At 43.2% G+C, this 144,179-nt stretch overlaps 1 protein-coding gene across 1 annotated transcript; it reads left to right on the top strand.

Moving 5' to 3' along the window:
• Positions 1 to 67,558: 67,558 nt before the first annotated feature.
• Positions 67,559 to 116,060, top strand: TACR3 (tachykinin receptor 3). Its single transcript, XM_056855831.1, has 5 exons — positions 67,559 to 68,004; positions 81,891 to 82,079; positions 84,579 to 84,729; positions 114,542 to 114,738; positions 115,745 to 116,060. The coding sequence occupies exons 1-5, from the start codon at positions 67,559 to 67,561 to the stop codon at positions 116,058 to 116,060; spliced, it is 1,299 nt and encodes a 432-aa protein (XP_056711809.1).
• Positions 116,061 to 144,179: the final 28,119 nt, after the last annotated feature.

Raw genomic sequence — 144,179 nt, 5'->3', positions numbered from 1 at the left:
ATGCTAAAAGCTCTTTTTCAATAGTGCTTGATCATTCGGCATGTCATCAGAAGCACTCAGACTTGTTTCTGATGTGCTGGATGTTTAAATGTACATCTAGGGATACTTTCACTTCACAGGTTTTGCTCCTTCAATATATAGATTAATTTATTTAACACTCCTAAACTGTCTTCACAGAAAAGAAAACAGCATTTGAAATAGTCTTACAGAAATGGAGGTACTAAAACAGGTATACCAAGCATTTAAACAAATTATACCAATATAAGACTTCAAAACAACATTGACTAACAGCAATCAAAAATCAATCCATAGAACACAGGAAGAAGAGCTGATGTTTTGAGAGAAAAATCTACAAACAAGTTAAAACAGCCAGTTCCTGCTAATTCGTAGGAAATGCATTTTGGAAAGGCCTGATCAATCCCCCGCTCCCCAAGGCCCATCAGTATACATCTCACTATGGAGAAAGCCTGACTCCATAACCTCAGTCATCAACTCTGAGAAGCAGGTGCACAGTTGTCCCTATGAATCTAAGATATCAAGCAGATACATATTGAAGATGTTCTTTGGGAAATATAGGCCTAAGGTCATGGAGAGTTTTAAGTGTAAGCTCCAGCATTTTGAATTGGATCAAGAAGTAAACCATTAGCCAGTTTAGTTAAGCTAGAATAGCTCTGATATGCTCACTACAACTTTACCCAGTTTTGATTCTGTACTAACTGTAGATTTCAACCCATTTTGAAAGGCAGCTTCACATGGGCTACATTGCCATAATCCAGATCAGCACAGATGACTGAGTCCGAATCCTTATCTGAGAAGACTACTGAGGCTAGCTTGCCAGCCACAGCTGGGAAAAGTCTCTAGATTCTGGGCTGACTAGATATTATTTTATATTTGTAATGTTGCCAGTCTCTACAGAGCCATTTAACAGTGTCAGGTGCCCATACCACACATTAATCTAAGGAACGTTTGGGGCATCTGAATCAATCTACCCAAATAAATGGCCAGATTGAGACTTTGGCTGCCTTAGGCAGGTCAGGGGCAAAGCCATTCCTATGCAAACTGAGAATGAGCACCAGAATCTTTTGCAGTGTAGCTTAGAATTTTGCATAGAATCACTGTTCATGGTAGGAGTCACGGCAGGTATCCTTGGAAAACCAGGGAAGGGGGCAGTGGCTCAGTTGTAAAGTGCTTTACTTGCATGCAGAAGGTCCCAGGTTCAGTCCCTGGCATCTCCAGTTAAAAGACCCAGGTAGTAGGTGATGTGAACAACTTCTCCCTGAGAACCTGGAGAGCCACAACCAGAGTACAAGTATTGACCTTGATTGGCCAGTGGTCTGGGTCAGTATAAGACAGCTTCATGTGTTCATGTGCTACCCCAGAGGCTGCCATGGTCGTTTGACCTGCCCATACTGTGCATGTAAAGTGCTGTCAAGTCTTATGACAACCCAGTAGGGTTTTCAAGGAAAGAGACTAACAGAGGTGGTTTGCAATTGCCTTCCTTTGCATAGAGACCTTGGTATTTCTTGGTGGTCTCCCATTCAAGTACTAATCAGGGCTGACCCTGCTTAGCTTCTGAGATCTTGATGAGATCAGGCTAACCTGGGCCATCTAGGTCAGGTCAGGGCATTCCTATATTACCAGTGTGGAAACAGTGGCAAGGCTCTGATCTTTGGACCCTGAGGCAAGACACGGTATTGGCTGCACTGCACTACCCACATGCCCATATACACACCTATGCTTCCTGCATGGGATTTTAGTAGCTGTTGCTGCTTCATCTTTCCTTAGTTTTCCACTGCCCAGTTTTTACTTGAATACTGCCAGACATGGTGTAAACTGTGTGTAACAGTTGCAAAGCCTTCTTCACTACACAATTTATTATATTCTTTGAAATGTTAGATGGCCCAAGTTCAAATCCTCACTATGGCATGCAGCTCATAGGGTGACCTGGGGCCACCCACTCTGTCTTGCTATGACTTATAACGTTATTGCGAGGGCAAAATGGAGGTGGGGAAACTGACATTTGCCACCTTGAGCTCCTTCAAAGAATGGCAGGATAAAAATGTATTCAATAAATCATCAGTGGAGGGGAATATTGAACCCAGCATCCATAGATGACATGTCATGACTGGCTGCTTAGCTGATTATTGTTTATTGAATAGGAGAATTCATACAGGCAGAGTAGTGGTCAACTTCACCTGTTGGACTGCTTCTTGATGTTCCTTAATCTATCCCATCATTCTCCTCTTCCTTCCCTTGCTCTTTCTTTCTCACCCACCCTTCTCTGTGTCTCTCTTTCTGTAACTGTTCCATTCCCACTCTCTTCTCACACCTCTCTCCTCAGCTCTCAGTCTCCTTCCAGGCTCTAGCCCTTTTAATTGTAGAAATATGCTTTTCCCCTTATATCTTCACAATGAAAGGGGCTAGAGTCTTTTAAAGTGACAGCTGGGAAATTATCTAGCAGATAGATTATTATAACATTAATATAACATTATAATGATCTAGTGATCTAGCAATTGCTATTTTTTAAAAAACAAATATCCCTCAGTGGCATGAGAAAATGGCACGGTTATGACCAGGAGAGATCCAGACTTCCCCAGCAATGTGGCAGTTGAAAAAGACTGCAGTAAAGCAGGTTTTGGAAAGAACACAGAAAAGCCAGGCAAAAGTTGGAAGGTGCGTGGATGTACCATGAAGCTGAGTGAAAGCTAGAACAAAATTACTTCCCAATAGCTTCTGATTTGAAAATGGCCACTATCATGCTACTCCAAGTAGTAGAGTGCAAAAGCTTATGGCACCGAGTGCCCTGCAGCAATTATCCCACCTAGCTATGTATATAGTACCCAACAATGGAAATGTCGTATTTTCAATAAACAACTACATTACGTGATTGTTAAATGCAGCAATGGGCCTTGTCCATGCTTGACAGGCTGACATGGACAGCCAGGGGAAGCAATTGAATTTTGTATGTGATGATGGGAAAAGGCTGTCAAGTTGCAGCCAACTTATAGCAACCCCGAAGGGTTTTCAAGGCAAGAGATGAGCAGAGGTATTTACCATTGCCTGCCTCTGCGTAGCAACCTGGGACTTCCTAGGTGGTCTCCTATCTAAGTATTATCCAAGGCTGATCCTGCTTAGCAGCTGAGATCTCACAAGATCAGGCTAGTTTGGGCCATCCCGGTCAGGGTGAAGTTTCTATGTACTCTCAAGTATTTTCCAGACACCATAAATATATATATTCTCAAATTTGTTTTTACCTTGAAAACAAAATGACGCTAATAGGAAATGAAAGAATTTCCAGAATGTGAAAAACTATAATCTGAACATATGAGGCATTGAAATAATTCCCAGCTGAAACCCATGCAGACGTCTGACTAATTTCAGCAGGAATTGGATTGCCGTTCCAATATTTAATTCTCATTATGGTTCCTGTGAAGTTCTTTTATTCCATCAATTTTTTAAAATCCCCCACATGGATTATTTGATTTTATGTTGGCGGCAACATTTCAGGCCTACCTGAGCGCATGGCAGGAGTCTCGTTACCAAGCCAACAAACGCATTATGTTTGGCAGTCAGCACTACACACAAAGACGGAGGGATGCAGCTTGAAAGGTAGGCTTAGGCTAAGGGACATTGACATGGATGAAGAGAACCATATGGTGTGGGTAAGGTTGCCGTCACTAGGGCTGTCGATTCGATTCCATCCGAAAAGAAAAAGAGCCGAATTTTCCCTGATTTGGCGGTTTCTACTTTGGATAGAACCAAAGTCAAAAAAGGCGGGAAAACGACAAACCGAACTCAGCGAGTTCGGGCGGATGCCAGATAAATTTGTACAAGTTCGGTGCCCCCAAAGCAGCATTCTCCTGCGGCCAATCGTTGGCCAAGCGGGGTCTTCTCCTGGCCAATCAGTCGTGGATGAGTGAGTGAGCCCAGCTGCTGCGCGGCCCAGGGAGAGAGAGAGAGAGTGTCTGTTTGTGTGAGAGAGAAATCCCCGTGGGTGAGGGGGTGCGTGTGCACATTTGCGGCTTTCTGCGGCTCCAGGGGGGGCATTTTTGGAGGTAAAGGTCCCAAACTTTCAGTGTAGCTTGAGGGGACCCTTCTTGCAAGAACCCCCAGGTTTTGTCAAGATTGGGTCAAGGGGGCCTGGAAGGGGTCCCCCCCAAATCGCCAATTGGAATAAAGCCATTAAAAACACATTCATGGCTTTCCACGGCTCCGGGGGGCATTTTTGGAGGTAGAGGTCCCAAACTTTCAGTGTAGCTTGAGGGGACCCTTCTTGCAAGAACCCCCAAGTTTTGTAAAGATTGGGTCAGGGTTCCTGAGATATGGGGCCCGGAAGGGGTCCCCCCCAAAATCGCCAATTGGAATAAAGGCATTAAAAACACATTCACAGCTTTCCACGGCTCCAGGGGGGATTTTTCGAGGTAGAGGTCCCAAACCTTCAGGGTAGCTTGGAGGGACCCTACTTGCAAGAATCCCCAAGTTTTGTAAAGATTGGGTCAGAACCCCCAGTTATGCAGTCCCCACACAATTGGAATAAAGGCATTAAAAACACATTCGCGGCTTTCTACGGCTCCAGGGGGGATTTTTCGAGGTAGAGGACCCAAACCTTCAGGGTAGCTTGGAGGGACCCTACTTGCAAGAACCCCCAAGTTTTGTAAAGATTGGGTCAGGGCCCCCTGAGATGTGGTCCCCCCTCCAATTGGAATAAAGCCATTAAAACACATTTCCATGGCTCTGGGGGGGCATTTTTGGAGGTAGAGGTCCCAAACATTCAGTGTAGCTTGAGGGGACCCTTCTTGCAATAACCCCCAAGCTTTGTAAAGATTGGGTTAGGACCCCCCAAGTTATGTGATCCCCCCAATTGGAATAAAGCCATTTAAAACACATTTGCGGTTTTCCATGGCTCCGGGGGGGGGGGAGCATTTTTGGAGGTAGAGGTCCCAAACCTTCAGGGTAGCTTGGAGGTACCCTACTTGCAAGAACCTCCAGGTTTTGTGAAGGTTGGATGAGGGGCCCTCAAGTTATGCGGTCTCCCCCCCATCCACCCATTGGAATGTTTGGGAACAGGTGATCCTTAATGTGCATCTAGAGAGCAGCAAATCCAAGGCAAAACCTCCCGTGCCACGGAAAGCCACAAATATGTTTTTTATTAAAAGTTTTTTTTATTTTTCCCAAAAAATATTGAAACATAAGATTCAACAATTAATAAAAGCAAACATTAAAATATAAAACACAATATCGTTTGTTGAAAATACATATATATACTTAACAACAATAAGGACTTCCCTTACATCTCCCTCTATCTTGTCATAGTTATAATCTCTTTTGTATAAAATTCTAATCCTGATTGTATCTAAAATTACTTAAAGTATAGGTTATTACTATTTCAATTTAATAAGTTTATCATCTTTTCAAATCTACCATTATACTACAATAGTTATTACAAATCAACTAAATGATGCTACTTCACAATAAAAAATGGATTAGATTAATTGATAACCATGAAGCTTTCCCATTTGAAGTTCATTTTCACAGTAACTTCTCCATGCCTCCCATTCACCCTCAAATTGAAAGTTTTCATTTTGGTTTATCAAAGCTGTAAATGGCTTTAAATGGCTTTAATGGTTTTTAATGGCTTTAAATGGCCGAATTTATTTTCGAACTCCGAACTTAGTGCTGAATTCCACAGATCCAAATCCCAGGAGTTCGGACTTTGGCATTTCCCGAATAAAAACGGGCCAAATTTTGCCAAAGCTGAATTTTACTGTTGTTTTTTTTCAACAGCCCTAGCCGCCACATGATGGTTCATGTCAGCAGAAGCTGGCAAGTGTATCTGCTCACGTCTGGGGAACTTTCCGCAAGGCTTTTTCTTTTTTGGCCCCAAATCCCACATATTTCTGGCAAAAAATATTTTCCTTCTTTCAGTGTTTTTCAAAAACTGAATCTTCCTACAGAGGAAGATGGAATGCTGTCTCTTGGGTCTGTTTGTCTCTGTGTTGAATGTATTCCAGTGCATAGTGTGCAAATTTATATTTGGCATCTGATGCAAAATTCGTCATCCAGTAGTTTTAAATGAACTTTTCAAGAGCCTTGTAGCTGCAGAGATTAAGTTATCACGTGGGCCATTTCTGGTGATATGTCAGGCATCAGAGGGCAGTCAACAGTAAAAGGGTGTCAACTTTATAAGATTTGAACTGTCGTAGCTTCCCTGAAAGAATCTTCAAACCTGAGATTTGATGGGGGCACTGAGAATTCAGTTAATGCCTTCATTGTAATATAGGACCACTAAAAGACCAATGACTACTAAATACCAATGACCACTAAACCAAACTGAAAAACACACAACCAGCATGATCAAGTCAGGATTGTCCAACACTTCATAGAATCATAAAATAGAATCATAGAGTTGGAAGGGACCACCAGGGTCATCTAGTCAAACCCCCTGCACAATGCAGGAAACTCACAACTACCACCCCCACACACACCCAGTGCCCAGAAGATTGCCAAGATGCCCCCCTCCCAAGTTCAAAGAATCAGCATTGCTGACAGATGGCCATCCAGCCTCTGCTTAAAAACCTCCAGGGAAGGAGAGCTTACTACCTCCTGAGGAAGCCTGTTCCACTGAGTAACCGCTCCAAGTGTTAGAAAATTCTTCCTAATGTCAAGATGGAAATTCTTCTGATTTAATTTTAACCTATGGTTCTAGTCCAACCTTCTGGGTCAACAGAAAACAACTCGGCACCATCCTCTATATGACGGCCCTTCAAGTACTTGAAGATGTTTATCATATCCCCTCTGTCTTCTCCTTTTAAGGCTAAACATACCCAGTTCCTTCAACCTTTCCTCATAGGACTTGGTCTCCAGACCCCTCACCATCTTTGTTGCCCTCCTCTGGACATGTTTCAGCTTGTCTACATCTTTTTAAAATTGTGGTGCCCAAAACAGGAGGAGATATATTTAGAATGCTAAAAAAAATCATAATTTTGTGTGCTACCCTAGTCAATGCCTACCAGCCAAAGCCACAAAATAACCCCAATTTTGATAGCTTTAACAACATGAAAATACTGGAATAAATCCTGGCCAAAGTTCCAAATTACCAAAACTGAAAACTCCTGATTTAGATTGTCAGTGATTACCTTCCATTAGAGAACCATCTTTCTAGACACATCAAAGCACTTTTTTTTTTTTTACTAAATTTGGTACATTACCAGTTCCACTACAATATAAATAGTACTCAATAGTGTGTGACTGTCCCCCTATTTAACAATTACCGGTCCCATCCATTCGAAATAAGTGACTGATGCATTGACAGATGTCACACATGGTTTCTGCAAAGCGTATGAGAATTGTATGCTGGATTTAGTAACACTGACGCTTATCAAATATGTCTGCTGTGGTGTTGTTGTGTGAGTCAGGACTGTGGCTCACACTGGAGCACATCTCTCCCTGCTAAGGCTTTGTGCACAGAGTGGGCGCAATCCACAGAATTATTAGACAGGATTTTGCCTGTGTTTGGACACAGAAATCCTCTCTCGGAGCACAGGATAGAAAATATAGTCCATTTGTTCAAGTTCTACGTCCATTGCTGTAGCTCTTCTGAGTTACCAATATTGGTGAGGATTCTGGGTGCGGATATTTCCAAAGAGCCACTGTGCTTTGTTTTAAATTACATGAATAACAAAAAAAAATAGTTGTAAAGACAACATATGTAATTACTTTTTCTTTTTATTGGTGCCTGCAAGCATAGAAAGTTGACTGGCTATGGAGGCCTTCCTCCATAAAACAAAAGACCCGTCTCCCTTTAACTCACTCTACTGGTTTTACCTATGGTGGGAAAAAGACAAAATTCAGTCTCTCACATCTGTTTTTCTTTGGAGACTCCTTTTCATTTATTTCCTATGCCCAAGCTTCCTCTGATGAGAAGGAACATCAACACAGTTATGGATCAAGCAGAAAAGAAATGCGGAGGAGGGGGATCCTTGAACTGTAATTCAGATAAACTCAATACCTAACAATCACTTCTCTCGAGCAAATAATTGAGAAACACAGAGGAAGTTTTCTGTCAGCAACTATCTTCTTCCCGGCATCATATACTAAACACATCTGAAAAATATTTTCTCATAACATCATAACGCGAGTGACAATTATTTCTCTAACGGAAGCTTAGAAGTAATTGAAAATGTGGGAGGGAGATCTCTAAGGCTCGATCTCTATTGTATGAGCCTGAGGGGAATTCTTCTCCTTTCCGGTGACAACCAAAGAACATTTCCCTGGTAGTAAACCCTATTGTATAGATGACTAGGCTTCTGAATAGATCTGCATAGGATTGCTCTCTTCCATATCAAAATGACAGAGAGGCCCAAATTCCCAGTCTCTGTAGATCAGCCTCTCTGTCATGTGAGGAGGGGTGCCTTCTCTTCCTCACACCATATTCTTGTTCATTTGGGGTAGGGTTGCCAGGTTCCTCTTCGCTATCAGCAGGAGATTTTGGGGGTGGAACCTAAGGAGGGAGGGGTTTGGGAGGGGAGGGACTTAAATGCCATACAGTCCAATGGCCAAAGTGGCCATTTTCTCCAGGCGAATTGATCTCTATCGGATGGAGATCAGTTGTAATAGCAGGAGATCTTCTGCTATTACCTGGAGGTTGGCAACCCTAATTTAGGGAAACCTTATGTCTTTCTTAATACTCTTGATTTGAGTGGCCTGACAATTTAACAAGAACATTCTCACACTGTTGCTCTACACCCTAGCCAAGAGAGGGATTCCAGAAACTACCTGCCTGGAGGGAGAAGGGTAAGCCAAACCATCCGACTGTCTATTGTTGCTGACTAAGACCTCATCAGTGGGACTCCTGCTTGATATCTGTACCTCTGATGGAGCAAGGCCCTGCGCCAACAGTTTCCTGCCCAGAATTGCATCATCATCTCTCCCTGGGCTTCTGGGATAAAACCTGGACTCCTTGGTCATTTATGCATGGTTGCTTTTTCTCATGGTTCTTCTGCAATTGTCTCGGTTCTCCGTGAGGGTTATGCATGATGCTCTCCTCCTTGGGGGTTCAGCTTGTTTCTGTCCTGCAACTTCCCTGGGTTTTCCAATCCCTGTCTTATCACACTTCTAAGTTTTGTCCCAAGCCCAACTCGGGCAGCAGAAGGTGCATAGTTTCGCTGCGGGTTAGTCTTCCCATGTCCCAACATGCCCCCATTCTCCAACTCCTTCTCCAACTCTTCCTGGCCAATGCAGTGTGTTATGACATGACATCTTGTGATTTGGATGTTTTGCCTCTACTGATACACCCCAAGATCACATTAGTGTTTTTTGTCACTGTATCACACTGACTGCTTATATTTAACTTATGGTTCACCCATACCTCAAGATCTTGTTCACACACACTGCACACACTACTACCCAGAAGATTATGCCCCATCCAGTTTGCATATTCCTCATTTTTTTTTTTTTTACCCAGATGTAGAACTTGGCACTTATCCTTGTTGAATTACATCTTGTTCACACCCGCCCAGTTTTCCAGCGTGTTCAGATCTAATTGAATTGTATCTCTATCTTCTCATGTGTTCGCTTCTCCTCCCAATATAAAAATATTGAAAAGTACCAGGCCCAGAACCAAGCCCTGTGGCACCCCACTGGACACCTCCCTCCATTCAGATGAAATGCCACTGACAACTGCTCTTGCCACCTAACTATCCTACGGTCAAGTCCACACTCCTCTAGTTTTCCCATCAGAACATCATGGGGAACCCTGTCAAAAGCTTTACTGAAATCCAGGTAAACAACATCAACGGCATTTACTCAATCCAGTAAGCTTGTTACACGATCAAAGAAGGAAATAAGGTTGGGCTGGCAGGACCTGCTGAGGAAAAATCTGTGCTGACTTCCCCATATCACCAAGGCTGTTTATTCACAGAAATAGTTGCCGTTGTTTAGATGCACAGCATTTTAACCCATATTAAAAATGTTCTTCATTACTGCGACTTTGTTGGGGATACCACGAGGCTTATCTGATCGGGGTTATGCTTGATCAGCCAAACCGTGCGGTATTCCTCCTGATTGATGGGTCATGTTCATCTATGTCATCTTGTGACATTGCTTGACATGCCCTTTCTCTTGTTCTTATTATCATGGTGGCCATGGTGTCCCCCCCCCCATACATCTCCCTTATTTTTAAAAAATTTTGGTGCAATTTCAACGATGTATCACTAATACTGAAGTTGTCCTTCAGATGCTTGCAGACTGATCCCTTCAAAATCTACTCAAGTATCTTCCCTGGAACAGAGGTCAGACTTACTGGCCTGTAGTTTCCTGGGTCATCCCTCCTCCCTTTTTTGAAAATTAGAACAAAATTTGCCAGTGGGTATGTACCTGGGAGGGGGGAGACTACTATTACCTGGTCCTGGGCAGAGGAAGATATGATGGCGGGATGCAAACTGGCTGCTCCTAGAGAAGGAGGTCTGGCTGGTTGGCCATTCTTCTTTCAGGTCTGCCTCCCATGCAATAGAGACCTGGTTGTACTGAGGCTGGGCCCCTTGGCCTTAAGAGCCTGCTGCTGAATACCAGGTCAGTAGATGGGGAAATGATGACAATTTAGGATTTAATCCTGGACTGACAGGTGATCTGGCATGTATTATGGACAACTGGTTGGATGAGACTAGGGGTGTGAATCCAACCCAGCTGTGACCTTCAGGTTTCTCTGTACAGTAACAGGCTAGGCCAGGGGGATGGGGAGATGTGGTTTCGGTGGTGTATTGTGATTCCATCCATCAAGGTGCCTTCACCCACAGTCTGCTGATTTTGAGTGTGTACCATGCACCCTGCTGCCCAGCCATCTCTCTTCTTGAGCTAGCTTTGTTGGTCTCAAGCATGCTGGCGGAGACCCCAAGACTGGTGGTCTTGAGTTACTTTAACATCCATGGACCATTAAGATGGTTCGCCCCAGGTGCCTGATGGAGCCTGATGGTTTCCTATTGGCGCTTGGGGATTTTACCACCTCGGCTGCTGATAATTCTGTTGAGGCTCTGACCACTCTCTAGAATAGGGAAATGTCCCAAACTGCTGACACAATTGTTCCTAAGTGCCCTCTCCCCCCCCCCCCCCGAAAGAGCCAAGCAGTCTCCCTGATTTACTAGGAAACTGATGGCGATGAAATGGGAAGGATGACAACTAGAGCACTGCTGGAAGAAAAATCAGAGTAAGACTGATCACAGCATAGAGCCCATATAAGGCCCTACTGGATGGCGGTGGTGATGGAAAAAAGGTAATATTTCTCCTCCACCTTTGCATCTGCACATGATCATCCAGCTGAGGTGTTTTGGGTGGTCTGGAAGATTTTACATCATAGCCCCAGGGAATTGGATTTTTCTAATTGAAAGGTAGTTAATGCAGGCTTATTCTAACAGACAATTCCTCTTTTCTCGAATGCAATGTTAATTATATTTTGCAAAGGCAGAGACTTGGATGACCCCCTGTGAACTCTATAAAACCAGTTCTGAAAGCAAAAATACGAGAAATCAGCATCAGCCAACTCCATCTAACAGAACACATCCATATTCATCATGACCTGATGTATAATTTTAATTAACTGCCCATAGAGTAGTTAATTATAGACAGAGTACTATATTACTGGAAATGACAATCTGTGTATTCTTTTTCAACTAAAAGAAGGGGCCTATATCCTAGACCTTACAGACATTTGTAAATAGTTATCAAGTTCTCCCTAATTATAGTTTTCTGTGGTTAAAGGGAGAATTTTATACAGTGTTTAATGGTAGGCATTCAGTCTTTTTTTAAAAAAATAAACAATGGACTTTTGGAAATTTAAGACATGATAAAAATACAGCTGTTTCCCCATACACTTCTTATAACATCAATTTACATGATTTCCGCTAACGGGCCTACAAAAGAACATATTTTAGATGTTTTCTCAAAATTTGATTGGCTGAAGCTTCAGGGACTGTGGATATTCAGAGGGGAATCTCTCCAATCTAATCAAATAAACAAATAGGTTGTTAAGGTGAGATATTGATGTGGAAAGGAGGGGGGATCTTGTACTGATCACCCCTTGTTTTATTGTTGACTTTTTTGGAACAGGAGTTGTTATGGGCCTCTCTCTAGTGTCGTGATACCTGTAAGATCAAAGGATTTTGATTTGGAAAAGGGATAAAAAGAAATATATTTTCACCGCATTTACTGTTATTTGCTGCCAACAGCTGCTGAGGTCCTCTGGATCTAATGGTGCGTACCAACAACTTTGATTTTCTTTCTTGAAACCAACCACTTGGCTAAAAGAGGGAAAAAACCATGGGGGCACACCTAAGCCACCCAATCCACCATATGTCTAAAAGGTTTGACTGTCCTTATCCTGGATTTCCCAAATTTTTAGTCAAAAGGGGCACTGGGATACAGTGACATGTGTTTATTTGTAAAATGTATCTGGGCCCTAGAGCCAGTCAGTCTTAACATTGTTTTATCCAGGCCCAAATTTCTTAGGGCATGTATGTTTACCTCTCTGATGTACGGTACACAAGCAAAACACTATGGGAAGGAGCCACATCATATAGAACACAACACGGGTGAAGAAATCGGCTATGTGATGATCCTGCATCACATTATGCTGGAGAGGGGAAAGGTCACTGTGAGGGGGTGGCTGAGACCAGCTCCACAATGAGGCTAAGTGAGCCTGTGGACTCAGGTGGTGAATCTGGGGAGGCAGCAGCATTCTTCCTCCCACCACCTCACTCTTGCCCCTACAACTCCCTCATCCCTCATCCCTCACCCAGAACACCTTGCAATAGGGTTACCAATCTTCAAGTAGTTGCTGAAGATCTCCTGCTATTACAACTCATCACCAGGTGACAGAGATCAGTTCCCCTGGAAAAAATGGCCACTTTGGAAGGTGGACTCTATGGTATTATACCCCACTGAAATCCCTCCCCTCCCCAACCCCCCTTCCCCAGGCTCCACCCCCAAACTCTACAGGTATTTCCCAACCCAGAGCTGGCAACCTTACCTAACAATACTTCACTCCTTGTTCCCCAGGCATCTTTAAACATAGGTTGGCAAGCCACGCAGGCTAAATAGGGGTTCCCAAACTTTCAGATTGCCAACCTCCAAGTGGGACCTGGGGATCTCCTGGAATTACAACTGATCTCCAGACTTAGGGTTGCCAATCTCCAGGTACTAGCTGGCAATCTCCTGCTATTACAACTGATCTCCAGCCAATAGAGATCAGTTCACCTGGAGAAAATGGCCGATTTGGCAATTGGGCTCAATGGCATTAAAGTCCCTCCCCTCCCCAAACCCTGCCCTCCCCAGTCTCCACCCCAAAAATCTCCCACCGATGGTGAAGAGGGACCTGGCAATCCTATCCAGACGACAGAGATTGGTTCGCCGGGAGAAAAGGGCTGCTTTGGAAGTTTGGACTCTATGGCATTACCCTGCGGAAGTCCCTCCTCTCCCCATGCCCCACCCTCCTCAAGCTACTCCCTCAAATCTTCAGGAATTTCCCAACTGGAGTGAGCAATCCTGACTCTAACTATTGCCCACTAACTTTCAGCTGGAAATCAGTTGTAATAGCAGGAGATCTCCAGCTAGTACCTGGAGATTGACAACCCTGTCTTCAACCCTTGTTCAATTCAAAATATGGCCATCCTTAAAAACTAGTTGCCAGTCATTATGTAAATGATGGGAAGATGCCACAACACTTAAATGGGACAGAAACTGTAGTAGAGGCAGGGAAAGGGAGAGAGGCTACATGGTTCTCCTCATTTTTTCCCTCCTCCATGAAAACCCCAAAAAGGGGTCGCCATAAGTTAGCTGCAACTTGACGGCACTTTACACACACATTATTGCAAGCAGCCCTTTCAAAAGCTGAGGGTGTGTAAACTCCTTGCTGTTTGCTCAATTAGAACTTCTCTTATCACCATTCTCTATTTCTCAGGTGGAGCACACTTCAAGAAAAAGCCAGCACGCACAAGGAAATGTTATATTATTTCATGCCTCTGGAGGCTGAGTGAATTGCCGGCTCATTTATTTAAGCTGTTCACTTCAGTGCACAGGAGGCACTGACTGTTGGCACAGGTGTGAGGAAACGGATCATTCAAATGTCAAAAGCTGCCATAATTATCCAGAAGTGAAAAACGTTGCAGAAATGGAAAGAAGCAAAGTTCCCGAGTACAGGAGAGGTGCACTGGTGGGTCACAGGTGGGCTTACCGCTAATCACAAAGTGGGGTCTGGAATTGCAAATGAGCTCCAATCTACAGAGACCAGTTCTTCCAGAGGAAATAGCAGGTTTCTTTTTTTTTTTTTTTATAGATTTTATTGGGTTTTATATTACAAATTTTCCATTGCAATAATCAACATCTATAACAATATAAAATTTCAGTTCTGACTTAATGTTGTTATAATTCCATACAATATATATAAAAAAAGAAAAATTTGGAAAATTTATGACTTCCCCTTCACCTCTATCTGCCTCTTAATAAAAAGTTCATCCCGTCGTAGTTGATCTAATCTTAATAATCTATTAATACCATTTAAAAAAAATTTTAAACCATAATCTGTTAGTAAATATAATTATACTTATTCATTATAAAAAAAAACAAAAATAACCTCTGGATCAGATTAGAAAATATTCTTCCATTCTTCCCAATTTTAACTCAAATTCACAATAATTCATCCACGCCTCCCATCCCCCCAAAAACTGAACATCATTTTCTTCATTTAAGATAGCTGTGAGTTTTGCCATTTCTGCCACTTCAAACATTTTAACAATCCAGTCTTTTTTCTCGGGAATTTCGGTCCCTTTCCATTTTGCTGCATAAAGCAGTCTCGCAGCTGTTGTGGCATAAATCAAAAAAGTTCTTTGTGTAAATAAGTCATCAGGAATCATACTCAATAACATCATTTCTGGTATTTTGGGTATATTTTTTTGTAGTATTAGTCTCAATTCATTGTAGATCATGTCCCAAAAGTCTTTAGCTTTGTCACAGGTCCACCACATATGATAAAAGGAACCAATTTCCTTGTTACATTTCCAGCAGATAGGGGACATTGTTTTATAAATCTTTGCAATCTTCTTGGGTGTTAGATACCATCTATACATCATTTTATAAATGTTTTCTCTCACTGACTGTGCTTTTATTCCTTTTAGGTCTTTAGACCATAGTCGTTCCCATTTATTTAAAGCAATATCATGTCCCACATTTTGAGCCCAGTCAATCATAGTTGGTTTAATCGTATCCTGCTCACCATATATTGTTAAAAGGAGATTATACATTTTAGAAATCAGTTTTGTATTGTTATCCAATAGGGTCTTTTGAAGAGAAGATTTTTCTTTAGAAAATCCATTTTTAACATCTTGTACAAAAACTGATTTGATTTGATAATATTGAAGCCATTGTAGATCCTCCTTAAGAAGTTGAAAGTCTTTTAATGAGCATTTCTTTCCATCCCAATTAATTAAATCTTGATAGGTAATAAATTTATCTGGTCTAAGTGGGCGCAGTGTTAACATTTCTTGAGGCGATATCCACATCGGTGTTACTGGTTCCAAAATATGTTTATATCTCATCCAGATACGGAATAAAGAGGACCTGATTATATGATTACGAAATGTTGCTTGTAACTTAATTTTATCATACCACAAGTAGCCATGCCATCCGCTTAAGTTATTATAACCTTCCAAGTCTAGCAAACGTGTATTTGACAAACTCATCCAGTCTTTTAGCCATACTAAAGCTACCGCTTCAGCATAAAGTTGAAAATTAGGTAGTGCTAAACCTCCTCTAGTTTTTAGATCCACCAGATATTTATAAGCAATCCTTGGTTTTTTCCCTTGCCAGATGAAGTTTGAAATGTCTTTCCTCCAAGTATCAAAGTATTTAGTGTGTGATATTATTGGCAAATTTTGGAATAAGAAAAGCATCCTCGGTAAAACATTCATTTGAATCGTTGAGATACGTCCCATTAATGACAATTTTTTATTTGACCATATAATCATATCAGTTTTAATCTTACCCCATAACTTGAGGTAATTGTTGGTTATCAAGTCTTTATTCTTTGCAGTAATCCAAATTCCCAGGTATTTAACTTTGTTGGCTTTCTCCCAACCGGTATATGATATAAATTCCTGTTGCTGTATTTGTGGTAGATTTTTGAATATTATCTTTGTTTTTTCTTGGTTCACTTTGAAGCCTGATATTTTCCCAAAGTCGTCCAAAGTCTCCCGAAGTATATTCATTGATTGTGTTGGATTCTCCAAAATTAACAGGAGGTCATCCGCGAATGCTCTCACCTTAAATTCATGTTTTTTAATTCTTAACCCGCGGATGTCCTCCATACTTCTTAGTTTCACACATAGCGGTTCCAGCACCAACAAAAATAAAAGTGGAGACAGGGGACATCCCTGTCTAGTCCCTTTCGTGATTTGGCAGTTATCTGACATTGATTCATTAACCAAAATTTTAGCCTGTTGAGAGGTATAAATAGCCGATATACCTTTCTGAAAGCGGTCTCCAAAGTTCAATTTATCCAAAATCTGTTTCAAAAAATTCCAAGAGACCATATCAAAAGCTTTTTCTGCATCCAAAAATACAAATGCCGCAGTTTGTTGGATATTCTGGTCATAATATTCCAATGAGTCCAGTAAAATTCTTACATTATCTTTTATTTGCCTTCCTGGTATAAAGCCTGCTTGGTCTTCGTGTATAAGATCCTTAATAAATTGTTTTATCCTACATGCCAAAACCGAAGCAAAATTTTTGTAGTCCACATTTAACAGCGATATAGGTCTATAGTTGGATGTTTTTTCTGGATCTCTTCCTTCTTTGGGTATCAGTGATATAAATGCATGTGACCAAGTCTCCGGGGATGTTCCCTCATCCAAAATTGCATTATAAAGTAAGCCAAAAAAACCCACTAAATTGTCACTAAATATTCTGTAAAATAGTGCAGTAATTCCATCTGGTCCAGGTGTTTTATCCGTTTTTTGTCTCAGTATTGCTTCTTGTATTTCTTCCCTTGTAACTGGAGCTTCAATACATTCTCTTTGGGTTGTTGATAAAGCTTTCATCTGTATTGAATTTAGGAATTTGTCTATTTTCTGCTTTGGAGTATTTTCTTTCTGATATAACTTGGAATAGAATGAAACAAATTCTTTTTGAATTTCTGAAGTTGAATAGACTGGTCCTTTAACAGTTTGGATTTTTGTTATAATCTTCTTTTGAAATGAATCCTTCAATTGTGTTGCTAAAAGTTTTCCAGGTTTATTTGCATATTCAAAGTACTTTTGTTTAGCAAATTTCAAGTTTTTATTCATTTCCTCCATTATGACCAAGTTTAATTGGTGTTTAGATGCAGAAATCTTTATTTGAATTTCTCTTTTCTCCTCTTCCTGTGTTGCCATTATCAGTTTCTGTTCCAAATTTTGTAAGTTCCAAAGTATATTATTAGTAAATTGTAGTTGAGTCTTCTTCCAAGCCGAGTGTTTCTGTATCATAAAACCTCTCAAAACAGCCTTAAATGCATCCCAAACTGTATTCAAAGAGGTTTCCCCATTAAGATTAATTTCAAAAAAGTCTTTCATTAAAACCTGTAATTCCTTATGTATCTTGTTGTCTTTTAAAAGTTTATCATTCATTCGCCATCTAAATGCTTGTTTATTGTTCCACTCAAAAGTAACAGGGTTGTGATCAGAAAAAGTTCTAGGTAGGATGTGGATTTTACGTACCTGAGTGAAAATTGATTTACTGGCCCATATCATATCAATTCTGGAGTGTGAGTCATGTCTCGCTGAATAAAAGGTATATTCTTTAGCAGTTGTATTCATTGTTCTCCAAATATCTTGTAATTCTAATTCTGAAGCCATGGTGAAGAAAGTTTTAGGCAAGCATCCATCATTAACGTCTTTTGCTCTTGATTTTTTGTCCAAAGATGGGAGAGTAACTCCATTGAAATCGCCCATCAATAAGATTTGATCTTTTGCATGTTGGGCAATCAGGTCGTGTAATTTTTCATAGAAGGATTTTTTCCCTTCATTGGGTGCATAAATTCCAACCACAATTGTCCTTTGTCCCAATATTTTAGTTCTGATAATTACAATTCTTCCTTCATTATCTTTGTATAATAATTCTGGACAAAGACTGGGATGGGCATAGATTACCACTCCCTTTGTTTTAGTTTTAGCTGATGCAATATATGCTTGTCCAAACACCTGTTTCTCCAAATATTTTTTATGCTTTAAAGCTATATGAGTCTCTTGTAGACAAATTAGGGAGTATTTATATTTCTGTAGGTATTTAAAAATTCTAGCCCTTTTGGTTTTCTCATTCAATCCATTTACATTCCAAGAAATTACTTTTGCCATAGTGTGGTATTTTTTAACAAAGTAAAAAGTCTATAGTTTGGTGCCTCCTTCTGCACCCTGTGCCTCTTCTTCTTCCTCTTCTTCTTCCTCCTTCTGATCCCCAGGTAATTCTTTAAGGTCCATTTTGTATTTTCTCAAAAATTTTCCCACATCTGCTTGAGATAGAATTGTCATTTTCATTTCTTTGTAGGTGAAAGCCAAACCTTGTGGCATGATCCAACGATATTTGATACCATTAGCTTTCAATGTAGACACAAAGTCTTTGTAGTTATTCCTCTGTGAAAGTAAATGCCTTGGAATGTCCTTTAATAATATTAAAGAGGAATCTCCTGCTGACACTGGATTTTCATAATGAATCTTCATAATCTTATCTTTAACTCTAGTGTCATAAAACACTATCATCAAATCTCTTGGCTTAGATCTTCTCATTCTAGCAGGTAATGGTATCCTGTATATTCTGTTAATGGCTTGTTTTAATTCTTGTTCATCTATCTGAAATAAGTAGGCCAAATTTGGTATTGCAGATTCTTTATTGTCTCCCATCATATCTGGAAAATTGCGTATACGAAGATTAGTCTCTTTCACTCTCATCTCCATCATAGCTATTTGATTTTTTGCCGCCATCTGATCAGTTTGTATTGTTTCAATCTGTTTTTCTTGGCTTATTAATTTTTTCTTTGTATCCTTATGCTCATCCATCACTTTCTTAATTGATGCATCCATCGCTTGCATATCTGTCTTCATAACAGTCATTTGAGTTTTTACTTCTTTCAAGTCTCCTGTAACAACATCCAACTTCTGGTTAATAGCTTGGGATGCTTGACCAAGATTTGTCATCATAGAAGTCAACTGTGCCATCTGTGTAGACATCTGTTCAAACTGTTTATTTGTTGCCTCTGTTTGTTTAGTTAGCATGTCCTGTAATTTCTTTTCCATGGTTGAGGTTTGTAATGATTCCCTTAGTTTAGTGTAGGCAGGTCTGTGTAGTGAACCAGAGCGGGGTCGAGTTCCCGACATTTACATTCAAAAGAAGCTGGTAAAATACATGTCCACAGACAGGGCCTTTAAGATACTTAATTAGAAGAAAATAGTTCAAACAGGTTTCAAGGGTGGAGTCTATGGCATCACATCCCTGTTGAGGCCCTCCCCTCCCCAAACTCTGCCCTCTTCAGGCACCAACCTCAATCTCCAAACCAGTGTCGGCAACCCTAGCAGGTGAGCTGAGTCTTAGGAGCATTCAGCTTTCACCACGACTATAGCCTTCCTTACTAGGTGGGGCTGCCAGATTTTCAAGTATGGCTTCCAAGAAACGACTGGACAGTTAGTAGTTTTCTCATGCCCAACAGAACCCTGCCCCCAAGAACAAGTGTCTAAACCTTTAACATCTGTGAATTCTTAGCTGAATACGAAGTTAGTTTTTCCCCTTAATTTATTCAAATTAGTTATTTTTAAGTTCAAAAGCATTACCACCCCCTTTTAATGACACTTTCCTTTCATAAAATAAGAGCTTCTAACTATTATTTCTTATTCCTTTTAAACACCCAATGTTGCTCATAGATTTTTTTCCAGACGACTTAAACATAATAGGGGTAACAGTGACCCTAAAAAATCCACCCCATATCAGAGGAATCGCCATAAATCACCTGCGATTTGACAGCACTTTCCACCGCCACCTTAATTTGATTAAAATTATTTTAAAGATTAAATCACTTTCCATACCAGATCACTTATTTTGAGGACCAGCTATTTTGCAGTGACTTACAACACAGAGACCCCAAAATGTATTCTGGTCTCTTGCCAAATTCCTGGGGACTGGCTTAGAAAAGGTTCTCTGAAGTTACTACTTCGGTTTTGCAACCATGGCCACTGAGCAAGCTCCCAACCCAGATAGTCTAGGAGTTCATCTTCTCCTGTAATTAGAATGTGCTTCCACGTCCATAAATCCTTCTGCAGCAATTCTTCCACTTGTTTGGCACAGGATCATAAAGTGAAACGATGCGAGGACTTTTATTATCAGCATATCGGCTTTACAAGTACTCTATTCTCATTTGTTTTGTTTGGGTGTTTGGATGTGTTTTGATGGGGCTGCCCTTCCAGAGTATTTGTTTTCTAGCTCTTTCCCTGATTTATCTGTTTGCTTTAATGGTGTCTCAGTAACTACTTTTTCAAAGGGCATTTTAGTATCTGTTCCCTCTACTACCCTTGCTGTACTGTATATGAGACCAACTCCCACTAGTACCCGAGAGCTTCCAGCTGCCGCGTTATCAAACGAACTCCCAGATCACCTGCGGTATGTTAAATGAAGAAAGAACATGGAAATGAAATCAGCAGCAGCAACACCTTCCTTCTGAGGGACTGGGCAATGAATGTCAGATGAAGCAGAGGAGGAAAAACATCTTGTCATGTGGGTAGTTGTGACTTGAACTGCAGTCTGAAGAAGAGTTACAAACTTCTAAGCCCATCGTTGATGGGTTTAGAAGGGTGCAGACGTTTAGGATTAGACAGTTGCTGTCTCTCACTGTTTTCTTTTGTAATGTCACATGCAGCTGTGGAGGGATACTAACTAAAGCAGTCCAGTGGGAGAAGGTAACAGCCCACTAAGTTGATGTTGACTCCATGGCCATAAACATGCAGTCCCTCTAAATATTGGCATTTCTCACTTGGCCATATGCTGCAGTGGCAGAATTTGAATGTAAATGGGGAAGTTTTGTTTATTTAATCTCAGAGTTGGAGGGCACCACCAGGGTCATCTAGTCCAACCCCTGGGCAATGCAGGAACTATTGCTATAATACCCCCAACAAGTAGGTATCCAATCAATCTCCAATTATGAAGAATCCACCACTTCATGAGGGAGACTGTTCCAGTGTCAAACACACCTCACTGTTAGGACGTTCTTCCTCAATTTTTTCTAACTCAAACTTTGTTGTAGTTTGTATCCATTAGTCCAAGTCTTGTCATCAAACATGAATGAAAACATATCCAGAGCATCCTCCACATGGTATTCCTTTAGGTATCAGAAGGTGGCAATCATATCACCTCATAAGTGTCTCTTCTCCAACATCTTTACATGTGTGGCAGCAGCTGATCCAGAGACACCTTTCATGAAAGAAAGTGGGGCCACAATGTTCCTATTTATTTGTATTTTATTTTTTTCATTTCTATCCCACTTTTGTCCCTTGCAGCTAATCCCAGAGCAGCTGATCACATCATTCTCCCCTCTTCCATAGTAGCTGTGCACACATGCTCTGTCTGCACATTCACATGAACACATGAAGCTGCCTTATACTGAATCAGATCCTTGGTCCATCAAGGTCAGTATTGTGTACTCAGACTGGCAGCGGCTCTCCAGGGTCTCAGGCAGAGGTCTTTCACATCACCTACTTGCCTAGTCCCTTTAACTGGAGATGCCGGGGATTGAACCTGGGACCTTCTGCAAGCCAAGCAGAGGCTCTTCCACTGAGCCACAGCACCTCCCCATTCACTGAACATGCAAAGAGGGAGCGTCGGCACAAGTGCTCTGGCACCACTCCTCATCTCTACATGATTGCCAGCTCATAAGCACCTAAGCACCTGTGTGTATGCTCTCTCCTTGGATTGGCAACATTTGGAAAGCAGCACCCCTAATCACAGGGAGGGGACGTATGTGTGGATGCTTCCTCTGTGCATTTCTATTGTGCTGATGACCAGTGATCATGAGGAGGCAGGAGATGGGGGCAGCATGCTCATGTCCTCTGTCCCTCCCCATAGGTCCAGTCAACATATGTAGGGGTCATGTGTTATCCGTGTAACAACATCCCTCTGAAGTGGGTTAGGCTGAGAGACAGGCCCAAAGTCACTCGTCGAGCTTCATTGGCAGAATTCAAACATAGCTGGCCAAGGTCCTAGTCCAATACTCTAACCACTATGCTACACTGGCTTTCATAGTATACCATACAAGGGAGCAGAAATGGATCACTCCATAGTGTCTCTCTCTCTGGCAGGGTGGAACACAGTCTTTGCTTTATGTGTTTCTGCCAGCATTGTTAAATGTCTCATAGTAGTTTTGCTCCATCTGTGTGACCTTTATTTCCTCCAGTCCATTTGGGTGATGTGTTCAATGTGTTGAATGCAAGGCACTGGGCTTTCTCTAGGGTAGAAAATTTCCATTGCATTGGAGTATTTATCTGATGCTTGGTTTCTGTGCAAAACTCAATGACAAACTCTAGGACACAAATCCTGTGAATAAACCAGCACAATGAAAATTGATCCTGCCTGTCAAGAACATTGGTACTTGTACATGTAATGTGTTTAATTGGGAAGAGGATGATCATTCTTTTAAAACAAACATAAAAGATTCATTTTGCTCAGCACTATCATGGTTAATTCCTTAACCCAAATCTAGCAATACTAAGAAACAATAACCCTGGGGAGAGTTTCTATTGAACAAGGCCATGAACTGTGAACAGCACTATAAACATGTTTAGAAAAATACATACATATTGTACATAATAGTTTATTATCAAAACAATATTCGATGTTTGTCTATTGCCAAACAGTTATTCAGAGCAATTTTACAAAAACCAAGAAACTGAAATTTTGTTACGAAAATAAGATTCATGGAAATCTACAGAGAAAGTTTAATTGCTGCTGTGCTTACATGTTGCGAAAGTGCATCAGGTCAGTCCTACGGCTAGTTAGTAAACTGCTTATGATAGCAACTTTCCCCCATTCTGGCAGATATGCCAGCATAGCAAGCATCCATGGCAAGGTGGGTGAAAACCCACATTGTTGTGGCTGCATTAGAAATGAATGGCAGTAGGGGCATGCCTAGGGAGGTGTGGGCCTTTGTTGGCATTCTAAAGCCCTCCAGCCCATGTTGGCATCCAGGGCTTAAGACTGAGCTGCCTGTAACTTCCATGCTGCACTCCAGTTCCATGACAAATTGGAGTTTGTTCATGAAGAACTTGAACCTGGTTTATTGTTGGGCTAGCACACTCTCAGCGTGGTATAGTGGTTAAGAGCAGTGGTTAGGGGCCGTGGACTCTAATCTGGAGTACCAGGTTTGATTCCCCACTCCTCCACATGAGCAGCAGAAGCTAATCTGGTGAACCGGGTTGGTTCCCCCACTCCTACACATGATGCCAGCTGCGTGGTCTTGGGCTAGTCACAGCTCTGTTAGAGCTCTCTCAGCCCCACCTACCTCACAGGGTATCTCTTGTGGGGAGGAGAAGGGAAGGTGATTGTGAGCTGGTTGGATTCTTCCTTTAGTGGTAGAGAAAGTCGGCATATAAAAACCCACTCTTCTTCTTCGCCCTGCCCTTGCATGCAGAGCTGTGATGGAGCTCTGACTGGTTCAGGGAATCTTGGATCTAAATTCAATTTGTTGGGTCATCCAAATGTAAACGTTTCAACAAATTGGAGTTCATTTCTTTCCCAATAGCCAGGATTCTTAACAATGGTTTACTGTTGATTTAAAAACCTGGTTACTGTGGGGGGGGGGGGACAAAGTGCTTGCATTTGGATGTAAAGAAAATATATTGGTATCCTTCTGAGAGGGGAGCCATTTTTGTGACATGATTCCCATTTGGTTCTTACACATACCCAAAAATTCTTTCTTTCTTTTTCTTTTTGTTAATTAAAATCAATTTAAATCAGTGGGGTGCTTTGAATGGGAAGGTATAGGCTAGCCTGATCTTGTCAGTTCTCAAAAGCTAAGCAGGGTCAATCCTGGTTAGTACTTGGGTGGGAGACCACCAAAGGAGGTCCAGGGTCACTACACAGAGGCAGACAATGGCAAACCTCCACTGTTTGTCTCTTCCCTTGAAAACCGTAAGGGGTTGCCATAAGTCAGCTGCGAATTGATGTAACTTCACATGCAAGCCATTTGGGAGTTGAAAATCTTCCCCCATAGAGAGGCACTCATGTGCCTCCAACACAACCATGTCATCAATAACCATATGACACAGGGGTCACTCTTCTCAACCACAAATAAGCAATGTATGTGATTGTGTGACGGCTTCAGAGGTGCCTCTTATGCACAGATCAACATGTTTTGAAACTGGGAAATCTTGTCCCTATTGCAACTAATCTAAATTGTTATATAATCATTCTCATGAAAACAATGGAAATAAATGGAGGTCTCTAACTGTATACATTGTACATAAAGCATATCTTTAATCAGAGAGCGCCACGTATTTTCTCTCTACTGCCAGAATAGGCAGGTTAATGGGAATGCTGCTTACAAGAGGAAAATAAGCACTTCAATCTGCTATTTATAAAATGGTGTTGTTGAATCACTATATGCCAATGTCACTTCCAGTCTCTTTTTTCTTGAACAGGTATTTGCTAACTTAATTTTTTAGCTCAGGGAGAGGAAACTACAGACATAGGCTCAGTTCAGACATTGCAGGAAACCCTGGTTAGGTTGTGAAGCTGAGATTCAGTTCACAAACAGCTACCACTCAAATACTGGTTTACCTTGACAGATGCTGGTTGATTTCCTTTACAAGCCAAAAATAAATCAGGATTAAGTCAGAATGCCTACCCACAAAACCTAAGATTAACTTTGAATCCTGCTTTGATGGACCCTAACTAATTACAGTTAGTGGAATGGTCTGAATTCAGACAATCACATTAACTATATTTTCTTTCCTGACGTTTCGCCAGCAGCTGTGGCAGGCATCTTCAGAGGAGTAACACTGAAGGACAGTGTCTCTCAGTGTCAAGTGTGTAGGAAGAGTAATATATAGTCAGAAAGGGGTTGGGTTTGAGCTGAATCATTGTCCTGCAAAAAGTATCAAAGGTAATGTGCTAATCATTGTCCTGTAAGTATCAAGATAATGTGCTAATGAGGGTGTGGTATGTTAATATGGAACCATTGTATCCTGAAGTGATTTGTTAATGTGTGAAATCCAAAGCTAATCCGCATTACTAGTGTGGACTGTAGTCTTTGTTAGTCTGGAGGTTTTCAGGACAGGAAGCCAAGCCTTATTCATTCTTAAACTCTCTTCTTTTCTGTTAAAGTTGTGCTGATGTTTATGAATTTCAATGGCTTCTCTGTGCAATCTGACAAAATAGTTGGTAGGATTGTCCAGTCTTTCAGTGTCTTGGAATAAGACCCTGTGTCCTGTTTGTGTCAGTCCATGTTCAGCCACTGCTGATTTCTCAGGCTGGCCAAGTCTGCAGTATCTTTCATGTTCTTTTATCCTTGTTTGTATACTGTGTTTTGTGGTCCTGATGTAAACTTGTCCACAACTGCAAGGTATATAATATACTCCTGCAGAGGTGAGGGGGTCTCTTTTGCTGATCGTAGCATCTGTTGTATTTTCTTGGTGGGTTTAAACACTGTTTGTAGGTTATGTTTTTTCAAAAGTTTCTCCATCCTATCAGTGACTCCTTTAATAAATGGCAAGAATACCTTTCCTATGGGAGACTGTTTTTCCTGAGTTTTCTGATTTTTGTTTGGTTTAATGGCCCTTCTGATTTCATTTCTGGAATAGCCGTTTGCTAGCAGTGCGTGATTTAGATGATTAGTTTCTTCCTTGAGAAACTGTGGTTCACAGATCCGTCTTGCACGGTCCATTAATGTTTTGATTATTCCTCTTTTCTGTCGGGGGTGGTGGTTGGAGTTTTTGTGTAAGTAGCGATCTGTGTGAGTTGGTTTCCGGTAGACCTTGTGACCTAACTGAGAGTTTGTTTTACGGATGACAAGGGTATCAAGAAATGGGAGTTTACCCTCAATTTCCTTTTCCATGGTAAACTGAATGTTTGGATGGATATTATTGAGATGGTTTAGAAAGTCCATTAATTTTTCTTCACCATGGCTCCAAATAGTAAATGTATCATCTACGAACCTGAACCAGACTATATGTTTGTAAGGTGCCGATTCTAATGCTGTCTTTTCAAAATATTCCATGTAAAAGTTTGCTATTACTGGACTGAGAGGACTTCCCATAGCTACTCCATCAATCTGTTCATAAAATTCTTGATCCCATAGGAAATAACTTGTTGTCAAACAATGGTGAAATAAGGCTGTTATATCTTCAGGAAAAATCTGGTTAATCAATGAGATTGTGTCTTTTACTGGAACCTTGGTAAAGAGGGATACAACATCAAAACTGACTGATATATCCTGTGGATTGAGTCTCAACGGACTGATTTTGTTGATGAAATGAGCTGAATCTTTGATGTAAGAAGTGGTTTTTCCAATGTGGTCCTGTAGGAGGGTGGTCAAATATCTAGCTAATTCATATGTTGGGGAACCAATGGCGCTCACGATGGGTCGGAGTGGGACGGAATCCTTATGAGCACATTATCTTGATACTTACAAGACAATGATTAGCACATTACCTTTGATACTTTTTGCAGGACAATGATTCAGCTCAAACCCAACCCCTTTCTGACTATATATTACTCTTCCTACACGCTTGACACTGAGAGACACTGTCCTTCAGTGTTACTCCTCTGAAGATGCCTGCCACAGCTGCTGGTGAAACGTCAGGAAAGAAAACACCAAGACCACAGTCACACAGCCCGGATAACCTACAAGAACCAATGAACTCTGACTGTGAAACCCTTCGACAATACATTAACTATAGTTTCATTTAGCATCAAAACTGAACCATTGTCTGTGGTGCGAATTTCTATATGAATAGTGGTAGTTCATGGTGGGAAGGTACTTTGTGTCTGTCACTGAGTAGTAGCAGAAGGGAGTTCATGACCTTATAAATGGGTGTCACCCAGCGACTGTAGGAGGAGATGGCCAAGCAACATCCATCAGTAAAGCTACAGATTTACTCCTCTCTCTCTAGCAGTCCATTCTGACCCTGGAGTTGTGGAACCGGTGTGGTCTAATAGTCATGCAGCTTGGGAGGCTGCAGTGGGGAAGGGAGGCAAAGCAAAATTGCCATCTCCTCTCTCTTCCATCATCAGCAATGCTGCACTGACAGAAGAGACAGAAAGGGCTATTTCATCTCCTTCCCCACCACCAACCTGAATGGCTATTAGGACATGCGGGTCCTGTGACCACTAGGCTAAGCTTTCCTGGGTTTGGAAAGGACTGCTGGGGGGAGAGGATAGGGATACCAGCTGTGAACTGACAACCCCTGGGAGCATTTGGGAGGCAGAGCCTGGAGAGGGACAGCATTGTAGATGCCATGATGTCATTTCCTCCAGGCCAGTTTGGCTAGGCATCCTGGAGGATTTTTTGCCATCTTCTGGGCATGGAGCAGGGGGCACTGGGGGTGTGGGAGGGGTAGGTAGTTATGAATTTCCTGCATTGTGCAGGGTGTTAGATGACCATGGAGATCCCTTCCAACTCTATGATTCTATTATTCTATACATGGTAAGATGGATACAAAATTTTGAGGAAGAAATGTCTTTCCAACAATGGGAAAACTTATGGATGAAAGATATAAAATTCACAGCCAGTCAAACACTAAGAGAATACTGGTATATGATGTTTTATCGGTACCATATTACTCCAAAAGATATCGAGAAGATGGACCAGAACTGTAAAGGGAAATGTTGGAAATGTAAAGAAGTGGATGGCACCTTTTACCATATGTGTTGGACATGCAAAAAAAGACAAAACATATTGAAAAGGAATACATGCCGAAATCCAGAAAAAAATGAAAATTAAATTTACTATGGAAGCCAAGAGTATGCTATTGGGCAATTTGCTATTGGGCTATTTGCCCAACAACATTCCAAAAATTTCAGAAGAATTGTTTAGATATATGATAACAGTGGCTAGAGCTACATTTGCAGCAAAATGGAAAGCAGAAGAGTGTCGATGCCAGGAAGACTGGGATAGTAAACTAACTGAATACCAAAACTAACAAACTATGTGAATAAAAAGACAAATTCAAGAATTTCAAGATTAATGGAAACCATACTATTTATATTATTTTTAAACCAAAAAATGTGGGGAGCAGAGAAGGAGCTTGCTGAAATGATATATATGAATTAATAATATTTTAGTAATAATATTCTGATACATTGTATTGAAAATGTGTTTAAAGGGGGCAGAAAATTGAAATTTATTATACATAGATAATAGAAGAAATCAATTTTCAATATTTGGGAAATTTCTTTAGACATTTATAATAGCATTTTATCCATTCTAATTCATTACAATTCATCTTATAATATTGTTTAACATCATCACTGTGCTTATCAAGTATTGTATAGAGTAATGATTGATGCTATTATAATGATAATTACTTTTCAATGTTCATTATTATATCACTATTTACTGTTCATAACTGCTTTCATCATTCATTGTTTATTGTTTATTATATCATTGTCTATTATATGTATGGTCTTTATTTCCTTACTCTTCTTATATAATTTTAATTACAGTTTTGATATGGTTATTAATTTTTCTTTTTCTTTCTCTTTTTCTGTTTATATGTATAAAAATAAAATTTTATAAGAGCCAAAAAAAATATAACTTTCCCAGCAGACATTTCTGAAATTTTCCATTTTGATGCAAAACTGATCAATATCTTTTCTTTCCTGATACCATGCCCAAAAGATTCATAAGAACATCTCTGCTGGATCAGGTCAATGATCCATCTTGTCTAGCCTCCTGTTTCCACGGTGGGCAGATATCCCACAAGCAGGAGCAAAGAGTTCAAAACCTCCCCCGGTCTTTACCCTGTAGAAATCGGCCTGCAGAGGAACACTGCCTCAGATCATTGGGGTCTCTTTTAGAGGTGATGGCTAATAGCCACCGATGGACCTATCCTCCATGAACGTGTCGAAGCCACCTATGCTCCTGGCTGTTTCTATGATAGCAGCTGCAGTCCTAAGCAGAGTTACACCCTTCAAAGCTCATTGACTTCAGTAAGGTGTAGGATTGCCAGGCAGTGCCTGGTAACTGGTAGGAGGGCTGTGGGCAGGGATATAGGAGGGCGATGCCAACTGTAGCATGTCATCATGTCCGCTAAAAAGCAAACATGACATATAGCTAGCCTATGGCCATTTATGCAGGGTCAATTTTTTCTGCTCGCTCAAAGCTCTTTTTAAAAATGCGACCTTTAAAATACCTATTCACAGTCCCAACGCAAAAGGAGAAATTCCGCAAATACCCCACTCGCCTGCTCCTTTCTTCTTTCCATTAGCCAAACACCATTTGCTTAGCTAACGTGCGGCTGTCGTTTTGCATGCTTCCTTGAGGGGATTCTTCGGCGTGGGGGTGGAGCAAACACAAAAGGTCGTGTTAAAAGGACTCTTAAGAAATGCAGAGCAGGTATGCAACACTGTGGGGTTTTGTCCTCCTACTTCTGCTCGGAAGGAGAGCCGGGGATCCCCTGACCCTACCATGGGAACAGGACTTCTAGTGGGGTGTAACTCTGCTTTAGGATCGCACTGGAAGGCCATTCAGTTAATTGATGAGCTGTGTGGAAAAGTCCTTCTTTTCTGCATCTCGATTAACAGGGACCCTCACAGTGCAATCCTAAACCACGTTGAGTCCTGAGCATTAGTCAGTGGGCTTAGAATGGTGTAACTCTGTTTAGGATTACACTGTACCAGTATTTTCACAAGTTATACAGTGTTGTTCATTGACTCCCTCACTCCATTTCATAAAAAGCTGCCAACATGACAAAAAGGTTTAGGAGGAGGAAATGCACAGAAATTGGAACAATTTGGTGACTCCTTTATGACCTTAGCTTCTCATTTTCTTTCTCATAAACTACAGACGCTGGTAAACCTACTATGGACGCTTGCTATATAGACCATGTTTCAGCTTTTATGTGCAGCCAACTCTCCTTTTTATATGTATTCTGCCATTTCTATTTTATTTTTATTGTTTTTCAATATCTGTGCTCTAAAAAACAACTTTGCATGCATTTGCTCATTTGAAGTTCTGAACTATTCTGTTGTGAGAACAGCGACTGGCAGTTTGGTGCTCAACTACAAAATATTTATTAAACCAAGTGAAGTCCAGGCAAAATTTCCAATATGTAAAGAAAAAAAACAAATTTCCATGTCTAGTTTGATTTAGAACCTAGGCCACTTGTGAGCACTGGAGAAGATTGTAGCAAACTGGTTGAAACGGAAAACAGCCTGCCTCTGCTGATTCATAGCTTTCAAAACGGCTGCAAAGCTGCCATAAAGCAACTGCTGAAGTAGGGTTCTCCAGGTGGGACCTAGAGATCTCCTGGAATTACAGCTGAGCTCCAGAATACAGAGATCAGTTCCCCTTGAGAAAATGGCTGCTTTCAACGGAAGACTCTATGGCATTATACCCCACTGAGGTTCCTCCAAGGGGTGTGCATTACAAATTCCAGAGCCAAAAGCAGAAGAAGAGTTGGGTTTTATACCTTCAAGGAGTCCCAAACCAGCTTACAATCACCTTCCCTTCCTCTCTCCACAACAGACACCTTGTGAGGCAGGTGGGGCTAAGAGAATTTGAAGGGAACTGTGACTTCATGTGGAAGAGCGGGGAAACGAACTCAGTCCGCTCACGTGGAGGAGTGGGAATCAAACCCAGTTCTCCAGATTTGAGTCCACCGCTCTTAACCACTACACCATGTTGGCAGGGAAGCACATGGAATCCTCACAGTCACCTGTAGGTAGGCAGCTGTGCATAAAGGTCTGTGGACAGGGCACAAACCCAACCCTGGCAATTGAAGATGCTTAGCTTTGGCCTGGATGGCCCAGGCTAGCCTGATCCCATCAGATCTGGGAAGCTAAGCACGGTCGGCCCTGGTCAGTATTTGGATGGGAGACCCACCAAGGAAGTCCCAGGTTGCTACACAGATGCAGGCAATAGCAAACCGCCTCTGATTTTTCCTTGTCTTGAAAACCCTATGGGGTCACCATGAGTCAGCTGTAACTCAATGGCACTTTCCACCACCACAGAACAGGGCATCTCACTCAAGTGATAAGGCTGTATCTCTTCTTTACTAGTTCTGACTGCAGGTAGGGATTCAAATCTACGACGGCTCTTCAATGCAAAACAAAACAAAACCTGGAATGTCAGGGAGAGGGGAAGGTTAGAATTCTTCTCCATTTAATTTTCTCTGGGTAGGAGGGGTTTTTCTCTGTGAACGTGTGTGTTTTTCTAATGTGTGTGTGTAAAGTGCCGTCAAGTCGCAGCTGACTTATGGCGACCCCTTTTGGGGGTTTTCATGGCAAGAGACTAACAGAGGTGGTTTGCCAGTACCTTCCTCTGCACAACAACCCTGGTATTCCTTGGTGGTCTCCTATCCAAATACTAACCAGGGCTGACCCTGCTTAGCTTCTGAGATCTGACAAAATCAGGCTAGCCTGGGTCATCCAGGTCAGGGCATTTTTTTAAATAGAGGATTGCTATTTGTTTCTATGTTTGGGGGAGGCTATTCTACCCTAGAATTATTTGAGTCTTCATTGGCGGTTCCAGTCTTGATACTTTTTTTTACCTGTAATAGTCTAGATAATTACAAATTGCCTTGGCAATTGCCTGACCACAAGTGTTACAATGCCAATTTACAAATCGCAAGAATTGCAGACCTATTAACCTGCTTAATGTGGCATCTAAAACCTGTCAGTAAACTATAATCATGAACCAGTTAACTTCAAGCCATGAAAAAGGAGCAGGCAGGCTTCCAAAGGGGAAAGACTAGAACACATCAAATGTTTGTTGTGTAACATCTAATCTTCTAGCTCTATATCTAGCACATTTTTTATTTCACCATTTCTCCAAGCAGCTTGTGCTGGCATACATCGTTTTCCCCTCCCCGTTTCATCTTCACAAGTCACTACTTTGTGATGTTGATTACTCTGAGGATGTTGCTGTTCAAAAGACACCCAGAGAGCATCATGGCAGTATGGGGGACTTGGACATACGTCCCTTAGACACTAGTCCAACACCCAGGATGAGCATCTATGCAGTCTCCGTACTCGATGGTGCTGATGAGATGTGCACAGTTGAAGAGTTGGCTTTTATGGCTAGCTCTTTGAGAATGTGAATGTGATTTGAAAAGTGCTTTTCCCATTAATATGGAGACAATGCCCTTTAACAGTTGAGAATGAGGGCATGTGGTTTCTTCCATGGCAAACTGTGAGAAGGGGTGGCTATGCTGACACTCAGCAGCCTTCTGGGAGTGCCAGCAATGCCCCTCTGAATTGTTCCTGACTCGTCAAATCAAGGAAGGTGTCCTCTAAGTAACAGCTTCTGAAAAGCTCTATCAAGGACATTGTGGTGTTATTAAAAACATAGGGTTTTGAGTGCAAAAATAGCATAAGGAGGGGAAAATGGGAACACACAATCGTTTGACACTTCAGAAGGAAACTTCTCAATGAGACAACATCAGCAGAGCAGGGAAGCAAGAGATAACGGAGGTAATCCAGAGGAAGACAGAGCTAATAAGACAGAGATGATACAACTGTGCTGGGACTGAACAACTTAGAAAGGGAGAAGAACATAGAAAACATTGTCTAATTATAATGGCTAGTAAATCACTCACTTTATACGTCTCAAATGCATAGGATATTTTATGTAAAAGTACATAGCTGCCAATTGATATCTCAGTGCTCAAAGGAGATATTGCACAGTAGCATGTTTCATGTTTTGCCTGGCTTCTAGGAAACAGACATGGGAAAGGGATAAATTGGTGTTTATATATGGAATGTAGGATTATGTCCCCAAACAGATCTCCTTCTCATATCTCAATGTCCAAGAGAGGCATTATGTTACAAAACTAGCAGAGAATCTCAAGCAGTTGAGCTTTGTCACAACTCAATTAAAGCCAATATGTTTCTTTCAGCCAAATCTACAAATATACTCAGGGCCCATTCCTGAAAAATGGGCCCAAAGCCCTTAGGAGGCCGACTACGGCCTCCGTCAGCACAGGGGCCCACACTGCCAGCGCTCAACGGCGTGAGTGGCCCCAGCGCCGGCATGCAGGGCCGGGCACCGCTCCCTGACCACCGCCACGTCTCGCCGGCCTCTGGCCGCTGGCACAGGCTGCGGCGGCGAGGCGGGAGGCATTCTGGCAGGGCGGGGCCAACATTAAACAGCCTCCCGAGCACTTTCGGCTCGGGAATGCCCCTTTTTATTTTTGTAAAGATACGCCAGCTTTTAGCTTTTAGCTGGCGTATCTCCCATGCAGCCCTATGAGGGTTGCATGGGTTTTTGGTTGCCTGTAGGAGGCAACGCTGCTAGTTTGCCCCCTATGCCCGGGGCGGGCATTCCTTTCAGGAATGCGCTGTAAGTCTATCGTCAGAACATTTGGGGAAATCACCTCGGTGAGCTAGAAAAGCATTCATTGATCCTCAAGGGTAACTCTGTACATGAATGAGACTTCCCAGGTTTCAAGAATACCTGACCGATGTTCATACATAGCCAGTGTATGCAGTTAGAAGAATCATGTGATAAAGCTGTCATTCTGAGCTGGTGAGCTTCTGTGGGAATGTGTTGCTAGAATCATAATATGGCTGAGCATTACAAGTTGAGTAGGTATATTATGAGCTGCTTTGCCATTGCAAAACAAGAAAACACAGAGAAGCAAGGGGATGATAGAGGCCATAAAGATAAGGAGAGAACCCTCCCTTCTCCCTCCTCCCTCCTCCCACCTCCCTCGTCTCTTGACGTGTCTCTGTGTATGTGTGTGTGTTAAGTGCCGTCAAGTTGCTTCCGACTCATGGCGACCCTATGAATGAAAGTCCTCCAAAATGTCCTATCTTTGACAGCCTTGCTCAGATCTTGCAAATTGAAGGCTGTGGCTTCCTTTATTGAGTCAATCCATCTCTTGTTGGGTCTTCCTCTTTTCCTGCTGCCCCAAACCTTTCCTATCATGACTGTCTTTTCCAGTGACTCTTGTCGTCTCATGACATGACCAAAATACGATAGCTTCAGTTTAGTCATTTTAGTCATTTTAGCTTTTCTGTGTATAGCCTATCAAATTCTTAACTGGAAATCAGGTGGTAGGAAATGGAGGTGTTTTCGAATACCAGCCCCTCCCCTTCGTTGCATAGGCTGGGGCAAACGCCTTCTTGCTTGCTTTCTGTCGTGAGAGCTCCTGCTGGTAAGATCTGTTAAATAAGCACACTCAATACTACACAGGAACGATGAAACCACGTTTCTCTCTTTCTCTCTGCAAAACGTGCCTAAAAGCTGCAAAGTTTAACTTCCCTATCACCTGCAGCCGTTTTGGTCGGAGGTTGGGATAGAAAACCTGCAGGGTCTGTGTGCTGGGAGGGGTAACTCTGTCTAGCCGAAAAGCCACTCTCTACCCTAGCTAGAGGAGGCTCTTTTTTGGGGGGTGGGGAATAGACTGGCTCTCCCTACAGCGTATTGTAACATACTAGTGAGCCTGCCTGCCTGCTTCTCTGTCTCTAGAGCTCTGAAAGGTTTTTTGCCCTCCAGGGCTAAAAACAGTTCTTTTTTTCTGCTGTGAAGCTGGGATAGGTTTCAGCCCTCATAAAACACATTTTTAAAATCTAGGTGTGTGTGAGGGGGGCTTCTCTGAAAACTCTATCTACCTGCTCTACATCTTTGCTTAAGTCTCAGACAGATCCTTAGCTGCGTATTCTAGCGGGGGGGAAGATTCTCTCTCTCTCTCTGCCCTATGCTGCATGATTGGGAAAAAGCTGAAGGGGCATGTTTTTGGAGGGGGGGAGGGTCTGCAGGCTATAAAAGCATGCTCCAACAACCACAACCTCTCCCTAGTAAAAAAAACCACTTGTTTGGGGGAAACTCCAGCCCTGGAGATGGGATGCCAGACACTTGCTCTTGAAACCCCCCGCAGGCAAACGGATGAACTGCGTTCTAAAAAAAATACACAGGGAATCACACGCACCTTGCCTGTCTAGCAGCAGCTGGAACCCACCATCCCCCACACGCTGCCCCGCCCCCATGGTCTCCCCCCTGTACAAATACAAACTTGCAAGAAATGACACCTCACTGAGACGAGAGGTCGTCCTATATGCTACTTACATACACCCACAAGACGGGGGCAAGCTCCCAAAACCAATGGACGGAGAGGAATGGAATGAATAGAATACCAGTTGCACAACAGGATGCCAGTGCAAAATCCAGATGTTTACCAAACAGGAACGTTTCAGGAGCACAAAGCTTCCTCCCACCTTCTTCCTGCAATGCCGGGAATAAGAAATGTTGAGTGCACCTTACAAACAAGCCAGAATGTTGAGACAGCACGCCCATTTAATCCATCAGTAACAATCATACCGAACCTCTTGATTAAATTGATTTGCCTCAGCTGTCTCTTGCCTGACAAACAAAAGCAAAGAACCATCTTGATTGTATAATTGAATATCATTCTCTCTTGGGATTAAAAGAGTATTTAAAAGAAAGATTTAATGTTTGGGTGTGCTGATGACAATGTGAGCGGCAGAGAAAACAAGGAGGGTTATTTGCTTCATTACCAGGCTGTTTGCAAGGCAGCTTCTCCTCCAAAGGGGTCGTTTCTAAACTGGGTAACAGCTGCTTTTTAAAAAAGCTTGCAAACTGCATGAGATAATCTTGTTTACTGACTTGCAAACGAAACTTTCAGTTTTTTAAACTACACTGTCATGTGTGTGGAGCAGATAAAATGCAGTGGGAAAATGCTTCCATAAGGTAGCATCGAACAGGGAAGCAAACACATGAAGCTGCCATTTATTGAGTCATACCATTGGTCTGTCAAGGACAGCATTGTCTGTCCTGATTGGCAACAGTTCTCCATAATCTCAGGAAGGTAGGTTCTCACTGCCTACTACCTGGTCCTTTTAACTGGAGTTTGAACTTGGGGCCCTCTGCATGCACAGCAGGGGTTCTATCACTGAGCTGCCGTTCCTTAGTTCAGCTGCCTTATACTGAGTCAGAGCATTGGTCTTTCACATCACCAACATTTCACTGGAGATGCCAGGGACTGAACCTGGGAGTGGGACCTTCTGGTATGCAAAGCAGATGCTCTACCATTGAACCACAGTCCATCTTCACAAAGGGGAAGGAACATATTTTTACTTCTAAAGAAGTATATGGGCAAATATGGATGATCATTTTACAATATCTCTCTCTTTGATGTATGGCTGGATGAAAACATCTGGCTTACCATGTACTTACAGTAAGTTATAGTTTAGTGGCCATTAATGTCCAAGCCATGTCTGCAGGATTAAAACTCACAAGAGCTGAAAGCAGGCAGGCACTGGCATTTGGTTCAGCATGCTAAACTTCCCAGTAACCTGAATCATTTTTACATAGTCAGATTTCAACTGAGCCATATGCAAGAGCATATGGGTTGCCGTCTTGAATTTTGTAATGCCATGAAGCATACTCAGCAGCGACATCCAATACCTGAAAGCTCCAATGCAGGTGCCCCAGTGAGGCAAAATCTCATGCACATGCAGGAGCATGGTGTACTCTACATGTTCTTCCAATGGATACATACATAACAAATCATATTGACAAGTAAGGTGGTAAAGAACCCATCAGTTGCTTTAGAAGTGATTTTGCATGCATGATATAATCAGCACACTGATGTTATTGAAAAGGGATTGGGCCACCATTCATATCCAGTCTTTCCACCTCTGCATTTAAACATGGGGCTGACTTATGAGGCATGTTTGTAAAATTCCATTGATCCATCTTATATCCAAATATGATGCACTTGACCTAGAACTGAGATCATATCAATGAATTTACCAAACACGTCTTCTATTCTTTGTAGGTAAGTCTCACTTGACCTAGAACTGAGATCATATCAATGAATTTACCAAACACGTCTTCTATTCTTTGTAGGTAAGTCTCACAGGACAAGGGTAGAATTGGCAGTTGAGCTGTAAAGAGTTCCCATTTAAAACCCTGATAGGCTTTATATAAACATAGCAATATATTAAAGCTATTCTGAAGTGCTGAAGGGCTCACAGAACTGTGCCAGTTTTCACCAACCAATAAATAAAACCTTAGGGTTTTTTTTTTAAATGTACCTGCTGCCATAATGGTAAGGCAATGAAAGACAGAGCAGGGATAAGGTCTTATATAATACAGGCCAAGGCTTATTGGTTATTCACTCCTTGCACAGTCATTTGTCACACAAACTATCTTCCTATTTGGGTTTTATTGTATGCTGTTACTTCCGCCCTGACAAAATGCAGTGCTATTTCCCCATAAAATTTTTTAGACGTTTTCAGTATGTTGTCTCTAGCAAACACAGAAAATAGTAGTTCAAGCAGCTTATATATATATATATATATATATATATATATATATATATATATATATATATATATATATATATATATATATATATACACACACATATATACATATATACATATATACATATATATATATATATTGGCTTTGGCCTAAATTGTTAGGACAGAGACCATTTTAATTCCAGTATTACCTCTGAAAAGCAAAGCTCAGAACTAGAAGGAGTAAAACAAAAATGCTTACAAAGAGTGAAAAATGTTTACACTCATGCCTTGCTTAGGGACATAAGACATACCTGAAGCTGAAGGTCAGTTTGAAATACAATGTTGAAGACATTTCACATCAGAGGATTCTCAGACTTAGCCATAGGGAGTTCCCCTATGTCAGAAGCTGTCTCTATGGCCATTTATGCATGGGAGGTTTAACCTTGGATTTGCTGCTCAATAGATGCACATTTTCCCCATCCAAATTCTCAAAACTCAAAAATAAGCCTCCATGCAGAGTTTTGAAAATTTGGATGGGAAAATGAAAGCAAAAATTACATAGTACGGACCTACTTACAGCAAAAGATGTCTGCGTGGAGGAAGAGGAGGAAGAGGAAGAACAAGAACAAGAACAAGAACAAGAAGAACAAGAAGAAGAGAGTTGGTTTTTATATGCTGACTTTCTCTACCTTTTGAGAGAATCATATCGGCTTACAATTTCCTTCCCTTCCTTTCCCCACAAGAGATACCTTGTGAGGTAGGTGGGGTGAGAGAGTTGGGAGAGAACTGTGACTAGTCCAAGGTCACCCAGCTGACTTCATGTGTAGGATTGGGGAAACCAACCCGATTCACCAGATTAAAGTCCACCACTGATGTGGAGTGGGGAATCAAACCCAGTTCTTCAGATTAGACTCCACCTCTCTTAACCACTACACCACTCTGGCTGTAAAGAGTTGTCAAGTTGTAGTTAACTTATGATGACCCCACTGAGGGGCTTTCAAGGCAAGTGACATGCAGAGGTGGTTTGCCATTGCCTTCATCTGCAGACTTCCTTGCTAGTCTCCCATCAAATTACTGACCCTGCTTAGCTTCCAAGATCTGACGAGATCAGGCTATACCATGCTGCCCACAGCAACAGATAGTATGAACTGTACACAGTGATATAGTCTACAGTCCCTAACTCTTTACCTGAAGCTTCTTTCTGAACCATAGTGTTACAGTACAGCCCTAATTCCTGTGCAAAATGCCCTCTTGGAAGCAATTGGGGATGTTTCATTGAAAGTCCAATTGCTAGAGACAGCAATCAAAAATGCACTTGGAAGGCGCCACACGCATTTATTAACACACACCAATGAAACCTTTGACACCCTTCTTCAGAGTGGCTGCTGAAGTGCATCTTGTCTTTGATCTGCATTACGACATGTAATTATTTGTGCCTGCTACTGCAGCACTAGAAGGCTCTGCTCTAAAAGTTCCTGGCATTTTTTGTTTGATATGGCTTGTGGGCTTGATAAATTAAACCATTCCTTTCTGAAGTCCGATTTTCGGGTCTGCCTGTATTTTCCTGTCTCTTTAAATTGACCTCTTGATGCCAGTTGACTGGAAAGTCAGAGAGTTGCAAGCTCTTCTTTGAACACATGAAGCTGCCTTCTACTGAATCAGACCCTTGGTCCATCCAAGTCAGTATTGTCTACTCAGACTGGCAGCGGTTCTCCAGGGTCTCAGGTAGAAGTCTTTCCCATCACCTATTTCCCTAGTCCCTTTAACTGGAGATGCCAGGGGTTGAACCTGGTACCTTCTGCATGCCAAGCAGATGCTATACCACTGAGCCCAGCCCCTTTCTTATAGGAAAGAAGTTTTGCTAAGAGGGATGTGGAGTTAGCACAACACAGTGTGCTTCTTGTCCTTGTGGGCCACGCTGGCCTTTCCCCAATGGACAATTGTGTGTGATCCGGGCAATGACAGATTTGCTACTAGTACTATCTGTGATCTCCCAGACCATATACTGGCCACAATTCATTATAGAGAGGAAGGATACTTTTATTTCAATTGATTTTAAGTACCTTAAGTGTCAGGTTTGATCTTGAATAGTACATTTCTGACTGCATATTCCTACACCAGATTAGCAGATGGTACTCTGGTGAATTGGATTTGTTTCCCCACTCCTACACATGAAGCCAGCTGGGTGAACCTGGGCTAGTCACAGCTCTCTTAGAGCTCCTTCAGCCCCACCTACCTCACAGGGTGTCTGTGGTGGGGAGGGGAAGGGACAGTGATTGTAAGCCAGTTTGATTCTCCCTTGAGTGATAGAAAAAGTCAGCATATAAAAACCAACTCTTCTTCTTCTAATAACTCAAACACATTATTCACCAATGACAGCACCATGTGTATATTTTACCATCTAAATTTGTGTCCTTTTTGTATCCATTCAAAATATGAAGGAAGAGCCGATCTCTGGTGACTAGTGAAGATGCTCTCTGCTTAGCACCACGTACTGGAGCAGGGTCCCTGTCCTCAAGTGTAGAGAAATGGAAAATTATAGTGAAGTATGTGATAGTGCCTTGTCCCTCTAAAACATCATTTTCGACTATGCCACCCTTTTGCAGGGCATCACTGACAGCAGGGGCAGGCAACCGAGTACAATGCTGAGGCCTCTGAATCAGCTGGCAAGCATTTTGCATATTTTCCCTACCTTGTGAGATGATCCATAAGTGATTTTATTCTTTCTTTGCTTCCCCCTGTATTCTTCTGTAGCATCCTCCCTGCGCTCCATGCAGAATTGATCCTGCACAATGACACACCAGTTCAGCTGACCTCCCATTCTATAGTATATTGAATATAGTATATTTAGTCTAATGGATACTCCAGCTCATTCAGATGGGAGCTTTGAAGAAAAAGAGGGGGGGGATTGCATGGGAAACAATAGATGTATGTGTCACAAAGTGAAGAATATGAATAATCAGCCATTTAATACTTGTCAAACAGCATGACCGGAAGAAAGGGTTGGTTCTTTTTCCTTTTTATACAGCCTACTCTTGGTAAGATACAGCAGACTTCTTTATCATTCATCCCTTTTATTCCTGAGCAAGCATGCATCAAGAAATGGAAATAAGGCACTGCTGCCAAGAACTGGCACGCTGAGCAGATCTGGGAGTTCAGAATTTGTTATAAATCAATTAAACTTCCCTTCTAAAAAATGAACATTCTTCAACCATTCACAATCCTAGTTCACACATTGAAGAGATACATATCAATAAATGGCAGTGCTAATTTGAGAGTCATGCTGTCTGGTGTTTATCACAATCTATTTGCACATAATGCACCCCTTAATAACAACACCATCAATCTGTTCTATGTCTAGTTTATGTTGCAAATAATGAACACAAAACTATTGCATGTAGTTAGGCCAGGATCCTGGAAGAGAGATGGCATTTGGCCCAACATCACCAAGTGAGCTTGATAACTGGATGGGGATTTGAACTCAGGTATCTCCAGTTCTAGTCTGAGGGCCTAATCACATGATACATTTTGTCTGTGTGTCCCCTGGTTGGGGAGTCCCAACCCAATTGGGATGCCCAGTTTGGATCAGGGCCATTGTGTGATGGCAGAGGGAACATAAGCCGCCTCCAGTACCATTTTTCTGACCTGAAATGGCTCTCAAGAGGCTATTCCTCTCTCTGAAGGCTCCATGTGTACTGATGGGGTACACGTATGTCAGCTTTCCCCATTAGGGTGAACAGCAACACCTGGGGCCATTTCAGGTCATCATTTCACTGTCATCATTGCTGACCTCTCCATCCTTCCCCCACCCCCAACTTGCCTATGGGGGGCTCACTGCCTGGCCGGTCATTTCTAACAGCCACTATTTAGGAATTTTAGGATTTACGATTATTGTATGCCATCTTGTTTTATATTATATGGAATATAGTGTTTTGATGAAGTTTTGAAGTGTGTTTAATTGATGTTTTATATTATATTGTTGTAACCTGTTCCGAGCCCGGCTTTCTGGGAACTAGGGTGAGCTATAAATGTAATAAATAAATAAAGGGCAGGGAAGAGAAACAGAGTGTCTGAATGGAAGGGGCAATCTCAAAGATCTAACTAAATGGAAGCCTCAGAGGTTGGATTTGATTCTTCCCCGCCCCCCTGCCCCCAGTTTAAATGGTCTATGGCTGGTTTGTTGTCACATCCGTTTACATAATTACCCTCCCGCTTCATCAGATCTTGAAGTAGACTGGGGAAATTGAGGAGATATATGCACACAGTCTAAATCCATACCGGACTGGAGGGAAGAACAAAGAAAGAGAAGCAAAGCAAGGAATCCTCTAGGGAAGGTGCAGGAGAATAGAGAGTCGAGGAATGGAAATATACAAACAGTGAAAAGCCACAGGGAAAAGCAAAACAAAAAAATGCAAGCACTTAAAAGTGAATATACAGAAAGACTCGCCTAAATACACATTTTCTGGTTCGGTTTTGTGTATCTTAATAGGCACTCATCAAATAATGTGCCTTCCAGAACTCAGTGTTAACGGGGCCATCTAAAATTTTCAAGCCATATTGCTTATAGGGTAAATAAAAATCAAGGGGAGTCTGGCATCATTACTCGCAATAAACTAACATACAATCCAATTCCTGCTTTCCATGACTTCCTCTTTAGTATGTCCAGTTCACCAATCAGGTTTTGATGGCTCTCCAAGTTAATCAGTTGTTTAGAGCTGTGCGAGCTTATGGGACCTGTTCAAGGCTGACACCCCCAGCAGCCTCCCAGGAGCTGTCCAGCGCTAAACAGCACAGAAATATTATTTTGTGCTTAGCTGAAGCATCAACTAATCAATTTGTCTTGATGTTTCTTTCCAAGTATGTTGCATATGTGGGTTGCATGAGCCATACAACCAATCCACCCAAGAAGAGTGAGAAGAGGTTTCCATTGCCTTCTGCCAGATTCATCACTGAACATCCTGACTTTTGCATTGAAAAAAGCAGTAGTTCCACCAATAAACCTCACTCAGTATACTACAATGCACTTTAGCTATCCTTGATTAATACAGAATTTGCTAAATTGTTGCCACAAACTGTTTGTTCTCATTAGTCTAATGCTTGCTGTCAGATATTCTGAGCTACTTTCTCCATCAGTGGTTGACAAGCAGTGCCGTTATCAGATTTTTCTTTGTTTCCATTATGATACTAGGGGGGAGGGTGCTTCAGTTCTGTCAGACACCACATTAGAAACAGGTCAACGTTGTTGTTTTTAAAGCTAGGGATGAGAACTTGTTTTTCACACCATTTTCTATGCCCTTGCACTTAATTTTTCCTGTAAAAAAGTGCCAATTTTTAACATTATTTGTGCATCAGTGGTGTATGCATGGTTTGTATATAAATGACATACATGTATAGTGTAAAATGGCACTGAAGAAACCAACCAACCAACAACAATGAAATGTGGTAGACCAAACTAAGTACAATGACAACACATGGAATCAAAACGGCCGTTATCAGCTCAGCCCCTGAGCAAATCATGCCAAATAAGGGTTGCCAACTCTGGCCTAAGACATTCCTGGAGATTTAGCAGTTCTGTTTTCTCTAGGAGAACTGATCCCTGTATTCTGGATGTCAGGTGTAATTTCAGGAAAAATCCAGCCCCATACAAAGTTTGGCAACCTTATATGAAATCCACATGCTGATGACCATTGACTACTTTCTTAATGTTGCAAGTGACTGCCCTTCAGGGGGGAATTTAAAAGGCACAAAACTTGATGAGTGCTTGGAATCGAACTGACAAGTGCATTTTAATCCCTCATCGGCAGGTGCTTTTTCTTTTTAGATAGATAGGAATAGACCATCTTAAAACATTCCTAGAACCAAACCAGGGCTTTGATGACACATGTGAATTTGAAGTTTGAATGCAGTTTTTCTCTGATGACTTGATCACAAACAGCAAATGAAGTAAGTCTGTGTCTTCACTGTACCACTTTGAATTGCAGAATTCCAGGAATTTTCCATGAAACAAAAGAGACCTAGACAAAGAAAAGTAGCATGTAAGGAAGAACCCTGCTCCCTGACACTTAGCTTTTTATGGGAAGGGGGTGTTCTGGGAAGGATGAGAATTCAGAGGTGTGAGGCCTCCACATGCATAATACACACAGGTGCATATCTAGATAACTTCCTGCAGGACAGGTCCATCACTGAGTAATGCACAGGATAGCTGAATGGAGCCTTGAGGTTCAGACGCTTTCCAGAAGCATGAAATTGGAAACTATTTGAAACAGGATGCTCAATTGGAAGAGTACTCGGAAGCTACAGTTTCTATATAATGCTGCAGCCAGATTCTGACTGAGTTGGGGCATTAGAGACCATATTGTTCCAGTCTTGTTCTACCTACACTGCCTCCGTTTACTTCTGGGCCCAATTTAAGGTGCTGGTATCGAGATTTAAAACCATATACAACTTGAGGCCAGCATAGCTTAAGGACCACCTCCTCCCATATGAACCTGTCCAACCACTACAGTCATCTTGGAAGGCCCTACTACGGATGCCTCCACCACCTGAGGCCAGATTGGTGGCAGGCCAAGAATACGCTTTCTCAGTGGCCAGCGAGAGGCCCCAAGATTATGAAATTCCTTCCCAAAGGAGATTTGCTATCATTGTCCTTCTGCCAGTGGAGGAAGACTTTTCTTCTTTGTCTGACTCTCACTGACCCTCCCTTCCCATTTAGGTGTATGTGTTTAACTATTTGTATTTTGTTGAATCGGAAGTTGGCTTCAGGTAGCCAGCTCAAGGTTGACTCAGCCTTCCATCATTCTGAGGGCAGTAAAATTAGTACCCAGCTTGCTGGGGGTAAAGTGTAGACAACTGGGGAAGGCAATGGCAAACCACCCCGTAAACATGGTCTGCCTAATACAAGTCAGGATGTGATGTGTCACCCCATGGGTCAGTAATGACCCAGTGCTTGCACAGGGGACTAACTTTACCTTCGTGTGTGTGTGAGAGTGTATCCATTTTAAATTTTGTTTTAATGTTTTGACTGTTCTTCACCTTGAGGACCCTGAGCTGGGTGGAAAAGCAGCCTTAAAACATTTTAAATAAAATAAATAGATTCAATTAACTCCAGCAGGGCTCTTCCTAGGTGTTGTTTTCAAGATGTAGTCATGACATTCTGTACTGCACACACATGCAGTTTCCAAATCGCATTATGTGCAGTCTAAAAATCCTACACTTGATGGCATAAAGGCACAAAATGACATTTGTCAGATCTGAAAGGAGTGTCCCAACATCCTCATTGGCTTGAGTAACTGACTTGTTATGTCATCATGTTATGATGTAGTACTGGCTAGGATCCAGAAGCACTCCAAAGCAGCAAGGCTGAATTATGCAAAAAAAACAACAGTTGATGGAAACCATTTTAATCCACCTAGGTAGACTCATCCTGTTAGGACTACACATTATCAAGTCCTTCTAAGCTATATACATAGAACTTCCCACTGGAAGTTCTTCACTCACACACACACAAAGCCAATGTATTTGGAAGCCAGCCCATGTATTCCCACTAAGCTCCACAGGTTCTAGCTCCAAATCGCCATGGAAACACCATGGGCACAATCCAGCCCAATTTGTGATGGAGGACCTATTGTGACTCAGACCCACTGCAATCAATGAATCTAAAGCACCCATTTAAAACCAGTCCCACTGATTTTAATGGGATCTTTGTGGAGATTAATTTTCATTGGCTTGTGCTCCCTGGGTTTTCAAAACTGCCTGTGTAAATTATTTGTCAGAAGTCTGCAAGTCATTCCTTTGAATCCTGCAGTCAGATGACTGAACCCCACCATCAATCTAGAATTAGTCTGAAAGCAACTGTTGGTGTGAAAAAAAATATTTTGAATGAAATGAGGCAGCTGGAAGCTGCTTGATTACTTTAAATTATGCCAGGTTTTAGATGAATCGTTACTGGGCAATATGTGAAAAATTGGGTAATTCAGAGCCATAACATTCATTTACAGTGCATTCCACATGGAGTTGGGCGGACAGCTGAAAATGTTAACTGAGGACTGAAGGATATGATATTTGTTTATCTTTGCCATAAATGCAAACATGTTTGCTAGTTCTTTCCAGATGGGCTTCAAGATGGAGACAGCATTGTTTACACCAGTGGGTGACAGGCACCAGGAGATGGAATTGAGGGCCTGTGTTCATTTCGATTAGTTTAAAACTTTTATTTAACGTATTAATAGCTTACCTCTTAAGAAATTGTTCCAGCCATTAAAAATCAAAACACTGAAAATGCAACAATAAGCAATAAATTATCAAACCAATGAGTACCAATAAATAGCAGTGGTGGGTTTAAAAAAAACCCAAACTGGTAAGACTATGAAAGATTGGAAAATGAACAAACAAAACAGCAAACAAAATCAGAAAACTGAACACCAATCCAGAGAGAGGGGATGTTTTTGCCTGAGAAACAGAAATGAGAGCTCAGCGCTGAAGTGGGGAGGGAATTCTGCAATCAGGGCTCTGCAACAGAGAAAATCACCTTACTTCCAGGAGCAGCAGGGGCATACACAGCAGGGTGTCTGTAGCTGGTCTCCCAGATGCATCAACGGCTTTTGAAGCCCTTGACCATGGCATCCATATGGATCACTTTGCTGAAGGGCATGGTACAGCCTCTGCTTCATATACAGAAGGTCCCAGCAGGGCCGTCTTAACAGCGTTATAGGCCCCCGGGTAAAGCAGTGCACTGGGGCCCCTACCTACACAACCACTCATAGGAATAAAAATGGTCAATAAAATTAAAGCTATATTTATTGGTGCTTCCATAATGAACAAGTCCTTTCTTACATTATGCTTCAGTATTTATTCTTAATCCAAACCCAAATTAACATTAACATTGTTCCATTATCTTTAGTAAAACACTTGCTAAATATGCATTTTCCAATAACAAATGTTCATAGTTTAGTAGAGTATTTATTTATTCATTGACAGCAAGTCCCAACATACATAGATTAGCATTGGGCCCCTATACTCGTGGGGCCCCCGGGCAACTGCCGAGCGTGCCCATGCATTAAAATGGCCCTGGGTCCCAGGTTCAATCCCTGGCATCTCCAGTTAAAGGGACCTGGCAGAAGGTGATTTTTTTAATATGCTTACTTTCTCTACCACTTAAGGAAGACTCAAACCAGTTTACAATCACCTTCCCTTCCCTACCCCACAACAGATACCCTGCGAGGTAGGTGGGGCTGAGAGGGTATGACTGGCCCAAGGTCACCCAGCTGACTTCGTGTATAGGAATGGGGAAACAAATCCAGTTCACAAGATTAGCCTCCGCCGCTCATGTGGAGGAGTGGGGAATCAAACCCGGTTCTCCAGATCTCTGCCTGAGACCCTGGAGAGCTACTGCTGGTCGGCGTAGACAATACTACCCTTGATGGAACAAGGGTCTGATTCAGTGTAAGGCAGCTTCATGTACTGAGGGGTGTAGTGGTTAAGTGTGGTGGTTTGAGCGGTGGACTCTAATCTGGAGAACCGGGTTTGATTCCCTACTCCTCCATGTGAGCAGCAGACACTAATCTGGTGAACCGGGTTGGTTTCCCCACTCCTCCACATGGAGCCAGCTGGGTGACCTTGGGCTAGTCACAGCTCTCTTAGCCCCACCTCCCTCACAGGGTGTCTGTTGTGAGGAGGGGAAGGGAAGGTGATTGTAGAGAAAGTCGGCATATAAAAACCAACTCTTCTTCTTCTTTACTTTTGTGCAGTGATTCTGGTTTCTACCAAAGGACAAATTCCAGAAGGTGGTGCTAGGAATAACTGCTCCATCTCATGGCTTTGGATCCAGAGAGAGATAAAGGCGATGCAAGATGCAAGATGCAGTCCCATCTCCCATAAAATTGCTGGGAGAAACTGTCTGGATAATCCAGGAAGCAGTGTCATCAGAATTCAGGGCTCTCAATATTCTCTCCCTTTCCCTCACTCCATCCCTTCCCCCTACTATCCCTCTCTCTCTTCCCCCCTCTCTTTCTTTCTCTTCTCCCTCCTTATCATCAATCCTAGATTAGTTATATTAAAGATGCTAAAGATCAAAAAGGATTTGTTTCAGATTTTGATTAGCTGGCTTCCAAACAGAGCCTCAACTGTATATTAATCTCCATGGTACTCCGTGCACAGCTGTAATTCTTCCTGATGTATCTCCCCTCTGTATCAGAAAACATATCTTCTGCATTTATTAAACAGCATGTTTCCTTCTCATTCACTTTGGCACCATCCGTAAAACAAAGCTTTGTGTGTGTAAAGTGCTGTCAGGTCGCAGCCGACTTATGGCGACCCCTTTATGGGGTTTTCATGGCAAGAGACTAACAGAGGTAGTTTGCCAGTGCCTTCCTCTGCACAGCAACCCTGGTATTCCTTGGTGGTCTCCCATCCAAATACTAACCAGGGCTGATCCTGCTTAGCTTCTGAGATCTGACGAGATCAGGCTAGCCTGGGTACCATCATGTTAACACAAGACACAGGTGCCAATGCCTGCCCATACATGTAGATTCCTTTCTTGGGGGAGGGGGTTCAATGTACTGCCCTGATTACTTGAAGAAATGATCTATCCTTGGTAGGGTTGCCAACCTCCAGGTACTAGCTGGAGATCTCCTGCTTTTACAACTTTTCTCCAACTGATAGAGATCAGTTCACCTGGAGAAAATGGCCGCTTTGGCAATTGGACTCTATGGCTTTGAAGTCCCTCCCCTCCCCAAACCCCACCCTCCTCAGGCTCTGCCCCCAAAATCTCCAGGTTTTTCCTAACCCAGAGCTGACAACACTAATCCTTGGCGTCTCCAGATAAGGCATCCCATGAATCAAGGGTTGGGAGAGGCTTGTCGGAGTCTGAAAGCTGATGCCAGAGCTGACAGTATTGAGACAGATGGGACAACTTTCTTATTACAGCAGCTTCATATGTACAAAGGAAAAAAATGTTTCCTCCATGTCATATTTAGGACCCTTTCAGATTACCACTCTAAACCAGATATTATACATTGTTGGCCCGATTCCAAATAAAGCGATATAGGGATGGGTGTTTCATACAGCTCATTGCAATCTGTCTATGAGCCATTTCTAAAGCACTCTGAAGCACTCTGGCCATTTCAAACAGTGCTGTGATTTTCCCCCAGCTTTTTCAGTGGCATGTTCTTTTTCGACTTTTTTTTTACGTTCTAAGATTAGTGCAATAGCACCACAGCACTAGACCAACATAGCAATCCAATGCATCTGAATGCTGCTGCTAAAGCACCGAATTGCTATTAGTAAAGGCACCAGGAAGATTCTTGCCCAGACTGTAAGTTTTCAAGAAATAAAAGGGCTGAGGGCTGATTGGATAAAGAAGAATTGAGTCAGAGCCCTCAGAGGGAGGTGAAACAGATGGTTTTTTTCCCTTGAATGCCCGGAAAAGGCAGGAGCCGTGTGGGCATCCAGGAGAAAGCATAATTGCAGGAGATTACTTACCTCCTAACCAAGACAAAAGGATGGAAATTGAAAGATAGAAAAATAATCGTAGAGTGTTTTGTTTATCTCTTGTTTAATAACGGATTCATTTTCCACCCAGTGCTTTATGATTTTCTTTTCGTTGCACAGTAGCCATTAATGGACATTTTTCATGCACGATATTTGGTTTCTTTCTGTAATCGATAGATCTGCCTAGCAAAAACGAGCCTTTTAAGGAAAAACTGGCAGGATTGATGGTCTTTTGTAAAACCTCTATGCAAGCCTACTGTGGGTCCAAGTAAAAAAAATAATGGGGAAGAGCAAAATGACCCTCCCCTGGAGACTTAAATTGCATAGCACAGGCTTGGCTCAGAAGAAGCAGCCTCCCGCTCAGTCTAAACAGAAGTGAGTGGCTAGAGAAAGACCTGCGATCATTAAATGAACAGAAGGCTTAAAGTACTTGAAGAAAGGCTTTTTTGGCTGGTAGGAGGACTGACAATTATAGATAGCCACTTCTTCAACTAGTGGCCTTGGTTAAAAATTCTGTTTGGGATGGTGAAATAACAATGGAAAGGTAAAATCCTCATTTAAGGCTGTTTCCATACAGATTCTCTCCCCCCTCCCCTTTCCTGAAGCTGTCTTCAGGAGCATCGATATTAGGGTTGCCAAAGTTCAAGTACTAGCTGGAGATCTCCTGTTATTACAACTGATCTTCAGGCGATAGAGATCAGTTCCCCTGGAGAAAATGGCTGCTTTGGCAATTGGACTCTATGGCATTGATGTCCCTCCCCTCCTCAAACCCTGCCCTCCTCAGGTTCCGCCCCAGAAACCTCCAGCCTGCGGCAAAGAGGGACCTGGCAACCCTAATCGACATGACATCCTCCTCCATTTGTCCTGTTTCCATGCCTGTCCCTGATTGCCTGAGACCTCTCCCAAATCGGATTTGGTGCTATCTTTTTGGAAATATCACCATCCAAGAGCTTTTGACCACTGTGTGGATGAGAAGATGCACATTTTTGCAGGTCCTGCCCACGTTGGGTCTGTTTTTCTTGCCTAGGGCCCCTTGCAGCTGCCACCACCCTCCAGAGTGCAATAACATCATAACAATTGTCATAGAACTCTGCTGAGGATTTCACCGTTAGTCTGGTAATGCAAAACCTTGCTAATTGCCCATATCCCCAGTAAAATAAAGAAGAGTCATTTTCCCACACTTCCTGACCCATGACAGTTTTTTTAAAAAAGCTTCCAGTCACAGTGTCCACTGTGTCCATAGGCTCTGTGGATACCAGGGAGAAGGGAACTTTCCCCCCATTCCCCTAGGTGCTACTACAGGAAATTGCTCAAAATTCAATACACAAGCATCACAGTGAACCCTCAAGAGCAGAGATTGAGACTGAATCCCAAAGGAGATGGAACAGGGGGGGATACAGTTAACAGTGGTGGTTTGAAGCAGTGGACTCTAATCTGGAGAAGCAGGTTTGATTCCCCACTCCTACACATGAGCGGCGGACTTTAATCTGGTGAACTGGGTTGGTTTCCCCACTCCTACACATGAAGCCAGCTGGGTGACCTTGGGCCAGTCACAGCTCTCTTAGAGCTCTCTCAGCCCCACCTACCTCACAGGGTGCCTGTTGTGAGGAAGGGGAAGGTGATTGTAAGCCAATCTGATTATCCCTTAAGTGGTAGAGAAAGTCGGCATATAAAAACCAACTCTCATTTATGTGCTTTCCCCCAACTTACCTTATTCTCTCTCTTTTTTTTTTTTGCCATCAAGTCACAGCTGACTTATGGCGACCCCCATAGGGTTTTCAACGCAAAAGATGTACAGAAATGGTTTACAATTACTTGCCTCCGAGTCACAACCCTGGTATTCCTTGGAAGTCTCCCATCCAAATACATGCCAGGCTCGAGGCTGAGAGTGTGTGACTGGCCCAAGGTCACCCAGCAAGTTTCTATGGCAGAGTGGGGATTTGAACCTGAGTTTCCCAGATCCTATTCTCACACCTAAAGCACTACACCATGCTGGCTCTCACTCAATTTACCTACCAGGCTTTAATCTAGTCGGTACCATTCCATTCCTGACAGTTACATTCTACTGTGAGCAATACTTTTCAAAAGTATCGCCCATTTTTCTGTAGTGATTGCCAAATCAAGCGTGATATTTCAACAACTACATTAACAAGAATGAAGCGGTGGCATTCAATTTTGAAGCTAAAGAAAAAGCCTGTAACTCCAGCTTGATTGGATAGAAAATAGAAGTTGGCCATCCAGAACTGAAACCTGGCCAATTCATAGAGAAGTGAGAGCTTTATTTAAGCCTTGCTTATATGTACCAGTGAGCAATTGCCTTACTGTTGAGATTATATCATTTCTCATGAAAAGGTAGAGCAAATGGGGTTGCGGAAGCTAGTTTTAGGATATATGGACAATCCAAAGGCACACGTACGCAGTAATTCATGAAGTTTTTTGCTCAGTGATTTTCATCTCCTTCAAAGATATGCCTAAATTCTTTTTATTATTTAGTTTGGGGTGGGATGTTTATTTTGGGGGGCATCAATATAGATTTTCAAGGTATTTTACAAATAATAAAATGATTAACAATAACGCTGCACACAAAAAAGAAGCTAAAAGGGGAAAAAAGGGAGTAAGAAAGCAGTGGGTTCTTATCCCAGCTTTCCAAAGCTCCAGGAAAATAAAAATATTGGCATGCTTAGCTTTGGTTTCCCAGCCCTGGTTCTCTTGGTCTCTTGGCAACAGTCCTAGCCTAGACACAGGTGAAGTCAGAATTCTGGCCACTTCTCTTCCTGCCATCCAGTATCTCATGACTGCCTGTTAAATTATTGTAGCCCAGTGGGACCCACTGAGGAGCGGTGGGCCCTGGGTCTGGAAAGGTCAAAGACTACTGCTTGGCTTGCAGAACACCTCCGGTTCAATCGCCATCATCTGCAGTTCAAAGGATCACGTAGCAGGTAATGTGGACCCTGGAAAGCTGCTACTGTTCAGCACTAGGGCTGTCAAAAAAAAATAATTCGATACAGTTCGGATTCGAATTTGGCCCTTGTGGGTTCGGTACGTGCCGAAGTCCGAACTCCCCCACTTCGGATCCGTTCAATTTGGCGGGAATTCAAAGTTCGGAAAAAAAATTCGGCCGAATAAAGCAATTAAAAACACAATCGCGCCTTTCCGCGGCTCGGGGGGGGCATTTTTGGGCTTAGAGGTCCCAAACTTTCAGCAGAGCTTCAAAGGACGTATATTGAAAGACTCCCCAAGTTTTGTAAAGATTGGGTCAGGGGGGGCTGAGATATGGGCCCTGAAAGGGGTCCCCCCCACCCTTAATGTGCATCTCTCAGCAGAGCTTGCCGCCCACGCACAAAGGACACACAACTGAAAACTCCCCCCTCAAACCAGGGAGCGAGAGACTCGAGGGGGAACACACACCCCAGGCAGAACTGACGAAAGCCCCCTTTGGCTTCCCCCCCACCCACAGAAACTGCTCCCTCCCCACACACACACAGACTCTGCTTTCCCCCACACACACACACATACACAGGAGAAAAATTATAGATTAAAGCCCCCAAAGGGGTCTTACTGTGGCTGTCTTCTGTTCCATCAAGAGGGGCTGAAGAGGACTTGTAATCCAAGATGATTCCAATTAGGCACGGGAGGTTTTCTCTGGAGAAGATGCACAGGATCGGCTGATCCATTCATCCCAAAAGGGGAAAGGGGAAAGCCCATATCTCGGGACCCCCTGACCCAATGTTCACAAAACGTGGGGGGTATCTTAACAACACTGGTCTGAAACTCCGCTCAAAGTTTGGGATCTGCACCCCAAAAAATGCGCCCCCTGCAGCCATGGAAAGAGAAAAGGGGGGAGGTGATATTTCTGCCCCCACTGAACCCATCTTTACAAAACTTGGGTAGTATCTTAAGAATAATTGACTGAAGGAACTTCCGGTGCTGAGCTGGGCTGAGTGCTGCGTCTTCCCAGGGGCTCCTGGGGAGTATCCAAGTTTGCGTGTGATTTGGGGTGTTTTATTGCACCCCAACCCAGCCCTTGCAAGTGGGCTGAGAGGCAGGAATTCCCTGCAGCCATATATGCGGTTTGACCTCCTGAATACTCTGAGGTAGCTTTAATAAGCCCCCCGGAGTTTCAGACGTTTGGTCCCGTGGGCACGAAGGGATTGAAATCGCCAGCGCGCAACTTCGGCTTTAGACTCTACCCTCCAGCACCCTATAAACATCATAAGGACTACATTAAGATTAAAGCCTCACCTCCGGGCGCCCAAGTGAGTAGATAAGAATCCTTCGTCTTTCACTGGCGTCATCGAATAACAGGGGGTTGAAGAAAATATTCCTGGTAACCGTTTTTCTCCCTTAATTGAACTGGATGATTTTGTTGTATGAGATCCATCAAATAAAGCAGCAGGAGCCTTATCAAACTGATTAACTTAAATTAAAACAACGAGCTTGAATGATTGATGTAAGATCTGCCAATCAGACGCGTTCTTAAAGGAAGGGGAGGGAGGAACTTTTGAGAAGTTACATGAGGAAAAAAAGGTCCTCCAGCCACGTGTACAACAAAGAGGATCCTTTGACCGGAAGACTCTGTGCTTTACCTCTCCACTGCTCTACAAATCAACAGGAAGAAGGTCGTAAGACCGGAAATTCGTCTTACTCGTGTTACACCAAAACCACTCCTGAAGGTAATAACCATAGAGAAGAGACGATAGAAGGTCTACGATTAGGTAATCCCTGGAATACTTCCTGGCTCAGCCGATCTAGAGCGTCTGGTAAAACTCGTTGGTATTTTTAACTTTAAAAAGTTTTTTTAAGTTTAAATACTTATTTTTTCAACCCGAAAAAGATATTAAGTTGGACAATAAAGTATTCTCTATTAACTACATGCTGGACTCCTGCTAGATGACCATCAAATTTTTAATAAAGTTACATACTCTGGAGCCTCTCCCTGATCTGGCTAAATACATAGCCCTGCTCTTATGAAATCAAAGGGAATTCTACTGAATTCAATCATGGAAAAAAAAGTACAGGACATGTTTGCTAAATATTCTGAGGCGACAATTAAACAATTAAAACAGATTTCTACACAGATGGCTCAATTGATTTCAGTGATGATGACTCTTGACCAATCATCACTGGTATGTAATCAGAAGTTGAATCTGGTTACAGAAGACATAAAAGTCTTGAAAATTCAAATGATGACTACAAATATGGACATACAAGCAATGGATTCTTCTGCCCAAAAAGTCACGGAAGAATATCAGGATATAAAGAAGAAGACAGAAGTTCAAGAAAGTAACCAGCCGGCGACAAAGAGACCAGACATACAAGAAATGGACTTTTCATTTAAAAAAGACATGGAAGGACGTGTGGATACAAGGAAGAAGAGAGCAGATCAAGGAACACAGATTGAAGCCACGATGGGGATTAAGCCCAGAAAGAATTATTTTTGGATATGCACCTTGCCTGAGGAAATGAGAGAAAACAAAGAAATCTTGTTCCCATACCTGACTGACTTATTTCAGTTACAGAAGGAAGTATTAGACCATGGTTAAAGGATTGACTTAAATATGATTGCTGGATTGGAAGGCTTTGACAGTGTGGACGGGTGGCATGGCTATTTTAAATTTATGTTAAATGGAAAGGGACAAAGGTTTCAGAATAAAGGGATTAAATCATTTTAACGCTAGAACTGGTGGAGTTGGAGAAACTGGGGAAAAGGGGAGTATTGAAGGAATCATTGTGATAATGTACAAGATCTGGGAATAATGGAAGGCTACTTTTTATTTTGATCCAGAATCTAAAACTTTATAAAACATGAGAATGAAATTAATGCTAGGATCAGTATATGTTAACGAAGGCTAATAATACTTTATTAAGAGGTAGATGGAGGTGATGGGGAAGTTGTCATATTTTTTATGTTTAATGGTAATTAAGACAACAATCAATATAATTGCGATTGTGATATTATTTTTACGCTGTTGTCAAAATTATGGAGAATTTATAGCTTTAAAAAATCAATAAAAATTTATAAAAAAAAAAAAGAATAATTGACTGAAGCTATGCTAAAAGTTTGGGGTTATATCCCCAAAAAAGCGCCCCCTGCAGCCACATAAATGGAAAAGGGGGGGAGGGAAAAGGGGGAGAGCCCATATCTCGAGACCCCCTGACCCAATGTTTACAAAACTTGGGGGGTATCTTAAGAACACTGATCTGAAACTCCGCTCAAAGTTTGGGATCTGTACCCCCAAAAATGCGCCCCCTGCAGCCATGGAAAGAAAAAGGGGGGAGCCCATATCTCAGGACCCCCTGACCCAATGTTTACAAAACTTGGGGGGTATCTTAAGAAGCTTCATCTGAAACTCCAGTGAAAGTTTTGTGTCTGTACCCCAAAAAATACGCCCCCTGCAGCCACAGAAAGGAGCGAATGTGCACAAGCACCCCACACACACACACGAGGATTTCGCTCTCTCTCTCTCTCTCCCTGGCCGGGCCGCACATCAGCTGATTCCTCCAGTACTCAATCCTGACTGATTGGCCAGAAGAAGACCCAGCTTGGCCACCGATTGGCCGGGGGAGGAGAATGCTGCTTACTGACGGTTATGCTGCTTACTGACGGCCGAATTTGCCGAATTTATTCGCGAACTCGCGAACTCGCTGAATTCGGGACCCCCGGTTGCCCACCAGTTTTGAGTTCGGTTCCTCCCGAACTAAAAACCACCGAATCAGGGAAAATTCGGCTGATTTTCAGTTCGGGCTGAACCGAATTGACAGCCCTATTCAGCACAGACAAGGCTGAACTTGATGGATTAGTGTTCTGATTCAGTATAAAGCAGCTTTATATGTTCATGAGGCCTTAACAACTCTTGACATTTTTGGGTAACTGTCCCAAATTCAGATAAGACATCTACAGCACCTTGAGCAACCACCAAGAAATTGGCATATTGGTGGCATGTGCTCAGCTAGATAATCTCATATGAGTGTGTTCATTTATTTATGTGCTTTGCACCCCACTTTCCTCCCCAGCGGGAACCCAAAGTAGCTTACATCATTCTCCTCTCCCGCATTTTATACCTCACAATAACCCTGTGAGGTAGGTTAGGTTGAGTGTGTGTGACTGCTCCCAAGTCACCCAGCAGGATTCTGCTGCAGAGTGGGGATTTGCTACTACGAAGTGAAATAGAACATAAAAGATGTGAAAAGAAAGAACTGTGATACCTCCAAGGTATCATAAAGTTTACCAGGACTACATCCCACTTAAATTAATGGTTTCAATGAGACTCAGTCACCCAACTTTCATTTTATTGGAGGTCCAAATGTTCATAATTTCCCCCTTTTCTGAGCGCTGGGACATTCCCAATAGTCATTATGAGGTACGTTAACTCTGAAGGAGAGAACAGTAGAGTTTTATAGCTCCTTTACAATGATCACTTTGTGTACAGGTTGAATTGGACTTAACTAGGCCACAGCAACAAGAACAGAGGCGGGGCCATATTCACAGCAGCACTGATGCCGCTGGCAAAATCTAAAACCAAAACCGCTCCTTTCCAAGGTCTCTTCACCAAGGACACACTCTGCCTAAGGTGACCTGTCTCAATACAGGGCCTAGAGTTACAACTGATCTCTTACTTACTTTTTAAAATTTATGTCCCACTTTTCTCCCTGATAGGGGGCTCAAAGCAGCTTTTCACATCGTTCCCCCCTCCTCCACTCAATTTTCACAACAACCTTGTGAGGACAGGTTAAACTGAAATGGGATTGCCAGGTCCCTCTTCACCACCAGCGGGAGGTTTTTGGGGCAGAGCCTGAGGAGGGCAGGGTTTGGGGAGGGGAGGGACTTCGATGCCATAGAGTCCAATGGCCAAAGCGGCCATTTTCTCCAGGTGAACTGATCTCAATTGGCTGGAGATCAGTTGTAATCTCAGGAGATCTCCAGCCAGTACCTGGAGGTTGGCAACCCTAGGCTAAAAGATTGTGATGGGCCAAGGTCACCTGGCACGCTTCCATGGTTGAGCGCAGGATTCAGACCTGTTAGTCCCAGGTCCTAGCTCAACACGCTAACCACTGCACCTGGGGTTGCCAACCTCCAGGTGGTGGCTGGAGATCTCCCGCTATTACAACTGATCTCCAGCCGATAGAGATCAGTTCACCTGGAGATTTGGGGGTGAAGCCTGAAGAGGGTGGGGTTTGGGGAGGGGAGAGACTTTAATGCCATAGAGTCCAATTGCCAATGCGGCCATTTTCTCCAGGTGAACTGATCTCAATCGGCTGGAGATCAGTTGTAATAGCAGGAGATCTCCAGCTAGTACCTGGAGGTTGGCAACGCTATTTCTGTTCATCACTAAATCAGTAACAGGCCAAACTCTCAGGCCACCACAGGGCAACCTACCTGACCTTTTTCAGGTTTTAACATAGGGTTGCCAACCTGCAGGTGGAGGCTGGAGATCTCCCCCTATTACAACTGATCTCCAACCAATAGAGATCAGTTCCCCTGGATAAAATTGCCACTTTGGCCATTGGACTCTATGTCATTGAAGGCCCTGCCCAAACCCTGCCCTCCTCAGGCTCCACCCCCCCCCCAAATCTCCAGGTAATTCGCAACCCAGAGCTGGCAACCCTAGTTTAACAGGATACCGAGGCTCACAGCCCAGCAGTAACCAGCTGCACTTGTCTACAGCTCTTTCCTTTACAACAGGGGTGGGGAACATCAGGCCTGGGGGCCATTTAAGGCCCGCGAAATCATTTGGTCTGGCCCTTTGTGGGTCCTGGCAGATCTCTAGCTCAGAAGGATCTAAGACTGGTGATCCGCCCCCTCCCACAGACAGGAATAGCCTCTATTCAAGGCGGATGTGCCACCAGGTGGGCAAGTGTGCCACCAGTTGGTTAGATGCCTGCCTGCTTGCCCGCTCACGGGGGGGGAGGGTCATCTGGGGCAGCTGCCTGCTTGGGGCTTTGTCGGCTAATTTTTAAGTTGATAATTTTGTATGGCCTGCGAATGATGTTATAAATACCCAAATGGCCCTTGGAGGAAAAAGGTTCCCCACCCCTGGTTTACAAGGACATCTGGGAGTTTGAATCCAATGAAACCTGAGACGAACTTCAGCTAAACCTACATTCCAAGGCTGAGTGGCAATCCTAGCAATAGGTATGAGACGTCAGAAGCTGCATACAGGCCATTCCAATCTAGGACAAACCTCTCAGCAACTAGAGGTTTTTGGAAAAAGCACAGGAAGCTGATCTATTTTTGACGGCTCTACCGAGTACTCCAAATGTCTTGTATCCATAAATGCAGAAATGTCTTCTGGGTGGGGAGAGAGGAGAGAGAGAGAGAGAGAGAGGAGAGAGAGAGAGGAGAGAGAGAGAGAGGAGAGAGAGAGAGAGGAGAGAGAGAGAGAGAGGAGAGAGAGAGAGGAGAGAGAGAGAGGAGAGAGAGAGGAGAGAGAGAGGAGGGGAGAGAGAGGGGAGAGAGAGGGGAGAGAGAGGGGAGAGAGAGGGGAGAGAGAGGGGAGAGAGAGAGGGGAGAGAGAGGGGAGAGAGGGGGGAGAGAGGGGGGAGAGAGGGGGGAGAGAGGGGGGAGAGAGAGGGGGGAGAGAGAGAGAGAGAGAGAGAGAGAGAGAGAGAGGGGAGAGAGAGAGAGAGAGAGTGTGCGCGCGCGCGCAATGTACCTCTTCGGATGATGGTTCTGGCTTTTCGCATTTGGTCAAGGGAAACACTGCCAAGTATATCACTGCTCATAGTCAGGACCGAGGAGTAATATAGCCAAAGCAGGTTAATCTTGTTCCAATCCATTTTTATTTCAGAACCTTTCTATCCATGTATTTCTTACAGTAAGCCTGGCTGTTACAGCTCTAACCAAACATATTTGAATAACAGATTTATCCTCTGCCATTAGAAAGACATAAAACAAATGGTTGCGATTAGTAACTATTAACCCTCTAACAGAGGCACACAAAAAATTCTGCATGAATGTTTAAGGGCAGCTGCTGATTGCCCTTACAAACTGGAAATACTCTGCAGAAGAGTTATTTTTGTAAAGATTTCAGATTTTTCTGCAAGTCTTGGGGGTACCAAATATCCCCAGATGGGGGCCAGACTTCACTATTAGATAGGGTTGCCAGGTCCCTCTTCGCCACTGGCAGCAGGTTTTTGGGGCAGAGCCTGAGGAGGACAGGGTTTGGAAAGGGGAGGGACTTCAATGCCATAGAGTCCAATGGCCAAAGCAGCCATTTTCTCCATATGATCTGATCTCTATCGGCTGGAGATCAGTTGTAATAGCAGATCTCCAGCTACTACCTGGAGGTTGGCAACCCTACGATTAGATATATAGGTGTATAGTACAAATTTGGGGCCTCCCCTGCAGACTGAGCCGGTAAGCCATTGCCCTGGACTTCAGCCCCAGAATCCAGAGTGGACAGCACCCCAGGAGGAATGCCATTTTTTATGCCAGGGCTTAAGTTACTTAAAATGCAGGGCAAATAGAAATTAAGCCAGGAATCTGCATATGCGTTCCCTTTCCGGAACAAAATGTAGCTGCAGATTTATGTTACGCCTACTGGAATATGTTTGACGTACTCAAAGCAAAGAAGGCTCAGAAAAGCACCAAACTCCACTTGGCTACTCTTGCAGTAAAAGTGAATACATGTACGATGGGGGAAAAGGAGTTTCAGAGGGTAGCAGTGTTGGTCTGCAGTAGAACAGCTAGATTCAAGTCTGGTGGCACCTTAGAGACAAACAAGATTTTGGGGGTATGAGCTTTCGAGAGAGCCAAAGCTCCCTTCATCAGGTAGGGGAAGAAAGGAAAGGAAAGGAAGCATCAAGCATGGTGATCTGAGAATTGCCTTTGTTCAGAGAATTTCTACACTTATATAGGGTTTGTTTATTCAGTTAAATATTGATACCCTGCCTTTCCCCATGGTGCAAGGCAGACAGTTTCACTGTCTTAGCCTTCCTCAAGGATTTCTGGGAAATATAATAAGGCAAGGACATAAATCCCTACCCTTCCTTACAGAACGGCAGGTCACTTCATAGGTGAAATAAACTCTGTAGTGTAGAAATGTCCTCAAAAATTGTTTTGGGGACACTACGTCGGTTATGGGAACAAGAAATATTAAGTCGTTCTCTTCAAGCTGCCCAAATGAAGCTGCCTTTTGTTTCTTTCCAGGAGGGGGTTTCCTCTTCAAAAATACTCCTCCTTTCCTAACAAATCTTCCTACACTGAGATACATTCTTTCAACCCATTAATAATATTATTTAAGAATGGTCTTTCTTTTATCTGTCCCTCTGTGAATTCCGATATTTTAATTTTGAATTTGTCCTGGTCAGCTGCACCTTCACGGGAGCTACCTCAACAATAATATGGGCAAGTGCCAAGAACGGAGCTTGTTCTATCAACAGCAAACAGATTGCAGTGCAGCTCAAGGCCTTTGCAAGTTAATGGCCTCTTTGCAATACACTTCAGCTGCTTTGCAAGGTAATAAACACGGGCACTTAAAAAGTGCTTTGTTTTTGTCTCACAAGTTTAGCTCTTGGTCTATAGCAAGCTTTTTTATTTAAATATATAGCCTGATTCCCACCCCCCCAAAAAAACATTTTTTTTTTCAAAATACTCTAGAGTGTACAGCAATAGGTAAATAGATGCCTTGAACAACACGAACTGTTCTCCCAAAAGCTTCAGCAAAGTATAACAAAGAAGAAAAATATTAATAAAAGATTCCCACTACAAGATTAAGAGAAGGGCAAAAATGAAAAGAAAAATAACCCTTTGGCTATCATCTATAGACATTTAGGCCTACATCCAAGATATTTAAAAAAGAATGACATTGCCATATAGTGAATCAGACTGTTGGTTCATCTAATTTGGGACTGTCTGTTCTGACTGGAAGAAGCTCTCTAGAATTGCAAGCAGAAGATGGTCTTTCCCGACACCTGAGATACTTTTTAACTGGAGATATGGGCTTTACAGATGGAGGCTGTAATCCACTCGTGATCTCAGGTAAATTGTACAGATTATTGCAACTACAAAGCAAAAAGTATTTGGTATGCCTAGAAAACGCGCTCCTGTTGCCGACATCTACTTTCCCCTTCTCACAAAGCTCTCTAATGTTATCTGAGTTACACAGGTTTAGCCTGAGAAATTGGGGTTATAATATATGAGAACAAACCCAAGAGAAGAACCGTCCCTGCTGTGTCCTCCAGCTGTTTTCATGAGCTGTTCCATAAATAAGTACAATGGAAATTATCTCAATTCAGAACCCAGGTAGGCAGTCAAGCTCAAGAGAATAGTTCAGCATAAGCAAGCTGCCATAATAAACAGGATATCGCAGGGGTATTTGTGAAAGAAGTAGATGAGCAAGCTGTGAATTTGGAGCAGCCAAAAAGCAGGGCACCCCTAGTGTGCAAGAATTTTTTTTCATCGTCTGTCAAAACACCTGTCAAGAGAGACTTTTCATCAAGCTCCCAAACCTGAAACTCTGCTGAAGGACTGGGAGAAAGGGTATTTAAACTGCCGACAATAAAAAAATCACATCATGCAGAGCTGATGGGACAAATATGTAGGGAAATCATAAAAGGCACAACTTATCCAAGCCAGTCAGCCAACGGGGGGTCATCAGTTATAAATGATCACCTAGAAAGGGAGTTGGGAATTGTTATATTCCCATTAGCAACTGCGCCAAATGGAAAGGGTATTGCATGAAATGAACATGCAGCAAGTTAAAATGAAAGGTGCGTACCTGTATATCCATACCCTCATGACATTTGCTGCTACCAGAAATCATGATGGATGATGATACTGGACTAGGATTTAAAAACACAAACCCCTATAGAATAGTGGCCTGTATCCAACTACTCCTGCACAGAAGACACGAGGAATTGCCTTGTGTCCTTCTCCATTCCTGCAGCTCCTCCGATACCGGAAAGCATCCTTGAGAGGGTTTAGGCCTCAAGTTAGTAGGACTGTGAAAAACGAAGTTAGAAATGAGATTGTCTAGAGCAGCGGCTCCCAAACTGTGCTCCGTGGAGCATTTGGTGCTCCATGAAACTTCTCCTAGTTCTCCATGAAGTGATTGGAAAGAAAACTACTGACATTTGGTTTAGTATATAGGTGCTCTGTGATGAATTTCTCTCCTGAAAAGTGATCCATGACTCAGAGTTTGGGAACCACTCATCTAGAGCACTGGGGTTAAATGTCAACGATATGCCAATGACACTCTGTTCTGTGTTTCATCGTCCAAGCCTCCAGATGCTTTTGTCTTGGTTCTCAGTAAGTGCTTTGAGCCATAGTCAGATGACCAAAGCAGAACAAGCAGGCTGAAGCTGAATCCAGCCAAGATGGAGATAATTCTGTATGAGAATGCTGATACTTTGCAGGGACTGGATCCATTGGATGGATGGGTGGGTTCATGGATGAGTGGGTGGGTAGAAGGATGGACAGACGGACGGATGGACAGATGGATGAACGGACGGAGAGAGGGAGGGAGGGAAGATGGCATCTTCAGAGCAGGTTATGAGTCCAGGAGTGCTCATGCACCCAGGTTTGTCTTTGAGAAGCCTGCTGTATCTAGTTCACTCAGTTCTCCCCTTTGTTATACTAAGCTGACCTGGCCATAGTAATCCATGCTTTTGTAACCTTGCAGTTGGATCACTGTAATGCTCTCTGTGTTGGGCTGTCCTTAAAGACTACTGGGAAACTGCAACTGGTTCAGAATGCAGCACCCTGATCATTTTCAGGAGGTAGCTGACAGGAATAATACCTTGCCTATTTTAAAATAGCAATATGGGCTGTCAGCTTGTTTACAAGTTCAATTCAGGATGCTGGTTATGATCTTTAAGGCTCTTCACAGCCTAGGACCCACATGTCTAAAGGACTGTGTCCTCCCATATATCCTCATGTACTAGTTTCCACCTTCTAGTACCCCCACACATCCACTAGAGCACATTTTTTCCTATATTGGCTCTCATCCTATGAAATGGACTCTCTGAGGTTGGGAGTCTCTGTAGGCATTTAGGAGGTATTGTAAGGTTGTCATATTGGCTGGAGCTTTAAATAAGGTGTAGGCAGCAAACCCCTGACCTGGATAGCCCAGGCTATGCTGATCTTGTCAAATCTCAGAAGCTAACCAGGGTTGGCCCTGGTGAGTATTTGGATGGGGGAATACCAGGGTTGTGACATGGAGCCATGCAATGGCAAACCACCTCTGAACGTTTCTTGCCTTGAAAATCCTGTGGGCTCATCATAAAGTCAGCTGTGGGGAAAGAAGAAGTGGCAGGCATTGTCCTGCCAAGACAGGGGTTCTTTAAGATTTGGAAGCAAGGAAAATACTAGTAGGTGGAGAAAAGGCAATGCTTTACTTATAAAGTAACACAACATTCAGTTTATCAGCTTATAATCCACAATACAAAGTAACACAAAGTAATAACACTTTACATGAGTCTCTCTCTCCTCCTTGGCTGCAGGGGGCTCCATGTACATCATCCAGAGAGATCCCAGGGTCAACAGTCCGGTCACACAGCATCCAGGCTGATCTGTGTAGAAGCCCCACACTTGTCTCCTTTCTTGGGTTTTTCATTTAGGCCAGGTACTTTGGGTTGATTCAGGGCACCTGGCCCACAGCCCTGCCTTCCTGATCATTCATACCAGCTGTTGCATGAGTCAGCATAGACTGGCTAATCAGCTAGTGAGTACATCTGGCAACACAACACTCCCCTTTTTAACACTACAGAAATGAACTAAACCAGCATTCATTACTTTCATATAGGGAATATGGAGGGATATGTGACATGTCAACCTAAAACTCCTCGTACAATATTCTTCCGCATATTGCCACTACAGGCATTTGGGGGGTGGGGAGGGGCTTACTTGAGGTTCTATTGTACTTTGTATGTTTTTTGAATTTGAGATTATTAGTCACCTGGAGTCACAAAGGAAAGGTGGGGTATAATTTTTTAAATTAATTAATTAACCCTGCCTCTCAAGAACTTGAGTGGAGCCCCTAGGCGTCCATTGCCGCTGTTGGCTGGAGTGATGACTTTGCCCTGCAGCCAAAGCATTGATCTGCCTTGGGCAGGAGGGACAGGAGGAGGAAAGAGCTTTAATAGTTTTAGTGATGACCATTTTTGGTGCCATGTGTGGTTTTTTATTTATTATTATTTATTAGTGATTTAGTGATTGTTTTAGAGTTTTTAATGAATGCTTATTGTGCCTGTAAGCTGGTTTTAACATTGTTACCCACCCTGAGCCTGGCTTTGGCTGGGGAGGGCAGGATATAAATGGAAAGTAATCAATCAATCAGTAAAATAATGGGATATATCGGTGTGTGTCCTGAGAGCTATGCCCACAATTCCCCAGTGGAGCAAACAGCAGGTCCCAGGAACTGTTTCAAAATTGTGCAGGGGGAAGGCATCATAGACCCTTCTCTCTGCACACCATTATTGTGATCTCAATTGTCCCCCTCACACACACAGACACATGGGAACTGAATTCCCAGCACAGAACTATAGGCCACCGTGGCTATCATGTGGACTATATAACTCATGAACTGGACTTCAGTTTGTCTGCACGTTGAATGTTTACTTATTGATTCCATCTTTATTGATTTATTGCATCTATTTATTGCATCTTTATCCCACCCTTCTTCCAAGAAGCCCAGAGAAGCCTGTACGGTTCTGCTGTCCTCCATTTTATCTTCACACCAACCATGGTATGTAGATTACACTGAAAGACAAAGATTGTCTCAAGCAGAGGACTGAACTCGGGTCTCCTTAGCCCTATCCAGCACGTCAGACACTACACCATACTAGATAACAGTGAATTATTTTACAGAATTCGAAATGAATGAATGTGGATGATAAACCATCTGGGTAATCTTAGAGATGCTTTATATTTCATTAATAACCCCCCTGGTGGATTGATAAGCACAAGCTTAACTATATCCTACAAAATCTACTGCCCAAGAATATTTATTGTAAAAGTTAAATGAGAAAAAGAATGGTTAAATTACCTCATTTGACCTCAGATCAAATAGGGAAAGAATGCTGATTTATCTATTTAGAATAATACAGGAGCTTTCATATCTGAAATCAACAGACAGCCACCCTAGTCATTTTGGAGAGAAAAGCAGGGTGTAAATATCTTTTAAAAAAAGTATTAGTCTAAGATGCCACAAGATTCCTTTTGCTTTTGCTGACAGACTAACAGGTTTCTCATGGCATAAGTCTGCTGGAATTGCAGTGCGGCCTCTACTCCCCCGAAGCTTATACCACAATAAATGTGTTGTTTTTAAGGTGCCACAAGACTCCCTTCTTGATCGCATCGTAGGAACCACTGCAACCATAGCTTCCTCTTGTTATTTTGATGACACGTTGATTTCAAAAGACTTCTTTTCACCTAAGTAAGAAGTCCTGACCTGGATAGCCCAGGCTAGCCCAATCTGGTCAGATTTCAGAAGCTAAGCAGGATCAGCTTTGGTTAGTATTTGGACAGGAGACCACCAAGAAAGTCCAGGGTTATGGCACAGAGTCAGGCAGTAGCCTCTGGTTAATCTCTTGCCTTGAAAACCCAACTTCGGCGGTGTTAAATGGAAGATACGATAACTTACCTTATTCAGAAAGACTGTGATCTGAAGAGAGTTGACACACTACTTCATATGATGTTGGAATGTCCCCAGTACAATTCTTATCGCAATCAATGAATTACCCCTATTTCAATCAAATTACCTGCCACCGTAACAGATGATAAAATAGTCCCCTTTTCGCTGGTGGATAGAGATCCAAGAACAACACTGGGGTTGGCCAAGTATCCCTCCACCATATTTTCCCTGATGAAACACAGGCTCCCCATTTACTGCTCAAGACCTTTGGGTCATGGGAGCTTGAAAAAGGAAAAAGAAAGCCCAGCTGGGTCACCAAATCGGCCGGGACTTGATGGCACTTTACACACAGGAAGGCAACCTGAATAAATCATACTGAAGAAATGTCCACCTCACCCCCACCCTGTTGCAAGCTACTGGTGGGAAAGGGAAGCTTCATAGCTGTATACTTAATTTATCTTAGACTAATAACACTGCCAAATTGCTAATACCATCTCAGGAAGGTGCAAGCCCATCCCATGAACATCAATGGAGAATTTCGCTTTGATTTCAGTTGGCTAAAGAATCAGAGGGGAGGAAAGGGGGAATGGTGTAGCCTGATCTTGGAAGATGGGGGGAGACCGTCAAGGAAGGCTCTGCAGAGGAAGGCAATGGCAAACCCCCTCTGCTTCTCACTTGCCTGAAAGCCCCTTGCTAGGGTTGCCATAAATCGCCTATGACTTGAAGGCATTTTACACACAAAGAATCAGACGGGGAAAACCATGGTTTGGGGGGGGGGAATTACTTTAATCCTGGCTGCATTGTTCAGTCCGGTTGCAACGAAGTAAATCCCATTGAACAAGGCAGGAGTCAGGTCTGAGCAAACACACACATCAGAACGGGCTTGAAGCCTTCCATCCTAAAAACCCTTCCTTGGAATTAAGCCTATTGAAGACAGCGAGGCCATTTATGCATTTTTGCCTTGGATTTGCTGTTCTGTAGGTGCACATTTTCCCCATCCCAATTCTTAAAACTAAAAAAAATAAACGCCCATGCAGAGTTTTGAGAATTCGGATGGGGGAACTGGGCACCTAGAGAGCGGCAAATCCGAGGCAAAACCTCCCGTGCGTAAGCGAGACTCGCTTCCAAGAAAGCATGCCCCGGCTTGAATATACCTTTCGCGGCATGAGTTTTTCCAGCTGTTGAAGGCGCGGCGGGGCTCGCACGGAAAACAGAAAGTGGGGGAGATCCGACAGGAATTTCACCGGGGGGGGAATGTCGACACGTACGAAGTGGGCAAGCTGCTTGCATCGACTGGGGCATCAGTAGGTGCCAGGGGCGCCCGTTGGCACACGCAGCCCGCCAGATGGGCAATAGATACAGATTGGGGGGGGGGGGGTTTGGCTGGTTGCGTTGTCGAACAAGCTGTCTGGGGAGTCCGCCAGCAGAGCGCCACCGCCACGGTTGGGCCATTTACGCACGGGAGGTTTGGCCTGGGGTCGGCCGCTCTCTAGATGCACGTTTTCCCCATCCAGAACTCATCAGGAAGCCCCCATGCAGAGTTCTGAGAATTCAGACGGGGAAAACGTGCAGCTGGAGAGCGGCCGGGCCAACCCCAGGCCAAAGCTCCCGTGCGAAAGTGGCCGGAGACGGTCCGCGCTCCCTTGGCAGTTTCACACCGCTGCGCGCCGCTAGCCGAAAGCTGGCCAAGGGGAGGGGAGGGGAGGGGAGGGGAGGGGAGGGGAGGGGAGGGGCGGCGCGAACCAGGAAAAAAAAGGGGGGGGGATCTTACCAGCCTATGGAGAGGAGCATCCTCGACGCGGGATTCGCCGACGTCTATAAAAGGGGCTTCGCCTGCCGCTCGCCCCTTTCTCCGGAATTCCTCCGCAGCCCCCGAGCGAGCGAGCGAGCGAGCGCGCACCGACGGCTCCGGGAAGGAGGCAGCGGGGTGAGTCCGGCCCGTCCGGCCCCCAAGTTGTAGGGCGGAGGGGCGAAGGGAGGGGCGCCGTTCCTCGGCGGGGCCAGGGGCCACGATGACCTCGGTCCCGTCGGTCAACGCGAGCGGCGCCTGGGACGAGAGCCGCGGCGGGGCGGAGGCCCCCCCCGCGGCCGGCAACCTCTCCTTCCCGGCCGCCGCCGCCCCCTCCAACTTCTCCAACCAGTTCGTGCAGCCGTCGTGGCGCATCGCGCTCTGGTCGCTGGCCTACAGCGCCATGGTGGCCGTGGCCGTCTTCGGCAACCTGATCGTCATCTGGATCATCGTGGCCCACAAGCGCATGAGGACCGTGACCAACTCCTTCCTGGTCAACCTGGCCTTCTCCGACGCCTCGGTGGCCGCCTTCAACACCCTCGTCAACTTCACCTTCGCCCTGCACGGCGAGTGGTACTTCGGGCCGGCCTACTGCCGCTTCCAGAACTTCTTCCCCATCACCGCCGTCTTCGCCAGCATCTACTCCATGACCGCCATCGCCGTGGACAGGTGAGGTGGCGGGGGGGGGGGGAGAAGGCGCGCCTCCTGGAGAGGAGGGGCGGGGCTCAGTGGCAGAGCCTCTGCTTGGCGGGCGGAAGGTCCCGGGTTCAATCCCCGGCATCTCCAGTTCAGGGGACTAGGCAAAGACCCCTGCCTGAGACCCTGGAGAGCCGCCGCCAGTCTGAGCAGACAACGCTGACTGGGATGGACCGAGGGTCTGATTCAGTATAAGGCAGCTTCATGTGTTCTTGTTGTACTGTTTTGGGGATGGGCCGTGGCTCAGTGGTAGAGCCTCTGCTTGGCATGCAGAAGGTCCCAGGTTCAATCCCTGGCATCTCCAGTTCAAGGGACTAGGCAAGCAGGTGGTGTGAAAGACCTTTCTCTGCCTAAGGCCCTGGTGGAGAGCCGCTGTTGGACTGAGTAGACAATGCTGACTTTGATGGACCAAGGGTCTGATCTGGTATAAGGCAGCTTCATGTGTTCAGGAGAGCCCGTTGCTGGCTCACCTGTCTCAGCTCTTCTCCGGCATCTTTCTTTCCTGCTTTCTTGTCCTTCCCATGGAAAGCAAGGATGCCTATGACGCTTGAACGCTATCTTGGGCATCTCCTATCAAGGACATAAGAATTGGCCTGGCTGGACCAAACCAAGGGTCTGTCCTCTCCTAAGGAAGGCCATCGCCTTCCTCTGATACGGTCTCCGGCTTGTGGTATTCAGGGAGATATACTACCACTGTACATTGAGGTCCCACTTAGCTGCCTTGTAGCCATTGGCTTACCTACCGTCCTCCGCCAAGCCCTGTGGCTCGTTACAGCGATCATTTTGATGGATGACACCCTGACGGTAGAGGGAGGATCCACAAAACCGATATCCCCTAAAATGATCTATTGCACACCTGCGTGGGGGCAGGGCGCCAAAAGCCAGCCATTTCTCACTGTCGCAGGCTGATCTGGCCAAGCAGATATAAATCTGTTCAAATTTCCCTCTCCTTTGTGTGATTTGGGGGGGGGGGGCATTCATAGTAGGTGGAGACCAGCAACCTGGAAAACAGGGCGAGGTAGGGGGATGCACCCCTCCGCCGCGTTTGAGAAAGCGCTTTCTATTGTTCCCCCGCCCCGATTGTTCAGGTCCATTTCCTCCTCGGGTCGTTTTCTTCAATGAAACGACCGCGGCTCGGAGCCGGCTAGTGGGCGTGGCCACGGATCCATTCAGGGTTCGGAGGTTTCCGCTGGTGAATGAAATCCATCCCGTCCTGGCTGGAGTTGAATGAGACAGCCTTACCTGTGGGCCATTGCCTGCGCTGTCACGGGAGTGGAGCCACTCGACAGACCGACGCTCTGCTGAGCTTGGCGTCCCGCGGCGCTCACAGATCGGGCGGCAGGCTTGCCCGATCTCCCTTGTGTGGGTTGAGAGATGTGCGGCGTTGACAGTGCAATCCTCTGCAGAGTTACTCCGGTCTGGAGTAACAATATATGGGTGGAACAGGCTTCCTCGGGAGGTGGTAAGCTCTCCTTCCCTGGAGGAAGAGGTTAGGTGGCCATCTGTCAGCAATGCTGATTCTATAACCTTAGGCAGATGATGAGAGGGAAGGCATCTTGTCCATCTTCTGGGCATGGGGTAGGGGTCACTGGGATGTGTGTGGGGGGGGAGGTAGTTGTGAATTTCCTGCATTGGGCAGGGGGTTGGACTAGATGACCCTGGTGGTCCCTTCCAACTCTATGATTCTGTGATTCTATGGGTGTAAAAAGAAATTAACAGTGCAATCCTAAAGAGAGTTGCTCCATACTGGAGTAACTCTCTTTAGGATTGCACTGTTAATTTCTTTTTACAACCCTAAATTGTAGGAGTTTCCATTTGCATTCAGACCTGGGGGGTGTGAAATCTCCAGAATCCCTGAGTGGGGCAGAAAATGGTCAGTGGTTATTCAGTAATGAAAGAATGCAAATGCCCAAAGGTGTTCTCCCAGAGTTTCAGTGATCCTGAATGCCAGTTCTGTGGTTTTTCTTAAATCTCCTAAAAATGGATGTTGCAATTTATGGCTATCAAGTTGCTATTATCAGATAGATCCTCCACATTTGTATTTCTTTCTTTCTGTCTTTAATATAATATCTTTTTATGCAATTAGACAATGAGTTCCATGGATTAATTCTGCATTGTTCATTCTCTTTCCCTCCCCTCCCTTAAAAAGTGCTTCCTAGAGTTTTGTTTTGTTTTGTTTGTACTGCCTGAAAGATTTAAATGGGCAAATGTGAAGTTCCTTAATTGAGAGATGCCATCCTTGGCAGCAGTCCTCCCTCACTGAAATAAATTGTCAAGCTTCCTACCAGTCTTCCAAGGTGACCAGGCAGCTTGTCAGAATTCTTTACAAACTTCCTTGAAATTTCTACAGATTTCTTTTGCGCGCATAGGATGCATTCCAAATTCATCTCAGAGTTTGTTTCAGGTGAAATTCTATGGAAACTCTAACTGTAGGCTGCTACCTGTTGCTGTGTTATATTATGGCTAGATTAACAGAGAAAGGCCTGCTGGGTTAGACTAATACCCTTCCAGAGCAGTATTTTCCTACAGGTGAGAAAATCTTAACAGATGAATACCTGATACATAGGCCAAAAAGATCAGTGGAAAACCAGCCAGGATTTTGGAGAAAAAGGAACAGCCAGCGTGATGTAGTGGTTAAGAGTGGTGGTTTGGAGCAGTGGGCTCTGATCTGGAGAACCGAGTTTGATTCCCCACTGCTCTACATGAGCGGTGGATGCTAATCTGGTGAACTGGATTTGTTTCCCCACTCCTCCACATGAAGCCTGCTGAGCTAGTCACACTCTCTCAGCCTCACCTACCTCACAGGGTGTCTGTTGTGGGGAGGGGAAGGTGATTGTAAGCTGGTTTGATTCTTCCTTAAGTGGTAGAGAAAGTCGGCATATAAAAACCACCTCTTCTTCTGTGCACTTGTGTTCCAAGCTCTGCATCATTGCTAAGTAGTGGGCAGATTTAAGAAGCCCCCCCCCCAAATAATATTACCTTTCCTCCCTACTTATGAGCCCCATGGCACAGAGTGGTAAGCTGCAGTACTGCAGTCCAAGCTCTGCTCATGACCTGAGTTCGATTCCGACAGAAGTTGGTTTCAGGTAGCCGGCTCAAGGTTGACTCAGCTTTCCATCCTTCCGAGGTCGGTAAAATGAGTACCCAGCTTGCTGGGGGTAAAGGGAAGATGACTGGGGAAGGCACTGGCAAACCATCCCATAAACAAAGTCTGCCTAGTAAACGTCGGGATGTGACGTCACCCCATGGGTCAGGAATGACCCGGTGCTTGCACAGGGGACCTTTACCTCTTTATCCTCCCTACTTGCCTATGTGTTCCTCTTGACCATTTGTGGCACAATAAGCAAACAAACTCTCTAATTATGTACAAGAATTACTCGGCACCTAGAAATGATTCACACAGTGCACTCCTAAACAGAGTTCCAGTGGGTTTAGTCATTGGAGTCAATGGGCTTCGAAGGGTGTAACTATGCTTAGGACTGCACTGGTAATTTCCCAAGAGGTTCCTTGGTGAGGGTATGTTACAAGCCTACAATCCGGGTGCATAAATGTGTATTTAATGTCATACATGCCCAATCTCATCAATTCTCTGAAGCTAAGCAGGGTCAGCCCTTGTTGGTATTTGGATGGGACACCAAGGAAATCCAGGGTCGCAATGCAGAGGCAGGCGATGGCAAACTACCTGTGAACGTCTCTTGCCTTGAAAACCCTATGGGGTCGCCATTTGATGACAAAAAAGAAATCATATATGTGTTTTCCCATGTAGATAAGGTGGCAATCAGTGCATGGTGATAAAGAACATGCTTTGCTAGGAACTAAAGGGTGAGGCAGTGATGGGACAAATAAACCACTCAACATTAATTTAGCCAGTGTGGTGTAGTGGATAGAGCATCAGACTAGGATTCTGGGAGCCCCAGGTTCAAATCCCTACTTTACCATGGAAGCTCACTGGGTGACTTTGGGCCAGTCACACTTTCTCGGCCTACCCTACCTCACAGGATTGTTGTTATAAGGAAATGGACAGAGAACTATGTTCTAAGTCTCTTTGGGCCCCCTATAGGGACAAAAAGCAGTTTATAAATAAACGCATGTATTCATACAAGCTGTTTTCTAATCAGGGAGCTTAACAAACTTAATTACTAGCTTCTTGGGGGTCAGACTGTTTTAAAGTTATTTCAATGTTATTTTATGTTATTTTAATGTTATTTTATGATAGATTGTGATGGCGTTTGGCCACAAACAATAAACTTTATCACATATCACACACAAGTGCATTTGTATTATAATTTCATTGCTACTTCTGTCATAATTATTTGTTTTTGTTCCTGATTTTATTAGCCTTAAAACATTGCTTGTTTTTTAAGGGTTTTATACTCTGTTTCGAGGACACAAGCCAAACCATATCTCACACTGAAGATCCATGATACGATCCCCTGACATCAGAGCTGTGACACTGGGGAAGAGGTGTTAATATTCCCCCATACCATTTCCTGATCAGAAATGCCCCCAGGGCTGTATTAAGCCACGGAAGTAAAAAAAAAAAAAAAAAAAAAGGACAGGCACAATACAGATGCCTGTCTTTTTACATTGCTGCTGCTTGAGCATTTTTGCTTTTATTTACAATATTGCTCAGATTGAAAATTCTTTTAATGATGATGGTTTAAGCAATCGCAGACATTGTAACAAAGAGTGTAGGACTTCCATATTTGGAATCAATACATTTCCCTTCTGCATTAGAGCCACCTTCTCAGAGTACAATGGCTGTGGTGAGAATCCACTAGAAAAGGCCTGTTCCAAAATATATTAAAGATGAAATTGTAGGGAAAGCATTGTCTGGGTTCTCTTTCAAAATAGCAAGATTACCCAACCCTAAAACAGTCTGTGTGTATGTATAAATAATGCAAAGGGATCTGTGCCTGTGGAACATGCAAGTAGTATATTTACAGTGCAATCCTCTGCAGAGTGGATTTAGAAGTTTGTAACTGTGAATGAGGATTGCATTGCTAATTGCTTATTTTGTTTGGGACCTCATCTCAGTATACAGAAATAGAAGAAACTGGCTTCCCTTTCAGGGCATTTTTGTTGAGGAATAATAATTTCTCCCACACACTAATGATCAGGTGGGCAGAGCTAAGGGTAACAGAGTGGGATTTTGTAACCATTCCCTTGGACATAGAAATATGCAGCTGGCAAAATAAGATTCCTGTGTTTTTTTTATTGTTCCATAATTTGCTCAAGTTACATCTGTATCTCCTTGCTGCCTTTACAATGTTTGGTTTTTATTTAACTCCATAAAAAAGCTGCTCTTGGTGATTCACTTGGGTGCTATTTTCTCTTTGACAAATGAGTCATTTCTGAGTCGCCGCCGAATCCCAGAGATCAGACTAAGCCTTGCTACTGTGAAATCTTTCCCCCCTTAAGGAGCCATAATACCCAGTCAAAACAAAACCTCAAAACCCCTTCCCTCTGTGAGATGCAGTTAACTAAAAGCTGGTATGCAATAGTAGCTCTTCTGATAGTTGTCTGGCACACTTTGGGAATTATCCCAAAGTAGTTGAACATAAAAGTCATCAAGCAGGAAACAAGCAAGTTGGTTAGAAAGCAGAAAGACTGATCTTGCTTCCAAAGGTGCTTCCATACCTGGTGTGGAAGAAAACTTGGGTTTGTCATTAAGGCCATTCTGTCCAGCTTAATCCAATCCTAGCTCCAGGCACAGCAAAGAAGAAAGGCTAAAAATTTCCAACATATTTTTAAGGTTAAAAAGGCAGCTACAGGAAGGCTGTTGCCATCTGGATTACAGTCATCAATGAATCTATAGATCGTCCACTGCTTCAGTTCTTACGAAAACTTCTAAATGCCCCTTGATGTGTTGCTGGCGTTACTCTTCGTTCCGAGTTTGGCCAAATGTCACTTGAAGCTAGGGTGTGGTTGGCCGCCTTTAAACTACACCTTAAACTGTGATTTAGCACTGAGGGGTTCCTAGCTTCTCTGAAACATGACCCTTTTAAATCCTCTTGGCAAAAAATCTTAGATGAGAAACTGGCGTTGTTGGGCTTCTCGCAGGATATGTTATCAGATCTTGGGAAAACTGAAGCTTTTGCCAAAATTAAAAAGCACATTAAAGAGCTCTGCTTTTCGTGCTCATCGTGTCTGTTCATCCCAGTTCTTCGGAATACCCCCCCCCCATGTGGTCTGCCTGCCTATACATATTATCTAACAACTCCTCGTCTCTGTAGAGCTTTTTGCTTGGCTAGACTGAATGCTAACCCTTCTAGTCTAGGGCTCTTCTTATATTCTTATATATATCCCCTGGAACTACCGCTCATCTCTAGACTACAGAGATCAGTTCCCCAGGAGAAAATGGATGCTTTGGAGAGTGGACTCTATGGCGTTGTGTACCCCAGTGAGGTCCCTGTCCTCCCCAGATTCCATCTAGGAGCCTGGAGTTTCCTAACCTGGATCTGGCAACCCTAACCCCCCATCCCCTGCCAGTGGCCAGAGGGGACCTGGCAACATTAATCAGGAGCTAAGGCCCAGCATGTCCTCACTGGCCCTCTTTCAACCCTCTCTTTCGAGTTCAGCCCCAGTATTTGCTCCTGTCTTGGCCTCTGCTGAGCTTTCTCCTCCCCAAATATCTATATTCCCAAGCCAGAGTTGGCAACCCTACTTACATGACTGTGGTTCCTGGGACTGCAGAAGTAAACTTTTCCAAGGTCAGAAATGGCTGTTGAGCAGAGGGGAAAGTTGGTAAGATTCATCACCCTTCGACATTCTTTACATTGGATCCAACCCATCGTGGTCAGTGGGGCTTACTCTTAATAGAAAGTGCATAGGATTGCAGCCCACGAACTTGACAATGAGCTTCATTTGAATGGTACCCCAATCAGAGGGAGACTGCTGATGGGTGTGGCTGAAGCTACTTCTCATAGCCTGGCTGGAGAGCTGGCATGGTGAACACATGCAGCTGCCTTATACTGAATCAGACCCTTGATCCATCAAAGTCACTATTGTCTACTCAAACCGGCAGCAGCTCTCCAGGGTCTCAGGCAGAGGTCTTTCACATCACCTACTTTCCTAGTCCCTTTAACTGAAGATGCCGGGGATTGAACCTGGGACCTTCTGCATACCAACAGATGCTGTACCACTGATCCACAGCCCATCCCCGTAGTGGTTAAGAGCAGTGGTTTGGAGGGGTAGACTCTAATCTGGAGAACCAGGTTTGATTCCCCACTCCTCCACATGAGCGTTCACTCTGGTGAACCGGGTTGATTTCCCCTCTCCTACACATGAAGCCAGCTGGGTAACCTTGGGCTAGTCACAGCTCTCTTAGATCTCTCTCAGCCACACCTACCTCACAGCATGTCTGTTGTGGGGAGGAGAAGGGAAGGTGATTTGTAAGTCAGTTTGATTCTTTCTTAAGTGATAGACAAAGTTGGCATATAAAAAAACTATTCTTCTCCTTCTTAATATATTTATGGTTTATTGCTTTAAAATTTCTGTTCCTCCTGATCAATTGTTTAAGGTGGTCTGCAAAATACATCAATCTCATAGTAAAATATCACACACCAACAGTCTAATAAAAGTTTCCATTGCCTGGCTATATAGCCATACAATAGAATTGCTTTTTAAATGCTCTGCAAAAATGGGAGGGGGTGGGGGAGGACTTCATTGCTTGCCTTACAGAAAACCATCAATGGGTTTCTGAGCTGCTATGTGCTGGTAAGCAAGGATTCTCCTGCATTACAGTAGCAAATGAACCAGTCTTTCTATTTTCTACTTCACCGGAAGCCTGAGAACTTTAAATGAGAGAAGAGCGCTAGCTCACTTTGATTTCTACAAAAAGCATTGTAACAAAACATTTTATTACCGCTGTTATTTTGCCTGCCGTTCACTCCCTGCTCTCCCACACTAGGAGCATGGTGTGCTGCATGCAACATTAAAATTCATAGGCAATAATTGCCACTTAATTTTTAAAAGCAAATGGAAGAGAAAGGGAAAGCATTTTAAGGATTCAAGTGGCACCGTGTTGTGTTCAAGCAGCTGATGCAAGGAAGCACAGAACAAGATATCAGAATTCTTCTGCATTCAGTTCCATGTGACTGGGAGTTTAATAGGCTAGATCCAGCCAACTTTTCACTCAGTCTCACCCCAACAAACAGGAAAGAAGGAAAGGGCCTAGGGAGAAAAGGTGGTAGAACTTCAGATGAACATGACTTTCACCAGTAAGGGGTTAAGTGACTCAGTTCCAGCATCTCCAGTAGTCTGGAGATCTGGGAGTTGGCCCCACCTGACAGTTGGTAACCCTAGTCAGTGGGCTGGAATAGGATTGCCAGGCCCCCACCAGGGAGGCAAGGCAATGCAGAGGGCAACGCCTGGCCGAGCCCCAAATGAGTAGAGTTGCCAGGTCCCTCTTCACCACCAGCAGGAGGTTTTTGGTACGGAGCTTGAGGAGGGCAGGGTTTGGGGAGGGAAGGGCCATCAATGCCATAGAGTCCAGTTGCTACCATTATGCAGAAATGGGGGAAAGACATTCTTCCCATTTAGCATCCCTGCTAGGATAAACATCTAGTATGGAAGTAACCCAAGAATACTATTTTGCCACTGATTTTCACTAGGCTACTGCTACATGTTAACACTTGAAACGGCAAGGTCTTAATAAATGGACTAAATACACAGAAAATCTTTGCCTGTCATATTTTGGTCAACATTTTCTTCTCCGCCTTTTTCATTGTTAGTAATGGTTGAAGTCCCCTCCATTTGAATTGTAATTGGTACCAGTTACAAGCTCTTGAAAAGAGCTGGCTGGCTATTTTTCAAGAATTGTGAATGGGTTTGTCTTGCTTTTTGTTTTGTTTTGTGTTTTTTGGGGGGTTGCACATGCACCTTTTTGTGCTGTTCATTGGGAATTGTAGTTGGGGGCCAAATAGCGGAAGGAAATTGATTGCCTGAGCAGCCTTCTGATTTACTGTCTGTAATAGTCACATTTAAACAATATGTGCCCCGCTCCTGGATGTATGTCATTATGTTTTATAACCTGGAAAAGCCAAACCAATCTCTCAAGTCAAGACCCAGGATATTGTGCTCTAAATTATTTTCCTATTTTAAAAAAGTGCTGTCTATTTCAGCAAGCATACACCAGCATTGCAGATGCCTTTCTGACTGGCCTGTTTTGAAGAACGCAGACCAAGCAGGTGCAAAACCGTTACAACAACCACGTGAGGTAGTTTAGCCTGAAAGAGGGTGACTGGCCCAAGGTTACCCATTGAGCTTTGTGGCTTAGTCAGAATCTGAACTCAGGGCTCCCTCTTACTGCTCTGACACATTAACCATTCCACTGCCACAACATACAAATTTTATCTCCCAAATATAGCCTCCTACAATGTTTTTCTTTTGCAAGTTTATGGGCAATTTGTTTTGATTTTCCTCCAGGTGATGCATGGCTTTTCACAAGTGTTCCTCCTCTGGTCTTTACAGTAATGAGTCTGAGCATCATTTACTTCTGCTAATGTAGTATAGTCGCAAGAGCCCCATAGTGCAGAGTGGTAAGCTGCAGTACTGCAGTCCAAGCTCTGCTCACAACCTGAGTTCAATCCCAACGGAAGTTGGTTTCAGGTAGCTGGCTCAAGGTTGACTCAGCCTTCCATCCTTCCGAGGTCGGTAAAATGAGTACCCAGCTCACTGGGGGTAAAATGCAGACAACTGGGGAAGGCAATGGCAAACCACCCCGTAAACAAAGTCTGCCTAGTAAACGTCAGGATGTGACGTCACCCCATGGGTCAGGAATGACCAGGTGTTTGCACGGGGACCTTTACCTTTTTTAATTTGTAGCTCAACCTTTGAAGCTCTGTCCACTCATTTGGTTGAGTTTTTCTCCTGTTTTTCTTCAAAAGAGAATTTCCGTGCAGTCTTTTGGTATGGATACTGCAGGGACAATTCCATGGGTATGGTGTGGGAGGATGAAATCTAAATTTTCTTTTTACCCTCTTCGGTATAATAAATCATCTGCTTTCATATTTGCTCGAATGGGTCAGCAGTCTCCCAGTTCATTCTAAAATCCTCCCCGGTGCCTTTGTTTTCCCTTTTGTTGTAAGGACTATTGTTCTTTCATGCCTCTGTTTTGAAAAAGAAGAGATCGGTTTCTAACACATGCTACATTGAAAATTAGATTGTCAGGCGGAGTTACTTGAGTATAATGGATTCAGGTTTACACGAGTGTTTGCTTCCAGATTTTTCTTGCCTAAACTATTGTTCACACCACACAAGGTCAACCTGTATTATGAGATAAAAAGTTTATATCTGAGAGCCCCCCGTTTCAATTTATGAGCTCAGTGGTTTTGTTTATGGCACAAGAGCAGCAACTACAATTGGATTTATCATGCCTGTCAACCTAAAATAGGAACATTTCTGTCCTTCAGGAATAAGGATCCAGATGGGTTTTTCTTCAAGTGAATGGAAACTATACTCAGAAGCATATTTTTATAGTCTGGGTATACAATCTCCTAGAATGAATACATTTATTTGAAGTAGAAAGAACTTTTTCTCTCTCTCTCTCTCCCATAATACTAGAACTCTTAGGGTTGGGAAATTCCTGGTTTGGGGGTGGAACCTGGGAAGGGTAGGGTGGGGGGGTGGAGGGACCTCAGCTGGATATAAAGCCATGGAGTCCACCCTCCAAAGCAGCCATTCTCTCCAGGGTAACTAATCTTTGTAGTCTGGAATCAGTTGTAATCCCCAGGCAACACCTGGAAGTTGGCAACCCGATGTTCATAAAGCACCCTGTTGTGGATGTTGAGCTAAATAATCCTGTCCCCCCAGCATCAACATGCCAAGGTTGTATCTTTTTCAGCACTTTACTCTTACAATCGCCACCATCTCATTGAGGGTATTCACTGGGATTCCTCATGGCCACTTACAGTTGAGCAGAGGCACTTAGTGAGATAGCCATGGCGCAGCTACATGGAAAGGTGCTCTAGAGATTACAAAAAAGTGAATGTGGAGTGATGAATGCCAGAGGGGTTCCCCCCCCCTCGGCATCCTGTAGAGTGTGCAACGTGTTAAGTGCTCTTCTGCAAGTCTCTCATTCTCAGCTACACTTAACCTGTACAGTGAGAACATTGTTCGCTTGTTTTTCAAGGCAGCTGGAAAGGTAGAATTTAAATATGCCACTGTCAGCCAACAGCAAATTTAGCACCCTCCCCTCTTATAAAAGTTCAATAGAATTTACTTGTCTTGTGATGTCCCACCATTTATGGTTATGTCTTTGTTGGCTACGGCTTGTGGAAGTAGGCAGCCAAGGTGACCTGGTGAGGTATAGTTGTGTTGGACTAGGCTTGGGGAGAGCCATGTTCAAATCCATGTTCAGCTATTAATCTCACTGGCTAACTTTGGGCCAGTTACTCTCTCTGAGAGCCAGTGTGGCGTAGTGGTTAAGAGCAGGGGACTCTAATCTGAAGAACCAGGTTTGATTCCCCTCTCCTCCACATGAGCAGAGGACTCCAATCTGGTGAAGCGGGTTAATTTCCCCACTCCTCCACATGAAGCCAGCAGGGTGACCTTGGGCTAGTCATAGTTCTCTCAGAACTCTCTCAGCCCCACTAACCTCACAAGGTGTCTGTTGTGGGAAGAGGAAGGTAAGGCAATTGTAAGCTGCTTTGAGACTCCTTAAAGGTAGAGAAAAAGTGGGGTATAAAAACCAACTCCTTCTCATGCTCATCTCTCACTGGCTGTTGGATGTCAGGATGAGGAGAACTACATACACAGCCTTGAGGTCACTGAAGGAAGAGTGAGAGTTCTAGCACAAGCAAAAGTGTTGCATGTGATCCAACTTAATGTTTCTCATGAGGTGATGCGCCCGCTTTCCCCACCTCGGCTACAGCCCTTGTTCAGCTGCTGCAGTAGCTGGTTGTTGAGCAGCTTTACAACATATACCAATGTTTGCTCCAACAGGTCTAGCCACATGGACAAGCACCTGTCATTATCAAAACATGACCAATTACCATCCTATGAAAATAATGTCCCACTTTCTCTATATTTACAGGAATCATTAATCTAGCAATACGAAGCAATCAAGATTGCAGTTGTTCCATAGCTTAAATTAAGAACCAAAAGGCTATAACGTTAACAAACACAGTAGCAAAAGGAGACGAGAACCTTAAAACTTTATGAACCTCTTAAAATATAGTACATAAAAATGGAACAAAATACATTTTAACACATGCCTTTTATTGGTGTCTGTTATGTTCATGGAGGGAAGGTAGTACTGTATCGCCTGATCTCGTTCAATCTTGGATGCTAAGCAGGGTCAGTACTTGGAAGGGAGACCACAAAGGAAGGCCATGGCAAACCACCTTTTCTTTTCACTTGCCCTGAAAGCCCCTTGCTGGGGTTGCCACAAGTCAACTGCAACTTGACAGCACTTAACACAAGCATTACATTCACAGGTAATAAAATAGATGTTCATCTTGAGCTAAAAGCATCAGATGGAGAAATTAGATTTTGTAGCCCTACAGCTAGCATAAAGACTCAGCATCCTTACTCTAAAAACATGAAGGAATGGAAGAAGGAAACTTAGTAGTTTTACTGATTGGTCATTGTACATCTTTGAATTGCTTAGATCCTATACCTTCCACTTGTGCCAGACTGCCTTGGTTGGCAATGGTCCATAGCACAGCGCTTTCCTCCATCACTAGGTGCTTTCTGCCCATGCAGGATTATGTGTAATGCTGAAAGAATATGCTCCACAATGAGCACTGCCTCCATCACGGAGGACAGCACTACAGAAGAAGGAGGAAGGTCTAGGATCCAAGCCACTACTTTTTGTAATGGCGGCTGCTTTAAATACTGTGAAAAGTGGAAAAGAAATAGGTTAAATAAATATTGTCAGTGACCCTTCCCCAGGGAAGGATCATTGGAAGGAAGAAAACAGAACACAGACTCATGCAGAGCACTGGTGGGCAGCCTCCTTTATGGTTAGAAACTAAGGATGTATGATTATGCCCCTTTTGCTTCTTTTTAATGGTGTGTATCATCATTGCGAGGTTTTCCAGTTTGCCCATTTTGGCTGCAGGTTATTCCAATTCCTTGGTTTCTTTACATAATTATTATGCTAGTTGTATGTTATTTAGGAGGATACTAAGAAAGTCTAGGAGCAGCTGAGGTCCTTCTAGACTGCTTTTTCCTTCTGTCTTTAATCTGTGTGGGGCCAGAGGAGTGAACTGTTGGGCAGAAGCTGGAGAGCAAGAGCCAAAGAGCTCTTGGCCCTTGGTTCTTGGCCCCAGTCTCATAGCCTGGGACCAGAGGGGGGGGGGGAATCAGCTTGCCAAACATGGACTGATTCATATTTGATTTTTTTTCGTAACTTGGAAACTTTTTTTTTTAGTTTTGCAAGCCACTTTGAGTCACTCCATGGAGAAAGGCAGCCTAAAAATTGCTCAAATAAATAAACTGATGCAAACATAATGTTAAAAAAATGGGGAAAAGTGGAATCGAAGGAGAGATTTTCAAGTCAAAACTGCAGGGATAAGAAATTCAAAATAAATCAACCGTACAAGAAATCTTGGGTTCACAGGAGATTAATTTTGCTGCACACTAGCAGCTATCTTGGAGAATTACAGTGCAGTCCTATCAGAGTTAGTCTAGTCTAAGTCCTTTCACGTCAATCAGTTTAGACCAGCCTAAATCTGCATAGGATTGCAGTACTACCGTGCCAGTCTGTTGGAACAGCTCAGTCATCATCACAGTTACGTTGGATGTCTATATTATATGCAGGGGAAAGTACATTTTGCAGTGTACTTTACAGTACATTTTTTTCCATCCACTTCTAGTTGGGTGACATTTCTATGATATTTTTGTTTTACCAGATATATGGCCATTACTGATCCTCTAAAGCCCAGACTCTCTGCCACTGTTACTAAAGTGGTGATTGCAAGCATATGGATTCTCGCATTTCTACTTGCCCTTCCGCAATGTCTCTTTTCAAAGACAGAAGTGATGCCCAGAAGAACTCTATGCTATGTCGCTTGGCCAGGTGGCTTCAAACAGCGTTTCACGTAAGTGTTTGAAATTCAGTGCACTTTTGACAAACTTTTCTGTCTCTTAAGAGTGAAATAACAAGGCATTTACCAGATTAGCTCAGGCCAAAGGTTATGGGGATTGTAAATTAGACCTGAATATGAAAAAGGCTCTAGCAGGACTCTCTTTAGCAGTGTGAAGAATATGGTATGCAGGTGGTGTCTCCATTTTCCTCTTGATTTTTAAATCAGTTTCTGTTAATTCACAGATAACTTGCCTCTTCATGGACTCCTTTTGTTCCCAAATATCCCATAATGCCTGACAAATGAAAAGGATGGATCCAGCCAGCTTTCTTACTGAATCTCACTCAATTCTCCTTTTTAAAGCCCTTGTCCCACATTGCTTTTGTCTGTGCAAGTCCTATGTTCCACAACATAGCCTTTTGGTGATCAAAGGGGACACCTTCCTCCCTTGTTCACCAGTGGAAAAGTGGTTGGATCCAACCCTTTCCTCCAAAGCCATCATTTCATCCACTCATTCAGCCACAGCACCTTTCTCTATCTAGTTGGCCCCTGCAGAGAGAACAGGTAGTATTTCTAAATGATACATTGAAGGGCCTGATGCTTCCAATCTTCAACCCAAATTGGACTTCAACAATATAAGAATGTATGAACATCCCTGCTGTGTCTCACTCAGCAAGGGTATATCTAGTCCTCCTACTTCCCACAATGGCTGTCCAGGTGCCTCCACTAACCTCATTTCTGTGTTCCCCCTCTCCTTAATAACTCATATTCTGCTTCTGAACACCAGTTTTTCATGTAGTCATTCTGGTTCATAGCCATTGATAGATCTGTGCTCTATGAATGTGCCCAACTCATTTTAAAGTCATCTTCAGTAGTGACCATCATCACATCTTGGGGCAGTGAATTCCCTAAATTAATAAGGTGTTGTGTGTAGACCTACTTACAGATTAATCTCCCAAAAGTGTTGGTAATCACAAGTACCCTAGCAAGATGGGAATTTGTTATCTATAATAATGCCTTCTGCTGCTGCTGCTGCTTATTGGGAAGAATAGTCAGGTGCTGAACACCCAATTGATAACTGGAAGCAAAAGGATGAAAATTCTTTCTTTCATGCATGACCTTTCTAGCTCCCTCCTCACTAAAAATAAGGTGATGTGTTGGGCTGAGATGTGGAGGCCAGTTCATGGGGGAAGAGTTCAGCATTTTCAATACTATAAAGTTTAATTCAATATCTGAATATGTTGGTAGACCTGTTGTGCCTTGATGAGACTGTATCTGTCCAAATACTATATTTCCTTTTGTTTACAAAAAAATGTTTTCTAACTTCAACTTTTCTAACTTCAACTTCTAACCCCTCAGAAAGCAAAAATTAAGATATATGTGCTAATTTATTTATGCAAATTTATACCCCACCCTCATCCCCAGAAGGCAAGAGTCACTAGAAAAGACAGTCATGCTAGGAAAAGTTGAGGGCAGCAGGAAAAGAGGAAGACCCAACAAGAGATGGATTGACTCAATAAAGGAAGCTACAGCCCTCAATTTGCAAGACCTAAGCAAGGCTGTCAAAGATAGGACATTTTGGAGGACATTGATTCATAGGGTCGCCATGAGTCAGAAGCGACTTGATGGCACTTAACACACACACACACACAGTTATCCCCAGCAAGCCAGTCTCAGGGCAGGTAACAATAATTAAAATACATAAAATCATCAAGTATCATTAAAACATCAATACCTCAATAAAATATCAACAAAACCTTGTAATACACTCATAAACAGGTGGCCTTAAATTTACCTAGATGCCACCGTATAACAAAATATCAGCAGATCAACCCCCCACAAAAATGTTAAGAGTGGGGGGGAGGGATGGGGAGGCCAGTGATGATGGATCCTCTTGTGGCTGTCCTCAATTATAGGCTAAGGCAGCATAGGATGCAGCAGTATTGGGTAAATTTGCACTTTTGCAATGTATGTTGTTAAAGGACTAATAGGAAAGTAAATATTGCATATATTTTAATTTTCTCCCAAATTTCCATTTTTCCCAAAATTTTAATGAAAAAAACCATGCCCCCCTCTTCCCAGTAGCTTCAACATTTCCAGAAATTACAGATCTAACGTTGGAAAGAAACGCCGTAGTGTCCCAATGAAGCCATACAGCTACCCCTCACCCAGGGAACTGGTTGTTTTTAACAATACAAACAGCAACTTCTCTTGTGACCCACTCTTTACAGGAGCCAGCGTGGTGTAGTGGTTAAGATCGGTGGTTTGGAGTGGTGGACTCTGATCTGGAGAACCAGGTTTGATTCCCCACTCCTCCACATGAAGCCAGCTGGGTGATCTTGGGCTAGTCACACACTCTTCGCCCCACCCACCTCACAGGGTGTCTGTTGTGGGGAGGAGAAGGGAAGGTGATTGTAAGCCTTAAGTGGTAGAGAAAGTCGGCATATAAAAACCAACTCTTCTTCTGAAAAAAATGTTTCAGTTATGTTTCAATTTAATGTTCTTGTGTTGCAGGTACCATGTCATTGTGATTGTACTGGTATACTGCTTCCCACTGCTTGTCATGGGGATCACTTATACAATCGTTGGAATCAGCCTTTGGGGAGGTAAGATCCCAGGAGATACATCAGACAAATACCAGGAGCAGCTGAAAGCAAAGAGGAAGGTACTGTTCCACTAGGTTCTTCCATTGGTTTTGATGGTTGGTTATTATACATTTCTGTAGCTTCAAGAAATGTGTTTTATTGTTAAGGTTGCCAGCTTTTGTTTTCAAAAATATTGGCCATATTGGAATAGCCAGGATATGGAGTGAGAACAGCTGGACACAGCAGATGCAGGGCAGAACCTGAAGGTTTCTGGAAGATAAGAGGCAGAGCCGGGGAAGAATCAGGCTAATCAGCAGCAGAACGTGGACGGAGCCTTGCAAGTCATGCGTGGCACCTGGCAGAATCTTGATCTTGCCAGCTTCTCAGTGCCCAGTACAGTTTATCTGATAGAACATGGTTTTAAGTTGAATCCAGTCTGGCCACCCTTGGCCAATGAGAAATGGTTCCACCTCCTGAGGCCACAACAAGTTCTAGACGCTCTTCACATTTAATTCATTTAAACCATTTATATCCTACCTGCCTCTCCAAGAAAACCCAGGGTGGCCCACAAATATTATCAAGCAATCATAAACTATGAAGACACAATTTAAAACCACAGATTTTTAACATTCCACAGTAAAGCAAGAGCAGCACTAGACCAATATACAGAAAATGCATGCAGCCCTTGTTTCCTCTGTATCATAACCTGTAGCAACAGAAAACATGTGATATGATGTCACCATACTGCACATATTCCTGTTCCAGCTCTGTGTCACCGGCTGGCTCATGAAGGGGTGTGGCAATCCTGGAAACATGTTGATGACCTGTCAGGCTTTTGTATTACTAGCTGTTACCCTTGAGGCAAAACAGGTGCTGTTTTTGGGTGGAGGCATTCATCTTCTGCAATATGTCGCTCCAACCCAAGTAACCCCTTCGACAGTTACTCTTGCAATTGACTCATATAAATCCACTGCAGCATTGTTGTTTCAAAACATTAATGGTTAAACTTATAGGCTCGTTGATCAGTCTTGTGTGCTTGTCCCTCATTGAGCAAGTACTGAGTTTTGCATAATGTCCTGATGTCATCGTCCCCTTGTTGCTTCTACATTGATCCTTTTTCTGCCCCCTTAAGAAGCAGTGAAAGATTGTTCTGTTCGCGCAGTCATTTTATGGCTAGCTAGAGGGGATTATGAGCTTCTTTGGCTGGGATGCTATCTAAACTAACACGACCACATTTGGCGTTCCATTTTAATAACTAGTACCTGGCTTGAGTTCCTGAAATAGGACATGATAGAATTACTTAAATAAAAGATATGGGGTTGATATTCGATACATGCGTGGTCCTGCCTTTTGTGCAGAGAGGACAAATAAGTGTTGTATTCCACCAGGGTCCCTGAGATGGAACACAGATTGTGGAATAGGGGAAAGGGCCATTGTAGGAGCTACCACCATCACCACTAGAGTTGCCAACTTCTACTTGTGGAATTCCTAGAGAGATAGGGGCAGTGCCTAGAGAGGTTTTTAGAATGTGAGAAGAAGAGGGAGCTCCACAGAGATGTGATGCCAGAGAATCCACACTCTGAAGTTACCATTTCCTCTAGAGGAACTTAACTCTGCCATCTTGAGATCAGTTGTAATTCCAGGAGAACTCAAAAGTCCCACCTGGAGGCTGGCAAGAGAAATCAAAGTATAGTTCTCTAGAACTGGGAGTTGACAACAGTAGCCACAGTTTGAATAACTGGGATGTATGAATGCAAAGGGCTTTCTGACCCTTAGTCCCACCCCATAGATTGCAATTTTCAGTTGCTATCAAAGCAGTATGAGCAAGGAGCTAGGGCTGGTCCCATTCTTCAGGCTGTCTGCAGGCTCTTCTTCCAGCCTAAGTTGCCACGTTTAATAAAAGACTATTGAGAAAAGTGAGTAGAATCTGTTTTTTTTTACCTTGTAAAATTAATTCCCATGCTATAATTGCCAGATTATCTAGCAAATCACACAAAATTATTTCTCTGTCATCCTGTTCTATAACTGTAATAGTTTGGCTTATGCATTTTTTAAACTATTTGACTTATAAATTTTATGCCATTAAAGGTTCTGGTATTGGTATTGGTTGGCTGGTGGCTGCAATCCTCATAGCTCAGCTGCTTAGAGCCTATTGTCTTCAGTATCATTGAAGCAGCTTCTGCAGACAGGATTGTGGCCCTGCTGTCTAAATACAGACAAATTTGATAGAAAGCCTACTTTGGTAGCTGAAACTCATGTAGTGTTAGGAGTAATTTTAAGTTGGATACTCAACAAAAATCAAAAGCTGAAATCTCTGTCCAGATTCTTAAGGGCCTAACTAAACAAGACACTGGAGGGTGCATGATTAGCAAATCCTAGCAGCTTTTAAGGTAGAAACAGCAATAGGGTTGCCAACCTCCAGGTACTTAGTACAGGAGCGAAACACTGCTTAAACAAAGTGCAAATTATTTTATAAATAGCTACGTGCAATTACATACAATATGAGACATTATTTACAAAAGGACCTACAAAAAGTCATTCATAAATATTCATATTTTCAAATGTCCCAAAACCAAGTACAAATTCTTCTTCCGCAGACAAATGTCATGTAGTACAATGGATGCCAATAATAATGGAGGATACGGCTGTTTCAGATTCTTGGCTATTTAACAATTCTTCTTCAGTCCTTCCTATTCATATAAATAATTTAAAAATTCAAATCACAATCATGTTATCAGTCATAAATAGTGTTAATCAATAAATATTCCAATAAATATTCCAATAAAATTATTTACAGAAGGCATCTTGCAAAATTTTCTACCTATTTTTCATTTCCAGATTGTAGGTTATAATATATGTCCCGCCACTGGGGTATCGTCGTTATATTGATGATCTTATATTTTTATTTTCTGTAGATATTAATTTTCAAGAATTTTTTTTCACGGCTCAATACATGTTCCAGCATTCAATTTACAGGAAAAGCCCATCTTCAAGAAATACCTTCAGGACTGAAGAAGAATTGTTAAATAGCCAAGAATTTGAAACGGCCGTATCCTCCATTATTATTGGCATCCATTGTACTACATGACATTTGTCTGCGGAAGAAGAATTTGTACTCGGTTTTGGGACATTTGAAAATATGAATATTTATGAATGACTTTTTGTAGGTCCTTTTGTAAATAATGTCTCATATTGTATGTAATTGCACGTAGCTATTTATAAAATAATTTGCACTTTGTTTAAGCAGTGTTTCGCTCCTGTACTAATTTCCAAATCTGCTGATAATTGTAGTGTCTATTTTCTCCTCCACCTCCAGGTACTAGCTGGAGATCTCCTGCTATTATAACTGATCTCCAGCCGATAGAGATCAGTTCCCCTGGAGAAAATGGCCACTTTGGCAATTGGACTCTATGTGGGGTTGCCAGGTGCCCGGTGGTGGCGGGCAAACCCCCAGCAATTTGCCCCTTAGCCCGGCAGTTGGCTGGCAAACTAAGAGCTTGAGTGGCATAAGGCCTCTTGTGAGGCGGGACTTCCGGTTGTAAACAGGCAGTGACGCGCACGTGCGTCGGAGCGTCCACGCATTGCTGCATGATCCCGAGATGTGCCTTAAAAGTCTCCCACCAGAGGAGAGGTAGGACCTGGCAACCCTAACTCTATGGCATTGAAGTCCCTCCCCTCCCCAAACTCCATCCTCCTCAGCCTCTGCCCCAAAAACCTCCCGCCAGTGGCAAAGAGGGACCTGGTAACCCTAAACAGTAGCTGTGTAGGACTTAGATTTGAATTGGGCCACAAAAGTGGGAGATGGTTTATCTGTTCCACCCCATCTGCTTTTGCTAATCAAAACTGGGATTACTAGCCTAACACTGGTAACTCCTGGGAGATGGGGGAAGAGTTGTCATATTTGTGTGAAACGCACACACACACACTGTCCTGTTTTTAGATAGAAGGAGGGGAGTACTTAACCAGGCCAACCCTGCTTAGTCTCCGAGATCTGACGAGATTGGGCTGGCCTGGGCCAAATAGATAAAGGCAAATACATGTACAAATCTCAAATACATTCTGTTGCCTCTATGCAACAGCACATTAAAATTTGTTAATGCGTGCGAGTGTTTTTCTTAAACAGTGAATATAAATAATTGTAATGGCCATGTTAGACTAATCCACATTCATGTAGATATAACTGTACGTAATGCATTAATAGCACCGAAAAAGCTGTCAAAGTTTATTAGGTGGTGTATGCATTCACGAGGGCCATGTGTAGGCCATTAGCGATGACCTCAACAAGTGGGACTGGAAATGTTACATTTAGTATTAGTCATTACAGTGTCTAACTGATGATGTTATCATTAGTTTATAGCTACTCAGATGAAACATAAGCCCCACAAATAAGGACGTTTATTTAAGAGTATATCTTTGAACAGCTGTAGCCGTCAAGCTTAACATTTAGGAAAAGGAAAAACCTCATTTAATGATGGAACATATATTACAACTACGAGGATTGTTTGTAGGGGTGTACTAATCAAAATCCAGCCTGAGCCTTGCCCATCTGTGTGTATATGCCATCAAGTCAATTCCAATTTATGGCAACCCAATGAATTAATGACCTCCAAAATGTCCTATCTGCCCATCTGTACTTATTGTAAATGCTCCAAATTTGGACGAGATTATTTCTGACATTCAGAAAGTCATCAGAGACCTTTCGATTTGGTAGTTATACTGGTTCCTTACTTCTGGTCTCACTGTTGCAGAGAGTGGGAGGCAAGATAAAAGAGAGAGAGCGCAATTTAGCAGATACATACCCTAATTTTATCAACTTCAATTCTGATACTAAAATGTAAAATGACTCAAACTGAGTCCAGGTTGTGCGTGGTTTTTTTCTCTTGTACATACCGTATAGTTCGAGAACTATGAAAAGAGAGACTGATGCTACTGCAAGCTGCTAAATCAGTCCAATCCGTTCCCTAAAACTATAGATATTGAATAATCTCTCCCTCTTTAAAATTATATTTTCATTAGAATAACAATTAAGAGGCATTGCCACTATTGTTAAGCTGAATTCCCAGTTTCATGCCTGAGATTATGTTGAAATATCTTTTTCTAAAAATTAATACTAGAATTAAAAAGAGCGATAACAATTCATAAATTACCAATACTAAAAAGCAGCGGACTCTAATCTGGAGAACTGGGTTGGTTTCCCCACTCCTCCTGCTGGGTGCCCTTGGGCTAGTCACAGTTCTCTCAACCCTCTCAGCCCCACATACCTCACAAGGTACCTGTTGTGGGGAGAAGAAGGGATTGTGATGAGACTTCTTGAGGTAGAGAGAAGTGGGATATAAAAAACAACTCTTCTTCTTCTTCTTCAGTATCCATAAACAACAAATAGCACAACCACACTGTGAAAAAGAACAATTCTCATAGTCAAATGCCAAGATTAAGGACAAACATTGTCCATCAAAGCAGTTGACCCAAGGCCATAACAGAGAAATATTCAGTCAATCCTTTCAATGGCATATGACTCTAAATATTTTCTTAATCTCCAAATATTATGAATGGTCAATAAACAATTCAACACAACTAAGAACTGCGAGCTTAGTGACCTCCTCTGGCTTGACTTTATTCCACTAGTTTACAAATAAAGACCATCTTTGTTCAAACAAAGTGTCTGTGTTTCCCCCCACCTCCCTAATCTTAGTTGTTTGGAAAATGATATTTTATCCATAACCATCTTCATTGTAGCAGTGGTGGACCAACAAAGAAAAACCCCTCAGGAATCACTGCTAAATACAGCAAGAACTGCCTAGCAGCTTGGATCCGACCACATATTCTAAAGACTTGGGGGCACTAAAGTTTTTCAAACAGGGTATGAGCTGCTGGATTCCCCCTCCCTCATTGACCACCATTTTGCCCCCTATGCTGTTTTTGAGGGTCCACTGACACAAACACCCCCAGGGGTCCCAGTGGACAACAATTTCATGGGTCCCAGTGGACAACAGTAGGAGGGAGCAATTTACAGAATCATCAGTCAGCCTTCTGAAAATTTATTTAGCTATTGACTTCATTTATACTCTGCTTTTCTCCCCAATGGGGACTTAAAGCAGCTTATGCTTGCCTCTTCTCCATTTTATCCTCACAACAACCTTGTGAGGGCACACTAGGCTGAGTGTGTAATTGGCCCAAGGTAACCCAGCAAGCTTCCATGGCATGAGTCAGGATTCAAACCTGGGTCTCACAGATCCTAGTCTAACACTCTAACCACTGCACTACATTGCTTCTCTATTTAAGTGTTCTTGAGTTTTTGGGATGCCATAAATATGTTGTATGTCACTTTTGTGCAAATGAGCCTAAAATATTTTAAAATATGTTAATGGACAGGGAGTTTGGCACAGAGAAACCGAAAATGGAATGGAAACAAAAACTTATGGGTTTGATTTATACGAGGGAGGAGAGATCAAAATAGGGATTTTTCAAGTTGAAGCTGTAAAATTAAGTAGCCTACCTATTCTTTAAGTTACTATATATCCAATTCAAGGCTCTCCTTGTTCTTTGTCATCTTTGTTATATTGTGTTGGATTCCCTCCAATATGGTCAACATTATTCCTGCTCTGTTGGCTGTGTGTCCATTGTACACTGAACTTCTTCCAAACTCCAAGCAATGAGAAGACAAAGCCAATGCATGGGGGCTGGGGGCACATTCATAAGGATCCCTTTCACTTAATCTACTTAAGAATTAACCTAAACACCATTGATATCAGAGGGACTAAGAATGGAGTCTAAAGAGTTGCTATTGGATTTTTCCTGAAGCAAAATTTGAAGCAAGCTTGGAAGTGAGGGAAACCATACGAATCCTTTTTTTTTAACAAATCAGAGTAGGGGCTGATTTCAAGTTTCCCAACCTTGCTGTTGCTACCTAAAAGTTCCCCTTCCAATATCACTTCTGCCTTGCATGATTCTCTACTTTCATGTCATTTTTCCTTGCATGAAATTTTCCCATTAAACATATGCAGTTTCCAACATTATTTGTGCAACAAGAAATCAGCATTTTACATATATATAGAATGACATGCCTAGTGTGTAAAAAAGTTGCATTTTAAATTGTATAACCAGTTCAGATCTGCAGTGCCGAAAACAAAAAGCAGAGATCTGAAATTGCTGACAAAAATATACACATAGATACAAAGGAATGAAATGAGGGACAATCGTTCACCCCTGTGTCAAAGTAGTGAAATTTCTTGAAAGGGTGAGATGGATACATCCATATATGCTTAGGACAGAAACGATAAACAAGGGGATTTTTGATTCTCTGATGCTTACAATTTATCTCTGTCCTTGTTTATGCTTAGTGTACAATGATGATAACGCATATTCTAACAATTCAAAATGTGCACAGATGTGCAATAATACCAGTGTTATTGATAAGTTCTGTCTCCATCTTTCCAAATTTACTTTTCTCATAATGGATTCGGCTGGCATTTATTTTTAAAAACAAATATAACTAAGTGGCCACTCGGTGGGGTACTTGTGTGGCTTGGCTTTCAAATGAGTTTATTGTTCTTCCTTCCTGTAATAAACCATAATGACCTTTTGATTTGAATGAATAGCAAAGCTGTTTTGCATACTATTTTGCATGCAATTAACTAAACACATAGAGGGCTGTGATTCTGCTTTTGATTGCAAATGGGAAATACTCGGTGGCACCTGCGAGTAAGACAGTGTGTGCCCAGGCAAAGCCTAAAAGCCCAAATTAATTTGAACTGTGGTTAATCCTTATTAACTTCCAGATCCCTGCAAAAAGTTCACACGAGACCTTTTAAGGCCCAAGAAACTTTGCCAAGAGAATGGCAGCTAAGATAGAAGCAGACTGGCTATTTGCAGTTGTGGAGTCCCCTTTAGTGCTGCTTTATCTGGAGCACGGAAAAATACAAAACTTCAGGAAGGCATCTTTAGAATGATATACAGTTCTATAACAGCCAGTGTGGTGTAGTGGTTAAGAGCGGTGGACCCTAATTTGGAGAACCGAATTTGATTCCTCACTCCTCCACATGAGCAGCCAACTCTAATCTGGCAAACCAGGTTGGTTTCCCCACTCCCCAATTGTTTTCCCCGATTGTAAGCCGGTTTGAGTCTCCTTAAAGGTAGAGAAAATCAAGGAATAAAAACCAACTCTTCTTCTTCTATGAAAATAGTGTGAAACTCTCATTTATCTTTCACTGTTAAATCTAGTTAAGGTTTTGGGTCCTGCCTAGGATTTCCATAAGCTAAAGGTATTTTGCTGATTCCTCCATCCCATGGTGACATCGAGACTAGTCTACTGTAATGCATTGTACATCAGTCTCCCCTCAAAATCAATTCAGAAACTTCAGTTGGTGCATAATGCCACAGGCTACTATCAGGAGCTACTTGGAGCATGCATATTACTCCCATTCTACAGTCTCTCCACTGGCTGCCCATTAGTTACCAGGCTCAATTTAATGCATTGACTATCGCATACAAAGCCTTTCATGGCCTTGGACCCTCATATCTGCAAGACCACGAAAAACTAGTTGGCTTGACAAATGAAATTAAGGAAACAAAGGATCAAATTGCAGCAATAAAAAATGGCATGAATAAGATGGAATTAACAGTCAAAAATATCACTGAAGATTTGAAAGAAGTTAAAACAGATATGAGACTTCAGGCTCAACAAATTGAAGATTTGCAATCCCAGGAAAAGTGACTGAAGGACCAATTGGCAGTTTTGGATCTGCAACACAGAGAATCTAATCTACGCATTTGAAATTTACCTGAAAGACTGGGGGGTACCAGACAGACTATCGTCAAGTCACTTGCTAATATATTTCAACTAAATGAATCAGAATTGGACTATGCAATAAATAAAATATACGGAATCCCCCTGTCAACTCAAGTACCGAATGCAAAAGCCAGAGAGATCTTCATCAGGTTGAAAAATAACATCATGAAACTCCATATGGAAAATCAGTTCTCTGTAGATGGTATACCGCTGATAATTCTTAAAGACATTCCACACCATTTGATTGAAAAGAGAAGTATCTACAAAGATTTTACTGAGACTCTGAGGAAAAGAGGAATAAAATACTCCTGGTTGCTGCCACAAGGACTCACCTTCACCTATAAACAGATTAAGCACTCTATCAACTCAAATGAAGATGCTAAAAATTTCTTAGCAAGAAACAATGAACTGATGGAACTTACTACAGGATTACAAAAAGAACAGACAGCCCAAGCACCAAGGGGTGAAGATAACCAAAGATAAGACACCAACTTGAGAAAATCTGCAAACAACACCAAGAATTCCAGTCAGAAGAAAAAGTTTAAAAAAGAAGGGTTAGAAAGCCGGAAGAATACTAACTTGTTCTTTTTATAAAGGGAAGGGGGGGGGAGTAGAACCATTACAATATTAAATTAGGTTGTGTGTTTTTTTAGATTATAATGTTTTTTAAGATCTAATCCACTATAACTGATAGAGATGAAGGCTTGGAAGATACTGTATTAAATATACTATGTGAATTTTTTAATGGTTTTTTTCAGCTTTTTTCCCTGCTTATTAATATTACTGTGTTATTATCATTTATGAAAAGGAATAATATAAGGGGGGATTATAATATTAAAATTTTAAAAAGTATCAGGATTAGAAGATATTAGTACAAAGGAGATACCAGTTTAATGATGGGAGAGAGGTGGTCGGTGGGGAAGTTCACTATATTATATTTGATTTAATGTTGAAGACAAATGCCTAAGAATTTGTTAAAGTCCTTTTTTCTTACATTATATGGAAGGTAATGTCAACTGAATATGTTATAATTGTTGAAAAATAATAAAAAAATATTTTAAAAAATATATCTGCAAGACCACCTCTCCCCCAATGCTCCGCCACTACAGCTTCATTTGCCTGAGCAAAGCCTTCTGCAGGTGCCAACCTGCCAATGGGCAAAGTCAACAACTGCCTGTTCACCTGCCTCCACCGTTGTGGCAACTTTGGAGGGCGGAAGTGGTAAAGAGACATCACATCCCCACTGAGCTCCCCTCCCTCCTCATGCACCGCCTCCCAAACCTCCAGGAATTTCCCAAGCCTAGCAATTATACGCACCCCAGGGTGCTAGATTTTTATTTACTTACTTTATTTATGGTCCATCTTTCTCACTAAAACCCAAGGCAGATTAAAGAATATAAAACTGCAGCCAGACCGCATAACCAATTCAACCAATGAACAATGAGAGAACAATGTGAACAGTAAACTATATAAGGCTAGGTATACTATAAACAATACAGAAAGCAGGTTGCAAGGCATAAAACCATGTAGTAAAAGCAGGTAATACCTACAATAATCATTGCAGTGGACTATAATCCTATTCCCTTAGAAGGCCTCCTCCTGGACTGTGCCCTTCTACTACTGTTCTAATCTCTTTTGAAAAATGCCCTCCTGAACTTTTCTTTTGTGTACATTCTGCAGAAGTATGGGGCCCTTCCTGAGCTCCTCAGGTAACCCATTCCTCTAGGTGTGTTTTTTTTCTCTCTCTCTCTGCAACACTCCTTTGAGCTGACAGTTAAAGAGATCCCTATGCAGAAACCTGGCTAGATCAGATCACTAACACACACGAAATCACTCTTTTCTAGGGTTGCCAGGTCCCTCTCCACCATCAGCGGGAGGTTTTTGGGGTGGAGCCCGAGGAGGGCATGGTTTGGGGAGGGGCTTCAATGCCATAGAGTCCAATTGCCAAAGCAGCCATTTTCTCCAGGTGAACTGATCTCTATCAACTGGAGATCAGTTGTAATAGCACAAGATCTCCAGCTAGTACCTGGAGGTTGGCAACCCTACTCTTTTCCATTGCTCACACCAAACATAATGCAAATGAGAGATTTTTTTAAAAAAAGATCATCTGTATTCTCATTGGCATCTCAGCTTTGAATTAGGCTGGTTAACTTCTCCATTTCAGCGATCTCGAATAACTCGTTCAGCTGCTTTCCTATCAAAAGCAATGAATCACATTTCCTTCTACTATGCCATTTGCCTCTACTCATAAATTAGGAATTAATTACATTGTCACCATTTAATTTATGATTCAGAAGTCTGAGTGGGATAAAGTACCACTGATGTATAACTTGGAAATGAATAGATTTCAAGCTGGGGAATTCAAAGACACCCTCCACACTTGAAAATTTCCGAACTGTTTCTCCAAATTAAATGAACTTGTGTCAAATAACAGAGCTCAAAGTGGAACCCGGGCTTCTCCGATAGTTCTTTTTATCTGCGTCTTCTGAATAAAAGGACTGTGCTCGTCAGACACAAGATCATATAATTATACATTAAAGAAACAAATGAATGTTTTTGTTTCAATGTTAAAGTCACAGTAGGAAAAAACTGAGAACATCTCAGAAAGCCGGCTCAGAAACCATTGGTCCCCATGCAATTTTTTTTTATTTAAATGTCGCACATTTGTACTATTGTAGTTTAATGTTTGAATGGATTGGCTGTTTATTGTTTTATGGTCAAATTATTGTTATGGGATTTTGTGGGTCATTTTTTTGTTCGTTTTAGCATCAGGCATCCACTTCTGGAGGATACCTGTTACAACTATTCCAAACAAATAAATAGATATGTCCTCAAAAGGTTTGCAACTCAGACAAGATTGTGTAGATGTTTGTCCCAGGTCATATATTAGTTAAGGACAAAGGAACAGCCCTGCTGGATCAGACCAGTGGTCCATCTAGTCCAGCATCCCGTCTCACACACTGGCTAACCAGTTCCTCTGGAGGTCCAACAACAGGGCATAGAGGCCAAGACCTTCCCTTGATATTGCCTCCTGGCAATGGGATTCAGAGGTTGGCTGCCCCTGACATGGAGTTTCTACAACAGCCTATTTCACTGAAAACGGGCTGGTGTGGATTAAAATTTTGGTTAGACTAGTTATATTATATTAACCTAGAATTATACTTTACCCTGGCAGACTCCCAAAACTCTCATATTCTAAGTTAACTCAAAGAGAAGGGGCACTTCATCCTTTCCATCCCAAGGGTCACCTTCAAAAGCTTCTGTGGGGACTGTCCCCCTATCAGGCTTATTTCTGGTTTTGAAGCCTCAGCGGTGAGAAAATAAGATTAAAATGACCTGAAGTATTCGCAGGAAAGAGTCAGTGGATGGGAGGGAAAGAAGGTAAGAATCCTCTTCTTGTCCTCTAATTCTCTTCAGCAAATGCCTCCACATGAGAATGATGAGGCAGAAACCTCCCACAAAATCGAGGGGAACTGATTCATCCTTCTGTTCTTAATTTCCGGATTGTTCATCATTTAGGAATCCATGTTAAGAATTTTTGAATTGAATGTCGCTACCAGCATTCACCAGGAACCTATTACAGAGCTTAAATTAGTTTCCTTTGGGCTCTGTTTTATCTTTTTTGATAATGCCTGGAGCGCTCATGGGTTCTGCTGAACTGTTTTCTCTCTTCACAACAATCCTGGATGTGGCATATGTTCCCATTGTATAACTTTCTCTGATTAACCAATTTAATTTCAGTACTTGATTGTGAGCAGATTGCTACTGTATTCATGGGGATATATTCTCCAGCTTTCTCAGCTCACCGTTATTTTACCTCAGAAAAAAAAGGGTTTATTTTCTCCCCTGTAAGTATTTTGTATTTTATTTGGACATCAAGTTCTTACATTTACTGAGACTGTAAAAAGACAAACGTAATCAATTACTAAAAAAAAAAAAAAAATTCAAGAAATAATTTATCATTTGTTGTTTGAAAAAAGATGTAAATGTTTCAATTTCACTACAAAATGTTGAAAGAAAAGATAGATCATGATAAAATCATAGCTTACTGACAATAAACAGTTCTGTTATACTGACTTCTTATTATGAGAATAGAGATTTCTATGCTATTGGCTTCTTATTCTGAAAAGAAAACATTCTGTTCCATTCACTATCGTCTCATTCGCGGCTCACACTGATAAACTTTATGCCTTGGGTACCAAATGTAAGAGCCAGAGGACTCATTAGGCTTTTGGGATTCTCCAGTACTATGAACATGATGCTCATTCTACACATGAGTGTCAACTTGCCACAGAATCAGCCTAATTCCCCACCATTCTCTTTAATGGTAGGTACCGTAGACAATACAAAGTACAGGAAAATGAGCACAATCCATAGGATGAGGGGTGCATTAAATGCAATATTAACATTTTGTTACACACACAAAAAAAAGACACGGGCCCTGAACTTGGCCTTCAATTCATTTGAGTTTGACACCCTTGCTTGAGTTTGATATGCTGCTGGCATGCTGCATAGTGTCCAAAGCAATTAGGGGAGCTAACTACATTGTGGCTTGAAGCCACTTTGCTTTCCATCTGGAATGGCTGCCTCCCATCATCTGTAAACAGGGATACAAATCCACGGGCTGGAGTAGCTGAAGGAGATTAGCATGTTGTGATGCAGGTTTATCCAGTGCTACTAATGTTCATTTCTGTGCAAATGGCAGCCAAGCAATCCAATGAGGGATGCGGCTGAGCTGCTTTCTGGCTTTTCTGCTACACAACAGTTCCCAAGCCATGATGTCATATGTCCACTTTAAGATCAATATGAAGCTGAAATACTGTTTGATTTGCTACTGCCATGTTAGGAATTAGAATTCAAGCTGAGTGTTGTCGTTTCACCACTTCTGAATCCCGATCCAAAGGTTCTGGTGGGTTAACTCACGATGATTTTGATGAATCTCATCATGACTCGTAGGCAAACTTTTTAAAAAAATAATACTAATCAGTCAACATTGTGCCCATTAGCTCGAAATTTCATTAATTAGATAACCAGGAATTTTTGTCTTGGTCCTGATTTTGTTTTTAGAAGGTATGGCATGAGGATGAATCTAGAAAAGACAATGGTATTAGAGGGGATAGTGGATACTTTGAGAAGGGCAACTCTGCCAATGGTTGATGGAGTCATTGTTCACCCACTGAAATGCATTCACATCTTGACGTGTTCCTGGATCCATCTTGGCAATTGGAAGTGCATATGGGTGTGACCAGAACAGCCTTCTATGAATTACCACCAATATGGAAGCTGACACACATAGAGAAAAGCAATCTTATCACCTTCAGTTATGCCTTTGTATCTTCTTGGAGTGACTACTGCAACATACTTTGAACACATGAAGCTGCCTTATACTGAATCAGACCGTTGGTCCATCAAAGTCAGTATTGTCTACTCAGACCAGCAGCAGCTCTCCAGGGTCTCAGGTAGAGGTCTTTCACATCACCTACTTGCCTAGTCCCTTTAACTGGAAATGCCGGGGATTGAACCTGGGCCATTCTGCATGCCAAGCAGATGCTCTACAAACTGAGCCACTACCTCTCCCCTAACTTTACAATTCCTCATTTCACAATGCCTTTTACTGATTGTATATTTTAACATGTTGGAAAAAAATTTTTACAGTACTGAACAACTTTTCCTAATTAGTGCTAAATAAATGTAAACAACAATCGTTTTGGTGCTTGCAGAATTGATCTGAGGACCACAACTAGAGTACCTTGTGCTGGTAGTGACACCTGTTCGCTTCTGATAATGGGGGCTCCACAGAAGGACTGTCTAGGCTCAGATGGCAGAAGGTGGCCCTTCAGATGTATGAAGTGTGGCCTAATATTGCTTAAGGTGTCATGAAGGCTTTTGAATACCATAAGCCCTTTCAGACAATATGGTTTCAAAAGTGATAACAAATGAAAAGAGACACGAATAATTAGAGAAATCAAAGCTATACACATAATATATAGCAACCTCATTTACATGCTTCATAATTTTAAACTTAGGAGGATATTTTTCATTTTGCATCCTATTTCTTAGGAAAACAAGGGAGGCATTCAAGAGCTGTAGTGAAGCAGCGTCACCAGAATCATTATCATGTTGATTGATGAGTCAGTGTGTCTGCCAAACTGACACAAAGGACAACCTGTTCATTGAGAACTGGGGTAATGGAGTGTAGAAATATAATTTGCTATGAAAATGACTGTTTAATTAGGACAAAAAACATTTTCCAACACTACTGGGTATTGATTTCAGTCTACCAAAGATGCCAGACTGGAGACAGAAGTATCAGCGTTCCTGGGATGTTGAAGAGACAATGTTATCAAGGACAGATCTAGAACTACACCTGACATGTGTGGTTACTAGTCTAGGGCCTGAGTTAGAACTGGAATTGGAGTAGGATTGCCAGCCTCCAGGTTGGGCCTGGAGTTCTCCCAGAATTTCAACTGATCTCCAGATTACAGAGATCAGGATAAAATGGCAGCTTTGGAGGAAAAACTGTGGCATTGTATCACTGGTGAGCTACCTTCTCTCCTTCACCTTCATAAGAACATAAGAGTCCTGTAGGATCAGACCAGTGGTCCATCCAGTCCAGCATCCTATCTCAAACAGCAACAAACCAGTTCCTCTGGAGGTCCAACAACAGGGCATAGAGGCCAAGGCCTTCTCCTGATGTTGCCTCCTAGCACTGGTATTCAGAGATTTACTGGCTCTGAACATGGAGATTCCCTTTAGTCAACAGGGCTAGTAGCCATAGATAGACCTGTGTGTGTGTTAAGTGCCGTCAAGTCGCTTCCGACTCATGGCGACCCTATGAATGAAAGTCCTCCAAAATGTCCTATCTTTGACAGCTTTGCTCAGATCCTGCAAATTGAAGGCTGTGGCTTCCTTTATTCACTCGAACTTAGTAATGGCAAATCTGTTCTTTACAGAGTCTTTAAGCTCTTCAGAAATGTTGTTTAGATTGTATTTTGGCACTATGAAATTTTTTCATGTTTTTCTTCAGCTTTATTGTAATTTTAAGTATTAACAATTCATGGTCGATACCACAATCAGCTCCTGGTCTTGTTTTAGCAGAAAGAATAGAGCGTCTGCATCTTCTGCTTCCAATTATGTAATCTATTTTGATTTCTGTATTCACCATCTGGTGATGTCCACATATACAATAATCTGTTCGGTTGCCTGAAGCATGTGTTTGCAATGAACATCTTCTTGTCTTCACAGAATTCTATAACTCGCTCTCCTGCTGCATTTTGTGCTCCTAGCCCACATTTTCTGACAACATTTTAGTCTGTTTTGTTCCCACTTTGGCGTTCCAGTCACCTATGATTAACAGCACATCTTGTTTAGGTGTGTGATCAATTTCTTCCTGGACGCTTGCAGTTATGTTGATAGGCTTTCCGTGAAGTCTGATTGATATCATTCTATCAGACTTTGCATTATAGCCCCTAACTCCTTGTGCTATGCCTCGTGTTACTATTAGAGCAACTCCGTTTCTTCTGTGTTCATCATTTCCCTAGTCAAACACTTCATAATTTTCCGTCTGAAAATTTCCTAATCCAGTCCACTTTAGTTCACTCGCTCCCAAGATTACAATGTTTAAATGCTCCATTTCCTGTTTTACGACTTTGAGTTTACCTTGATTCATGCTTCACACATTCCACATTCCTATTATACGTGCTATGCAGAAAGCTATCTCCAAGTCCAAACATATAACAAATGGTTAAGTGATGTAATCTTTGACACTGCTCACCATTGAGGGTGGGGAGAAGGGGAAATGGGTGTCTGGATGTCAGACTTCCCAGTTGGTGGATTGGAGCCCAGGACTGGCTTCCTTTCCAGCCTCCAGCTCCACCTCTGGCCCTCTTTCTCTAGCCACCCTTTTCTTCTCCTTGCAAGCCACAGGAGAGGTCTGGCTCTTCTTCCCTGGCCCAACCTTAGCTTTTTAAAGGGTGATCAGGAGGTGGGCTGGACTCGGGCTCTGTCAATTCCAACAGTCCCAGAACTGGGCTTGCAGGAAGGACAGGACCTGGTGCCATTGGCTCCTCCCCCAGAACCCCTAAACCTTCTGACCTGCCCTCCCTCCTGTTGCCTCAAAGGCTCATGTGCTTGGCTCATGCAGGCTCTCAGCCATCCCTCTCCCCATGACTGCCTGTTCCTGCCATGCTTCCCTTGGGCATATCTACTGCTGTGGCATCTGCTTCCTTCTGTGGCTGCCTGTGGAGTATTCTCCCCCTTTGCAGGCTGTGGGGTCTCTTACTGCAGATCCTGGCTGGCCTGCTTTGCTGCTGCTGCTGCCGCCGACTGCCAGGGCCCTTGTGCAGTAGGGTTGCCAGGTCCCTCTTCACCAGTGGTGGGAGGTTTTTGGGGCAGAGCCTGACGAGGTTGGGGTTTGGGGAGGGGAGGGACTTCATTGCCATAGAGTCCAATTGCCATAGCAGCCATTTTCTCCAGGTGAACTGATCTCTATCGGCTGGAGATCAGTTGTAATAGCAGGAGATCTCCAACTAGTACCTGGAGGTTGGCAACCCTATTGTGGAGCCAGTGAATGCAAGGCCAAAGCTGCTGGCTTCAGATACTGGAATTAGCCCACAGCCCTCCCACCCCCTGCACATATAGATAGCCTGGACAATCAGAGCTGACAACACGATTCATCTGTAGCAGTATACCAAGGAACAACACAGTACTCTAGGCATAATATTTCTCTCCCCACTCCCAGCAAAATTCAGTCCAGTCCAGAATAGCGTTGCTCATATGAAATTAGTCGATCAGAAAATAGCATTAATTTTTTTGGTCACTATTTCTGAAACACAGGGTTGCATCCAATGCACCAAGAATGCTTTCCTCCACTCCTGCAGTCTACTGGGTATCCCGAAATTCTTCTTCCTGAAGATCTAGGGACTCTCATTAACAGGGTCAATTCACATAATACAAAGTCTTTATGGCCAACACAATGTATCAAATAGTTGATGGGAGTTCTGTGTCCCCTGGACACATGCAGGCTTGATTCTGATCATGACCAGGGCACACATTTTTATTTTCTGAAACAGCCCCAAGGAAGTTCTATTTTTTCCACTGGTCCGCTTACATAAATTATGTGGCTCCATGTAATTTTCACAATGGAGAAAATAATGGATCCCTGGGACCATTTCAAGATGAGAAACAAAGGGTGGAGGTATCAGAACTATGCAAATTAGCTCAAAGGATAAAGCACAGAGAACAGCACAGAGATGGTTGCCGGAGATCACACCCACGTCCTTATTGTATAAACTCTTGACCAAACGCTGAAAAATCTCAAGCAAGAGGAAAGGGGTGTTAATTCTCCAATATGTTTCTGTCCAGAAATTAATATTGAAGGGAGAGGCCCTCCTGACACTTCCATCAATCAAAGAAATTCATTTGGTAGGTACACGAGAGAGGGACTTTTCATTGGCAGCCCCACAATTATGGAACAACCTTCCCAGGGAGGGCACCTGGCACTTTTGATCTTTAGGAGGCAGTTGAAGATGGTTTTCTTTATGACTGGAAGTGGTTAAGTTTATTAGCAGTCCTGAGTTGTGATTTTAAATCTTGCTTTTTGTGTTTAGAACGCATTTTATTTTGGGTGTCAGCAGTAAGCCGTCTATGCTGTAAGATGCCTTGAGTTCTGTAAGAAAGAAAGGTGGCTAACCAATATTTAAAAGTAATGAATATATAAATGTATTTATTTATTTTTGGATTGCTACCCTGGCCAAGGTCGGGCTCACAGTGGCTTGCAGTGTTAAAATATTGATACGAATATCTGTCAAATGTGTTAATACAAAAATAATTTACAGTGAAAACCTTAAATCATAAATCTAAAATCCAGTTGGCACATAATTTGTAACACATCGAGCAGCAGCAAGCCCGGAGGAGAATGATCAGGGCCCCCAATCAATCAATTCAATGAAGTGAAGGAAGAAGGGTTATTCTGCAGATTTACCCTCAAGCTACATGCTGCCTCTAATTCTGTTCCTAAGGGTCAGGAGCAGCTTTGAGGGGGATGACACAGGGGACTGCAGAGTGAATGGAGGGAAGATCTGTTCTCTAAATTTATTCCATTCCCAATTCATGGGAACCAAACCATAGCAGCAAGAGATCTAAGACTGGCAAACAGTATGATGTCAGACCTGGAATAATGGCTTAGAGCTTGGCCTTCTGCCCTTGGCTAGGCATCAGAGAAGACTATCTAGTCTGCTGCCCCTTCCATGTCTACCTCCAGGTTCAGGTTGCTAATTCTGGTCACCGTATTTCAAAAAGGGCGTTGCAGAGCTGGAAAAAGTACAGAAGAGGGTAACCAAGATGATTAGGGGGTTGGAGCACCTTCCCTGTGAGGAAAAGCTGAAGAGTCTGGGACTTTTCAATTTAAAAAAGAAGAGTTGGTTTTTATATGCCGACTTTCTCTACCACTTAAGGAAGAATCAAACCGGCTTAGAGTCATCTTCCCTTCCCCTCCCCACAACAGACACCCTGTGAGGTAGGATGCAAAATCAAAAATATTCTCCTATTTCTTAGGAAAACAGGGGAGGGATTCAAGAGCTGTAGTGAAGCAGTATCACCAGAATCATTATCATGTTGCTTGATGAGTCAGTCTGTCTGCCAAACTGACACAAGGAACAACCTGCTCATTGATCATTGGGGTAATGGTGTGTAGAAATATGATTTGCTATGAAAATGACTGTATGATTTAGAACAAAAACAATTTCCAACACTACTGGGTATTGATTTCAGTCTACTGAAATCAACGTTGGGGACATCTGATCGAAGGCAATGATTTTTGCATCTCCACTGTCTCCATTGCATGGTCTAGTCACATAATGCAGCAATTTTGTTGCAACTAAGCAGGTTTAGGTCTGGTCTGAGTCTGGAAGAATAACAACCTGGGAGCTCCATGAGGCCCTGACGCATAAATAATACATTGCAAGTGCCTTTATATTACTGCAAATCAATATCAAGTTTGTGGCAATAGCAACAACGAAGGATTTCAGATTAAAAAAGAAAGACCTTTATTTCAGTTTGAATGTGGATGGCTTTGTTACCTGTTTCAGATGAACCTATAAAAAACAGGACATTTCCTTTTCCCTCTGAACATACTGCCTTAATTGTGCATGTGTGTTGATTGATGGAACTACTGGCCAGATCCCATGGCAGATCTACTATGAAACTAATGAAGCTTGTGCATTTTAACACCAAAAATCAGATTTTCACCTCTTTATCCTAACGAGCCCCCTCAGATGACCCTCTACCTCTCTATTAGAGAATGAACCAATACATCTGCCAAAGAACCAACCCCACTGAAGAACAGAACAGTGGTTACCTAGACCTTGTTGCTAGTGGGAAGGGGCTCACTGTATGGCCCACCACACTGTTCTTTGCCATTTGGGCCTCAAGGTCCTTGTGAGGGCAGCAAGGCCCTTTGGTACTTGTTGGATGTTGTCCTACTGTTGCTGGTTGCAAAGGGGCCCCCATAACAGTTCAAGTTCCTTGAGTTTGCAATGACATGGTACAGTGAGGTCTAAGAAAAGGCCTTTCTCAGTGGCTCAACCAGCGGTTATTAAAAATCTTCCATCATACCATCCTGTGGTTCAAATGTCCCAATCCCCACAGGAACAATGAAATGTTAGCAAAGCTGCCTTTAATGTGTTTGGTGGCTCCTTTGCCATCAGGCATCATCCCCTTCTCCGGAGGGGGAAGCATTTGGAAAACAAGAGTATTAAAATTTACAACCCTTTTTGCAGTCACATTAGAGGCAGGCTATGTGGGGGGGGGGGAGGTCACTGTTCTTCCAAAGGGCCCGCTCTACTCACTCTCTGTATTCCTTGTAGATTTTTCTAGGCAGAGCCAGGTACAGACTTGAAATGTGGACCTCACTCCTTCATCCAGATTCTTACAATCCCATGAGTCACTGAAGAAAAAAAAAATCATTTCATGTCACAAATAGACCATATTATGTTAATAGGGTTGCTACTTCCTCCTCCATCCCAAAACTTTTTGAGATGGACCCCACAGATTTCCACATGCACAACAGTCCCAGTGGAAGCATTAATCTTGCTTCATACTGTCTGCTTGTGCAAAATGAAAGTGATTTCACCCCCACTTTTCCATGAGGAGGGAAGAGGGCATAGTAGAGCCTGATTTTGTCAGATCTTGGAAGCTAAGAAGTCATTACTTTGATGGGAGAACACCAAGGAAGACTGTACGAAGGAAGGCAATGGCAAACCACCTCTGCTTCTCACTTGCCTTGAAAGCCCCTTGCTAGGGTCCTAATAAATCAGTTGTGACTTGACGGCACTTACCTACATATCTTTTCCATGAGCGCAAGAGAAGCACAATGTATTTCTTCTGATTCAACTTCAAACCCAACTTAAATGAAATCATGGGAGAACCCTCCTTTGCACATTCTGTTGTTCCATTTGCATACTATTTTGTTTAAAATTATACTGAAGTTCAATATGTTGCTGCAGCCCTTGTGCCCTTACATATGCAAATGAAACTGCACTAAGTACCTTTTTCTTCCCACTCACCCATCACCACATCCAAGGCTTTATATTCACAAATCTGGAGAATAATTCTAGAAGCCAAACTGTGATGCAAGTGGTTTGCAAGGCCATATCTCCAATCTGGCTTGCATTGATAGATGGGGTGGAGCAGGTTCTTTATCCCCTCATTCAGTTAGTCTTATCAACCAAATGGGTTGATCACGACTGAGAATCATACGTGAAGGAGCAGTGAAACCGGGCTTATCTGCACAGCAATCTCTCTGCATGTGGCAGTACCCGTTTCATTTTCAACATGTTTGATCCTCTTAGACAATCCATCAGTGAATGTCACAAGACTGCATCGCCCTGTCTAACTCACTTTTTGTCCGATCTGTGACACGTGCAAAACTGCATTGTATGTGTGTGCTGATGCAAATCCATAGGCCGCAGTGCACACTGTGAGTACCTATCAAGCCATCTAGATGGGGTTATGAGCTTGCTCCCTAAATATATCTGACAGGAATAAAAGCTACATTCCGTTGTTCTGTTGTACATTCCGTTGCCCTGTATGTATTTTTTCATGTTGTTAAAACTTACACACAGAGAGCAGGGATGAATGAAAAAGCTCCACCCTGCTCTGACAAGCTAGGTCATCTAGAGGGGCAGGGAATGGGAGAGGTGGGGCCAAACCCAACCCATGTAAGTAGGGTTGCCAACCTCCAGGTGGTGGCTGGAGATCTCCCACTATTACAACTTATCTCCAGGTGACAGAGATCAGTTCACCTGGAGAAAATGGCCGCATTGGATGGTGGACTCTACGGCATTGCACCCCATTGAAGTCCCTCTCCTCCCAAACCCTTCCCTCCTCAAGTTCCACCCCAAATTATCCAGGTATTTCCCAACCCAGAGCTGGCAACCCTACATATAAGGTACTAATCACAACAGGCCGGGGAGGAAGCAATGGCTCATGTTCCTGGCCTGTGAGAGCAGGTAGGCAGGTGAGAGAGAGGAGCCAGATGGTGCGACCTCTTCCCATTTGCAGTATGTTAAAAAATGAAGAAGTGCCAATAATGGGACACAAGTTTAAAATTATATGATGAACATCTTCTTTCAATCCTGTCAGTGTATCGCTGCGACTGTATGTATAATCTCATTTGGAGATAATGTCGAAAGTCTAAATTTGAGGCCCAGGCCAAAGGCCCCACCTTGGTGATAGGCCCTAAGTAGTAGTAGAACAGAGTTGTGGGATGCAACCTAATGCCTCATGACATAAAGTGCCTGTGTAATTTGGGGGACTGGGAGAGTGTCCAGCAGCAACCCTTACTGTACGAACAGGTAAGTTCCAAATGCGTAAGTGTCCCATTCATCCAGATTCTGTGGTCTGTGACTCCTGGTCCAATTTTGTTTGGTCAGTGGCCTTCTGTGCTTGTTTTTTTTTATCCCCAGTTTTCAGAAATGAGGCTGTCACTGCTTTGGAGAGCTGTGCAAAATTTCATATGCCTGGAACTGGCAGGACAGCAGCATAAGAGATCATGAGAATGGTTCTTCCCATCTGGCTTTAAAAGACATGTCTGGGAATTAATTCAGCCAGACAAATGGAACACAACTTTGTCAGGGATCGTATCTAGAATTAGCCATCTGGCCCTGGTTTCCAGGTGGTGGTCCCATTTTTTTTAACTGTACAAGGATGTCTCTAATGTCTCCTCCACTGGTGATTGCGCTAAATATATTGCACATTGTATAAATCAACAGGAAAGGACTGTTTTGTAGTAGAACAAATGTGAAGGCATTATTTTTTTCAAGGGACCAGAAATCTATCTTAAAATTAGTGATATGCAGTTTTCGTTTTTACTCCCTTTCATTGTGTTAGCTGTTAATCCTGCTTGTTTCCACTATTCTTTTAACGCCCTCCCTCTGCTTCCTTACTTCCTACTTACACTGTGGATTGGAGCTGGGCCAGGGTCAGTGCAGATGGTCTGGCCAGTTGGGTTTTGCCGTCAGAGAATCTGTCTCCCTCCTATCTTATTGGATGCTCTTTTTGATGAGTCCAACATGCCTCAGTGCATCCTGGAAAACATAGTACCAGGATGCCGGATAGTGTCAGACATCTTAGAACTACTTTTCCAAGGGTGCAGCAAGGTACTGCCTGGGACTCCAACGCACTGGAAAGATGCCCTAGGCACTAGGAAAGATGCCCGTGCTTCTTAATCAACCTGCAATTACTTATCACTAGGAATACACTAACACATCATAGTGAGTACAGCAAGCATAGAATGGAATATGAATTTTTTGTGAGTTGTTTTGGTTGCCTTTGGGAAGAAAGACAAGCCATACATGATGTAAATAAATAAATATAAATATAGTAGGAGCGTTATGGGCATATATTGATGTACCATTTAACAATAAGCACAGACTCCAGCTCATCTCAAATGTGACTTTTCTTAGTGCCTGACTTGCTCCATTGGTTTCAAAAAGTCTTAATAATGGCTATGTTTAGCTCAGCCAGGGCCAATTAATGTAACACCTTAGTAGTGGTCATAAGAAGAGTTGTGCTGGATCAGACCAGTGATCAATCTAGACCAGCATCCTGTTTCACACAGTGGCCAAACAGTTGCCCTGGGGAGGGTCAATAAACAGGCTAGAGAAGCCAACGCCCTCCCATGATGTAGCCTCCTAGCACAGGGTTTCCTTTGCTCCATGAATCTGTCTAACCTTCAATCATTAAATATGCACTTCCTTGAGATCATTTAAAATGTGCACTTCCTTGAGATCATTGCTTTTCCTTGAGAGGCACATGAACATGTATTACCTGGTAAATGTGTATTATGACCACTTCAAACATGACATTTTTAAGGTATTAAAATGTTTAAGTGTACCCCTAAAGATGTCAGATATGAATGAGACACTCTTATTTTTGAAATCATGTGTAGCAGAGTGGCAGTACACATTACACAGACAGAGAGCCAGCATGGTGTAGTGATTAAGAACGGTGGTTTGGAGCAGTGGACTCTAATCTGGAGAACTGGGTTTGATTCCCCACTCCACATGAGCAGCAGACGTTAATCTGGTGAACTGGGTTGGTTTCCCCACTCCTACACATGAAGCCAGCTGGGAGACCTTGAGCTAGTCACAGTTCTCTTAGAACTCTCTCAGCCCCACCTCCCTCAGAGAGTGTCTGTTGTGGGGAGGGGAAGGGAAGGTGATTGTAAGCCGGTTTGATTCTTCCTTAAGTGGTAGAGAAAGTTGGTATATAAAAATCAATGCTGCTGCTTCTTCATCATCATCATCACTTTGGACTGCTGGTGGGAGTCATGTTTGTATCACATAATGGAAGTGCCTTACACTGGGCTGTGAAAGTAAGTGTTGTCTACTCTGACTGGCAGCAGCTGTCATCTTTCATATCACCTGCTACCTGATCCTTTAAACTAGGGATGGGGAACGTCAGGCCCGAGGGCCGTATAAGGCCCGCAAAATCATTTGGTCTGGCCCTTCATGGGTCCTGGCAGATCTCTAGCTCAGAAGGATCTAAGACTGGCAATCCGCCCCTCCCGCAGACAGGAATCGCCTCTATTCAAGGTGGATATGAATTTGTTTTGCCGAGAAAAGGAACCTTCTTTCCCCCTTGCAGAAGAGTCATTAGCTACGGAACTGCTAGGTCAGCCCAAGAAACTGTGTTAACCCTTTCCCACCCGGGCCGTGGAGAAACGTATTTCCTCCGTACTACAAGAGGGATGGGGCGGAAGTGGCAACAATGGAGGGGTTAAAGGGGGCAGGGCCAGAATGTGTGGGGGCAAGTTCTTAGCCATTGTGTCCTCACTTCATCCCTGCAGGCGGAGGTAGCAGGAGCCAGCTGTAGAATCCGGCCCCAACCATGCAGAGCAAGAGCAACTCCAGCGTGTGGCTGGATGGCTACGCCTGGCTGGTGCAACAGACCATCCTGTGCCACCAGGTGGGCAAGTGCACCACTGGTTGGATGCCTGCCTTCTTGCCTGTGCCGGGGGGGGTGTCATCTGGGGCAGCTGCCTGCTTGGGGCTTGATCGGTTAATTTTTAAGTTGATAATTTTGTATGGCCCGCGAATGATGTTATAAATATCCAAATGGCCCTTGGCGGAAAAAAGGTTCCCCACCCCTGCTTTAAACCAAAGGTGATGGGGACTGAACCTGGGAAATTTTGTGTGCAAAGATGCTCTATCACTGAGATACAGACCTTCCCCTTGTTGTATTCCTATACAAGCTTCCTGTATGTAGAAACTAGCACATGAGGAAGAGAGTCCTGCCATCTAAAATGTAACTGTCCTGAATGTCACCTTCTCATTCTGCTGGATTTCCTTTATTCGCGGAGCCATGATTGGATGAAGCTCCCTGTTGAATATGTACATGATGGCAGGTCCAGGTGTGCTGTTGTATATAATATGTGAAATGGCTCTTTGGCTAATTCCTGATGAAATAAAAGTCTCAAATGATGCTGGAGAAAGTTGTATAAGTTGGACAATATCCAGTTTGTACTCGTGGTTGCTTCCTGTACGGCTAATGGTGAGAGCCAGTGTTGTGTAGTGGTTAGGAGTGGTGGACTCTAATCTGGAGAGCCGAGTTTGATTCCCCGCTCCTCCACATGAATGGAGGACTCTAATCTGGTTAACCGGGTTGGTTTCCCCCCACTCCTCCACCCGAAGCCTGCTGGGTGACCTTGGGCTAGTCACAGTTCTCTCAGAATTCTCTCAGCCCCATCTACCTCACAAGGTGTCTCTTGTGGGGAGCGGAAGAGAAGGAGATTGTAAGCTGGTTTGAGTCTCCTTAAAGGTAGAGAAAATCAGGGTATAAAAACCAACTCTTCTTCTAATGTAGTAATTGGCTCTGTTAGCTCATATTGGGTTGTTGTTGAGGCTTAGAACCATGCATGGCACTCTGAGCACTTTGGTGGAAAAGTGGGATAAAAGCACCAAGTGCATCAGTGATATTGCATGGCACATAATGGTCATGAATAATAGTTTTGATCATGAAGACAGCTGCATGAGACAGAAGGGTCCCAGATTTATAGGCAGTTCTATTCACAGTTTTTTTCTGTGGCGAGAATGGTTTGAGTGTTTTTTTTTAATACTTCGGCATCAGTTTCATATCTCCTGGTGTCTGACTCTTCCCCCCTCCGTAGTTGTCAGCTTCATGTCTCCCAATTCTTTCCTCCTGCCACTGAACTTCTTTTCAACTGTCTAAACCAGTCTGGCAGGCATTATGGAGAGGAATGAAATTAATGGCATGCACTTATTTGTGATTGTTCATTCATTTTACGTAGCTTAACACAAAGGATGAGCAGGGCTTTCTCAGTTCGTTATAATTTCTCTGGAAATGAATGCCTGCCCATACAAAGCAGTGACAGCTATCTGCTGCTAGCGTTCTACAGTTCATCTTTTGCAGTCTGCAACAGAGCGCAAATACCATTGGAAGAGAGTTCCTTATAGTGAGACTTTTAGGGGGGAAATAGCTTGATGGTGCCAAACTTGACTCCTGTTCACTAATCACTTATGGGTAGATACGATTGCATGCAGGTGGGAGTTGCTGGCCCCTCCCTCTTCAACTTCCGGAACAGCCCCTGTACATGTATACAGCCTGTATGCATGTAAACTCTATTCACATATGTTTGAATGAATGGACCACATTGTCTGGGTAGAGACAATCGCTGTCAGGGGCAGAGCTTTTACCACTGTCCTTCCCAACCCCTCTAGATTAGTCTGTTGATGGTGGGTAGATTGGTTGCATATGGTGGCTTGTTATTATTTGCTCATACCTTAAGCCACCTTGAGTCCTCAATTCAGTGAAGAAAATAAATAAACCAAACAGCATAAGAAAAGGCCTGTTCGATCAGACCAGTGGTCCATCTAGCCCAGTATTCTGTTTCACACAGTGGCCCTGGAGGCGGCAAAAATGAGGCAGTGAACTATGATTTCTGGCATTTCCCCCTTTTGGTGCAGTCCTCTGTGGTACATGCTCACTGTATTCCCAAAAGCCCCATTATCAGGAGCAGCATTTCAGGCGATCCATAGGATTGCAGGGAAAAGAGTGAATGATCTGATCCATTACTGGTTCATTACATCTAGTGGTGTAGTGGATAAGAGCGGTGGTTTGGAGCATTGGACTCTGATCTGGAGAACCGGGTTTGATTCCCCACTCCTCCATATGAGCGGCGGAGGCTAATCTGGTGAACTGGATTTGTTTCCCCACTCCTACACACGAAGCCAGCTGGGTCACCTTGGGCTAGTCACAGTTCTCTCAGCCCCACCTACCTCACAGGGTGTCTGTTGTGGGGAGGGGAAGGTGATTGTAGGCCGGTTTGATTCTCCCTTAAGTGGCAGAGAAAGTCAGCATATAAAAACCAACTGTTGTTGTTCTTCCCCTACATCTCAATGATAGTAACAAAAAAATAATAATGCTGTTTTCTCTTTGGCTGGTTTTACATGAAGGACATTGTTCTGGATTGGATTGATCTTTGTTTGGAATAGGGAAAAAGAAATCTCCAGCCTGTGGTGCAACATATGTGGTGTTCGTTGGTGAATTAAGCCACCAGTGCACTCTTACGCATGAATGGCACTATCAGCTCTGACCGGGCAGGTAATCTAGAGTGTGAGCTAATTCCAGACCCCCGTTGCCCCTGGTGATCAGCAGTGTCAAAGATGACACCAGGGAACCATTTGTTATGTGTTTGGCAACAACTTTCTGCATAGCACTATGCATGTTGCTGTGAGGATACAAAATGGCCAGATATCCTGATTGCAAATCCATTTATATGGAAGAATACATTGATTTGGAGGGCTCTTACTTCAATATGCAGACTTAGGAAGACACTCTAAAAGATAATTTCAGCAAGCTGCAAACTTAATTAGACTTTAATTCCCCTCTCACTTGCTAGATGATGGCCATGTCTCAGTATATTTAAACACTGGTCTGATATTTCATAGGAAGGGAAGGGAATTTGCACATTAATCAAGATGTGTGCATGCATGTTTAAGCGCTGAAGGTTCAGCATTGTTAAAATGTTCAGTTTCCTGTAATTCCCCAATGAGCATATAAATGTTGAGGCATTTAAGCAATGAAAAAACTAACATATCTCATGCAGACAGCATGAAGTCTGTAGAAGAAAAATCAAGTCATTGCAAAGAAGAATTCATATAGTGGTTAAGGTGTCGGATTAGGACCTGGGAAACTCAGGTTCAAATCCCCACTCACATCATGGAAGCTTGCTGGGTGACCCTGGGCCAGTCACACACTCTCAGCCCTGACTCCGGCTAGTATTTGGATGGGAGACCTCCAAGGAATACCAGGATTGTAATGCAGAGGCAGGCAATGCCAAACCACCTCCAAAGGTCTCTTGCCTTGAAAACTCTATGGGGTTGCCATAAATCAGCTGTGGCTTGATGGCAAAACAAACAAACATTACAACAGTTAACCAACAAACCAGAACAGAGAAACCTCAATATACATCTCAGCATATTATGAAAATTTAGCAGAAAAGTACATTTCCTGGAAAATTAGTTTTTTTAAAAATACAGATGTTGAGAAATGAGTTCAGTCTGAACATGCAAAGTGCAAAATCATTTCTATGATGCAAAGAAGAAGATGGTTGTCAGAGCTGGGGGGGACTATTGCCAGCTCCTGGAGTTGTTGGGCTGTGCTGTGAAAAAAATTTCGTTGCTGTCCTATAGAGGTCAAAAAATGGGGCCAGCATCTTTTTTACCTAGGGTTTCCAAGTCCCTCTTCACCACTGGCAGGAGGTTTTTGGGGCGAAGCCTGAGGATTTGAGGAGGGCTTCAATGTTATAGAGTCCAATTGCCAAACCGTCCATTTTCTCCAGAGGAACTGATCTCTATCGGCTGGAGATCAGTTGTAATAGCGGGAGATCTCCAGCTAGTACCTGGAGGTTGGCAACCCTATTTTACCCCCTTTCCCGCCCACACACATTCCTATCCAAAGATAAACAGGGCTTCAGTTTCCATCTCCTGGCCCAGATCCATATAAAAATGCATTATATAAACCCAAAATCTGCAACAGAATCATGAAAATAAAACAGGAGTCTGGTGGTATCTAAAAGACTAACATTTATTCCAGCCTAAATTTTTGCGAGTCAGAGCTCACTTCATCAGATGCATGAGGTGTAAATCCTTAACAGATTTCTCTTTTCTTATTGTTTTAGACTCTCCTCTCTTTATCACATCTCTCCCCACTCACCATTCTGTTGCTTACAGCTATAAGAATGAATGTATCTGCTATGGATGTTCATTTCATGCATCTGACGAAGTCAGCTTTGACTCACAAAAGCTTAGGTTGGAATAAATTTTGCTAGGTGCTGCTGGACGTCTGTGTAATTTTTCTGTGACAGAACATGGCTAAACCTCCGGAATGATAAAAATAAAAGACTCCTCCTTTTCAATATCCTGTTTTGCCTCTACCCAGCCATTCCCATATATTCAGAAAATTCCTAGATTTCTCCACAGTTCTGACAGATGTAAGCTGGCAACCTTAACATGGATTTGTTACAATGAATGAAAGACCCTCACGTCTGTGTAGTATTCAGAAATTGCCCTTTTTCTTCCCAGGTGGTAAAAATGATGATCGTTGTCGTGCTGACATTTGCAGTCTGCTGGCTCCCCTACCACATTTACTTTATAGTTACTGGTATCTATGAGCAGTTAAACCGGTGGAAATACATTCAGCAAATCTACCTAGCCACATTTTGGCTAGCTATGAGTTCTACCATGTACAATCCCATTATCTATTGCTGTCTCAACAAGAGGTAAGGCGATCTTAGTTTCTATTTTTAATACCAAACAAGAAAGAAAAGAAAAAGAAAAATCAAGGCAGAGGATAGATACTTGCTGTAGACCTCCCATTTTTAAAAATTCAGTTGTCTAAATCTCTTCTATTGAAATCACAGGAAAACACACTTCTATTTAGGGCTGCCAGGTCCCTCTTCACTGCTGGTGGGAGGTTTTTGGGGCGGAGCCTGAGGAGGGCATGGTTTGGGGAGGGGAGGGACTTCAATGCCATAGAGTCCAATTGCCAAAGCGGCTGTTTTCTCCAGGGGAACTGATCTCTATCAGCTGGAGATCAGTTGTAATAGCAGGAGATCTCCAGCTACTACCTGAAGGTTGGCAACCCTACTTCTATTCCAGATTAATAAATTTGGAAACCCAGAAGTGAGATAGGGTAGCTCTAGAAATTGTTGGAAACTGTATGGTTTTACCATAGAGTTCTTGGCAATTCCTAGAGCTATCCTACATCACTTCTGGAGTTTCCCCAGAAGTGATGTAGCAGCGTTGGTGATTGCACCCCCCCCCCCATGTCCTGCTGGTTGCCAAGCTTACCATATAATGTTCACTACAGTGGGCCTCATTTCTCAGTGCTTTACATATAGTGTTATTTATGCCAGTGCAGTGTGGATTCAGTAATGTCATGTTTGAATCATACAAACTGTATGTGAAGACAAAAAGGCAGGATATAAATTTTGTAAACAAATAACATTAGAAAAGGGGCATCTGAGGAACTGTACATTCAACATATATAGTTGGTAGAAGGTAAATCTAGATCATTTCATACTGCATACAGAGGGAATTGTATGTTGGAATGCTCCCAGCAACAACAAAATTCCCTGCACATAGAAAACTAAAAGAGCTTTTCATTTGATAGCCTAGTTTTCTACATGCAGGGAGGGAGATTAGTTTTCTACATGCAGAATGAAATGCTTTCACAAAATTTCTTGGGCATACCCTGTAATATAAATACATTATCGTTATTCTCAGGTTCCGAGCAGGTTTCAAGAGAGCTTTCCAGTGGTGTCCTTTCATCAAAGTGTCTAGCTATGACGAACTAGAGCTGAAGACAACCAGGTTCCATCCAACCAGGCAAAGCAGCTTATACACAGTTTCCAGAATGGACTCCAGCATGACCGTTGTCTTCGACGCCAGTGATGGAGAAAACACCAAATCCAGCCGGAAGAAAAAAGCTCCTCCCCAGGAAGCCAGCTTTAATGGCTGTTCCCGCATGAGTTCCCAAACCACTTCCACGGTCTCAAGTTACATCACCTCCCCGTATACATCTGTGGATGAATACTCCTGAAGCCATATGCAATTGTTCCATGGATGGTAGAGAATGCAGTGAAGGAATGAGACAATTCTGTTCTGCCTTAGAACCAAACACCCAGGCTTCTGAGAGGCTTTAGTTCCTGAATGCTGACTGCATGTAGATATATGTGTGTCATCTGAAGCCTTGTTATTAGCTTGTTTGGGTCCAACTTTGGCCTTTGTGTTCTGGGGTGTGTGTGTGGGATGAGCTACCTGTAGGGTTGCCAGCTCCAGGTCGGGAAATACCTGGAGATTTTGGGGGTGGAGCCTGAAGGGGGTTGGTTAGGGGAGGGACTTCAATGGGATATATTGCCATAGAGCAGGAAATCTCCAGCTGCCACCTGGAGGTTGGCAACCCTAGCTACCTGACTCCTGTTTACATCCACCTAAGGACATAGGGCCACCTTGTAAGTAGGAATGTTTGTAGGAATTGTACAGTACATGTTCACAACATACGTCTGACCGTTGTTTTTTATTCAGATGGCTGAATCTGGGTTGCGGGCTTGCAAAATTGACCCATTAGGAAGGCATGAAAGTCAGTAGGTTTTTCATATTTAATACAATCACTAGAGAGCAATTTTTTAAAATAAATAAATAAATGGCATACATATCTATAAAGATATGCACCTGCCTTCTGCTGAATCAGACCATTGGTTCGTTGGCAGTACATTCCTGAGGTAGGGGGGGCGAACGTCTTCTGGAGGAGGCGTGACCCCACCACCAGCGTAAGTGGCCTCTTATCTCAGAATAAGAGGCATTTATGCTGGCGGCAGGGGAAGTTCCATCAGATCCTGGGCACCATGCAGCTGCACACCGCCCCTCCAATGCCGCAGACTCTCCGGGACCTAAATCACGGAAGAGATATACAGCGTGGGGGGGGGGGACGTTTCCAGGGGCAGAGCTGAAAGTAGTCAGTTTCCAAAGTCCCTCCAGCCCAGGAAACACCCCTTCTAGCAACAGCATTCGCTATGGGGGGAAAAGCCCCATTTTCTTTTTAAAAACCTTTTAAAAGGCTTTTTTAAGCCTTGTGGCGGCCAGGGAACATCTTTGGAGGTGCCGCGCCATAACTACACTATCCCCAGCTACCCCAAGGGTCAGGAATGAACTGCTAGCCTAGCATCATCTACTTTGACTGGCGGCAGCTCTCTTGGATCTCAGGCACAGGTTCTCCAAGCCTGCTATCCTTTCCTTGGAGATGACAGGGCTTCAGCCTGGGACTTTTTTTTTCATGCAATGTTCTCTCACACTGAGCTACAACTCCTCCCTAAGTTCTTTGAGGATCAGATTTGGCTGGCATTTTCTGGGGCACAGCTGGAGCCAGACCAGGACTGAATGCGGAAGCAGCTGGCCTGTCAAGATAAGGCTCTTGTACGGAGTTCTCGGGTCCCAAGTCAGAGATTTGCTTTGCCACTTAAAAACTACTGGTAAATTGGGAAATGTGGCAATCTGGGCTTCTCTGGCTCACTCTTCTGGTCCTTGAATGTGCACCCCTTCCCCACCTGCTGTGCAGCACATCTGGACTATTTTTGGTGGGGAAATGGCTGGAAGAAAGGGGCAGGAAGACACTGGCAGGAGAAGCCATAGCTGCTTCATCTCCCAGTTAATTGGTAAGTTTCAAAGAAAGACAGCAAATTTCCTGTCCAAAAGTACCTAGAGATGCTTTGAGAATTCCCCCATCTGAATTTGCCCCAGAATTAGTAGAGGTCTGAAATACCTGGTCTTGATTCCAGAATGGTACTGATGCATTAAGGATTCTCTTTGTCCCTGTTTTTATTTTATCCAAATTTTGTACAAAGCACTGCGCATCTACCATTTCTCACAGTTTCCTATCCCTTCAGTGGGTATGCATCTTTCCCTCTGTCACACACATTTGGGGGGAGGGAACCTCATATTTTGTCACTTAAACTTATTGGACATCCCATTGTACCAAGATTCTTTGCACGTTTTCCCAATGCATTTGAGCCCATGTGCACATCAGTTAAACATGACACAAAACAAATTTGATTACAGACTTATGGGCAATCGCCTCACAGTGTTTATTGGAAGTATATTTGTGCATTAGTAATGTAAAGGAGGGAGAAGATAAGGAACTGTGGAAAGCCGTGCATGATCCAATTGTGGAATTAAGTAAATTCTTCTTGTTAAGCCAGAGTCGAGGAAGCATGGGACACAGTGCAGAAAGCAATTCCAGAACTGTGGGCAGACCTGATTGGCTCTACATGACCATTCCATGTGCCTCATTTTGCTGCTTTTTTTATTGACATAAGCCACCAATTGCAGTACTGGATATAGTCATAACATAAACCCTTGGTTCTATCCCTATCCACCATGTGAGCTTGCGTTCTGGATAACATTGAACTCCGTAGAATGAAGTGACGTTTAAGGGAGGATCAGGATTTGAGTCCAGTAGCACCGTGAAGACCAACAAGATTTCCAGGGCATAAGCTTTTAAGAATCAAATCTCCATTCGTCAGATAAGTGAAGATACGACAGAAAACTGTTTGCGAGCTTGTCGGTATATCTCCAGTTTCCATCATCAGCTCCGCTTGCTAAAAGTGGGCAACCTTTGCCTTTCAAATGGCAGTAATGCTTGGAAGAGAGACAAGAGACCTGGTTGGCCACTGTGTGAACAGACTGCTGGACTTGATGGGCCTTGGTCTGATCCAGCATTGCTTTTATGTTCTTAGAAGGGAGCCGGGAAGGTAGAGGACATTTTGACTCCAATTGCCAGTAGGCTAGGTGGCAAGTCATATTGAGTCCAAGGGCTATGAGTAGCTGATCATTGTCCTACACCAACGTCTTCAGCTTCTTCTGGTGATTTGAGCTCCCATTTGAATGACTGTTTCATCCAGCTTTATTCAGGCAGTTGTGCACGTCAGTAACACACTGTGGGTGAACTTAGCAGTCCTCTGCACATAGTTTATGCTATCCATGCATCTTGTTGTTTTTTAAGCTGCCTAAGAAGACATGGAAGGATTTGTGCCAAAAGGTGCCAAACCACACTACCTAATTTGAAAAGCAAGGCATATACGTTCAACACAGCAGTCATACACAGTGACCAATGGGTGGCAGAAAGTGCCATCAGGTCACAGCCGGCATATGGCAGCCCTGTAGGGTTTTCAAGGAAACAGATGAATGGAGACGGTTTGCCATTGCCTGCCTCTTGGTGGTCTCCCATCCAAGTACTAACCAGGGCTGACCCTGCTTAGCTTCCAAGATCTGTTGAGATCAGGCTAGCTGGGCCATCCAGATCAGGGCAAGAATTCAGCACAGCAGCCACACGCAGTGACCAACAGACTCTACGTTAAAAGCAGCTGTTAACGTTGTTGATAAATGTGAATATGTTTACATTGTTGAGCACATTGATTCCACTCAAAACTAGTTTGTTTGTACAGGTTTAAATATTGTAATATTTTTAAAGTATATGTCTTTACACATGTGCAGTGGTACAAGACCCCACCACCAGCGTAAGTTGCAAAATAGAAAAGCAACAAAGAGGAGTTTGTCCTTGAAGCTTTTTTATTGCTACTGGTATATGCTGGAAACAGCTGCTTTACAGTATTCTAAGATTTAATATTAGAATGCTGCTGTCTTGTCAGGAGATGTCTCATTAATCACAAATTTCATTTATAAGAAACTTTATTATTCTTGTACATGATATATTCTGTTGGTCTATATGTTCTGTTGCTCACTTGCTGCCTCATTAATCACAAATTTCATTTATAAGAAACTTTATTATTCTTGTACATGATATATTCTGTTGGTCTATATGTTCTGTTGCTCACTTGCTGAAGGCACAAACAGACATGAAGATGACCGCAGATCTCCATCTATCTGTAAAAAAGCAAATTTTACATCAGCATGGCCCAGATTCAAGTGAGGCTACACAGGAAAAGGAGAAGAGACTTTACCCTTCAACTACAACTTGGTTTGGCACCCAACAAAAAAAGGAAGGAAGGAAGAAAAATTATAGGCTTTTGAAGTACATGTCAGCATGGAGAACTTTGTTTCAGTTAGTGAAGCCAAACAGGAGTTGAACGATAAAGACATTCTTCCCTTAGTATGAGACCTCTAATCTTTGGTGTAGTGGTTAAGAGCAGAGATTTTGAGCAGTGGACTCTGATCTGGAGAACCGGGTTTGATTCCCCACTCCTCCACATGAGCGGCGGAGGCTAATATGGGGGACTGGATTTGTTTCCCCACTCTACACATGAAGCCAGCTGGGTGACCTTGGGCTAGTCACACTCTCTCAGCCCCACTGACCTCACAGGGGAGGGGAAGGGAAGGTGATTGTAAGCCGATGTGATTCTTCCTTAAATGGTGGAGAAAGTCGGCATAATAAAAATCAACCCTTCTTCTCCTATCCGTTCATGTACCCAGTGAGATCCGCTTGTGAAGCAGAGCTCATGAAACTGCACTTTCACAGTTCCTTCACACTACAGCTAACCTAGCCCCCAGGAATTATATCCCCGTGGGTCAACAGACTCTCAGGAATGTCACAGAGGTCAAAGTACAGGTCTACAGCAGGAAGCAAAACAGCAGAAATACCCTCTCCGGTGACAGAACCTTCCTTGCATCATTGGAAAAAAGTGGTAGGAAACAAGCCAACACTTTTACAGATGCATAGTCTAGATGGATAGGACTATGGAGCACAAACCAGCTAGATAACCAGTTTAAGTCCCACTGGCGTGCTTAAAATTCTCTCATTGGATGCATGTGGACTTAAATAGCTTAATTTTAAACAGAATGTACTTGTGCTTTCCAAATGTTGAGAAAGAACCTGGCCAAGGAAGAACCTGGGAGGATGCTTGTTCTCAATCTGACGAAAGGGCCCCTAGTCTGAGGGTGTCAGTGACAGTCACTTTAAGAAACATGGTTTCAAAATGAAAGGCAAAAGTCCCAAGAAATTCATCAGAAACATCTGATGAAACATCATTGTGCATAATTCTGTGTCATAAGCAATAACGTTCCTTAATTTTGTGAATATGGCATTTTGATTAGAAAGTTCCCTTTTCTTCGTGGGTTTCTTCCCATTCAGGCCAAAAATACAGCTATCTTTTTTTTCTTGGCCACGCTAACAAAAACCGATAGACATGTTACATTAAAATGGCTGCCTGTTTTTGCATTGTTCGCATAAAAATGGTGCAAAAACTGGGTGGTACTTTATAAAATGGCATAAAATGGTGCCGAATGGAATAAAATAAATACATAAATTGGTAACACACGTGAAAATGGGCAAAACTAAAAAGCACAGTGACACCCTATAAAAACCCCAGAAAGAAACAGACAAGTCCATATATCCCAAGTTGCAAGGTTTTATCAGATCTCCAAGGAGTATTGATTGCCACAAGGTAAGAACTACTTCATGCAGAAGGTTTGGGGCTTGATTAAAGGAAGAGCCATAAAAATATCATGGGCCAATCCTAGATATTGCACCACCCTGTTATTACCAGGAAGTCCTTTTTCCCCCACTTAGAACTGAAAAATCAACATAACAAAACCAGGCAGAATATTATCTACCTGAGAGACAAGAATTGTATATTTTAATTAACCTCCTCATAATAGGGGTGGGAAGATACAGGAGGAACCAGAATCACTGCTGTATCTTTTTTTCAAAGGTTATTCTGTTACTTCATTCAACAAATCAAAGCGAGAGCTTGAAGGTTATTCATTTTTTTCTCCCCTCCTGGCAATTGTCAGCCCATACATGTAATCATTAGCTGCAATTTCTATAATTACTGATGAAATAAAATGTCACAATAAAACCATCACAGTGTGCACTTGGAAATGAACTCCCTTGCCACTGCCAGCCCCTCTCCCCGGAACAAGTGACTGATTAAAAAGCCAGGTTTGCAGCACAACAAAAGAAAGGCCTGAACTTCCATTCGGAGCTCTCCAGCAAATATTTTCAGTATAAATGAAATAACATCTCCAGAGAGCCACAAGTCATCTATTGCAGTCAAAGGTATTCATATGACCCCATGAGAACATGCCACTGTACAAGAATGACTAGTGGCACATTTCCAAATAGGAGGTAGGCAGCCCAAGATGGTCACAGGAAAGCCACAACTAGTTTGATATGCATGTGTGTTTAATATCTATTTCATTATGTTCTTTCTTTCTCAGGTAGCACATTGCCACATATAATTTTAAAATAATGATACAAAACACTAAAAACTAAGATGGCAATCAATCCATTAAAATATTAACACCTCAGAATTTGCTGCAATTCAAAGAAAACTGCAACTTTATCAAAGAACATCTAAGTCATCTGCTCTTCTGTAAGCTTTAGGGTTGCCAGCTCTGGGGTGGGAAATACCTGGAGAATTGGAGGGTGGAGCCTGAGGAGGGCAGGGTTTGGACTTCAGGGAAGGACTTCAGTGGGGTATGATTCCCATAGAGTCCACCTTCCAAAGCAGCCATTTTCTCCAGGTGAATTGATCTGTTGCCTGGAGATCAGTTGTAATCCCAGGAGATCGCCTGCTACACCTGGAAATTAGCAACCCTACGTCGAGGTGTTTTCTTCTGATGGGTCAGGAACTCTTGCTGAGGTATGAGTAGTTCACAAGGTAACAACTAGTACTGTAACAGCTCAACTTTATCCTCCCACTGATGTTACCTGGATTGAATCAAAAGGCCAAGATAAGTACAATTTCCATAAACCCCAGCAAGAAGTTATGCTGGGGAAAGCTGAGAAGAGTAATTTGCAAGAAAGACATACCATAGACAAGGCCTATCTTCTGGTCCAAGAGGACTTGTTGCTCTTCCTTTTTTTGGAAATGTAAAGTTTGTGGCTCACAGAAGGGATTGGTAGCACAGCACACATTTCTAAGCAATTTCTAATCAGCCCCAAGGTCAAATTGGTCTATGCCCTAGGGTGGTGAGCTCCAGGTTGGGAAATTAATGGAAATTTGGGGGTGTAGCCTGGGGAGAGGAGGGCTTGGGGAGGGGAAGGTCCGCAGCAAGGTATAATGCCACAGAGTCCATCCTCCAAAGCTGCCATTGTCTCTAGAGAAACTGATTGCTGTATTCTGGAGATAAATTGTAAATCTGGGAGATCTTCAGGCCCCTTATGGAGATTGGGAACCGTAGACCAACTCAAAATGGCATGAGCTTTTTGTAAGAGGAACATTTCAAGAGGAGCTTTCTGAGATCCTCAGCCTCCACTCATCAGCACCAAAGCTTCAAAGATGTATTCATGAGAGGTTTCCGAAGCTGTGCTAGGTTTAAACTATGTAGGATTTTATATATAAGTATGCAACTAAGGTTGCAAATAGACTTGCCAGCTCTGGGTTGGGATATTCCTAGGGATTTAGGAGCAGAGTCTATGGGGTGGAGTTTTGGGAAGGAAGAGAGCTCAACAGGGATGTGATCCCACAGAATCCATTTTCTGATGCTACCATTTTCTCCAGGGGAACTATTCTCTAGTCTGGAATTCAGTTGTAATTATGGGAAAGCCCTATATGCAACCCTATATGCAACCCACATTTGGAAATGAGGCAAAAAAAGCTGTCAGCTGATAGGAAATCAGTTTCTCATACTCAGACAATCAGCCTGCCACATCTTGCAGCAGCTAAAACTTCCCAAATGGTTTCAAAAGCATCCCCAATTAGACTGCTTCTGCTTGCCATGTCTTTGAGGATGCAAGAGGATGGGTGACAGCCATCAAATCCTCACTCTTCAGAAATGGTAAGATGAAGCCAAACGTTTTCTGGCCTCAGCTACTGCCTGAAAGCAACAGCAGGTTTATGAGTTCCCAGACTGTGAAACTGATCTACTAGGAGCATAGAGACAGCACAGGTCATGGGCAATCCATCCTGTCACTTCCGGTCTGCAAGGATCTTCAAGCCCAATCACATCTGTATTTCCTAGTTTGAGGGCTCAGCCACAAACGATGTGAGAAATTCATGATCAGGATTTATTTTATTTAAAAGTATTTTCTATATCCCCTTTTAATCCAAGTCAGAGTCCCCACATCATTAAAACATATCAATCATTAAAATGCAAATATTTTTTAAAGTTCAGAGTCCCGTGGATTTTATGCGCTCAGCTCATTCATGCAGTCTATGAACAAAAATAGGATATAAATGCCTTAATTAATAAATAACTGTACAAACCAATGCAGAGCTGTTATAGTATCACCATGTCAGACTAGGAGATGAGAGACCCAGGGCTGAATGCCCACTCTGCTATGGAAACTTGCTGGTTGAGTCACAAACTCTCAGCGTCACCTTCCTTACAGGACTATCAGTGGGGTGCCACAGGGGTCAGTCCTGGGACAGTCCTGGGACAGGTACTATTTAATATTTTTATAAATGACTTGGATGATGGAATAGAGGACATGATAATCAAATTTGCAGATGACACCAAGTTGGGAGGGGTAGTTAATACGCCAGAGGACAGGGCCAGAGTTCAGAATGACCTTGATAGACAGGAGAGCTGGGCCATAAGCAATAAAATTGATTTCAATAGGGAAAAGTGTAAGGTACTTCACCAAGACAGAAACAACATAAGGCACTGGTACAGGATGGGAGAGAGTTGGCTTGATAACAGTGCATGTGAAAGAGATCTGGGAGTCTTAGCGGACCACAAACTGAACATGAGTCAACAGTGTGATATGGTGGCTAAGAAGACCAATGCAATTCTGGGCTGCATCAATAGGAGTATTGTGTCTAGATCAAGGGAAGTAATACTACCACTGTATTCTGCATTGGTCAGACCACACTTGGAATACTGTGTCCAATTTTGGGCTCCACAATTTAAGAAGAATGTTGATAAGTTGGAGCGTGTCCAGAGGAGGGCGACCAGAATGGTTAAAGGTCTGGAATCAATGCCCTATGAGGAGAGACTTAAGGAGCTGGGTTTGTTTAGTCTGGAGAACAGAAGTTTGGGGGTGACATGATAGCCATGTTTAAATATTTGAAGGGATGTCATGTTGATGAGGGAACTAGCTTGTTCTCGGTTGCTTCAGAGACTAGGACACAGAGTAATGGATTTAAACTGAAAAGCGATTCCACCTAAACATTAGGAAGAACTTTCTGACAATGAGGGCTGTTCGACGGTGGAATGCGCTCCCTCGGAGGGTGGTGGAGTCCCCGTCTTTGGAGGTCTTTAAGCAGAGGCTGGATGGCCATCTTCCGGGAGTGCTTTGATTGTGGGATTCTGTGTGGCAGGGGGTTGGGCTGGATGGCCCTTGTGGTCTCTTCCAACCTTGTGATCTTGTGATCATGAGGATAAAATGGAAGGAAAAATGTTGTACACAACGTCTGTTTTTCTCCATTGGGGAGAAAAGCAAGGTACGAATGAAGTAAATAAAATAAAACAAGGGGAGTGGACACACTCTGCACAGTAAAGTATTTAGCTTTCCACAAATATTTTAGTCACATATTTTTTAATTCTAATGAACTATCGGTTCCGTTTAAGATAGAATTTATTGCCATATATGCTATGATAGCCAACTCCTCCCTCCTTCCCTTTGTTCTTAACCCAGTCACCTGGAAAACAACATATTTTCAACATATGGAAAACAACATATTTTCAAACTTACTAAAATAAAACTGAGGTCTAGCATCACTTTAAAGAATAACCAAGTTTATTCTAGCATAAGCCAGTTTGTCTCTAAGGTAACCCTGGACTTCTGTTTTATTCTTCTGCAATGGTCTAAAATGGCTACCTCTCTGCAGTTGCCAAAATAATTGCAAGAGGAAAAGTTGTTTCACAGATCAGTCAGTACAGGTTCCCCCTCCCTTTTAGCCTTCAAATTACTTTTCACCTTCTGTTTTCAGTCTTCAACGATCAGCAGTCCTGCACCCTATGTTTTTGAATTGTAAATGCCTGATTGCAGTCTCATTAGTCATTCCCCTTGCTGGGAAAATAAAAATAATTTGTTTCCATAGTGATCGTTTTGATATTTATCCAATTAACTACATTTCTAAAGAATTCTGTAGAAGCATTTGAGCACCTATGGGTTTAGATTTGTTGGTTGATTTCCCCTCCCACAGAATTATTTCAAAAGAAGCAGCCTTGACTTTGCTGCTTGAGCAATACATTATTTACACCTGAACAATGTTTTCTGTATTTCAGTGCCTTTGTGCTGCCTCCTTATGGGGCTAAAAGCTGTGCATTGCAACGTAATTTTTTTTTAAAAAAAAACCAATAACTCATATAGCTTAATAAAAACAATAATTATTACTGTAGCATTTGTATCAATGCTTAAATACATTAGTCTATTATAAGTGAACTAACAAAATATCAAACTACATATTACATAGGAGATCCATGACTGGATCCAGATTTCTTTTTTAAAACCTAAAATGGAGAAGAGAGAGCAATTTGGACTGGAGTTATGGTACTGAGAAGGAAAGTTAATCTTTTCCCAATGTGCTGTTTTCCTGATAAAAATTAACCCTCTTGAGGTCCTTCTCCCCCCCCACACACACACACACACACTAACCACAGCTGGGAAGGGATCTCTAATGTGAAAATGGTGTTGGAGAGAAGATTTAAGCTCCACCCTCCCTATAGGGTTGCCAATCTCCAGGTACTAACTGGAGATCTCCTGCTATTACAACTGATCTCCAGCCGATAGAGATCAGTTCCCCTGGAGAAAATGGCCGTTTGAGCAATTGGTCTCTAAGGCATTGTACGTCATTATATCTGAATTTTCCGCAGGAAGATGTGGCTAAAGAAATTGAAATGGCCTGAAAACTGTGCTCAGCTGGCTGGTTGCAAGTAGATTGGCTTGAATGTTAAGCCCTCGAAATAGAACAGCTTAAGGCCTCAGGTGTAGTGTTTGGATAATCTCTCAGAAAATGTCCGTTGAGCTAGAGCAACAGACAGAGTTTGCTTTCCAAATATATATATATATATATATTTTTAAAAAAAACAACTTGAAAAACTCCCTGAAATGAAAAGCAGAAAAGAAACAGCTGATTGCTCCTCAGCTTTCTTTCTCCTTGAAACCTCTGCAGTGGAGTGCTGAAATACAGCCTGATTCCTTGAACGCAAATCATGAACACCTCAATGTGAAATTTTCTTCCTGTCAACTGATAGCCCTGTCCAAGGTCTTAGAGGGGTGTGTGTCTCTGCAGATTGCACTGAAAGACACCTATACTTTCAATTTAAAAGAAACGTTTTTTATACTCCACTTTTCTCTATCTTCAGGAGTCTCAAAGCGGCTTACAATCACAATCCCATCCTCTCCCTATAACAAGCACCTTGTGAGGTTGGTGGGGCTGAGAGAGTTTGGAGAGAACTGTGACTGGCCCAAGGTCACCCAGCAGGCTTCATGCGGAGGAGTGGGGAATCGAACCTGGTTCTTCAGATTAGAGTCTGCCACTCTTAACCATTGCACCATGCTGTGCTTCCCCCAAGCTGAGTGTCCAGCCCCAGCCTGGAACCCACCAATTCTCCATATAATACCGCCATCTCCCACGAGGTCTTGGGACATTGCCAATGCCCCTGCCATCTGGGATAGGGTTGCCAGGTCCCTCTTCACCACTGGTGGGAGGTTTGGGGGGCAGAGCCTGAGGAGGGTGGGGTTTGGAGAGGGGCAGGACTTCAATGCCATAGAGTCCAACTGCCAAAGCGGCTATTTTCTCCAGATGAATTGAACTCTGTCAGCTGGAGATCAGTTGTAATAGCAGGAGGTCTCCAGCTATTACCTGGAGGTTGTATTCAATATAGTAAACTCAACTGTAATTATGAGTAGTAGTCAAAGAGCACAGTTGTAGGCCAATATTAACACAGTCAATCTCTGTATTATACCATACTATATATAGTAACCTAATTATTATACACTGTTATGTTACACTATTTATATCATAATGCAGCAGGGCACAAGTGTATTATAGGTCAGTGAGTATGTCCAAATAAAGTCCATGAAAATAAAGTCAACAGAAAAATCTTTGTTTCCTTGTTCCTTGTTTACAAGATTTCCTTTTTTCTTCATAAAATGATTGGTTATGTCCTTGTAATTTGTAGGGTAGAACAGGATGCGGTAACTAGACTGTTTCAATGTTTTTTTCTTCTTCAGCCACCCCAAAGAGACATAGAGCCTGATTCAGCGTCTGGATATTATTATATATTCTCAGAACACTCAAATAGTTGTATGTATATTCAAGCACAGTAACATGTGAGGTATGGACCTGACAAGGTTTCTTTCTTGTTGGGACTGAGAACAAGAAAGAAACCTTGTCAGGTCCATACCTCACATGTTACTGTGCTTGAATATACATAGCGCTTTCACTATCAATATAGCTTCGTCAGCCTGAAAATAAACATTCATGCTTGTATACATAAGGTTATCTAGTGAGAACAAAATTGCAACTTAACATAATTTAACAAGACCAATGTTTCTTACCTCAATCAAGGAGGATAACGCCCATAATAGGTTAACTTAGGAGTATCTTTCACTTGTATGTGTTTTGTTATATGGTTGCACTTTATGTAATTTGTATTTAGACTTTTGAATAGATTGAGCCTGCACTGTTTTGTTGCATGCAACCACCTGGAGGTTGGCCACTTTATTGCCAAACCTAGGGGCAGGTGGTCTGCCACTAAAGCAGAGACTGTGATACCCTAAGAAGAAGCCAAGTAGTAGCAATGCCCTTTCCTCTCAATTCTGGGGCCTTAAGGGGGAACCATGAGGAGCAAGTTAAGGTCCTCCCCCATGACCAGTAGGGGGCAGTTTCTCCTCTCCTGTACACTAAGGGAGTAAGGGGCAGGAGCCTCATAGGAGTAACTATAGATTTTAGACAGTATCATGGGAGGAGGGGGTCACATGAACACATGAAGCTGCCTTATACTGAATCAGACCCTTGGTCCATCAAAGTCAGTATTGTCTACTCAGACTGGCAGTGGCTCTCCAGGGTCTCTCAGGCAGAGGTCTTTCACATCACCTACTTGCCTAGTCCCTTTAACTGGAGATACCGGGGATTGAACCTGGGACCTTCTGGTGCCAAGCAGATGCTCTACAACTGAGCCACAGCCCCTCCCCTAATAGGAAAGCAATTATTCAAATTGTGATCAGTAATAATTCAACATTTATAGAACACAATATCCTTATTTCTGTTTACTGAACCGAACTTATTTCTGTTTACTGAACTACATTGTCAAATATGACATATCAAGTCAAGTGCTCTCACTACACTGAATGTCTCCATCTAATTAATTAGAGAGGACATTGTTATGGAAGAGAAAGGACATGTCACAGCTCTCTAGCTGAGAAGCACACAAATGTGTCTGAAAGAGAACTGATCCCCCCCCCCAATAACATGGTAGAGCAGGGGTCCCCAGTGTGATACCAGCGGGTGCTGTGGCACCTGCTGACACCTTTTCTGGCACCCACTAAGTGTTTTTTAGGAAGTGGGCAGGGCCAGGTAGGGCTTTTGTCCAGCAAGGCTTCTGATTAACTATTGGAGATTTGATTGGCTCTGCAGATTTTTAAAAATGTTGCTTTGATAGTAGCTGCCACTACAGCACAAAGATCTGCACTGTGTTAGTGAAGTTAAGCTGTGGCCAGTAGAGTTGCCAGCTCCGAGTTGGGAAATACCTGGAGATGTTGGGGATGGAGCCTGAGGAGGGTGGGGTTTGGGGAGGGGAGGGACTTCAATGCCATAGAGTCCAGTTGCCAAAGCGGCCATTTTTTTCCAGGTGAAGTGATCTCTGTCGCCTGGAGATCAGTTGCAATAGTGGGAGATGTTCAGCCCTATGCAGCAACCATTTTGTGCTAGCCATTTTATTGCTGCACCCACCATGTCGTGTCAGAATTCCAAATGTGCCCACAGGCTTGAAACGGTTGGGGAGCCCATGTTAGAGTAACGGATGCTTGTCCCCAAAAGCAAAAAAAATCTGGCTCCTGATTTAAAACAATTTCATTTCAAACTGGGGAAACAGAAGCAAAAGAGAATATAGCTCATGTACCTTTAAACACAGAAGAGGATTTTTTTTCTTTCTGTTGGTACACATTTCTCAACCTTGCAGTATTGGAGCATAGGGGATGGAGTGTTAAAATTGGATGTGGCTATCTCAGGTTCAGATTTGCTCTAAGCAATACCGTTTGCTGTGTTTGTCTATGTGTGTGTGAAGTCCATTTTTTTTTTATCTCAAGGGATTGTTCTGGTGATATATTGAGAGAACCTCATGTAAGTCACTCTGAGCCCCTTGGGGGAGGCAGGTTACAAATGTGACAGACAGCATCTTCAGAAATTTTGTCCTCTAGCTGCTATTAATGGCCCAGGAGCCCTGAGCTCACTTTAGGGGCACGGGACTTATATACAGTCCACGGCAGCTGTTATAAAGGAGACAAATGAGTTAAATTTATTCTCTGCCACAAGTCTAAGAGAACCAGATGTTGTAGAAACTGTGGCGAATGTATAGAGCTCTCTACTGTCATTCTTTCTAAAACCACAGCATAGTACCTCTATCCAGAATGGTTGCATTAGCCAACAAGGATCATTCTGCCATTTTCTTTAGACGTTTTCTAATTACAAAAGGGAACCCACAAAGACTTACAGGAGGCATTTTCCCCTCCCCCACTATTTCCTCTTTCCCTTTCCCGAAAGCCCACACAGCCTCTCTCCATTTCCTTTTTCCTTCTCTCTTCCTAGGGTTGCCAACCTCAAGGTGGGGCCTAGAGATCTCCAGGAATCATAGTGGATCATCCAATTACAGAGATCAGTTTTCTGCAAACTTGGGGTTTCAGGTTTGTAGAAGAACTGTCTAGCCCATTCACAGCTCCAGTCACTGGATTTAAGTATCCAAAGATTTGGCCAACTTCACGATTAGTATATAGACAAGTTGGAACCCACAAGGACTTGTGGGAGGCATCTCATTTTTCCCCTCCCCATTATTTCCTCTTATCCTGTCCTGAAAGCCCCCACAGCCTCTCCCCTTTTCCTGCTTCCTTCTCTCCTTCCCATCCAACAGCCTACCTACATTTATTTGCTCCTCTGTCTGCAGTTTTCCCTTCCCAGCAGTAGTCTAGGATTGCCAATCTCCAGGTAGTGGCTGGGGATCTCCTGGAATTACAACTGATTTCCAGGTGAAAGAGATCCATTTACCTGGAGAAAACAGCCACTTTGGAAGGTGGACTCTATGGCAGTATACCTAGGGTTGCCAAGTCCTTTATCGCCACCAGTGGGAGGTTTTTGGGGTGGAGCCAGAGGAGGGAGGGGTTTGGGGAGGGAAGGGACTTCAATGTCATAGAATCCATAGAAAGCAGTCATTTTCTCCAGGTGAACTGATCTCTATTGGCTGGAGTTCAGCTGTAATAGTGGGAGATCTCCAGCTAGTACCTGGAGGTTGGCGACCCTAAGTATACCCCATTGAAGTCCCTCCCCTGCTCAACCCTGCCCTCTTCAGGCTCCACCCCCAAAATCTCCGGATATTTCCCAACCAGGAGCCAGCAACCCTGAGCCTCTACCTAGGAAAACTATGGCCCAGTTGTGTGGTGGTGGCCACTGGGCCAGGCCCACTTGTATGGCAGAGAACATGCAAGGACTTGTGGCCCCATATCCCACTCCCTGCATTATTTCCCCTTTTCCTTCCTCATTCTCTCTTTCTCAGATATTCACCAAGCTACCTTTTATCTCATCTCCAGCTATATTTATTATTTGTTTATGTAAGCCTTGTAAAAATTGTATTTATGTTGGAAAGTGTATTGCCTTTAGGGCTGTCAATTCGGTTCGGCCCGAACTGAAAATCAGCCGAATTTCCCCTGATTCGGTGGTTTTTAGTTCGGGAGGAACCGAACTCAAAACTGGCGGGCAACCGGGGGGGCCTAATTTAGCGAGTTCGGGAGTTCGTGAATAAATTCGGCAAATTCGGCAGTCAGTAAGCAGCATAACCGTCAGTAAGCAGCATTCTCCTCCCTCGGCCAATCGGTGGCCAAGCTGGGTCTTCTTCTGGCCAATCAGTCAGGATTGAGTACTGGAGGAATCAGCTGATGTGCGGCCCGGCCAGGGAGAGAGAGAGAGAGAGAGAGCAAAATCATCGTGTGTGTGGGGGGGGGTGCTTGTGCACATTCGCTCCTTTCTGTGGCTGCAGGGGGCTTATTTTTTGGGGTACAGACACAAAACTTTCACTGGAGCTTCAGATGAAGCTTCTTAAGATACCCCCCAAGTTTTGTAAACATTGGGTCAGGGGGTCCCGAGATATGGGCTCCCCCCTTTTTCTTTCCATGGCTGCAGGGGGCGCATTTTTGGGGGTACAGATCCCAAACTTTGAGCGGAGTTTCAGACCAGTGTTCTTAAGATACCCCCCAAGTTTTGTGAACATTGGGTCAGGGGGTCTCGAGATAAGGGCTCTCCCCCTTTTCCCTCCCCCCTTTTTCCATTTATGTGGCTGCAGGGGGCGCTTTTTTGGGGATATAGCCCCCAAACTTTTAGCATAGCTTCAGTCAATTATTCTTAAGATACTACCCAAGTTTTGTAAAGATGGGTTCAGTGGGGGCAGAAATATCGCCTCCCCCCTTTTCTCTTTCCATGGCTGCAAGGGGCGCATTTTTGGGGGTGCAGATCCCAAACTTTGAGCGGAGTTTCAGACCAGTGTTGTTAAGATACCCCCCAAGTTTTGTGAACATTGGGTCAGGGGGTCCCGAGATATCGGCTTTCCCCTTTCCCCTTTCCCCTTTCCCCTTTTGGGATGAATGGATCAGCCGATCCTGTGCATCTTCTCCAGAGAAAACCTCCCGTGCCTAATTGGAATTATCTTGGATTACAAGTCCTCTTCAGCCCCTCTTGATGGAACAGAAGACAGCCACAGTAAGACCCCTTTGGGGGCTTTAATCTATAATTTTTCTCCTGTGTATGTGTGTGTGTGGGGGGGGGAAGCAGAGTCTGTGTGTGTGGGGGGAGGAAGCAGTTTCTGTGGGTGGGGGGGAAGCCAAAGGGGGCTTTCGTCGGTTCTGCCTGGGGTGTGTGTTCCCCCTCGAGTCTCTCGCTCCCTGGTTTGAGGGGGGAGGTTTCAGTTGTGTGTCTTCTGGTTTTTCCCTGTTGCAAAGGTGTTGTTTTACAAGTTGAGTTGCTTTGCAAACTGTTGTCGGGGCTGGAAGCTTTGTGCATGGGCGGCAAGCTCTGCTGAGAGATGCACATTAAGGGTGGGGGGACCCCTTTCAGGGCCCATATCTCAGCCCCCCCTGACCCAATCTTTACAAAACTTGGGGAGTCTTTCAATATACGTCCTTTGAAGCTCTGCTGAAAGTTTGGGACCTCTAAGCCCAAAAATGCCCCCCCAGAGCCGCGGAAAGGCGCGATTGTATTTTTAATGGCTTTATTCGGCCGGATTTTTTTTCCGAACTTTGAATTTCCGCCGAATTGAACGGATCCGAAGTGGGGGAGTTCGGACTTTGGCACGTATCGAACCCACAAGGGCCAAATTCGTCCGAATCCGAACTGTACCGAATTTTTTTTTTGACAGCCCTAATTGCCTTGTTTCACTTGCAAAGTTATGCAACACTAGCCTGGAAACAGTGCCCTCTAGAGGCTGGGGCTTAACACAGGGTGGGTGTTTTCTCACCTGACAACAGGCAGTGGGAGAAGAGGGAGGGGCCTATTACAGGGGAGGCTGGAAAAGAGGTTTTTTGGGCCTGGCCTGAGGGAGACTCAGCTAGAGGAGAGTAAAGAGACTTCCTCCCTTTTGCCCACTGACTTTGGGACGGGTTAATATAATTGTTATTCTCACTGTTTCACACTCCTGGTTTGACTTATTTGTTCCCCTCCCCTTCCAATAAATGTTATTTGTTTAAGGTTAAAGTGTTCCAGGTGTTGAATGGGGCATCTACAAATCCTGTGGTCACTAACCTGGCCTTTTTATTTTACAGCAAAAAGGGTTACATTTATTTCATTATATCCCTGCTTTCTCCACAGAGGGGACGAAAGCAGCTTATATTTATTATCCTCTTTATCTACACCACTAAATTAAGGTCCGCGAAACAAAGTTATAAACCCATAATAAATTAATATTTTCAATTAAAAGTTCTCTATTATAAAAATATATATTCAAATATTATTCTAAGTTTAATGTTTAACTAACAGTTATGATTAAAGTTTATTTTCAAATTCTCAGAATTTTTATTTTGAACCTTGGGGTCCCTGCACCGAACAAAAAAGTCCTAGTGGTCCCTGGTCAAAAAAAGGTTGGGAACCACTGATCTACACAATAATCCTGGGAAGTAAGTTAGGCTGAAAGTATGTGACTGGTCCAAAATCACCCAGTGAATTTCCACAGTCAGATGGGGATTTGAACCTGGGTTTCCCAGACCCTACTCTGAAGCTCTAACCACCTCACCACACTGTCTTGCTACTGTTGAACAGTAGCACGCAGCCAGGCCTAGTTGACTCATGCAAGTCAGTGGTATCAAGTCACCCAGAGGTTCCTGCCAGGCCTAGGGTTGCCAACTTTGAAGACAGAGGCCCTGTCTTGGTACCGGTAGAGTGACTGAACAGCTGTGGGTTAGGCCAGTGAACTCAAATCAATGTAGCTTGAAAAGCATTATTGATAGAAATTCAAAAAAGAGATTAAAATACAAGTTACATAGTAAAGAGGCAAATGGCAATAATAAAACAATAAATCTAGTTGGCTACATAATACTTACAAAGTTGTTACATGATAAACTGGATCTTAAAAGCAGCAGCAGCAGCAGAAGAAGAAGAGTAGTTGGTTTTTCTATGCTGACTTTCTCTACCACTTAAGGGAGACTCAAACCGGCTTACAATCACCTTCCCTTCCCCACAACAGATACCCTGTGAGGTAGGTGAGGCTGAGAGAGCTGTAACTTGCCCAAGGTCACCCAGCTGCCTTTGTGTATAGGAGTGGGAAACAAATCCAGTTCACCAGGCGTTCTTCAAAGCAACAGACTAACATGTTGAAAGCTTAGCTACTGTAAGGCACAGTCGAACTTATGGAAAAGTGAACCCAGGTCAGATGACCCTCAACTCCCAATCAAGGTGGACTTTTGAGAGAAGTCTCTAGATGGTCTGAACCAGAATAAGGTTCTCAGAAGAAAAGAGTGATCTCACCCCTCCCATCTTCACCCAAAGATTTGGCCAACTTTACTATGAGAATATAAAGATAGGGCTTTGAGACTGAACAAATCTGCAAGACCTGCTTTGGTTTAATTGACCTCTGTTGTGTCCTTCACTGGTTTTTATAACCCTGTGTGGCCTGAATGTTCAGAACACACTATCGGGCAGAAGAAATGTGTGCGCATTTCTAATGTAACCCAAGGGGAATGCAATCCACTGTGCTTTCATCCCCTGGCTTTCACACACTTGTTGTAGAGATGCCATTCATTACTTCCACATTAATGGTTCACTGAAGTGCTAATGGGAATCACTAGCCTAAAACTAAACCTAACAGATCATTTTCCAACAGGGAGGTGCAAAAGTGCCAGCTGAATAAGAGACTATCAGTAAGCCAAGCTTCTCTTCCAGTTGGCAGCAACATACATTTAACAATAATCATGTTTTTAAAAAGACACCCCTTGCTAAGCACAGATAGAATTTGGGAACATTGTCTTGACCTTGCAATATGTAAAGAAGAATGTAAAGTGTTACAGTGTTAAAAATAAAAAAGCTGGAATTTCCCAAACTGTGATATTTGCATAACAGAGAGTTTACTACATCTTAAAATTCTTCTGATTTTATTTGTTTGGTTTTTATTTACTTTATTGACAACCTGCCTTTCTCACTGGGATTCAAAGTACATTACCCAGTGCAATGCAGTATAAAGCAATCAAATAGCATGAGACATCTAACAAGCAATACAATTGGACTAGGACCACAAACGTATGAAACAAGGAAACTCACCACCAGGAGGGAAACCTCACCACCAGCCCCTGAGATTGCTGCCAGGCATCCGCCAGGCATGACTCGAACCTGGTGCCAGCGGGACTTCCTTTTGCTCATCAGAACTATCTCATAGGATCAGAACATTCAGATTAGGGATATAATAGGATTTTGGAAGCTTGCAGTTTTGGTTCAAATATCACCATTTTAAACAGGCTTCTCCCTTATGCACTATGATAATTTTGTGCCATTTTCTTTTTTCCTCATATTGATTTCTCCTCATAAAATGTACACATTTTTCAATTTTGTTTGTGCACCACCTAAATAACCTTTTGTGTTAGTATGTGTAGTAGGGTACACACAGGACCTAGACATGTGCCTATGGGAATGAGGCCACTGTTTCCCAATTGGGTCAAAATTCATCTGGGGAAGACAAGAATAAGAGATGGAATTTTCATTGTTCATCTCCCACTCTTGCTCTAAATGAGGAGTGTCCCAAGAAATATTGATTCCAGGGCTCTCAGACTGGGTCTTAAAGGCAGACCCATACGGGGCCTCCCCTTTCCCTGGATTGGCTGTGGGCAGACCATAAACTCACACAGGTTCCCCTTTGAGCCAGATCACAGCAGTTTTGTTTAGGTTTTTTGTTTTTAATCTGGTTCAAAGGGGGAAAGTACAGGAGCTACATGTAGGGCTGCCAGCTCTGGTTGGGGAATTACCTGGAGATTTTGTAGGTGGAGCCTGAGGAGGGTGGGGTTTGGGGAGGGGAGGGAGTTCAAAGGAATATGATGCCACAGAGTCCACCTTCCAAAGCGGCCATTTTCTCCAGGTGAACTACCGTCAGGAGAACAGTTGTAATGATAGTTGTAATAACAGGAGATCTCCAGCCACCACCTGGAGGCTGGCAACCCTAACTACATGTTTTGTGTGGACACTCTCAAAAGTACCAAGGGCATCCAGATGGCCACACAGGACAAAATCCTAGTGTGGAAGCAGTCATAGAAATAATCCTACGATTAAGAGTAATGGACTGTGTAAAGATGGGGTGTGTATGTGTGTGTGTGTGTGTTTTAAAAAAAACCATAGTATTCCCTTTCAATCCCTTTATATTGAACTATTTGATTGCTTGACATTTTCAGTGACCTGTAAGCTCCGAAAACAAGATCAACAGGCAGAGTATTTTACTCCAACAGCTTCTGAAAGCAAAAGCAAAGCCTTTCAAAGGCTAAAAGAGCATTACAGATTGATTGCAATGGGATATTTAAAAAAACAATAGTTTCATTGTGCTATTTAAATTTTTCTTCCTTACAGTATCTTTCCTTGTGTTGTCTCAGCAGAAGCTGCCACAGATACTCTATTCACAATCCGAATTCCTTGTTTGTAGTGGTTTGAGGGCCAAACTACACAATATGCCCCACACACTGGAATGAGGAGTCAAAGAAAAGGAGCAAAAAGCCCACACACGCACTGGGACAAATCCTAGAGCGTTTCTCTGAACTGATGGAAGTCATCATGTGCCCTGGCACAATGGCAGCAAGCCCATCCCCACCCCCACCCCCAATTTCTCCCAGCAGGTTGCCAGCCAGCAAGCTGGTCCCCCACCTCCATTTCCCCCAGTGGAAATATAATAAAGATATAATTTTTAAAATGTTTATTATTTATGAAGAAGAAGAAGAGTTGTTTTTTATATGCTGACTTTCTCTACCACTTAAGGAAGAATCAGACCGGCTTACAACCACCTTCCTTTCCCCTCCCCACAACAGACACCCTGTGAGGTAGGTGAGGCTGAGAGAGTTCCAAGAGAGCTGTGACTAGCCCAAGGTCACCCAGCTGGCTTCATGTGTAGGAGCAGGGAAACCAATCCGGTTCTCCAGATTAGAGTCCACCACTCCAAACCACCACACCATGCTGGCTCTGTTTACTTGCTTTACTTTTAGTCCGCCTTTTTCACAGACTGAGTCAATACAGTGCAATAAACAATGCAATAGGATTAGGGTTGTAGAATAAGGTTGTCCATATGATAAACCAGAACCGAAATAAACCCGAAAAAGGCCTTTTCGACTTCTTTCGAGGTTAACTTAACCTGAATAATAAAACTGGGAATAAAGCTGCAGCCTAATAGCCGATTGCCGAATCAGCTGAATAGGTATTCCGCTTTTTTCGGCTTCAGCTTTCCCCGGGCTTTTACCCATGGGAATTTTTTTGATGAGCTCCGAGGGAGGAATGTTTGGAGGTAGAGTTCCCAAATTTTCAGGGTAACTTCATGGGACTCTCCTTACATGAACCCCGAAGTTTGGTGAAGATTGAATCAGGGGGGGTCCAATTTTATGAGGTCCTGAAGGGGTTGCCCCCCCTCCTCCATAGAGAAGCATTGTAAACTTTACAATGCTTCTCTATGGAGGAGGAGGTTGACCCCTTCAGGGCCCCATAAAATTGGAGCCCCTGTCCCAAACTTTACCAAACTTCAGGACTCATGCAAAGAGAATCCCTTGCAGCTATGCTGTGAATTTGGTGACTACCTCAAAAAATGACACACACACCCCGGAGAATTTTTAAAGTACTTACTTTTCACAGTCTGTAATGGCCGCATCCATACCCAAGAATCCTCGGAAAACTCAGTTTCCCATGAATGCTTGCAATGGGCCTGTGCAAAGCTATTGCTACCCATAGCTTTACCAAAAAAAAAAACAGGCCCAATAAATCTGAACTTGAAATTTACCGGGGGGGGGGGGGGGGTTCACAACCCTATTGTAAAACCAACCAGAATTCTAAAATACAACAAAAGCAAAAACCTAAGTATTAACAGGACACAGTTAATTATGCAAAAATTATGTAGTAGGATCTACTTACAGCATGTATACTACATAGTAGTAAAGATTACAGTCTGGAATAATTTATCCAATTAATTTTGTGAATCCTTTTGTACAGTGTAATCCTATTGCCTGCGTAGAAGAACCCTCTTTAATAATTCAGTTTGGCATAGTTTGTGGAAAGTAAGGACTGTGGGAGCCTCACTAACCTCTTCAGTCAGGTTGTTCCACAAGGTCGGGGCCATAAGAGAGAAGGCATGTGTACAAGCAGCTGTTGATTTTGCCCATTTGCACCTGAAGAAGGCCCTGCTCGAATGCTTTGTCCTAAGAAATTTACATAGCGATTGAAAAGCATGAGGGATAGAATTGCACCCTGTGGAACTCCACAGGATGGTCCCGCCCTGATGATGACTGGTTTCCAATAGCAACTCTTTGAGACCAATCTGTGAGGAATGATTTGAACCTGTTTAGCATACCTACTTCTGCCTCCAAATTAGGGTTGCCAACCTCCAGGTACTAGCTGGAGATCTCCTGCTATTACAACTGATCTCCAGCCAATAGAGACCAGTTCACCTGGAGAAAATGGCCGCTTTGGCAATTGGACTCTATGGCATTGAAGTCCCTCCAAACCCTGCCCTTCTCAGGATCCACCCCAAAAACCTCCCACCAGTGGCAAAGAGGGACCTGGCAACCCTAGAAAAGAGTGATTTCGTGCATGTTAGTGATCTGATCTAGCCAGTTTTCTGTATATGGATCTCTTTAACTGTCAGCTCAAAGAAGTGTTGCAGAGAGAAAGAAAAAACACACCTAGACCTTGTCATTTCATGTGTTAACATGTAGCAGTAGCCTAGGGAAAACCAGGGCCAAAATAGTATTCTTGGGTTACTTCCATATTAGGTGTTTGGCCTAGCAGGGATGCTAAATGGGAAGAGTGTCTTTTCCCAATTTCTGCACAACCCCGCGGTGGCAATTGGACTCTGTGGCATTGAAGTCCCTCCCCTCCCCAAATCCCGCCCTCCTCAGGCTCCACCCCAAAAACCTCCCGCCAGTGGCAAAGAGGGACCTGGCAACCCTACTCCAAGTGCCTCAATGAGATGGCATGATCTACTGTAACTTGAATATTTTCTCTGTGGTCACCCATTATTAGGAGCCAGGTCTCTTATGGGTTGATGGAAGCACCCAGCATAGCTTGAAGGAAATGCCCCATCCAGCAGAAGGAAATGTGTGCTGTGTGTTTTTGTCTCACAGATCTCTCTCTCTCTCTCTCTCTCTCTCTCTCTCTCTCTCTCTCTCTCTCTCTCTCTCTCTCTCTCTCTCTCTCTCTCTCTCTCAAGATCTGGTGTGGTGGGGTAGTGGATCAGCTGTTCCATAGAAGTACCACTTTGCCTGCAATTGTGCCCCACTTCTATATTTGTTGTAAATAAAGAAAACATTGCAAAAATACTGTAACTCTCCAGTGTACTTTCCTCCAGCAGGAGTACGGAAAAGTGCTGCCCCTATACTTTCTCACTGCTTAGAGAAGTGGGGCGCATGTAACCTTATCTATATTGTATGTCTCTATTTGTATGAGAATCTAATATCTTGCACAAATAGCAACATCAAAGTCCTTTATACCGGTGCTGTATACAATGCGTCTATTTTTACTTTTGCATTAGGAAAGCTCAAGGTTTCGTTTTGTGCTTGCAGGAAATGAATCACGTTATCTCTTTGTTAATAATGATGGAGCTATGGATTTGTGAATGCAAATAGCTGCTCTGCCAGCGAGTCTGGTAACATTCCCTTCCCCCTTCTTCAACAGTCTCAAAAAAGAGTTAGATAAATCAGTGTGCTTCCCTTGGCTTACAAAATATCACCCTAATGTTAGAGCCTTTGGGAGCAATCCTAAACAAGTCTACTTAGAACTAAGTTGCATTTTATTCAATAAAGATTACTCCCAGGGTTCTTATGACTGCAACCTTTGATTAGGGTTGCCAGGTCCTCACTTACATTGGGTGGGAGCTCCTTATGGGCGGGGCTGGGTGGAGGGAGTCCTGCATGCTCCTGACTCCACTTCCGGTTTCCTAGCCCTGCTGTGCCCGCTCTCTGAGCAAGTGCACAGCAGGGCTAGGAGGAAGGCTCCAGCCTCCCTTTCCTCTTTGCCAGCCTCATCATGACCGATGGGGCTTGCAATGTGGAACGGGCAGCTGGAGCCTTCAAAGCCTCTCTGCGTGCACGCTCTGAGTGCGTGGGAGCTGGGAGGAACGCTGCAGCCTCCCTTTCCATGCTACAAGCCCAATCAGGTTTGCAGCATGGAACAGGAGGCTGGAGCTAGGGCTGTTAAATTAAAAAAAATTCAGTATAGTTCGGATTTGGCTGAATTCGGCCCGTTTAGATTCGGGATATGCCGAAGTCCAAACTCCCCCGCTTCGGGTCCGTGCAATTCGGCAGGAATTCAAAGTTCGGGGGAAAAATTCGGCCGAATAAAGCCATTAAAAACGCAACCGCGCCTTTCCGCGGCTCTGGGGGGGGCATTTTTGGGGGTAGAGGTCCCAAACTTTCAGCGGAGCTTCAAAGGACGATTCTTGAAACACCCTCCAAGTTTTGTAAAGATTGGGTCAGGGGGGGCTGAGATATGGGCCCCGAAAGGGGTCCCCCCACCCTTAATGTGCATCTCTGAGCAGAGCTTGCCACCCACGCACAAAGCTCCTAGCCCCGACAAACAGCTGAGAAGTTTGCAAAGCATTGCAACATGACTGAAAAGCAACACAACCTTGTAAGCAACACCTTTGCAACTGTGCAAAGCAACACCTGACACCTGGGAGTTTGCAAACCATGGAAAGAGACAGAGGCAGCTAGCTATGCATAATGAGCAGGAGGGGTGGAATTTCCCCTTTTGCATGGGACTCCAAATGCATTCTTTAAGTCACCATTTGAAAACAAGTTTTGAGCAAGCATCCAAATAGACCTAACCGCTCTTATGAATGAGGGAAAACCTGAAGACACACAACTGAACCCCCCCCTCAAACCAGGGAGAGAGAGACTCAAGGGGGAACACACACCCCAGGCAGAACCAGCAAAAGCCCCCTTTGGCTTCCCCCACCCACCCACAGAAACTGCTTCCTCCCCACACACACACAGACTCTGCTTCCCCCCCACACACACACACTGGAGAAAAAGTATAGATTAAAGCCCCCAAAGGGGTCTTACTGTGGCTGTCTTCTGTTCCATCAGGAGGGGCTGGGGAGGACTCGGTAATCCAAGACGATTCCATTTAGGCACAGGACGTTTTGCTCTGGAGATGCATACTGATCCATTCATCCCAATAGGGAAAAGGGGAAAAAGGAAAGCCCATATCTCGGGACCCCCTGACCCAATGTTTACAAAACTTGGGTGGTCTCTTAAGAAGGCTTGTCTGAAGCTCCGCTCAAAGTTTGGGATCTGCACCCCCAAAAATGCGTCCTCTGCAGCCACGGAAAGAGAAAAGGGGGGAGCCGATATTTCTGCCCCCACTGAACCCATCTTTACAAAACTTGGGTGGTATCTTAAGAAGGACTGTCTGAAGCTATGCTGAAAGTTTGGGGGCTGTATCCCCAAAAAAGCGCCCCCTGCAGCCACAGAAATGGAAAAGGGGGGAGGGAAAAGGGGTAGAGCCCATATCTCGAGACCCCCTGGCCGAATGTTTACAAAACTTGGGGGGTATCTTAAGAAGGCTCATCTGAAACTCCACTTAAAGTTTGGGGTCTGTACCCCAAAAAATGCACCCCCTGCAGCCATGGAAAGAAAAAAGGGGGGAGCCCATATCTCGGGACCCCCTGACCCAATGTTTACAAAACTTGGGTGGTCTCTTAAGAAGGCTTGTCTGAATCTCTGCTGAAAGTTTTGTGTCTGTACCCCAAAAAATACGCCCCCTGCAGCCACAGAAAGGAGCGAATGTGCACAAGCATCCCCCCCCACCCACACACACACGAGGATTTCCCTCTCTCTCTCTCTCCCCGGCCGGGCCGCACATCAGCTGATTCCTCCAGTACTCAATCCTGACTGATTGGCCAGAAGAAGACCCAGCTTGGCCACCGATTGGCCGGGGGAGGAGAATGCTGCTTACTGACGGCTATGCTGCTTACTGATGCCCCGAATTGGCCGGATTTATTCGTGAACTCCCGAACTCGCTGAATTCGGCTCCCCGGTTGCCCACCATTTTTGAGTTCAGTTCGTCCCGAACTAAAAACCACTGAATCAGGGGAAATTCAGCTGTTTTTCAGTTTGGGCCAAACCGAATCAACAGCCCTAGCTGGAGCCTTCTCGGGAGCGCGCGGGGGATCACTCCCCTCTTTCTGCTTCCTCCCACCAACCATCAGCTGGTCAGCGGGCAGCCTGGTTGATTGGCAGGCAATTGCCCGCCACAACCGGGCCTTTGGCAACACTACCTTTGATAAACATTAACTCAGCACAGAATGGTAAGTAATATACATTGCATGCTATCATTGAGGCAACTGTCTGCATTAGATTAAAGTATATCTCAAACAACTTAATCCCTTTATTTTATGGGTAACAAAATGAGAGAATTTTCATTTGTGCCAGAAGATGAACCAGGTAGCATTCATACCACCAACCTCCCAAATTAGGGGCCATGAAAGGAATAACAAGCATGATAGGTATGTTTTATAGGAAAGATAAACGGCAAGATGTGAGGAATAATATTATATACCAATTGAAAGTGATCAACTAAAACATGATGTGGTAGATAAAAGCAAATCCAATGTATGAAAAGATTAGGGGTGAGCTTTTGGGTACTAACTAATCAAATAACTTGAAAAACCATTTTGATTCATATTGCTATAACAAATGAGAAATTTAAAACATTAATTATAATATGAGTTAATATTCATATCTCTTATATGTTGGAAAGGTTGGAAAGAGGAATATCCTTACTAGCTGTATAAGATTTTTGAGGATGACTTTGCCCCTTCCTTTACAAGGTACCTTATAAAGTTTACTCATGGCCAAAATCTGTTTAGCAGGAAGGGAGGAAAAAAGGGACATGTTTGCCATTGGTATAACATCTATGCAGAGGATTGCTTTATTCCGTCTTGTCTCAAGTGCTTTATCCTGTCTTGCCTCAAGTGCTTTATAAAGGTTGAGTGTGGCCAGAGGCATGAACCCTTTGGCTCTTGGCTTGTAACTTCAGTGAAGCCAGCCGATAAATCCAACTAGGGTTGCCAGGTGAATCCAACTAGGGTTGGCAGCATCATGCATAGAAAAAGCAGCAGTGATATCATGTCACTCTAGGAATCACTAGAAACTTTGGATTTCCAGTGATTCCTAGAGTGATATGATGTCCCTTCCAGTTTTTCCCAGAACTAACATCATGGAGTATGCAGTGTCAGCAGTATCCCCATATCTTCACCAAATAAGCCCCCAGCAGTTGATCCAACCAGTCTACGATGTACTTGTTTTGCTTGTTTTGGGTTTTGTTTGTAGTGCACTGGTTTATACATATATTGTTTTTTATTTGTTGTAACCTACTTTGGGACCTTTTTG

The sequence above is a fragment of the Euleptes europaea genome, chromosome 9 (assembly GCF_029931775.1).
Source record: "Euleptes europaea isolate rEulEur1 chromosome 9, rEulEur1.hap1, whole genome shotgun sequence".
Taxonomy (NCBI): Eukaryota; Metazoa; Chordata; class Lepidosauria; order Squamata; family Sphaerodactylidae; genus Euleptes; species Euleptes europaea.
The sequence above is the reverse complement of the archived record's forward strand: the minus strand, read 5'-3'. Positions and strand labels throughout refer to the sequence as shown.

Excerpts from the sequence above, each read along its gene's own strand:
- TACR3 (XM_056855831.1), top strand. The coding sequence starts at position 67,559 with ATGACCTCGGTCCCGTCGGTCAACGCGAGCGGCGCCTGGGACGAGAGC. Across the intron at positions 82,080-84,578 it reads GGCTTCAAACAGCGTTTCAC|GTACCATGTCATTGTGATTG; the intron begins GTAAGTGTTTGA and ends CTTGTGTTGCAG. Across the intron at positions 84,730-114,541 it reads AGCTGAAAGCAAAGAGGAAG|GTGGTAAAAATGATGATCGT; the intron begins GTACTGTTCCAC and ends TTTTCTTCCCAG.